The 144,179-nt window shown below is 41.1% G+C and overlaps 3 protein-coding genes across 5 annotated transcripts; 1 reads left to right on the top strand and 2 right to left on the bottom strand.

Moving 5' to 3' along the window:
- Window positions 1-49,425: 49,425 nt before the first annotated feature.
- On the bottom strand, window positions 49,426-93,271 carry gcfc2 (GC-rich sequence DNA-binding factor 2). Of its 3 annotated transcripts, XR_011980529.1 has the most exons (20): window positions 92,940-93,271; window positions 91,484-91,591; window positions 91,242-91,379; window positions 90,898-91,137; window positions 90,652-90,752; window positions 88,344-88,453; window positions 87,102-87,285; window positions 86,604-86,727; window positions 86,351-86,411; window positions 86,067-86,146; window positions 85,128-85,327; window positions 84,236-84,380; window positions 83,939-84,060; window positions 83,776-83,852; window positions 82,936-83,002; window positions 82,305-82,451; window positions 82,037-82,176; window positions 65,375-65,518; window positions 52,636-52,799; window positions 49,426-51,164 (listed from the first exon to the last, which is right to left on the bottom strand). XR_011980529.1 is itself a non-coding variant. In XM_072689730.1 (18 exons), exons 1-18 carry the CDS (start codon window positions 93,256-93,258, stop codon window positions 65,434-65,436), a joined length of 2,448 nt encoding a protein of 815 aa, XP_072545831.1. In that variant the 5' UTR covers window positions 93,259-93,271; the 3' UTR covers window positions 65,238-65,433. The 3 variants fall into 3 exon arrangements, 2 of the variants coding, with proteins under 2 accessions (XP_072545831.1, XP_072545829.1); XM_072689730.1 differs by lacking the exons at window positions 49,426-51,164; window positions 52,636-52,799 and having other exon boundaries at window positions 65,238-65,518; XM_072689728.1 differs by lacking the exons at window positions 49,426-51,164; window positions 52,636-52,799; window positions 65,375-65,518 and adding an exon at window positions 80,579-80,991.
- On the top strand, window positions 64,187-77,359 carry LOC140564352 (RAS guanyl-releasing protein 1-like). The gene is made up of 16 exons (XM_072689731.1): window positions 64,187-64,259; window positions 65,902-66,007; window positions 66,758-66,820; window positions 68,211-68,342; window positions 69,574-69,724; window positions 70,578-70,751; window positions 71,743-71,859; window positions 72,818-73,093; window positions 74,142-74,222; window positions 74,494-74,598; window positions 74,796-74,905; window positions 75,642-75,786; window positions 75,901-75,937; window positions 76,039-76,176; window positions 76,277-76,587; window positions 77,216-77,359. Exons 1-16 carry the CDS (start codon window positions 64,187-64,189, stop codon window positions 77,357-77,359), a joined length of 2,163 nt encoding a protein of 720 aa, XP_072545832.1.
- Window positions 93,272-97,678: 4,407 nt separating the features above from the next.
- Window positions 97,679-110,757, bottom strand: ywhaqb (tyrosine 3-monooxygenase/tryptophan 5-monooxygenase activation protein, theta polypeptide b). The gene is made up of 6 exons (XM_072689727.1): window positions 110,652-110,757; window positions 108,087-108,526; window positions 101,137-101,260; window positions 100,442-100,605; window positions 100,257-100,352; window positions 97,679-99,261 (listed from the first exon to the last, which is right to left on the bottom strand). The coding sequence occupies exons 2-6, from the start codon at window positions 108,378-108,380 to the stop codon at window positions 99,202-99,204; spliced, it is 738 nt and encodes a 245-aa protein (XP_072545828.1). The 5' UTR covers window positions 108,381-108,526; window positions 110,652-110,757; the 3' UTR covers window positions 97,679-99,201.
- Between the last annotated feature and the right edge of the window lie 33,422 nt (window positions 110,758-144,179).

Raw genomic sequence — 144,179 nt, 5'->3', positions numbered from 1 at the left:
TCTTCTTCCTAACAGTATTCTAAAGAAACATGATGGCCGTGGAGAGACAAACACAGTGTTTAGTAAAGCAAAGTAATGTAAAGTAACACACATAGTAGATAGCACAAGGATTGACACTGGCTAAGAAACAAGCCAAAGCTAATATTAAATAATATAAAGAAATGACTAGGATTAACAAGCAACATGAGAGCTAGTAAACAGCAGATAGGTAAAGAAGACCCATCAGCCTATCGAAAGACAGAGCATTGTGGTTGGACAGGAAAGCAACCCACAGAAACTTACTAAACTCAGTTAACATGGCTGCGCCTAATCTCACCCCCATACCCAATCTCACCACTTTCACTGGTGGTACAAAGATCATACAAGAGACACACATGACAGTATGACACATGAATTTCATGATAAACAGCTTTCAGGGTCTCCTCAGAAAATGCTAGCAATATAAACTTCACCGGAGTGAATCGGGCTGTCTTACTAATGAGCCAAAAAAACGTTCGTTTGTACGTCCAAGCACATTTTCACTTGAGTTTGGGGAGCTCAGTCAAGTTAGTTTGATATTGGATCAGCAGATATTCGCTTCTTCCCTCCTCTCACTCACAAGGTCCTAAAATCTCCGATTTTTTTAAAAAAGATGGAAAACAGAAACTACAATCATTATATTTCCTCAACATTTCCAGTCTTTCCAATGATATTTATTCAAAATAGCCAGAATTCCTGCAGCTGGTGCTGTAGATGGTAAAAGCCTGTCTATAAAGTGCGGAAACCTAAAATACTCACAGATTTTTTTTTAGCACTTTTTAAAAAAACAATATATAACAAAAATAAATAAATACATACAATATGCTGATTTTCACAATTTGTAATGTAATATTCTTCCAGTGAAACATCCAGATCCAAAGTCAGTTGTAGTGTACAGACACACATCTGAAATATACTACTACCCTTAGAATAGCCCGATTACAATTTGCAAAAAATTACTTAAGAGAGCCTGCAGAATTCTGGAGAAAGGTCTTGTGGACAGATGAGACTAAGACTAACCTATATCAGAGTGATGGAAAGACAAGCATTGTGGACTGCTCACTAGTGCCTAAAGGGGGCTAAAATTATGTCTGCATTCACCCTCTTATTAATGGTATATACATGGACTCCATAAAAACTATCCAAAACATAGGAGTTGGAAAGCTCTTGCAAAGCTGTTTGTACTTCAGACATCCTTCTCTTTAAAGAGTGTATAATCCTGGGTGTTTCCTTGTGAAAGCAAAGTTTAAACCATGGAAGTCCTTTGTTTGAGTTGCTGAGAATCAATTTAGGAGTGATACCTTCGTCCTCTGTGTGAAAAGCTTATCCCAATGTCCATATGAAGAGCAAGTTAGCTGTAAGGAGTGCAAATAGAGAAACAAACAAACAAACAAGAAAAAAAGAGAAGCTTTCTGCAAAATCACAACAGCACCCAACCTTATGCATTAAACATACACAAACATTGACAGAATATATAAAGAATTAAATGATTGCAAACTTACAATGAGTATTGGGCCTGTACCCATGTCATTTGTCTCAACACTGGAGTCATATGGGTGTCAGCTATGGCTTCAAGTAGGCCTAAGTTGTAGGATTTGTTTTATGCCACAACCACAACAGGCCCAAGGAGACCTAAAGAACCAGCACAACAGGCCCGATGAGACCATAAGCACATGACAAATGAGAACTTAGGAACATGAAAACAGGCCCAATGAGACCCTAAGAAGAAGCACAACAGGCTTTTCCCAATGTCCATATGAAGAACAAGTTAGTTGTAAGGAGTGGAAATAGAGAAACAAACAAACAAACAAGAAAAAAGAGAAGCTTTCTGCAAAAGCACAACAGCACCCAACCTCATGCATAAAATATACACAAACCTTGACAGAATATACAAAGAATTAAAGGATTGCAAACTTACAATGAGTATTTGAACCAAAGTTCCTTCATTCAGTCTTCATTACAGTGAGGCCTGAAGTGGGCCTCAGCTAAACCTCTTTGCTACTGAATGATTCCCTTCTTTTGGCTTGTAACCTGGCCTATTTCCAATATACTGCCACATAGTGGATGGAGTAGGAATTACCATGAAAAAAAAAACATGCAATTTGTCTCAACACTGGAGTCATATGGGTGTCAGATATGGCTTTAGGTAGGCCTAAGTTGTAGGATTTGCCACAAGCACAACAGGCCCAATGAAACCTAAAGAACCAGCACAACAGGCCCAATGAGACCTAAAGAACCAGCACAACAGGCCCGATGAGACTAGTGATGCACCCATCAGATATTAGGATTGGATATTGGTCCCGATATTAGCAATGCTTGCTTCCCTTTGGTCTCACTGGACTTCACACAGAATTAAAGTACTGAGCCAACACTGCTAAATACACGAATAACAAATCTATACGCATAATTAATCATCAAATTTTCGATTATTTTGTTAATAGTCATATCTCATATAAAGACATATTAGAATAGCCTAGTATCTTTTGAAAATAACAAAATCTGCCTATTAATACTTCATCATTGTAAGGCAAATTCTGTGCCAAAGTCCTGCACAATCATTTCTTATTTTAGTAATAAAACAAATAGCAATTCAATAAATGTATATCTGTGATAATTTGTTATATTTTATTTTACAACTTATTTTATTTTAACTTATTATAACAATTTATTTTGAAACTAAACTTGACATGCTACCTTAAAATCACGTGCTGAACAGATTTTGTTTAAATAGGCTCAAGCGTTCAAAAGTTCCATGCTTACATTTTTGAATAATTAGGTCAATAATACAGGTCAGACGTTATTGAATAAAAACATTTAATGCTTTGCTGCAGCACCACCATCAGGCCAGTGAATGTCATTTTTCTTGTCTTTTCACAGCTTATAGATTTCTCTATTTTTAATGTGTGCTTAAATTGATATATTTTTCCTTTTATTTTTCCTGACAGCTTTGGAGAAAAAATGAAAGAGTATATACTCTTTTCTTGCTGCAGGACCATACTCATCAGGCTATGCCAAATCACAGCGGCAAAATCTTCACAGACATGTCTCTAAATATCAGCTTAAGGCTCAGTGTATATATACATCTTTCTGTCTCTTCTTCTTTGTTTCTCTTTGACACTTACATTCACTCATACACAAACAAACATACTCTCAACATTGCCAAGAAGGACGAGCCATGAAGTTTTGCAAATCAAGGATGTGGGAGGTCTTAGCTCCAATCTGTGGCCTGTGGGAGGGCATAAATGCACTTCGTCCACCCCGGGGACCACATGGCAGCACCCGGGAAGAACAGGGGGCGGCAGCGTCTGCGTCTTTGTAAACAACAGGTAGTATTCAGACACAAAGAAGCGCTGTGTTTATCCTGGCTGGTTACATTCAGTCACGTGCGAACTCAGCGACGGTGCTGGGGCTGCTGCATGACGCAATCAGCAAACAAGATACCGCACATCCGGACGTGGGGTTCATTGTCGCCGGCAGTTTTAACCACAGCAACCTGAGGACTGTCCTCCCCAAATCATTATCACGTGAGCTTGTGTGGAATGAAGAAACTGATCTGGTGCTTCAGGACTACTTTGACAGTGCAAACTGGGATGTGCTCAGAACTGCTGCTGTACTGTTGACTTAGAAGACTATGCCTCTGGAGTAACCAGCTACATCAGCACCTGCATAGAAACCACTGTTCCCACAAAGCACTGCATCTTCAACTCCAAGATGATTCCCACCATGGCAGATGTCTTTGTGTGTTGCTCTGGCAACTGATGCTATTTATTATTGATTTTAACTTTAATATTTATTTTACACGTACAGTTCAGTACAGCACTAGGACACCGCCGAAACCAGCCAGCAAGGTACAGCAGCACTGGCCTCAGGAAGATGACACAGCGGATGGACAGAGTGCCCAAGGTGGAAACGGGTCAAGAGAGGTGGACTACATGCTAGGCTAAAGGCTAGGGCTGCATGTCCACTGCTACCTAGCCTGTTGCAGCCAACGTTCGCTCCCTCGAAAAGACTGACCACAGTATTAGCACATTATATAGTCCCAGGAACATCATTCAGTCTTAAAAAAGGGACATCATACACCAATTTTAACACATGATTTATTTGAAGAAGTGATTGGACAATGAGCTTTGTACAAAGTACAGTAGTACAGTGTGTTTAATAATAGCATTAGCAGATAAGCTGTGTAATCACATTATTAGTATATTATATGGTCCCAGGAACATCATACACTTTAATGTGCCAAGGATTTCATTATTTTAACATTGAATGTACAATGAACTTTGTACTATTACTAGTTTTAAAAAGTTCATTGTTTTAAGTTCACAGTACTGTGAAGCCGGCGTTCAATATCTGTTTAGTCATTTACCGCTTTGTAAGCATTCTACCCACTTCCACAGCCAGAACTAGAAAACAATGATTTCACCTTAGATAAAGGTTGTAGGTCCAGGGGTTAACGGACACAGGGAATTGTAGTATACTGAGATGCTCAGTATACCTGGCTCTACCCAGTCACACCGGCCAGGTAAGTGATCTATACCATTTTAATAATTCAGCCTGCCATTTTTCTGCTTGTATTTCAGCATGTACTATTTCCATGTCTTTTCCTCATAACAGTGCTAAATAAACAATTCAATATTGAGACTGTGTCTGTCCCCTGTGTAACTTATAATCGAAAAAGCCAGAAAAACTATTTTAACAACCTCATTGGAATTAATACAAACTTGTCCGTCCATCAGAGCAACAGCAACTATCGCATTAAATTAGAACTGTTAAATATAAGATTGCTTGCACCTAAATCAGTTATTGTAAATGACATTATTACTGACAATCGGCTTAATGCACTATGTCTCTTGGAGACATGGGTTAAACCTGATGAATTTATAGCTTTAAATGAGTTCAATACTATATTTTACCGCTGTGTAAAAGAATCCGTAAACACAGTATTAACTTTCACTGTTATGCTGATGATACCCAAATTTACATATCAGCTAAACCTAACGAGGACCTGTGTCTCAGCCGAATAACAGACTGTATTAAAGAAATTGTTGGGCCCTTGAGCAAGGCCCTTTACCCTCTCTGCTCCCCGGGCGCTGGAGTTGGCTGCCCACCGCTCTGGGTGTGTGTACTCACTGCCCCTAACACATGTGTGTGTGTGTGAGTGTGTGTTCACTACCAGATGGGTTAAATGCGGAGGACACATTTCGCTGTACAGTGTACACTGTACAGTGATAAATACGTGCACCTTTACCTTTTTTTTACCTTTACCTTTTTTTAAACTGGATGACTCAATTTTCTTTTACTTAATTCTGATAAAACAGAGGTCCTTCTACATGGTCCTAATATAGATACAAATATAAATGATAATACTGTTGTAAACATAGATGCTCACTTAGTTATACCTGGTCAGCTGGTTGTGGCAGCACTGCTTTCACCTGTTTAGACACAGACAGAAGCGCCTCGTACAAAGAGACGCAAAACGCTGTGAGAGAGTGGTCAAGTAACTGGTTATCGAGTGAGGGTGGACCTAATCCCGTATTGGGAGACCAGTTCTTTTTTGTGGCCTGGTTCTGCTTTGCCAGAGAACCAGGGGGAGGCACTTAACCCAATTAAGGCCTGTTTGTTGTGTCATTTTTAATGGTCCCATTAACCCTTTCGACTACCCCAGCGCTAGCGGGGTGATGGCTGCAATGTTTTCTCATGTCTATCCCCAAGTACTTGATCAGACTGGTTAGGCCTGTGTGTACAAATGGTGTGCCATGGTCACTGGAGACGCGTTGTGGCAGACCCCACCTGGGGATTATTTCTCTGAGGAACGTTTTTGCCACTGCTTCGCCATCCTGAGTAACTGTGGGGAAAGCTTCAACCCGTTTACTGAACATACATACACAGACCAGGAGAAACCGTTTCTCTTCTGCCGGTGTTAATACCACAAAGTCGACCTGCCAGTGCTGAAATAGCTCTGTCGCTGGGGGGTGACCCACAGGCTGTTGTGACAAAGGTTGTGTGTGTCTGTGTGTGTTTTGTGCGCACGTGAGACAATTAGAACAAACATTTTGGGTGTAGACAGTCCGGGTGCATACCAGTGTCTTGTTATCATATCCATTATCCCCCCTTTGCTCATGTGACTCCTCCCATGAGCAACAGCAATTAACCCTTTCATGTAGGCCTTTGGGAGACATGGTCTATTTGTTGTAATGTGTGTCCACATTTTTGTTTTTGTTTGTTTTGTTTGACACACCCTGATTTGGTCCACTGAGCTTTTTCTGCTGCAGTGGCAGTAGATTGAATTTCTTGCAGGGTGGGTTTTTCTTGGTCTGTTACAGGACGTTGTGCTGTGCATTTGGCCACATGGTCTGCGAAGGCTTTTCCCTCAAAGGAGAAGACAAACCAAAACCTGCTATCTGGATGGATTGGTACACTGAAGAATGCATTCGCTAAATGTATCACTGTGTAATGGGTGTGGTCTGTAGGAATTTGAGACAAAATAGTGTGGGGGTTTGGTACTTCAGGTGCTCGAGCCTGAACCGCAGCATTTTCTGCCTGCAGGTCCTGAACAATCCTTCACTCATCGTAGTTTCTTGACTGGAAAAATTGGTGTCCTAACTGGTGAAGCTGGACATGGCACTATGACCCCTGCCTCAAGCAAAACTTGAAACACGGGTCTAATACAGTCAACTGCTTCAAGTTTCAAGGGGTACTGAGCTTGTCTGGGCATATATGTGGATTTTGGTGTAATGGAATGATTCACAGTCTTTAATCAATCCCACATCATGCTCACTAGAAGCCCACAGCTGAGGGGGAAGCGAAACAAACTCCAGTTCCTCATCTTCTGTGAGTGTGGCAGCCTAAAACAGTGGAGGTGAGCCAAACAGCTCCACTGTTCGCTCTGCTCTCAGCCTGTACTGAAAGGGACACTTTCATGTCTTTGTGGAAGTGCTATACTGCACATTGGGGCACTCTGTATTGGCTCAATCATTAGCCCTGGCCACCCTCAAGGCCCATGGCCCGATATCTCGCCACGGGAGGGTGTGTTTAAATCTGATGTGTGGGTAAGAATTTTCTACTGTGAACAACGCATCCTGCTGTTTTGTTAGTGAGACTAGGGCAGCTGCTAGCTCATCATTCCATATCAGTGCTGTGGTTGACAAAGGCTCTGTTCCTGATGTGAAAAAATGTTTTTCATAATCATGATCAGGGCCTTGGCTAATATGTGAAGTTCAATGTAAATCACTCTTTTTCCAAGGATTAGACACCACCCTCTGCTTCTGATAGAAAGTGTCTGATAATCTCCCCCTGCTAATCAACACTGCGCCACATGTAAGCATACCCCGGGATCCCAGACGCGACCTGTACCATGCATGTTTTTTCTGAAAAATCTACAGCTAAACCCTCCGGGGAGCTGATTGGAGTACACCCTAGTTTACACATCAAATCTCTGGCCAATAAATTCACAGGACAAACAGAAGACATTACGAAACAATGCTAAAAAGCTTTCCCATCTGGGGAACATTGGAGGGGCACAGACACCTTTTCTCTGAGCACTTCTCCCCCTACCCCTATTAATGCTTGGGATTTTCCCTTTTGTGTGTCACAATGAAGCTCATTAAAATTCAAATTTCAAATTCAAATTCAAATTTTATTTGTCACATACATAGTCATACACAGTATAACTTGCAGTGAAATGCTTTTATGACAGTCTGCCCACATCAAAGCTATACAATAAAGATCTACATTTAAACTTAACTAAACCTTAACTTAATGAAGTAAAGTGCAAAAGTGCAAAAGAAAAATAAAATAAAAAAATAAAAATAGAATAAGTTACATTTAAAGTTACAGTTAAAAAATAAAATATAAAATATGAAAATATAGAAATATAGAAATATAAGCAAAAGAAATAAAAATACAAATATATATACACAGATGAAATCTGTGCGTGTCTGTGTGTGTGTATATATATATAGCTTATAGCTTATATATGTATATATGTATACATATGTACATATTTATCTGTATGTGAGTGTATGTGTGAGTTAAAAAGAAATATTTTCGTTATTGTCCGTATTGTGTTTCCGTGAGCCATGGTTGTGTATTGTAGTGAGTGAGGGTCCGGTTTGTGTATGTAGATATTTTAATTTAATTTAGTGTCCTAGTCCCTGTCCCCATTCAGGGCACGGATGGCTTGTGGAAAGAAGCTCCTCCTCATTCTCTCTGTGTTAGCCTTCAGGGTTCTTAAGCGTTTCCCCAAGGGCAACAGAGAAAACAGTCCATTGTTGGGATGACTGGGGTCCTTCACAATCTTCTTGGCCTTGGTCCAACACCGCTTCTTGTAGATGGATTGCAGGTCAGGAAACTCCATCCTAGTGATTCGCTCTGCTGAACGTCTCACTCGTCGTAGCGCTTGCCTGTCCTGCTTGGTGCTGTTCCCAAACCAGAGAGATGGTCACTCCAAGGTATTTGAAGCTTTCTACCCTGTCCACTGCCGTTCCACTGATGTGGACAGGTTGGTAGCTCCTCTGCTGTTTCCTGCTAAAGTCCACAATCAGCTCCTTCGTTTTGCCGGCATTTAGCTGGAGATTATTATCCTGGCACCAGTTCTCCAGGGTTCTAATCTCTTCCAGGTAGGCCTTCTCGTTATTTCCTGAGATCAGGCCCACCACAACTGTGTCGTCAGCAAACTTAATGATGTTGGTGGAGCTGGAAGTGGCTTTGCAGTCTGAGGTGTACAGCGAGTACAGCAGAGGGCTAAGGACACAGCACTGAGGGGCTCCGGTACTGAGGGTGAGGGTGGGTGAGACATGCTTGCCTACCCGAACAGCTTGTGGTCTGTTTGTGAGGAAGTTGGAGATCCAGTCACAGATGGATGGGTGGAGACCTAGATCTTCCAGCTTCGTGGTGAGTCTTGAGGGGATAATAGTGTTAAATGCTGAACTGTAGTCCACAAACAGCATTTTAACATAATTACCCCTCCCAGCATCCAGATGTGTCATCGATGTGTGGAGAAGGTGAGCGATGGCATCATCTGTGGAACGGTTTGGATGGTATGCAAACTGAAACGGGTCCAGGGTGTCGGGCAGCGTGGATGTGATGAAGTCTCTCACCAGCTTCTCGAAGCACTTCATCACGACCGATGTGAGGGCGACTGGGCGGTAGTCGTTGAGGCAGGCTGGCTGTGGTTTCTTCGGGACAGGGACGATGATGGGCTGTTTGAAGCACAATGGAACAATCCCCTGCGTCAGTGAGAGATTAAAGATGTCCGTGAATACCGGGGCTAGCTGATCTGCACAGGCTTTCAGGACTCGACCACAGATGCCATCGGGTCCCGCAGCCTTCCTGGTATTCACTCTCCTGAACACCCGCCGTACATCTCTCTTTGTGATGGTGAAGGCTCTTTGTTCTCTGACGTGCTCCTCTATGTCAGCTGTGCCGGTGTTACTGTAGTTAACGTTGTCGGCTGCAGCATCAAAGCGAGCATAAAAGGTGTTTAGCTCGTTCGCCAGAGATAAGTCTGCACTTCCCAGTCCACAGGGTGGGCTCCTATAGTCCGTTATTGTTCTCAGTCCCTGCCACAGGCTCCTAGAGTCGTTTTGCTGGAACTGGGACTCTAGTTTCCTCCCGTAGCGCTGCTTCGCCTCTTTTACCGCCTTCCTTACTCCATATGACGCAGACTTGTATTCCTGCATATCTCCGCTGATCAGTCGCGTGTTGTAGGCAGCAGTGCGGGCATTCAGAGCCTCCCGGATGCTTTTATCCACCCAGGGCTTCTGGTTGGGAAATGTTTTGACTGTAGATTTCTGGACAGTGTCGTCCGCTACTTTCCCGATAAAACCCACGACGCTTCCGTAAACATGTTGACGTCATCGGAGCTGCGCCGGAACATGTCCCAGTCCGCATCAAGAGCATCCTGTAGCGCGGCCACTGATTGGTCCGTCCACCTCTCTCACCACCGGAAGCTCTTGCTTCAGCCTTTGTTTATATTTTGGTAGGAGAAAGATGGCGGCGTGGTCTGACTTCCCAAGCGGTGGTACTGACTGCGCTTTGTAGCTGTCTTTGTGTGTGGTGTAGCAGTGATCTAAAGTCCGGTGGCCCCGGGTGGGGCAGGTGATGTGTTGGTGAAAGTTCGCTGCCACACTTTTGAGGTTGGCGTTGTTAAGGCAGTGATTGGGCATTAGTCCTAATCACTGAGCGGCCTGCACCGCTATCTATCAAAAATTCCAAACTCCTTCCTTCTACAGTCAAAGTCAATTTTGGCATACTTGATGAGCATGTTGTAAGCTGTTGCGCTAATAAAAGATAGGGAGAGGAAGAAGGTACTTCCCTTTTTGCTGTGTCAGTGGGTCCCATTCCACCATCCTGCCCCTCCGTCGCCCGTTACTGTTCCTGATACACTGCTGCTGGTTTTCCCTCCTCCTGGACTGCTCGAAACAATCCCTGACAAAATGTCCATGCTTGCCACAATTGTAGCATCGATTTACCCATGATTCACCCTGACCCACATTTGGTTGGTTTGGCTGGAAAGCTGGCCCATTGCCTGCAAATCCTCTTCCTCTGCCTCTGCCTCTCCTTTGTCCTCTTCCTCGGCCTCCCCCACGTGGAGCATTAGTGGGGAGGGCTGCAACTTGCTGTACCATCGTCAACATGGCTTGATCCAACGTCTGTCTGCTTTTTCTCTTTCTTCTTTGACTGAGCATTAAGAAGGTTCTCATGATGCTTGGAATGGTCCTCTATGATGGCGAGGGGCATGTCTGGTATACCCCACCCAATACTTGATATAGTTGGAGAGCTCAGATCTCAGTCCCATCAGGAAGCTGTTGCGCAGGTGTGCTTTCCATGGGGTCACATCTTCTGGATTATTTGCTCTCGTCACAGGTGCTTCCAGTCTGCTAAAGTCTGTGTGAAGTCTTGTCAGGCAGACCAGATAATGCTGAACAGTCTCTCCATCTTCTCTCCATCTATTTTTCCTGTGTTCTGATAAGGGGCATTGGGGTCCGGATGAATGTTAACTTTGGGGTTGTAGGTGGGATCAGCCAGGCGTACATCTCCATCCGGCGAGCCTCGATCAACCCTGCAGTAGCTGGAGGCCGATTTTCGGAACAGAATGCGTTGCATCTCATTCGAGGTTGGACGGCATGACATAACAAAGTTTCTTCTCCAAACTTGCATCCTCCTACTTGTCTGGGATCAGACAGGCCAGAGGCAGCTTCCATCATGTCCTTTTCAGTCCAGTATCGATGTACTAAGAGGGGACCCTCTGGTCCAGCCACCTTTACCATAGGGAAAGAGTCACTTAGGGCTTGAACTGCAGGGCAAACTACCCCTTGGTCAGACGGACCCTTAAAGGGTGTGCTGAAGTTAGGTTCTCTTTCTGGATCAAGGCTTCTGGTATGGGAGGCTATTGGTGATGTGAGTGGGCCAGGCATCCCTTGTCCAGCAATCAGCTCTCTATGCTTTCGCTGAGCGCCAGCATAGGGACCCGGTGTTAAGGGTGGTGCGACGTATGGAGGAGGAGGGGGAGGCGCTGGTTCAATTGGTTTCAGGCTGGTTCTGGTTTTCCGCTGGTCTTCTTGGCGGGGCAGCGTCGAGGTCAGGATTGGTTTAGTTTTACCCCCCTCCCTCTTTTCTCTCCCTGTCTGCCTGCGCTCTGCTTCTTCTATCCAAACCCCAATTGCTCATAACATACTTGCTTTATGTTTCACACAATGTTTAATTACTGCTTGTGGGCACACACACACAGGTACTTGTCCCACTCTATCCTTAAACAGATATTTCACACTGAGGCTCCCAGTAGTCGGGAATCCGAAATATTTTATCCACAATGGGACATACATTACACTATCAGTGCTATAATCCTGGATCATCTGACTTAAGAGAGCCGCAGTGTGAACCTTTGGGTTAAAATTTAAATGCTTAGCTAACTGGGATCCCATCTTGTTCTCTCACTTAATTTAGCCCCAACAACCACGTCTCACCTCCCTTTGCCTACTTATTCTATAATTGGTACCCTGTACCTAAACCTATTAGCACTCCTTCCCACGGTCCGGACCTATTGCTCAATTTAGATCAATAGAGGCCTCGCTATGAGCAGGTCTTCACTTGTTACGCCGTCATGTAACTAAACTTCATCCAGGAAGGAGTGCTCAAGGGAAGGTGGAGGGGAATTAAATTTTCGGAAGTAATTATTCTGTCACTCACCACCAATGTTCGTAGATGAGGCTTGGATTGCGAGCGGAGGGATGATCAGTCACGCTCACCCCCGCGGTACTACTCCCTTGCTCTGTGGGATTTTCCCCTGCTTTTGGGTCCAGCTTCTGCCAGAGAGCGTCCTCGGTGAGTGTTCACTTCTCTCCCCTCCGCTGCACTCATTGCTCATCCTGTTTGTGATGCCAGATTGTGGTGGTAAACTCGTGACAAAAGAAACACGGAGTCTGTATCAAAGTGAGTAACAAAAGGTTTCTTGACAGAAGCACAAAGCAAAACCTTAGTTTCTGCCTGTCTGCTCTGAGCTCGGCTGGTTCTGCAGGAGCCTTTATCATCGCTGGGCTTCACCCTAACCCGCTCAGCATTGCCTTATATGGTATAAACAAGCTATACATTCAGCAGTTACTTGCATGAGAACCTTTCCAAGAATTTGACCCCACTGACCCCGTCTGATCCCTGTTTATCAAGGTCATTCTAAGGTATCGGAGAACTTTCTGCTCTCCAGTCACGTACTTGTCTCTCGCCCGCTTCTGCTTATCTGTGGCAGAGTGCAATCGCACCCTGACAAAGGGGAGACAGAAAATAACAGTGTGGACAGACCCTGGTACAACATAGATAAATAACACATTGCAAGAGGTGACCGAGGTCACTTTACATATCACAGAATATGCATCAACAATTTGGGTATTGATTATGAATCATCAATATTTTCCGTTACAGTAGTTACTTTTAGAGTTAGGCAGCATTATTTTTACATTTGCAGCGAACAAAATGCATGTAGCTTAAGTGCTAGCGTCGCTCAGTTAGCTAGATTAGCTAGCTAGGTTAGCTAATGTGTTTTAGTGAATGTGTAGCTACTGTTAACTGTGACGCGAGCTAGCTAGCTAACTAGTTACTTAACCTAACACTAGCTCACTAATATCAAATGTCCTTATAAGCTCTGCTACTTTTGTGAGCGAGCTAAAAGTAAGACATGTTAAGATATTTGAACAAAAGACTGACTCCTTTGCTTTCAAGAATCAGAGATTGTTGACCAGAGAGGAGAAGCTGCTGAAGATCTAAAAGTCCTTTCTGGCACTGATAGTCAGCAAAGTCAAGCAAGACAAAACCGTCCCCTGCAAGAGTTGTATGAAAGACTGAAACCTAACAAGGAGGCAGTTGCTCAGCTGCTTGACCTTGAGTTTGATGCTCATAGGGCCTTCATCAACTCTGACACTTTGAGAGACCAGGACAGGCCAGCGAACATACTGCAAGCATACCCCTGTTTCAGAGAAGTAGATCATGTAAGCAGAAGTATAGATGTCATGTATGCCTCTAACTAGAACTGGAACACGTTGTGTTAAATCTTTGTCTGTGTTTGTGTTTCTCTTTTTTGTGCCAGGTTATGGATGAACTTCGTATCCAGATCTAACCCTGATTTTATTTCTAACCTGAGGATTCGCTCGGAGAACCAACACCACAGGACAAAGGTTAGAAACTTTTCAGGAAATACTTTTAGGTTTTTACAGCTGCTTATACACTTAGGCTTAGTCATCAGGGGCTGCAGAGCTTTATGCTGGGTTCTGGAAATAGAAACAGATCCAAAACTGTGTTGGAACACTACAGAATATATTGGAGGTCCTCTGGCCCACTTTTTAAATGTGTGAATATTAAGGTATAAATTCATTAATACAGACTACCTGCAATCCCACTGAGTTTGATCCAACTTTTTATGCAAAATATCATGCTGATTTAAACACACACACAAAATTCAACACTAAAATATATTAAATAATTAATCTACTTATGTCTGGAACAGTGATATGCTCTATAGTCATGATGAAGGATCTGCCTGAGATGTTCCCATCACCTGTGGCCTAACCCAAGATCAAAAATAAAACACTGTAACACATTCAGGAACATGGAGTTATTTTGTGTTACTAAGCTAAAAGTGAAATGTTACTTTTTGTTGAAGTTTCAAAAACAGGTTGATTTACCAGCACCATGCATAATGCATACATGTCTTTCAATCAAGTGCTATGTAGCAGCATTTCTACCTATTTCAATGTCTCTATATTATTAATATATTAATATATATTGGCCTATATTGATTCAAGCATTTCTTTTGACACTGATGTTTTGCAGTGCATTGGTGTTGTGGGGACAGTGGAAATGTAGTGTAGACTATAAATACATGAAACAGTAGTAAGATAAATAAACTGTAAGATAAATATATTGTGAGGGGAACAGGCAGTTTTACCAGTGTTCTTTAAAGCTTGTCCACCATAGCAACAGTTACTAACAACAGAACAAAGGGCATGAACAGTCAATTATGACATCACAGGGTTGGAAGTGTATAAATAGCAGGTGCATCTTCACTCGGCTCATTCACAGCTTTCTGCTGTTGGAGATCAGCTGCTGCTTTAAACATGAGCTTTGACTACATCCCCCCATCCTGGCAGACCGCCGGCCAGCAAAAGCCAGGATACAGCTTCGATGTGAAAGATCCAGGCAACTTTGAAGCTCGATTTAGGGTAATGATAGCGGCTCAGGCCAACAACAGTAGGACGAGTGAGAGAGAGAGACAGTGAGAACAATGAGAAGAGAAAAGAGAAAGGCAGACAGACAGTGAGAACAGCAAGAAGAGAAGGAGAGAGACAGACAGTGAGAAGAGCAAGAAGAGAAGGAGAGAGACAGACAGTGAGAAAAGCAAGAAGAGAAGGAGAGAGACAGACAGTGAGAAGAACAAGAAGAGAAGGAGAAAGAGAGACAGTAAGAAGAGCAAGAAGAGAAGGAGAGAGAGAGAGACAGGGAAAGGAAGGTGAAAAAGAGGAGAGAAGGAGGAGAACAGAGCTCAGGGTGATCTGTCTGCAGAGACTCTGCTCCTGCTAAGGAGAGCCAGTCCAGTCTAAAGACCACACACAAACAGAGACTGGTTCACAGACTGAATCAGGCAGTCCAGGTCCTTAGGGAACTAAGTATTTGATCCCCTACAAACCATGACTAATGTTGGCTCCCACAGACCACTGACACACCATAATCTCTGTGAAGTCGTTACCTGCCTGAGAGACACCTGTCCCAAATTGTCACCTGTGTAAAAGGCCAAGAGACTCAGTGACAACATCTCCACCATGGGCAAGACTAAAGAGCTGTCTAAAGATGTCAGGGACAAAATTGTTGACCTACACAAGGCTGGAATGGGCTATAAAGCCATAAGTAAGAAGCTGGATGAGAACATTACTGTCAATCGACCTAGGCCTGGAGCTTCATGCAAGATATCACCTTGTGGAGTCTCATTGATCATGAGAAAGGTTAAAAATCAGCCATGAACTACACAGGAGAAGCTGGTTAATGATCTCAAGGCAGCTGGGACCACAGTCTCCAAAAAAAACATTGGTATTACACTGAGACGTAATGGTTTAAAATCCTGCAGTGCATGCAAGGTTCCTCTGCTCAAGTAGCCTCATTTCCAGGTCCGCCTCAAGTTGCCAATGAACATATTAATGACTCCGAGAGAGACTGGGAGAAGGTGCTGTGGTCAGATGAGACCAAAATTGAGCTCTTTGGCCTCAACTCAACTCGACATGTTCAGAGGAAGAAAAATACAGAATATGACCCTAAGAACACCATCCCCCACCATCAAGCATGGTGGTGGAAGTATTATGTTTTGGGGGTGTTTTTTTGGGGCACAGGCCAACTTCACTGCATCGACGGGAAGATGAACGGGGCCATGTATCGCAAAATCCTGGGTAACAACCTCCTTGCCTCTGCCAGGGCACTCAAAATGGGCCGTGGATGGGTCTTCCAGCACAACAACGACCCAAAACATACAGCCAAGGAAACAAAGGAGTGGCTCCATAAGAAGCATATCAAGGTCATGGAATGGCCTAGCCAGTCTCCTGACCTCAATCCCATAGAAAATCTGTGGAGAGAGCTGAAGCTTCGCGTTTCCAAATGCACGCCTAAAAACCTTAAGGATTTGGAGATGATCTGCAGAGAGGAGTGGGCCAAAATTACACCTGAAGTGTGTGTGCAAACCTTATAAAAAACTACAAGAAACATCTGACTGCTGTGCTTGCCAACAAGGGTTTTGCCATCAAGTATTAAATGATGTTTTACTAGGGGGTCAAATACTTATTTCCTCCACTGTAAGTGGTGCCTGATGAATTTGGTGAATCAGCTGGGCCTTAAGCTTCCAAACCAGAAGTGAACTAGAGGCCCTCAAACCACCTACAGCTGTAGAGGAGACCAGAGGAAAGTCAGAGTGAGTCAGAGAAAAGTTAAAGGAAGTCTGAAAGAAACTTGGAGAAAGCCTGAGGAAATACAGAGGACAGTCAGAAGGAGTCAGAAAGAAGTCAGAGTGTGTCAGGGAAAGGTCAAAGTCAAAGGAAACTCAACAAAAGTAAAAGAGAGTCAGAGGCCAGTCACAGATAAGTCAATAGAATGTCAGGGGAAATTCAGAGAGAGCTAGAGAAAGTCAAAGGAAAGTCAAAAGGACTCTGAAAGAAGTCAAAGAAAAGTTAAAGGGAATTCAGAGACAGTAAGAGGAAGCCATAAGAGTCAACAGAAACTCAATGGAAGTCTGAATGATGTTCAGAGAAAATCAGAAGCCAGTCAAATGGAGTCAGAAAGAAGTGAGTGTATCAGAGGAATTCGGAGGAAGGCCAAAGAAAAGTGAGAGGAAAGTCAGAAAATTCAGAGGAAGTGAGAGGAAGTAAGGGGAAGCTAGTCAAAATGAGAGGAAAGAAAGAGGAAGTTAGACACAGTCTCCAGATCAGTGACTTAAAGCTCCTCTGCCTCTGATCCAGGCTCTGAGAGTTGCCTCCCATACCTCCTCTGTGTAGCAAACCACACCTCAACAGAGCACTCAGCTCTAAACTCAGGATGAGTCTTGAGACGTTGTGCTGGTTCAGCTTCCCGTGAGGCTGTAGTTGCTGTCTGGCTAACAAGGCTCAGGTGTGCTAAGTGGATATGGAGCCAGTGACAGAGCACTGTAGAGTGGGAGGGGCATAGCCAGAGGGGGCGGACCATTCTTTCTCCTAATTGGATTTACTGCATTCTTGTTTTGGATCCGGTGTCGACCAGAGGAGGATGGATTCCCTTTTAAGTCTTGGTTCCTCTCCAGGTTTCTTCCTCTTGCTCTGAGGGAGTTTTTTCTTGCCACTGTTGCCCTCGGTTTCATCAAAACAGGCTCAGACACGGATTTCTGTAGAAGTTGCTTTTGAAAAAAAAAGCCTCAAACTTAATATATAATCAAACTTGACTTGATGAGCGGTCAAGAAGCCGTTACTGGCAAAAGGAAATATCTTAATGGTCGTATTGACTGGAAAGTAAATCAGTAAAAGGTGATCTCTGACTTACACAGCACTGCACCGGCTCATTACTGTTTACTAACAGCTAATAAACAGCTCATGTTTATTCATGTGCTTCCAGTGTTGATGATTTCAGATGCTTCAATAATTGTTAATATTGTTAATCTGAAGCTTTGCTTCGCTGTTTTTCCTTTATTGTTTTGGTTTGTTGGTTTTTGCTGCTTCCAGGTTTCTGTTCATTGTTTTTTCAATACCTCGTCTGTGTTCTTTCTCCTGGCCCAAGCTCCGTCTAGTGTTCTCGTTTTCCTGAATACTGCTCAGCTTCCTCCCAGTCCCGGCTGTGTTACTGTGTCCAGTTTGAGTTGTCAGGTTTTGATTTTGTTTCTGGTTCTGTCCATTAGATTGCTGTTCCCCCGGTTGTGCTTTGCTTTGTTGTGTCTGTTTACTTTTGCCCAGGTTACATTAAAGTCTTGCATCGTCCATCCCTGCAAGTGTTTCCTTGTGTTCACTGCAATGTTGGACCAGACATGACAGTAACTAATAAATTATTTATTATTGTTGAAAACCACTGTATCATGAAAACATCACATCTGTAATACATAAAGGAAATTGTGGTTGTCATTATTTATTAACAATAATAACAATGGTAATATTTACATATTTAATGTGATGAGACAATTAGACTCGTTAATAAGTGAGGAAATGATTGTTGGCTTCTTCAGTCTATGACTGGAGCTGCTGCTGCAGGTATGATGTCTAACCTGTAGGTGACGCTGCTGTCACTTTTCATCCTGAATCAGTGTAATCTCTGTGAAACTGGACTGAATGGTCTACTTGTGTCTTTTTACTCTTAACTTTCTCCGTTTTGTGGCATTAATAACCACAGTATGAGGAGGTCTGGAAAAATGACCTTAATGTGGTTTCAGACTGACCTAAAGTGACCTTCACCTTTACAAGCTCCATAATGAGTGTAAACAGTCCTCATTTCCCCACGAGAATCCAGAGCCAGCTCAAAAGATAAGGAGTTAAAACACACTGGCTTCCTAAAACATTTTTAAAACGTCATTAACATGAAGTAAAACAAGAAAAAGACAGCTGTGGAAATCAAGTGAGAATTCTACAGATTTATCAATTCTTCTGTTTACAGATGGTCATTCTCCCTCTTCATGACTGTCATGAATTGAACTACATCCATTTAATTTTTTTTGTTTTGAGATCTGGTTCTTCTCCTCCCACCTTCGTGTCGATTTTCAAGTATTGTAAAGCTTACTTTAGAGGTTTTACCAAGGCATCAGTTAACAGATGCTCTAAATTAAGTTCAGGATGAGATTAGAGAGAGGATATAACAAACAAGATAAGAGGTAAAGGAAAATACATTTTCCATAGCAGTGTAAGTAAATGCATGTCCCCCTTTTACTCCCATACTGAATTGTATACTTCGTCAACTGAAGTAATTCATAATTAATATGCTAAATAGTAATTCTAAATAGCCTGGCATACAAAGAGACCAACTCTAACCACCAGACTACTATAATAAAACACAAAGAATGACTGAAAGTAAACTAACAGTAAATGTATTAGTAGAAAATAAGGGATTAAAGACTGCATACACTGCTTTCAGAATATAGAAGAGTATGTATGATATACAAGCTTAAACAGCCCTAGTTTCTCTAAAGCAGAAAAGTACAAGCAGTTGGCGTAATCACTCAGCTATATGTTCAAAGTGTCAGCAAGTAATAAATAATAGGAAAAGAGGGTGATCTTGAAACATGGGCAACAAAACTCAATTGATAAAAGGAAAAAGGCATTAAAAATTAATTAAAGTTTATTTATAAAACACTTTTCACAACAAGTCTTCACAAAGCAGCTTTACAGAGATCTGGATCAGAGCCTCTTTTGAGCAAGCCAGTGGCAAGAAAAACTTGAGGGGGGGGAAGGGAAAAAAAAAAAAAAAAAAAAAAAAAAAAAAAAAAAAAACACAAAACACAACCTGAGGAACCAAGGCCCAAAAGAGAAACACATCCTCCTCTGGTCACCAGACAGCAAAATAAAAAGCAAGACAGGAATAAAAACAATAAATCAATACTGAATTAAGAGAACATGGAAATGCGCCATCAAGCCATAAAAGATGAAAACGTGAGTGAAATGTTGAAGTCCAGGCAGGTGAGGATGAATCAACACGAGGCTCCAGAGCAGGACAGCGGGCAGTAGGGAGCCAGGTCTGGTGGTACTGGGATGGAACAGCTGGAACTGGGCATCTCAATACATGGAAAAAGAGAGAGAGAGACTGAGTGGCGTTAGGAGATCCAATATAGGTAGGGTGGGAGTCTTGGATAAAACAAGGCCTTGGTTAACAAGGAAAGTCCTGACTACACAAACATACTCAAAGGTTTGGATACAATAAATAAATAAAGTCCTTCCCTAAACACAGGACTTATTCTACTAATATATATATATAAAATATAAAATCTCATATGTACACAAGTTAGAGAAAAACCCTGAAAGAAAGTCAAAAGTGGTCAACACTGGATAGCACAACACATGACAGAACAAGAACAGCCAGCCAAACACAGTTGCAGAGGGATCATAAAGGCGGATAGTTAGTTTCACATGGATAGAAAGCCAGTCAGATGCAGATGAAGACAGCCAGTTTTAAATGGAGAAACAGCCAGAGATGCAAAAGAACAGGCAGCCAACCAGAGATACACATTGATAGCCAGGCAATGTTGTACATGGACATGCAGACAGCCACATAGTTGCAGATGGCTGGGTGGCTGGAGTTGCACATAGACTGACAACCAACCAGCCAGCCAGGCAGGCAGAGTTGCAGATGGACAGACAGCGAGCTACAGTCTTGTAGACAGGTAAAACAGAACACGTTGCAGATTGACTGAAGAATAAATACAGAGAAACAGATTTACAGACAGTTGCAGACGGAGAATTAGACAGTTTCACATAGACAAACAGCCAGACAGTGTTGCATATAGACTGACAGCCAGTCAGAGTTGCAGCCAGTCTAAACAGAATGAATTGCAGATGAACAGGCAGCCAGAGAAAGGTGTAGATGGACAGCCAGAGTTGCAGAGGAACATACACACAGCCAAACATAGTTGCAGATGCATAGGCAGAAAAACAGCCAGCCAGCCAACCAGAACTGCACATGGAAATGCAGCCAGTCAGAGTTGCACACGCATATGGACATGCAGACAGCCACACAGTTGCAGACAGAGTCTAAACAGAATGAATTACAGATTTATAGCCGGGAGGTGTATAGATTCACAGACAGCCAGAGATGCAGGAATTCAGAAAGCCAGCCAACCACAGAGATGCACATGGATTAACAGCCACAGAGAAACACAGCCAGAGATACAGACGCATAGTCCAAAATACAACAATCATTGCACCTGACAGCCAGCCAAAACACAGTTGCAGACGGATTATCATAAAGTTGCAAACAGATAGACAGCCAGTCAGAGTTGCTGCCAGATTCAAAACAGAATGACTTGCAGTGTTTATGCCAGACAGAGTTGCAAAGGACATACACAGTCAAACAAGGTTGCAGACGCATAGTCAGGAAAAACTGCCAGAGTTGCACATTGATTGGCTTTCTATCTGCCATTTGGCTGTCTGCCTACGAGTTGTAGACAGAGGCAGCCAGAGATGAAAAAGAACAGGCAGCCAACCAGAGTTGCACATTGACTGACAGCCAGCGAGCCAGAGTTGCAGATGGACAGTGTGATGCAGTCACTGGTAGCTGACCCCTCACCAGCCTGTACCTAGAGACAATTACTAAGCAGGTTATTGACCTGGTGATCCTAGGGGAATGAGGGCGCTGGTGAGTGGGTCTTCTAGGAACCGGCAGGATCCACAGTTAACCTATAAAGAGGAAACACACACCAATAACATTAGGAGAAGACAAATAATTACATCTAGCTTAACTCACCAGTATACATCAGCATGGCCATCTAAACAATGTGGTATTGTCATTTTAAGAGGACCACCCCTATGGTGGGACTGAAGAACAAATACAGAGCAACATATTTATAGATAGACAGTTGCAGACGGAGAATTGGACAGTTTCACATAGGCAGACAGCGCTGCATATGGACTGACAGCCAGTCAGAGTGGCAGCCAGTCTAAACAGAATGAATTGCAGATGAACAGGCAGCCAGAGAAAGGTGTACAAAGTTGCAGAGGAACATGCACACAGCCAAACATGGTTGCAGATGCATAGTCAGATAAACAGCCAGCCAGAACTGCGCATGGAAAGAAAGACAGCCAGAGTTGCACATTGAAAGTTAGCCATTGAATTGCACATGCATATGGACATGTAGACAGCCACAAAGTTGCAGACAGATTGTCAGCCAGAGTTGCAGATAGATAGTCAGACAGTTTCACATGGATAGACAGCGTTGCACATTGATAGGAAGCCAGAGTTGGTGCCAGAGCCTTAGCAGAACGAATTGCAGAGTTTTAGATGGAGACAGTGATGCAGAACAAGCAGCCAGTGAGCCGGCCAGAGTCACACATGGACAGCCAGTCCAGCCACAGAATTTCACATGCAAAGAAAGCCAGCCAGCCACAAAGTTGCACATGTAGACAGCGCCACACACCGTTGCAGACAGACACAGTTTAAAATGGACAGCCACCCAGTCAACCAGTTGCAGACTGACAGACCGCCAGAGTTGCAGATTGACATACACACTGCCAAACAGTCAGAAATTAGACATGGTTAGACAGCAAGCCACTGAACTGCACATGCATGGATCGTCAGATACAGTTGCAGATGGATAGAACCAGCCAGAGTTGCAGACAGTCAGTTTCACATTGATAAACAGCCAGCCATCAGAGTTTAAACAGAACGAATTGCAGATTTATAGACAGCCAGAGTGTTGGACATACACACAGCCAAATATAGTTGCAGACGCACAGTCAAAAAGACAACCAGCCACAGAGTTACAGATGGATTGACAGAGCCTAGGCAAAAAAGTTACAAGATAGTAAAGATACGCCGCCGCCATAACACCAGCGAAGGAAACTGTAATAGTTAAAACCTGGGGGAGTGGATTCATTCAGGGTTATGGATTCATTAGACATGGTGAACTAAGGTGGCCATCACCAATAACTTCATTGATCATGATTGGTTACAATGTGAGGGACAGACACAGGTTAGATACTGCAGGGTTTGTCAAATATTATGAGCTAGGGACATAAATGTGCAGAGAAATGGCAGAATGAATGATTGGAATAAAGTAAATCATGTAAATCACTTACCTGACTGGTGTGACTGGGTAGGGCCAGTCCTGCCATAGCGGAGCGCAAAGAGTTGGCTGAACGGCTTGCTCCCTCGTCAGTAGGTGGGCATGGGGCTAGAGACGACGATCCTGGCAGGTCTTCCTGTAGACCCATAAAGCCATTCCCAATCACACTGTAACGATCATGGCTCTGTAGCTTGTCCACAGAGAGAAAGAGGGAGAAGAGAACCATCCACTAAGAGTTTACTGCTGGTTTACTACACCACAACCCCCCCAAACCCAATCAAAAACCTAACATTCAAACAAACCTCCACCAGTTCTTTTAAATGGCACATACCTGAAGTCCATAGGAAGAGTCCAAAACAGTCCGACAGCAAACAAACAAAAACAAACGAGAACTCCTCTGAAAAAGAACAGCAAAAAACATATGAACACACAAAAAGCTTGACTGAATATATAAACTATTAAATGATCACAAACGTACAAGCATTAGAACCTATAGTTCCTCCAATAAGGGTCTTCATTACAGTGAGGCCTAAACATCTTTTGGCCTGTAACCTACCCTACTACTGATATACTGCCACATAGAGGTCATGGAGAAGGAAGATGACAGCAAAGTACGATCTTCAGCGGCAGCAGATGGAGGTTTCAACCGCCTACTTGAATGCTTTAATTGTGAGATGTACATAGAGCAATCAGAGAGATTTAAGGGAAGATTTTTACCAAACACTGGTAAAAAGGCTGTCTAAACTGAACAAGTCACTGTATGCTCTCAAACAGTCTGGAAGAACCTGGGACAAGGGTGCATTATTATCTAGATGAAAATGGCTTAACAGAACCTAGATGACCATTGTATCCAAAACAAACACACTGAAATCAGGATAATTCTAGTAATCTTAAACACGCACACACTAAATGACTTACCTGCCAACTATCCAATTCACAAAGCATGAACGATGGACCTGAGGCGGTCTTTTTCCAAAAGGTGTCCAGAAGTGTGCAGCAGTGCTCCTTCAGGGTCTCGCTGCGTATGGTGGAGAATAGTGGAGAACGATGATGCTGAAGGAGTCATGCTACCGAAGCACCAGTGGAAGCCAGGAGACATCACGGACACTGGCACCTAGAAAACAGGAGACTGTGGCATTACTCTTTGGGCCCAAAATTGAAGTGTTTTACATGAATTGCCTGTCAATGACAATTTCCAACAATGACAACACAACGACTCTCTGGTATTTCGAAGACCATGTCGGAGGCGTCCCAGGCTGCCTCCAGCCTCGTCTTCCATCCGTATAGTTTGAACTGCCTCTACAACAGCAACTAGATCTGCCGTTCAAGCAGGACGAGCTCCATGCAGAACGTCTGGAGATCTTGTTCCTCCGCGGTCGCCATGTTCCTCGAGAATGTAAACACAGACAGAAATGCAAATGTTGGTTAGTGAGAAGTACTGTAAAGTGACACAGGCAGCAGACAGCACAGGGATTACAAGATAAATAGACAAAGCTAATATTAAGACTATAAAGTAGGGATAGTTGCGACTCTCTGGGTCCAATTACATCACAAGCTTTCGAAGCAGGACTGCAACAAAACAGCAACGTGAAGTCTCGCTCAAAATACCACCTGATCCTACAGATCCAGTGTGCAGAAGAGGGTTGTAGATACACTCTGGTGAGAGCTATCCAACTCCTGTTTTTGGATCATCCAATAGACAAAGCATGAAAGAACCATTAAAAGAACTGGTGGATGTTTGTATGTTTTGTTGTGTTTTCAGTGGGTTTGTGGTGCAGTAAACAAAATAAGACTTAGTGGATGGTTCTCTCTGCATTCCTTTCTTTTTAGATGACTTACAAAGCTGTAATCGTTGTTGTAATCAAGTACAACACTGGACTGCAGTCAGGCATGTAATGAGGTACTAAAAGGCTTCAACTGATCATGGACTGTGTTACCACAAGAGTGGAGAGAAACTGAAAATTGAGGCACAGTGATGCAGATTCAGCATCAAATGCAGAAGACAGACGAAGCACAACAGACTCCGGTTTTACTCCAACTGAAGACTGTCCTCTTACTCTCTGCTTGGTCTACATGTGAAGTAGAATATATAGCACTGGCTGCAACCATTCAGGAAAGCTTGTACCTCACACAGCTAGTGATCACCAATGTGCACCTGTGAAAATACCTGAAGACAACCAAGAAGCAGTTGCTCTGTCCAAGAACCCTGTATGTTAACAAAGATGCAACACGTCCACATGAGACCACTTCATTCGATCAGATAATAAAGACCAGATAATCACAGATACTGACTTCCGTTAGAAGGTTCGTTATGTACCACAGAGATGCAGATGACAGCACAGTATGACCTTCAGCTCCACAATATAGACGTTACGACAGCCACTTACACAGATTAATTGTTAACTGTATGTGGAGCAACCAGAGGGATTTGAAGGAAAATCAAACAGATGTAAAAAGGTTGTTTGTAAAACTGTATGCCCTCTTGAAAGAGAGTTCTTAAAGGTCTAGAGAATATATATGTTACAGCCTAAATTCAATGTGAGAGCTGCTTGTACTCTGAAAGCCTTATCTTTTAAAGATGAGTATTTGGATCAGCATATAACACTTACAAACATGACAGATAGAAGCAACTCCAAATGACAAAGGGTGAAAGGGAATCTTTGTAGGGCGACAAGAACAGTCCATCATACCTAGTCTTCTACCCAGACACAGAGAAAGTCCATAAGCACAGACTGGTGACATTTCTTAGTGTGTGTTACAGAACACCAAACCCAGACTGACCAGGCAATGTCAGATGACTACTATGAAGGGGAGTGTATCCCCATGCTAACAGCTAACAACGTTGATCAGACTCCAGAAGAGGTTCAAGAGTTTCAACCTGATGATCAAGAAGGTTTTCAAACAGGAGACAGACATAGCACACACCATCCAAAGACAGACAGGAAAACATCAGTGAAAATATTGGAAGACAACTGTTTTGTGAAATTTTGAATCTTGATTTTGAAAATTTATTTCACAATCAACAAAAACAAAGCGAAAGCATACTTGGTAGAACGCTTTTAGTTTCACACGGAGACTTGCCGTTACTTACCACTCACTGGATCGGGAAAGCCCTTTCGATCCTGGTAAGAGACCGCTGAGCTGGACCTGCAGTTCCACTCAGCCGACTCTCACCAGGAAAAAGGGATCCCGTCCGTTACATCTTTAACAAAATGAGGAACTATGCATGGGCGAGAGCGGGGGCCAACCGCTCCCACCAGGCACAGTCTTCCACAATCACTTGTACATTACAGTGGTTTCGCAACCGCATCCTCATGAAAAACAAGTTATATAATTGATTATATAAACGCAAGTTTGCAGTATAACAACCTGTAACTTAATATAATAGACCTGTATTAACATATTGCCAATACATTATGACCAGCAAGCATACCTTTAATATAAGGTGAACACGGACGTATTATATCCTTATATTCGGATATGACAACCAAATTAGCATGGCTCTGCAGTGCACCTGCACCACTACATAATGCCTTTCATAGTACAAACACCCTTGCAGCCCATCCAAGGGAGTAGGCCTCTTCCTAGTGGTTACATCCCATAACCAAACAGTAAGTTGTTCATATGATAGTGTGTACTAATTGGATGTTACAACAACCAAGAAGCAATTGCTCTTTCAAAAGAACCCTGTGTGTCGATAAAGATGGGAAGATGATTCATTCGATCAGCGCTCCCCGAGTGTAAAATAACTGAATACTGACCCACAGCAGATATGGTTATGATAAAGCCAAACCTTTTAAAGACGAGAGTATTTGGATCAGTACACAACACTTACAAACGGGACCTATAGAAGCTAGAGTCAAAGTGTGAAAGGGAATCTTTGTAGGGCGACAAGAACAGTCCATTATACCTAGTCTACTATCCAGACACAGAAAGTCCTTAAACACAGACCGGTGAAATTTCTTACAGAGTGTGTTACAGAACAAACCCAGACTGACCAGGTAATAGCAGCTAATTATTTCCATAGGGAGAGGTGTGTACCCCCCCCTTGCAAACAGCTAACCATGTTGATCAGATTCCAGAGGTTCAAGAGTCTAAAACTGATGCTAAAGACATGGTACAAACTATTCAAAGAGACAGGAAAGCACCTCAGTATTTAGCTGACTGTCAGATATTAAAGACCAGATACTGACCAATACTGACTACTGTTAGAGAGTCTGTAATGTACCACAGAGCTTCAAAGAGGTGTCCAACAAAACCACAGTATTGGGTTGATGCAGAGGTCCTTGAGCTCCACCAGGTGGATGTTACAACAATCTACTTATATGCAAGGACACAAGTGAAAAGGTTTTCTGTAAACTGAACAAGTCACTGTATGCTCTTAAACAATCTGGAAGAACCTGGAACAACATGTTGCCTGATTATCCAGATGAAAATGGCTTTACACAGAACCTAGATGACCACTGGGTCTACAACAAACCCCCTGAACACAGGGTTAGATGGTCCTTCATGAAGTACAGCAAGCTAGCTGTGATGCTGTTGGTTAACATGATCACAGGTGTGTATTTATTGTCTCAGGAACAGACTGGCTCCTTTACAAGTGTGTTGGCTACAGTATCTGTACATAAAGGCTCTATATAGAACATGACATTGAGGTCAGAGGTCCATCATGAATGATAAAATCATCAACTTCCAGAGGGAGCGATTCTATGCCCCTCACCAATGTGAAAATCACTCCTAGGCCCTTGATTTAGAGCTCTGTATTCACTAAGTTTTGATCAAGTTTTACAGGGCCATTGTGAACTAAGGAGCTCAGTCAGAACTTCACTGACCGTGACTTCTTTAGGGGCTAGAGATCGTATATTTAACAGCCCAAATTCAATACAGGAGCTGCTTGTACTCAGAAAGCTGAATGAATCTGTATCAATTCTAATAAAGTTGTTAAAGACGATTTTCTGAAGTTGCGATTATAAATCATGCGGGGACACAGACAGTCTCCATACTGCAGGGTTTGTCTGAAACACTGAGTGACACTGATACATTACTTTTTAATACAAGCAGAGAAATCACAGAATTAATGGTTATAAAAATCGAGGAAATCCTCTTAAAACTAACCGGACTGGTGGGACTGGGAAGGGCCAGTCAGTCCTGGCGTAGCAGCTTCTCGATGTTCCCGGAGAGAACGACGGACCCCAGGCAGCTCGGGTGAACCTCTCTGTGGAAGAGGACCTGCCGCTCCCAAAAGATCTCCTGTCCGGCAGCCAGTAGTGGAGCGAAGAGCCGGTAAACGCTCTCTTACTCGTCGGTAGGTGAGCAGGGGGGCGAAGACGATGAAGCCGCCACGCTGCCGCTGAGGGAAGCCGCCTGCCGACGTCCAGGACACGCACACCTGGAAAACAGGAGACCGCGGTGTTGCTCTTTGGGCCCGATACTCTGAAGTGTTTTACAGTCTTACAGTTTTACAGAAGCTTCCTTACGTCACTGAAACGTAAATCACGTGTCAAGGAGCATCAGTTCCCAGGTCCCGCTGTAGACCCGAGTGCAAGAGCTGAATATAAACTGAAATATGTACTTAAATGTAGGCCCTGCTACCGGCCGGCCACACAACACATTGCTTTTATTACTTAAATAAAACTAAAGTTAATTCGAGCTACCAAATCATCTAATGGTTATCAAAGGTTTGGTATGTAATTACCAGAGGAGAATTAAGATGATAAAAGAATATTGTGTGCAAAGTTATCAGAACACTCAGTATGTAAAATTATTTTGCATTAAAATGAGTAAAAATTAGACAGTGTTGTATTACAACCTCAAGTACCAATTATTCATTTAACTGGATATATAGAAAATAAGTGGCACAACCATGAAAAACACAGATACAAGAACTTATAGGGCACAACAAAAATAAAATAAATTAATTAAATAAAGAAGTGAACACTACAAACTTCACTACAAAACCACCAAATTATAAATACATGTGAATCATACATTCCACAATGACCCAAAGCTTGTTACTCTCTTCAATTTACGATGTTACAGTAAAGAAAAAAAGGAGTCACTACTTTATTTACTAATCGGTTGTACATTAAAACAACTAATCTAAAGATATAACACTGGTCTAAGATACTGGCACTCAATAAAACAGAGATTAAGACTCATTTATAAAAGCATGTAAAGGTGAAGGAAAGAGCAGTGATTCATTTAAACTAGCAGGGGATACGACTCCTGTAAGGGGAAACACACTACATTAATGCTCTGCAGCTTCCACCAAAACCCCCAGTCAATTACATACAGTTACAGACCTGTAACCAAAGCTTTAGTACATCTGCCTTAGAGCTCTGCTCTCTGCTCACTAACCCAGACTCAGTCCCAAACCCCAGGCACTGCTACACGCTGCAGTCAGTAAGAGTTTGCTTTAAAGACAAGTACATTAGCGAGCAGACTCTACATTTGCTACATGCTAACTTGGACACAAACAGTAGGGACCTGTATCTAGGCCTCACTGTTGCAGACAGGGTTCAATGCCACAAACACCATCCATTTTAAATGAAGCCCTCAAAGCCTCACTAAAACTGCAGTCCAAGCTGCTGCACACTAGAACCAACAGACACCTGCTCTCACACAAGCTGAACAGCAGCCGTATACTGTGACTACGTTACAGCATCAACTACTAAAACCAGCAAACAGTAAATACCTGCACCTGGCCTTCAATGCTGCATACCGGACTCCCTGACCTGTACAGCAGTTCACTCCTCCACATCCTCCAAACCGTCCGAATGAAGTTTTCCAAGCTGTGCTGAACTTTAAGGAGAGCTCTCCTCCTGCTACCTGCACATGTCCCTGACAATGAACCAAACGAGAATTGGATCAGATGTCGCGAGACTTTTAAAGCAGCGCCTACACGCGCAAAGCGTCTTAACGGCGCCAAAACAGCTCCTCACGCTGCCTGCACGCGCCCCAAACAATGAACCAAACGAGAATTGGGCAAATATCACGAGACTTCGTAGGCGGAGCTCCTACGAGCCCACAACGAGCCGAGCGTCTTAAAGGCGCCCCCCCTCCTACCAGGTAAGCCTTAGAAAGGGGTTCCGGCTCTTCTCCTACCGTAATACCCTTAGTATGGGTCACATAAATAAAATATAAATGTATAAAATGAGTGAAATTGGTTGACTTTCACTTTAAGAGAAAACAAAACATGAACATAGTTTTTATTTGAACATCAGGTGTTGTTTCCAAACCGACAAAAGAGATAAAAGTCCTTGACAAACCTCCGTATTCGAGGGTTTTAACTGGAGACGACGTGAAATTACCAACAATAAGGACTAAATGACAGCAATCGTTTAAAATGTCTACCGCAGTCCAATTTCCAAACACTGGAGAAAGGGGTCTGCACCGCCCCCTCAACCCCAGACCCGCAGCTCGAGCGGGTTGCCAGGTTGAGGACACTGAACCTGCAGGAACGAGCGCGAGACGAGATCAATAACTTTTACAACGACAAGTGACGACGAGTCATATTCTGTAAGATGATCAGTAAATATACTTGATCTGTTTTTATTGTCTGTTCATTATAAACCAGCTCATGAGGATTTTATATAACTCTGTCAGCTGTTAGCGAGCTAGATGCAGCGCTGCCGGCTTCATCCAGAGCCAAGCTCGTTCTCCTGAACACAAAAGCCCACTGCTCCTAAAATCCACTCTGGAGCTGGAGTTACTCATTTACACATCCTGACAACATACTGCTCAGTTTAACAGATCATATACACACTTTTCTCCGAGTAGTAGCTGCTGTAGACCTCAGTTATGAAGGGCCCTCACTGGAGCTTCACCACACAAACCTTCTGGACGCAGGAACATCATCAGGGCTTCCAGCTCTTCAGCTTTCATTGATCACCAGCTCCCTCCATTTCATGTAGTTACTGTTACACATGAGTTTATTTCACATTGTCTTTACCCTGATTTACCTTTATAACATTGTTGTTTGTTGTTGAAATAGTAAAAAAAAAGTCTAATTATTAATGAACAATGCTGCTGTAACAACAAAGGATGACTTATGAGTTGATGAAAAGACAAGATGAAAATGAACCATTTTATTAAACAGTTGTATGCATTTCCTATTTACAGAGTAATAAGGGTTTATAAGGGTAAGTAAGTAACAAAATGGTAATCAGATTGTTTAAAATGGTTATGATCAACATGATTTACAGTATTGATGAGTGAAAATTTCATATTATATCATTAATAAAACCAGAAATGCTGAGATCAGTATACAAACTCCAATCAGTGCAACAACCTTATTATAAAAATAATGCAAAACAAGGTATAGCAACAGATATGAATAAATATAGAACAGAACAATGTATAAAATGGACTTTAAAGGAACTTGAGAGATGTGCAGCTCTTCCTCCAGTTGGAACTGCTGCTCATCAGTCTGTCTGGAACGCTGCACTGTGGAGAATAAAAGTTATTACAGAAAAAATGTAGTTATTGTTTTGTGGGCTAGTTCTTCAGCACAGTGTGATGTAGAAAAGAAAGGATAGTTTATAGCTGTGGAGCATATGGTCAAGCCTGGGTTTGCTTGAGTTCCTCTATGGTTGGTGCTGGGACAGGTAGAAGCAGGCCAAACCTTCTGGGGTCATCAGGGTGAAGCAACCTTAGTCTGGGTCTTCCCCTGCAGTAATGAAGCAGCAGCTGTAAGAATTATAACAAACTGTTTACAAAGACGAGGAACATATTCCTCATCTGGGCTGTCATCACCTTTTCTTCCTGATCATCTGTTCCCCAATCAAAACTATGAAATGTGAGATGAGTAAATACTAGAAATCATACTACAAGTACATTTACTTCTACATTACTACTCAAACAATAATCTCAACTGCCCGAGGTCACTGATCTCATGTTTATTCATGTTCAGGTTTTCGTTGTCTTGGACTCTCCTATTCTGAAGACAATATGATACAAGAAAGTGTTCCACTTGATGGACACCCAATACTGGATAGGGGCAGTCAAATGATGCTTCTTCTACTGCCTCTTACTAGGGGTGGAGGTGCTTGGACATTCAAAGCTAAAAAGAAAATCCCATAATCAACTTATTTACACAGAAAAGTGAACATCATTTCACCAAAATATCAAACCTATCTCTACTAAAAAGTAAAAAGGGCTTTATGGACTCTATTAGATACGACGGATAAACAGCTAACGTTTGTAGCTAGGAATGGGCAGGAGTAGCGTTACTCGATTTGGACTCCAGAAGTTGATCAACATATCTGGGCTGTCATCACCTTTTCTTTCTGATCATCTGTTCCCCAATCAAAACTGTGAAATGTGAGATGAGTAAATACTAGGAATCACATTCATAAACTGAGTCAAAATAGAGTCAAGCTTCAGTTTTTGTCGTATATTTCTGTCACACTGGTTGATGCTGAAGTAGTAAACAGCTGTGGTCCATCTGCTCCTCTGCTGTTCTGTCGAGTTGTCCAACCTTATGAAAATGTCCCACCGTAGCTTATTTATAGATCTAGCTGTAGAACTGTCCTACCACAGCGCACATTTACAGATAGAGTGGCAGAAACTCATAGAGAAATTATACAACCCGTTCTTTGTTACTTTTTCTGCTCACACCAGTGATTGAATAGAAAAATGGCATTAACGCAAATTACTCTACAGGTAGGATAATCTGACAGACTACAGTAACTCATCAGAAAGCGCTTCCAGCAGTAAAACTACAGGCAGGATAATCTGATATTGATAATATTGACGCATGTGCAGTAAGCCTCTGTAGGACAGTAGCTGAGCAGCACTAGTCTGGAGCACTTTAGCTACCTAGCTCTCTCAAACACACGCTGCCTTCATAACCCAGCTGCACTCGGACCACTGGGTAGAAATGCGAGCACTCCAATGTTTAAAGTTAAAAAGCCCATCTCTACTAGTGGATGTAATAAATGATCTAGATGAGGCTAGCTAAACTTAGCAGAAGCTCAGTGCTCACCTGTTCAGGAGAAAATCAGCCAGTTCGGCGTCCGTTTTGAAGTCCTTCTGGGCTCTAAGCTGTCTCCATCTATCAAACGCATCACCAGTATTTACTCTCGTGTTACTCCGTCTCTGGTCATGGAGCTTTTGCCGAGGCTTTTTAGGTTGTGCAACATCTAATGATCCAGGTCCAGGTTAAACAGAAGAATTGAAAAATCTGTAGAATCCTCACTTGAAGTGTATGTTTAAATGCACTGGAACTAAAGAAACAAACTCTCTAGCTGGTCTCTGTGGTCTAGACCTTGCAAAGGCTCGTGGGAGGGTGCAGGGAGATTGCCTCTCCAAGGCCAAGTGAGGAGAGGGTTCCGGAGATCAGGAGATAAGAACTAATAAACTGCATTTTAAAACTGCTTTTATATTTAATATATGCTGGAGTTGATCATTTAGACACAACAGTCTATTAGACGTCTAAATTAAACAGCCCATAATGTTGCGTATTAATGATCTTCAAATGCTGTGATGGAGTTTCAGTTCAGAGTTTCTAAAATCTAGATTTTAAAATAAAATTAAGGTTTTTTTTTTTTGGTCATTTATCATATTTCAGATCAAATTCTATATCTTTGTCTTTTCCACATGTTGTCCACATCTGTCTTTTTCTGGTGTTTTCCTTCATGTTAATGAAGTTTTAAAAATGTTTTAAGAAGTCAGTGTGTTTTATCTCCTTATCCTTTGATCTGGATCTGGATTCTCATTGGGAAATGAGGACTGTTTACACTCATTATGGAACTTGTAAAGGTGAAGGTCACTTTAGGTCAGTCTGAAACCACATTAAGGTCATTTTGCCAGGCCTCCTCATACTGTGGTTATTAGCACAACAAAACGGAGACAGTTCAGGGTAAAGAGACTCAAGTAGACAATTCAGTCCAGTTTCACAGAGATTACACTGATTCAGGATGAAAAGTGACAGAGCATCGGTGACGCCATCTACAGGTCAGATATCATACCTGCAGTAGCAGCTCCAGTCATAGACTGAGAAGAAGAAGCCAACGATCATTTCCTCACTTATTAATCTAAGATTAAACTAATCTGAGTCTAATTTTCTCATCACGTTAAAATATGTAAATATTACCATTGTTATTATTGTTATAATATTATTATTATTATATAGTATTTATTTATTTATATATATAGTTATTATTGATATAAATAATGACTACCACAATAATACTTTCCTTTATGTATTACAGATGTGATGTTTTGATGATACAGAAGTAGACAACAACAACAACAATAATAATAATAATTTATTAGTTACTGTCATGTCTGGTCAGACGTGGCAGTGAACACAAGGAAACACTTGCAGGGATGGACGATGCAAGACTTTAATGTAACCTGGTGTCAGCCCTGCGGCGCCGCTCCTCGGAACTTTTCAGTCAATGTTGGGTTAATTTCTATGTTCACGTACTTTCTGTTCCTCCCGTGGGTTTTTTCACTAAGGACTTTTATGTTGACAGCGGTCGCAGTAAGGGGCCATGTTTTCTGTTTAGTTCTGATTTGTTTCACCTGAGAGCTGGAGTACAAAGGGAGCAAACGCAGAGGCATCGGCGCCGAGAATTACTCTTGCTATGCCAAGCTGTAAGGTTGGCTTCAAGGTCTGGAGACTTCTAGGAAGTTCTACAAGTTCTAGTAGTATATGCGCTATCGGAGCGGTTTCACGTTCAGGAGTTCGCTGCCTGGTTCACCGGTTGGTCGCCAGGGTGATTTGGCGTCGGTTCCCTAGCACTGAGTCGAGTAAGTTCATCAGCGCCTGACGAGCACGGTTTTTGTTTTGTCCCCTCTCGCTTTGCTCCCGGACTGCTTTCCAGCCTCAGGTGGTTTTCCAGGTTTCTCCCCGTTCAGTTGTCACCTGTTTGTTTTCTGTTTATGTTTATTGGACCCTGTACTTTGCTGCCTCGTTTTGTTTGGTGTTTGTTCATTTTGGTTTGGTCATTAAAGACTGTTTTCTCTGCATTGCTCTGTCCCTGCGAGTGTTCCCTTGTCTCGCCTAGCCAGCATGACACCTGGGCAAAAGTAAACAGACACAACAAAGCAAAGCACAACCGGGGGAACAGCAATCTAATGAACAGAACCAGAAACAAAATCATAACCTGACAACTCAAACTGGACACAGTAACACAGCCGGGACTGGGAGGAAGCTGAGCAGTATTCAGGAAAACGAGAACACTAGACGGAGCTTGGGCCAGGAGAAAGAACACAGACGAGGTATTGAAAAAACAATTAACAGAAACCTGGAAGCAGCAAAAACCAACAAACCAAAACAATGAAGGGAAAACAGCGAATCAAAGCTTCAGATTACCAATATTAACAATTATTGAAGCATCTGAAATCAACACTGGAAGCCCATGAATAAACATGAGCTGTTTATTAGCTGTTAGTGAACAGTAATGAGCCGGTGCAGTACTGTGTAAGTCAGAGATCACCTTTTACTGATTTACTTTCCAGTCAATACGACCATTAAGATATTTCCTTTTGCCAGTAACGGCTTCTTGATCGCTCATCAAGTCAAGTTTGATTATATATTAAGTTTGAAGCTTTTTTTTCAAAAGCAACTTCTACAGAAATCCGTGTCTGAGCCTCTTTTGATGAAGCCGAGGGAAACAGTGGCAAGAAAAAACTCCCTCAGAGCAAGAGGAAGAAACCTTGAGAGAAACCAAGACTCAAAAGAGGAACCCATCCTCCTCTGGTCGACACCGGATCCAAAACAAGAGCACAGTAAATCCAATTAGGAGAAAGAATGGTCCGCCCCCTCTAGCTATGCCCCTCCCACTCTACAGTGCTCTGTCACTGACTCCAGATCCACTTAGCACACCTGAGCCTTGTTAGCCAGACAGCAACTACAGCCTCATGGGAAGCTGAACCAGCACAACGTCTCAAGCGTTGCTGGCTTCTTACTTGTTCCCAAAATTCAGAAAACCTCAGCAGGGTAAAGAGGGTTTTCTTATAAAGCCCCTCAACTCTGGAATAACCTTTCAGATAATATTTGGGATTCAAACACAGTCTCAATCTTTAAATCTAGGTTGAAAACTCATCTGTTTAGTTTAGCTTTTGGTAATTAATGTTTCTTAGATAAAGATTGCAGGTCCAGGGGTTCGCGGACACAGGGAATTGTAGTACACTGAGATGCTGGAGCTGTCGTCTCGCTGATTACAAGCGATCACTCAGGCTTGTGGACGGTGGAGCAGATGGACGCTAGCGTTTTCAGGGCGCTCCCGTGTGTCTGTGTTACCTTCTGGCTCTCTCCTTTTAATTAGGCTGTTATAGTCAAACCTGCCGGAGTAGTCAGACACACTCTGATACTGCTCGACATTCACTGCCCTCCATAAAATCCTCTCAGTACTAACTCTCTCTATTCACCTTCTCCGAGTAAATGGCCACCCAGACGACCTGCTGGAAGATTGCCCACTGAGGTCCACTCTACCTGCGTCAGACCAGCTCCCACCTACTAGTCCGACCATCAGGACCCCCACCCACAACCACCCATAGCAGACCAGCGGCACATTTACCTACTACTGCTACCTGTTTAATGACCATGTTAAAATCTAAATGGACTTGTAACTATCTGCCACTATTAATATCATCACTATTAACTATCTGCTGTATCTGCTTTGGTCATTTTTATCATTAATGTTTAAATAGTTCTGACCAGAAGAGGATGGGTCCCCCTTGTGAGTCTGGGGTCCTCCCAAGGTTTCTTCCTCCAGCTCTGAGGGAGTTTTTCCTTGCCACTGTCGCCGTTGGCTTGCTCAGTGGGGGTCTTTGATCCTTTATGTCTTCTTTTAATGTCTTTTCTTTTAATTTTTTTGTATCTGTCTTTTATTAATTACTAATTATGTAAAGCTGCTTTGTGACGACAACAGTTGTAAAAAGCGCTATACAAATAAATCTGACTTGACTTGACTTAATTGTGAAATGATTTTGGGTAATCGCCATCATGATAAGCAGGCATAATACCTCTGGACTGGATTGGGAATTAGGGGGTGTTTATATTTTGTGGGTTTTCTTTTGTGTTGTTAATGAAAATAGTTTGAGAGTTATTTTTCAGCATTTCCGTTTTCCCACCCGTTTTCAGGCATTTCCGTTTTCCCAACCGTTGTCGGGCATTTTTGTTTTCCCACCTGTTTTCAGGCATTTCCATTTTCCCACCTGTTTGCAGGAATTTCCATTTCCCACTCGTTTTCAGGCATTTCCATTTCCCACCCATTTTCAAACATTTTTGGTTTCCCACCCGTTTTCGGGCATTTCCGTTTTTCCTCCCGTTTTCAGGAATTTCCATTTTCCCACCTGTATTTGGGAATTTCCATTCCCCACCCGTTTTCGGGCATTTCCGTTTTTCCACCCGTTTTCGGACATTTTCGCGTTTTCAGGGCGCTCCCGTGTGTCTGTGTTACCTTCTGGCTCTCTCCCTTTAATTAGGCTGTTATAGTCAGACCTGCCGGAGTCGTCAGACACACTCTGATACTGCTCGACATTCTCTGCCCTTTATAAAATCCTCTCAGTACTAACTCTCTCTATTCACCTTCTCCGAGTAAATGGCCACCCAGACGACCTGCTGGAAGATTGCCCGCTGAGGTCCACTCTACCTGCGTCAGACCAGCTGCCACCTACCAGTCTGACCATCAGGACCCCCACCCACCACCACCCATAGCAGACCAGCGGCACATCCACCTACTACTGCTACCTGTTTATGGACCATGTTAAAACCTAAATGGACTCGTAACTATCTGCCACTATTAATATCATCACTATTAACTATCTGCTGTATCTGCTTTGGTCATTTTTTATCATTAATGTTTAAATAGTTCTGACCAGAAGAGGATGGGTCCCCCTTGTGAGTCTGGGGTCCTCCCAAGGTTTCTTCCTCCAGCTCTGAGGGAGTTTTTCCTTGCCACTGTCGCCGTTGGCTTGCTCAGTGGGGGTCTTTGATCCTTTATGTCTTCTTTTAATGTCTTTTCTTTTAATTTTTTTGTATCTGTCTTTTATTAATTACTAATTATGTAAAGCTGCTTTGTGACGACAACAGTTGTAAAAAGCGCTATACAAATAAATCTGACTTGACTTGACTTAATTGTGAATTGATTTTGGGTAATCGCCATCATGATAAGCAGGCATAATACCTCCGGACTGGATTGGGAATTAGGGGGTGTTTATATTTTGTGGGTTTTCTTTTGTGTTGTTAATGAAAATAGTCTGAGAGTTATTTTTCAGCATTTCTGTTTTCCCACCCGTTTTCAGGCATTTCCGTTTCCCCAACCGTTGTCGGGCATTTTTGTTTTCCCACCTGTTTTCGGGAATTTCCATTTCCCACTCGTTTTCAGGCATTTCCATTTTCCCACCTGTTTTCGGGAGTTTCCATTTCACACTCGTTTTTAGGCATTTCTATTTCCCACCCGTTTTCAAACATTTTTGGTTAACCACCCATTTTTGGGCATTTCCGTTTTCCCACCCATTTCCAGGCATTTCCATTTTCCCACCTGTTTTCGGGCATTTCCATTTTCCTCCCGTTTTCAGGCATTTCCATTTTCCCACCCGTTTTCAGGCATTTCCATTTTCCTCCCGTTTTCAGGCATTTTTGGTTTCTCACCCGATTTCGGGCATTTCTTTTTCAAAGTTTATATGTAGATGACTTTAATTGACATAAACTGTGACACTGTATTATGGCACAGTTGTGTCCCATGGTGCATTGGGGTACCTTTTAAGTTTGTATTTGGTTAATCAGAATGGACTTTTGTAGTAGATTTGTTAAGCATAGCTCATTTGTGGTTGTTTGTGTTATATTAGACATTTCCAAAAGACACTAGAAATAAACTATCAGACTTGGCTGATGCTTCCATTATTCCTGGTCTAGCAGCTAAAAATCTTGGCGTCATATTCGACTCAGATTTATCATTTGAGCAACATATAGCTAAAATTAGTAGGACAGCCTTTATGCAGCTTAGGAACATTGCCAAACTACGAAACTCCTTATCTCTACAGGACACAGAAAAGCTAGTACACACACTTATTACCTCAAGGCTAGATTACTGTAATGCACTTCAGGTTGTTCCAGCAGGAACCTCGATAAACTTCAGCTGATTCAAAATGCTGCAGCCAGGGTCCTTACTAAAACTAGAATATCTGACCATATCAGTTCTATCAGCACTTCATTGGCTCCCAGTTAAATTCTGTATTGAATACAAAGTTCTTCTATTAACATATAAAGCCATACATGGCCTCGCTCCTGAGTAACTGCAGGATCTTATTACATATTATGAACCATCAGGACTACTTAGATCTCAGATTGATGGCTTCTTACTCGTTCCCAAAATTCAGAAAACCTCAGCAGGGTGAAGAGCCTTTTCTTATAAAGCCCCCAACTCTGGAATAACCTTCCAGATAATATTTGGGATTCAAACACAGTCTCAATCTTCAAATCTAGGTTGAAAACTCACCTGTTTAGTTTAGCTTTTGGTAATTAATGTTTCTTAGATAAAGGTTGCAGGTCCAGGGGTTCGAGGACACAGAGAATTGTAATACACTGAGATGCTGGAGCTGTTGTCTCGCTGCTTACACACGATCACTCAGGTTTGTGGACGGTGGAGCAGATAGATGCAGGTGTTTTCAGGGTGCTCCCGTGTCTTTGTTACCTTCTGGCTCTCTCCTTTTAATTAGGCTGTTATAGTCAAACCTGCCGGAGTCGTCAGACACACTCTGATACTGCTCGACATTCACTGCCCTCCATAAAATCCTCTCAGTACTAACTCTCTCTATTCACCTTCTCCGAGTAAATGGCCACCCAGACGACCTGCTGGAAGATTGCCCGCTGAGGTCCACTCTACCTGCTTCAGACCAGCTGCCACCTACCAGTCCGACCATCAGGACCCCCACCCACCACCACCCATAGCAGACCAGCGGCACATCCACCTATTACTGCTACCTGTTTAAGGACCATGTTAAAACCTAAATGGACTCGTAACTATCTGCCACTATTAATATCATCACTATTAACTATCTGCTGTATCTGCTTTGGTCATTTTTTATCAATAATGTTTAAATAGTTCTGACCAGAAGAGGATGGGTCCCCCTTGTGAGTCTGGGGTCCTCCCAAGGTTTCTTCCTTCAGCTCTGAGGGAGTTTTTCCTTGCCACTGTCGCCGTTGTCTTGCTCAGTGGGGGTCTTTGATCCTTTATGTCTTCTTTTAATGTCTTTTCTTTTAATTTTTTTTGTCTCTGTCTTTTATTAATTACTAATTATGTAAAGCTGCTTTGTGACGACAACAGTTGTAAAAAGCGCTATACAAATAAATCTGACTTGACTTGACTTAATTGTGAATTGATTTTGGGTAATCGCCATCATGATAAGCAGGCATAATACCTCCGGACTGGATTGGGAATTAGGGGGTGTTTATATTTTGTGGGTTTTCTTTTGTGTTGTTAATGAAAATAGTTTGAGAGTTATTTTTCAGCATTTTTGTTTTCCCACCTGTTTTCGGGAATTTCCATTTCCCACTCGTTTTCGGGAATTTCCATTTCAAACTCGTTTTCAGGCATTTCCATTTCTAACCCGTTTTCAAACATTTTTGGTTTCGCACCCATTTTCGGGCATTTCCGTTTTCCCACCTGTTTTCGGGCATATCCATTTTCCTTTTGTTTTCGGGCATATCCATTTTCCTTTTGTTTTCAGGCATTTCCATTTTCCCACCTGTTTTCGGGCATTTCCATTTTCCTCCCGTTTTCAGGCATTTCCATTTTCCCACCCGTTTTCAGGCATTTCCATTTTCCTCCCATTTTCAGGCATTTTTGGTTTCCCACCTGTTTTCGGGCATATCCATTTTCCTTTTGTTTTCGGGCATATCCATTTTCCTTTTGTTTTCAGGCATTTCCATTTTCCCACCCGTTTTCAGGCATTTCCATTTTCCTCCCGTTTTCAGGCATTTCCATTTTCCCACCCGTTTTCAGGCATTTCCATTTTCCTCCCGTTTTCAGGCATTTTTGGTTTCTCACCCGATTTCGGGCATTTCTTTTTCAAAGTTTATATGTAGATGACTTTAATTGACATAAACTGTGACACTGTATTATGGCACAGTTGTGTCCCATGGTGCATTGGGGTACCTTTTAAGTTTGTATTTGGTTAATCAGAATGGACTTTTGTAGTAGATTTGTTAAGCATAGCTCATTTGTGGTTGTTTGTGTTATATTAGACATTTCCAAAAGACACTAGAAATAAACTATCAGACTTGGCTGATGCTTCCATTATTCCTGGTCTAGCAGCTAAAAATCTTGGCGTCATATTCGACTCAGATTTATCATTTGAGCAACATATAGCTAAAATTAGTAGGACAGCCTTTATGCAGCTTAGGAACATTGCCAAACTACGAAACTCCTTATCTCTACAGGACACAGAAAAGCTAGTACACACACTTATTACCTCAAGGCTAGATTACTGTAATGCACTTCAGGTTGTTCCAGCAGGAACCTCGATAAACTTCAGCTGATTCAAAATGCTGCAGCCAGGGTCCTTACTAAAACTAGAATATCTGACCATATCAGTTCTATCAGCACTTCATTGGCTCCCAGTTAAATTCTGTATTGAATACAAAGTTCTTCTATTAACATATAAAGCCATACATGGCCTCGCTCCTGAGTAACTGCAGGATCTTATTACATATTATGAACCATCAGGACTACTTAGATCTCAGATTGATGGCTTCTTACTCGTTCCCAAAATTCAGAAAACCTCAGCAGGGTGAAGAGCCTTTTCTTATAAAGCCCCCCAACTCTGGAATAACCTTCCAGATAATATTTGGGATTCAAACACAGTCTCAATCTTTAAATCTAGGTTGAAAACTCACCTGTTTAGTTTAGCTTTTGGTAATTAATGTTTCTTAGATAAAGGTTGCAGGTCCAGGGCTTCGAGGACACAGAGAATTGTAATACACTGAGATGCTGGAGCTGTTGTCTCACTGCTTACACACGATCACTCAGGTTTGTGGACGGTGGAGCAGATAGATGCAGGTGTTTTCAGGGTGCTCCCGTGTCTTTGTTACCTTCTGGCTCTCTCCTTTTAATTAGGCTGTTATAGTCAAACCTGCCGGAGTCGTCAGACACACTCTGATACTGCTCGAAATTCTCTGCCCTCCATAAAATCCTCTCTCTACTAACTCTCTCTTTTTACCTTCTCTCTCTTTTTAGCCACTGTTACCTGTTTAAGGACCATGTTAAAACCTAAATGGACTTATAACTATCTGCCACTATTAATATCATCACTGATAACTATCTGCTGTATCTGCTTTGGTCATTTTTATCAATAATGTTTAAACAGTTCTGACCAGAAGAGGATGGGTCCCCCTTGTGAGTCTTGGTTCCTCCCAAGGTTTCTTCCTCCAGCTCTGAGGGAGTTTTTCCTTGCCACTGTCGCCGTTGGCTTGCACACTGGGGGTCTTTGATCCTTTATGTCTTCTTTTAATATGTCTTTTCTTTTAATTTTTTTGTCTCTGTCTTTTATTAATTACTAATTATGTAAAGCTGCTTTGTGATGACAACAGTTGTAAAAAGTTTATACAAATAAATCTGACTTGACTTGACTTAATTGTGAATTAACCCGATTTTGGGTAATCGCCATCATGATAAGCAGGCATAATACCTCCGGACTGGATTGGGAATTAGGGGGTGTTTATATTTTGTGGGTTTTCTTTTGTGTTGTTAATGAAAATAGTTTGAGAGTTATTTTTCAGCATTTCCGTTTTCCCACCCGTTTTCAAACATTTCCGTTTTCCCACCCGTTGTCGGGCATTTTTGTTTTCCCACCCGTTTTCAGGCATTTCCATTTTCCCATCCGTTTTCAAGCATTTCCGTTTTCCCACCCGTTTTCAGGCATTTCCATTTTCCCACCTGTTTTCGGGAATTTCCATTCTCCACCCGTTTTCGGGCATTTCCGTTTTTCCACCCTTTTTCAGGCATTTTCGTGTTCCCCCCTGTTTTCAGGCATTTCCATTTTCCCATCCGTTTTCAAGCATTTCCGTTTTCCCACCTGTTTTCGGGAATTTCCATTCCTCACCCGTTTTCGGGCATTTCCGTTTTTCCACCCTTTTTCAGGCATTTTCGTGTTCCCACCTGTTTTCAGGCATTTCCATTTTCCCATCCGTTTTCAGGCATTTCCATTTACCCCCGTTTTCAAACATTTTTGGTTTCCCATCCATTTTCGGGCATTTCCGTTGTCCCACCCGTTTTCAGGCATTTCCATTTTCCCACCTGTTTTCCAGGATTTATCATTTAGGCAACATATAGCTAAAATTAGTAGGACAGCCTTTATGCAGCTTAGGAACATTGCCAAACTAAGAAACTCCTTATCTCTACAGGACACAGAAAAGCTAGTACACACATTTATTACCTCAAGGCTAGATTACTGTAATGCACTTCAGGTTGTTCCAGCAGGAACCTCGATAAACTTCAGCTGGTTCAAAATGCTGCAGCCAGGGTCCTTACTAAAACTACAAAATTTGACCATATTAGTCCAGTTCTATCAGCACTTCATTGACTCCCAGTTAAATTCTGTATTGAATACAAAGTTCTTCTATTAACATATAAAGCCCAACATGGCCTCGCTCCTGAGTAACTGCGGGATCTTATTACATATTATGAACCATCAGGACTACTTAGATCTCAGATTGCTGGCTTCTTACTCGTTCCCAAAATTCAGAAAACCTCAGCAGGGTAAAGAGGGTTTTCTTATAAAGCCCCCCAACTCTGGAATAACCTTCCAGATAATATTTGGGATTCAAACACAGTCTCAATCTTTAAATCTGGAAGATCCACTCTACCTGCGTCAGTTCAGCTGCCACCTACCAGTCTGACCATCAGGACCCCCACCCACAACCACCCATTGCAAACCAGCGGCACATCCACCTACTACTGCTACTGTTTAATGACCATGTTAAAACCTAAATGGACTCGTAACTATCTGCCACTATTAATATCATCACTATTAACTATCTGCTGTATCTGCTTTGGTCATTTTTATCATTAATGTTTAAATAGTTCTGACCAGAAGAGGATGGGTCCCCCTTGTGAGTCTGGGGTCCTCCCAAGGTTTCTTCCTCCAGCTCTGAGGGAGTTTTTCCTTGCCACTGTCGCCGTTGGCTTGCTCACTGGGGGTCTTTGATCCTTTATGTCTTCTTTTAATGTCTTTTCTTTTAATTTTTTTGTCTCGGTCTTTTATTAATTACTAATTATGTAAAGCTGCTTTGTGACGACAACAGTTGTAAAATGCGCTATATAAATAAATCTGACTTGGACTTGGGCATTTTTGTTTTCCCACCCGTTTTGAGGCATTTCCATTTTCCCACCTGTTTTCGGAAATTCCATTCCCCACCAGTTTTCGGGCATTTCCGTTTTTCCTCCCGTTTTCAGGCATTTCTATTTTCCTCCCGGTTTCAGGCATTTCCATTTTCCCATCCGTTTTAAGCATTTCCATTTTCCTTCCGATTTCAGGCATTTCCGTTTTCCCACCCGTTTTCAGGCTTTTCCATTTTCCCACCTGTTTTCAGGCATTTCCATTTCAAACTCGTTTTCAGGCATTTCCATTTCCCCCCATTTTCAAACATTTTTGGTTTCCCACCCATTTTCGGGCATTTCCGTTTTCCCACCCGTTTTCAGGCATTTCCATTTTCCCACCTGTTTTCCAGGATTTATCATTTAAGCAACATATAGCTAAAATTAGTAGGACAGCCTTTATGCAGCTTAGGAACATTGCCAAACTAAGAAACTCCTTATCTCTACAGGACACAGAAAAGCTAGTACACACATTTATTACCTCAAGGCTAGATTACTGTAATGCACTTCAGGTTGTTCCAGCAGGAACCTCGATAAACTTCAGCTGGTTCAAAATGCTGCAGCCAGGGTCCTTACTAATACTAGAAAATTTGACCATATTAGTCCAGTTCTGTCAGCACTTTATTGGCTCCCAGTTAAATTCCATATTGAATACAAAATCTTTCTATCAACATATAAAGCCCTACATGGCCTCGCTCCTGAGTAACTGCGGGATCTTATTACATATTATGAACCATCAGGACTACTTAGATCTCAGATTGCTGGCTTCTTACTCGTTCCCAAAATTCAGAAAACCTCAGCAGGGTGAAGAGCCTTTTCTTATAAAGCCCCCCAACTCTGGAATAACCTTCCAGATAACATTTGGGATTCAAACACAGTCTCAATCTTTAAATCTAGGTTGAAAACTCATCTGTTTAGTTTAGCTTTTGGTAATTGATGTTTCTTAGATAAAGGTTGCAGGTCCAGGGGTTCGCGGACACAGGGAATTGTAGTCTACTGAGATGCTGGAGTTGTCGTCTCGCTGCTTACACGTGATCACTCAGGCTTGTGGACGGTGGAGCAGATGGACGCTAGCGTTTTCAGGGCGCTCCCGTGTGTCTGTGTTACCTTTTGGCTCTCTCCTTTTAATTAGGCTGTTATAGTCAGACCTGCCGGAGTCGTCAGACACACTCTGATACTGCTCGACATTCTCTGCCCTTCATAAAATCCTCTCAGTACTAACTCTCTCTATTCACCTTCTCCGAGTAAATGGCCACCCAGACGACCTGCTGGAAGATTGCCCGCTGAGGTCCACTCTACCTGCGTCAGACCAGCTGCCACCTACCAGTCTGACCATCAGGACCCCCACCCACCACCACCCATAGCAGACCAGCGGCACATCCACCTACTACTGCTACCTGTTTAAGGACCATGGTAAAACCTAAATGGACTCGTAACTATCTGCCACTATTAATATCATCACTATTAACTATCTGCTGTATCTGCTTTGGTCATTTTTTATCAATAATGTTTAAATAGTTCTGACCAGAAGAGGATGGGTCCCCCTTGTGAGTCTGGGGTCCTCCCAAGGTTTCTTCCTCCAGCTCTGAGGGAGTTTTTCCTTGCCACTGTCGCCGTTGGCTTGCTCAGTGGGGGTCTTTGATCCTTTATGTCTTCTTTTAATGTCTTTTCTTTTAATTTTTTGTCTCTGTCTTTTATTAATTACTAATTATGTAAAGCTGCTTTGTGACGACAACAGTTGTAAAAAGCGCTATACAAATAAATCTGACTTGACTTGACTTAATTGTGAATTGATTTTGGGTAATCGCCATCATGATAAGCAGGCATAATACCTCCGGACTGGATTGGGAATTAGGGGGTGTTTATATTTTGTGGGTTTTCTTTTGTGTTGTTAATGAAAATAGTTTGAGAGTTATTTTTCAGCATTTCCGTTTCCCACCCGTTTTCAGGCATTTCCGTTTCCCCAACCGTTGTCGGGCATTTTTGTTTTCCCACCTGTTTTCGGGAATTTCCATTTCCCACTCGTTTTCAGGCATTTCCATTTTCCCACCTGTTTTCGGGCATTTCCATTTTCCTCCCATTTTCAGGCATTTTTTGTTTCCCACCTGTTTTCAGGCATTTACATTTTCCCACCCGTGTTCAGGCATTTACATTTTCCTCCCGTTTTCAGGCATTTTTGGTTTCTTACCCGATTTCAGGCATTTTTGTTTTCCCAGCCGGTTTTGGGCATTTCTGTCTGGCATTCAAATCTAATCCACTTCTGCATGCATGACAGCACTGCTGAATCTTTTAACTTCAGCTACTTGTTTAAATGGAGAGGTTTAGAGGTGGGAAATATCTGATAGTCAAAGTTTATATGTAGATGACTTGTATTATGGCACAGTTGTGTCCCATGGTGCATTGGGGTACATTTACGTTTGTATTTGGTTAATCAGAATAGACTTGTCTGTAGACTAGATTTGTTTAGCATAGCTCATTTGTGGTTTGTGTTATATTAGACATTTTGGTGTGGTTGGTTTGGTAATTGTGAATTTGTTTTGGGTAATCGCCGTCATGATCTCATGGTTTCGATTTCTATTTTGTTTACATGGTTTCTTCCACACCAGTTGTTGGGCATTTCTATTTTCCCACACGTTTTCGGAAATATTTTGTTTTTGCACCCATTTTCGGCATTTCCGCTTTCCCACCCATTTTCGGGCATTTCCCTTTTCCCATCCATTTTCAAGAAATTTCAGTTTTTCCCCCCGTTTTCGGCATTTCCGTTTTCCTATCCGTTTTTGGCATTTACATTTTCCTACCCGCTTTCGGGCATTTCCGTTTTCGCACCCGTTTTTGGATATTTCTGTTTCCCCACTCGTTTTCGGGCATTTCCATTTCCGTTTTGAGAAATTTCCGTTTTCGGTTTGGTGATTGTGAATTTTTTTTGGGTAATTGTCGTCATGATGTTACCTATGCAGAGACAATATTCATATTTTGTGGGTTAGTTTGAGACTTGTTTTTATTGATGTGGAGTTTTTATGATTCTTTTATAATCTGTCAGGGTTCTATGAGTAATAGTCAGGTCAAGTCAAATTTATTTGTATAGCACTTTTTACAACCGTTGTTGTCACAAGGCAGCTTGACATAATTAGGAAAAGACAGAAAAAAAGAAATAACATTAGACATGAACAGTCCAAGAACCCCAGTGAGCAAGCCAACGGCGACAGTGGCAAGGAAAAACTCCCTCAGAACTGGAGGAAGAAATCTTGGGAGGAAACAAGACTCATAAGGGAGACCCATCCTCCTCTGGTCAAAACTATTTATATAGTATTCATTTAAAAAGTTAACAAACCATCTATACTGTTGAACTGCTCTGATCATAATATAATAATCATGATGTAGTAGAACTTAAACGTTGTCATGGCAGTGATGGTCAGAGTAATGATAGTTAATGGTACTAATATTGATAGTGGCCGTTTGTTTTTTTTTAAACAAACGACCATTTAGGTCCATTTAGGTTTTAACATGGTCATTAGACAGGTAGCAGTGGTAGGAGGGTGTGCCACTGGTCTGGCATGGTTGGTGGTGGGGACGGACTGGTCGGAGGCAGCTGGTCTGACGCAGGTAGAGGGGACCTTAGCAGGCAATCTTCCAGTAGGTCGGCCTGGGTGACCATTTACTTGGAGATGGTTAAGAGACAGAGTTAGTTCTGAGAGGATTTTATGGAGGGCAGAGATTGTTGAGCAGTATCAGAATGTGTCTGACGACTCCGGCAGGTCTGACTATAGCAGCCTAATAAAAAGGAGAGAGCGAGAAGGTAACACAGACACGGAAGCACCCTGAAAACACCTGCATCTATCTGCTCCACCGTCCACAAACCTGAGTGATTGCATGTAAGCAGTGAGACGACAGCTCCAGCATCTCAGTGTATTACAATTCCCTGTGTCCTCGAACCCCTGGACCTGCAACCTTTATCTAAGGGGAAACATTCATTACCAAAAGCTAAACTAAACAGATGAGTTTTCAACCTAGATTTAGTACATTATCTGGAAGGTTATTCCAGAGTTGGGGGGCTCTTCACCCTGCTGAGGTTTTCTGAATTTTGAGAACTACTAAGAAGCCAGCACCAACCATTTTCTCTAAACTTTTTAGTAATATAGTACGATCTATTGTATCAATGGCTGCACTGAGGTCTAGTAGGGCCAATAAAGATGCATAACCTTGATCAGAGGAAAAAAGGAGATATTTTGTAATCTTCACTAGAGCTTTCTCTGTGCTGTGATTGGGTCTGAATCCAGATTGGAATTTCTCATACGTGTCATTTTTACTCCGGTATAAGTTTTTGTGCCACAGCTTTTTCAAATATCTTGGATATGAATGTTAGAGATGGGTCTGTAATTAGACAATACACTAGGATCAAGATTTGGTTTCTTGATTAAAGGTTTTATGACTGCTAATTTTGTGGGTACATGCCCTAAGCTAAGGGATGAGTTTACAATCGTTAAGAGAGGTCTGATTATAAGTGGGAGTATTTCTTTTAGTATTTTAGAGGGAATTGGGTTGAGTGTACAGGTTGTACAATTTGCTGAGGAAATAATTTTTTCTAGTTCAGGCTGTGGAAGTGGGTAGAAGGCTTCCAGCCTTTGTTCTACAACTGAGTTATGTTCTAAAGCAGACGGCCATGTCTGATTTAATAAGGTGGGCTGAATTTGTTGTCTATTACTTTCTATTTTATTAATAAAATAGTCCATAAAAACATGACTGGTTAAAGATGTTGGAATCTGGGGTTGAGTATCTGCCTGGCTTTTAGTAAGTTTAGAGATCTCACTAAAAAGTATTCTGGGATTGTTTTTGTTTTTCTCAATCAGCGAGGCCAAATACACTGAGCGAGCTTTAATGAGTGTCTTTCTATATTGACTAAGGCTGTCCTTCCACGCAGAGTGGAACACCTCTAGTTTGGTCGTCCGCCATTTACGCTCTAGTTTCCGCAGTGTTTTTAAGGTATGAGTTTGATCACTGTATTTGATCACTGTACCACTGTGCCTTGTTTGCTTTTAAACTGTGCTACTTTGTCTAAGGTTGATCGAAGGGTATTTTCTAGATTGTTTGTTAATTTAACTAGCTCCGTTTGGTCCTTGAGATAGAATATTTAGATGATCAATGCTAACACCCAGGGTCAGGACTAAATCTAGGGTATGATTACAGTAATGTGTGGGTCCAGTTACGTTAGACACACCTCTGACTGGTCCACTTTTTCCACCAAAGAGCTGTTGAAGCGGCTCACTTCAGTCACTTCGCGTGTTCGTTGAATGTGTGGAGGAAACCAGTCAGAGTCGAAATTCTTCTCAAAACACCAAGTTTATTCCAAACTGAAAGTTTTCTCGAGATGTCAAGTCACAACGCAGTGTGAGATGAGATCCCAGTATGCAAATAACACCATACATTACATAGCAGAGGACCCCGCCTTGGTCGCATTCAGCGCCCTTCAAATTCATACCTTATACAGAGTTATTTGTCTCTTGCTATTTTAACATGTTTTCAACATGTATTCACGACTGTCTATGTATGTGTGAACCGTATCTACCTGTGGCCAAGGTTCTTCTTTTGCTTGCCCACAACTGCTATATTCTGTAAACCCAGTTCTTGCATTTGACTCCAGTGTGTTATTGTGTCATATAAGATTATGTCTGTTTGTTAGTTTCAAGCGACTTATATTAACCATCTAAATTATGTTTCCCCATCTTTCATGTTTTGGCCAGCAGCATAGAACTTAATTAAGCTAATCTTCTGTCCACTGGATAGTGATCTCGTTGCCCTTGTCCTCGCAGGCCAACAATGGCATCATCATCCCTGGGGTGCCTACCTCAACATCCCTTTTTTCAATGGTAGCGGTAATTAGCCTCACAGTTAATGCTCTAATACATGGAATACAACAACAACCACAAGTAAGCACAATCCCAGTAAAAGTTGCCAGATAAATCAATAAAGACATAATAAAACACTTCTATTGACTAAACAGGCTCACCATCCATTCTTCCATTGGGTTATTGACTCTGGAATGTTCGTGCATTTCCTGTGATAGAGTTTTCAGTCCTTCTAACGCTCTGCTTACTGATCCTTCCAGAGCTGTGTTATTCGGACTGAACGTGCAGCACTTCTCACCAAACATTGCGCATACACCCCTTTTTCAGCCAGAAGCATATCCAGTGCCATCCTATTCTGTACTGCCATTAGGGATGTGGGACCCAATTGATCCCTTAGGCCTTCCACTGCATCTCTGGTAATATTAGTCCAATTAGTGCAATCAATGTTTTTGTTTGGTGTGACGGGGAATAAGGCAGTCACTATCGGCATATTCTCAAAACCAGACACAATTTAGTCCGCCAATTTGTATTCATTTGGAACACCTCTAGGGACACCTATGGCATCGTTATAGGTAGGAGAACCCCTTGTGAGATCAAATTGCTCGCCAGTACTATGCTTACAATGGTCGTCGTAATTGGTGTTGTTATGATGTTGTTTTTGTCCCAATATTAGAAGTGGGGCTGCTAATCTTACTATGGCGTATGTGCCCACAGATTTTACAGGCATCCTTACAATTAGCACATGGTTCCCACAATAATAATACAGTCCTGCCCTTGCCCAGGGTCCGACTGAGTCAATGCCTGTCAATGTCTGGTTATACCAGTTTGGGGGGATCGTACCTAGAAGGATTTTGGCCTCAGAGTGATTCCGGTTGAAACATATATAGTTCCCTTCCCCCTTTTCAGGTGAGAAGGACCCTGTAATGGTGTGGTTGCCTATGGTTGGGGAAAAAGGAACTTAGGGTGGTAGAGTTGATTGGGTGGGCCGCTCTAGCACCCATATCCTGTTTCGTAGATAAAGTAACAGGATTGTTGAACCCACTGACTCCAGTGAAACCACGTCAGGCCTTTCCCCTTCAGACAAACTGCATGGCTGGTTCTCTCCATCACCTGATAGGGTCTTGTCCACCTGGGCTCAGTCCATTTCTGCTTGTAGTGGTGCAGGAGGACCCACTCAGCCTCTGGAATCGCCCACTTCTGTACACCTCCTCTCCTGGCTCCCACCTGTGTTGAGAAAGCTGCAATGAGCTTAGAGTTCATTAAAATATGCTCTGTGTGGTTTACCTTCAGTTGTCTTTGTTAGGGGTTGCATTTGTCCTGGAAACCCTTGCCCCGTCTAAAGTAGGGGGTAAAACCTGTCATTTGGTTTACTGAGCTCCTAATGGCCATCAAGGCTAGTGGTAGGGCATCTACCCAGTTAAACTTGGTCTGTGCACAGACTTTTGCCAATTTGTTTTTCACATTCTGGTTCATTGTCTCTTCTTTGCCTTGTGACTGAGGGTGATACACAGCATGTTTAGGTTCCAGGACCTTTTCGTTCCCCTTCCAGTTCGGCACATACCATGTTCTGGGCAGACTGCTGTGAGCCTCTGAGCTTTCACAGTTTCAAACTGTCCCCCATTCTCCTGTACTATCGCATACCCAGCTATCAATCCCTCCGTTTCATGTCTAAAGCAGCACCCGTCTGTGAACAGATTGACTCCTTAACAGATTGCAAATCCTTAAGGACCTCTGGTGTAGCGCAGCTGATGCCCCTTGAATGTAAATGAAACAGTGTCACCTCAATCTGTGTGTAGAGGCAAACAGAAAAAAACGTTAGCCAAATCAATACAAGAAAACCAAGATTGTGCAGGCGACAAGTTCGTCAGAGCTACATGGGGATTATCCACTAGGAGTCGTAGGAGTAGTGACCACAGCATTATTTGCCCATAGCCATGCAATACTTCCCTGTGCTCTTCTTTTCCACCGGCAGAATGTTCCACTTTTAGTAACGCTTCGATCATGTCAGTGACACCCGCCTCAGCCTCAGGTTTATGAGGATACTGTCTGATCTAAATTGGTTGTGGAGTTTGACATTTTAATGGATTTTACCAGTCCTACATCTGTAGGGCTGGTAGCCCATAAATGGTCTGGTAAGGAGCCCAGGAGTGAATCAGTGTCAGGATGGTCAGTCATTTCCATGCCATGGTCCCTCGAAATTTGTTTATGTTCCCAAAGAACCTAGTCTGCGGTTTTGATTTTAAGGGAATAACAGCGACACCCTGGAGAGTAGCTGAGCCTCACACATGAGGAATCTGTGTGCTTACTCAATCTGTGCTAGTAATAGCACGTTTGACCATAGGCCCCAACTCCTTCGCCTGGTGACCAGGATGGAGGGCTAGGGATACATGTGGGACAGGTGGGACAGAATCTTGTGTATTCATAAACCATTCATAAACCTCCCCCAACAAAGCCATGGCTGCCACACCCTGGGGACCCACAATAATTTGGTCAGATTCAATTGAACCGTGCGTACCCTCTAATTGATTACCAAACATATCGCGATACCATTCTTGGTAATTGCGGTCATAGAACAGGGTTACATAGAATGGGTCAGGAGGGGGCGTGTAGGGCTCAAGGGCAGAGATCCAAGGCTTCCAGAGGGCAAACGCCAACAGCAAACCGCCGTGTGCTAGGGTTTCTGGCAGGAGCCTACCCCAGTAGATGTCAGCCCACTCGTCCGCCAACGGTTGCATCAGGTATTGGCTGCCGCCCCCGGACCCCATCGCACAGTTCATCAGCGTCCCATCTGGAAACCCACACTCAGTCCGACAGCACTGCATAGCACTGTTGTGCCACACTTGATCAACAAATCCCTGCCTAATAGATTCAAAGGCACAGAGTTAGAACATACATACACATGCATCAGTCTCTGACCACCAACTTCAGACAGCAGTGGTTTGGTCAACAGCAGCCGCTGTACTTCTCCAGAGAAACTTGTTATTATAATTGACTCTTTTGAAAGGTGATTGGGTGGTAGTGGTCCTTTCACAGCTGACCTTTCACAGCTGACCTTGGACATTACATATAAATACAATAAAAATGACTAATTTCTTAGTAGAGGTAATGATTGTAAAGTGTATAGATATTTACCATGCTGTGAAATGATATGCAGATAGCTTATAATGCACATAAAACATGAAACACAGCAGGTACTGAGGTAGTAAAGTGTGGAATGTATAAGTAGGATAAATAGGATGCGGACAGATTAAAATGCTATATGTTGTGGGGGGGGTGGGGGGTTTAGTTCAGCCTCTGTTGTTTAAAAGTCTGACTGCTTGTGGGATAAATCTATTGCAGAACCGTGCAGTGACAGCACGGATGCTCCTGTTCCTTCTGCCAGACAGTACCAGTCCATGTGAGGGATGAGTGGGGTCTTTTACAATGCTGATGGGTGTCTGCCTTACGGGTGCAGCGTGTGGTGTGAATGTCTGTCTCAGCTGTCGTCACTATTCGCTGTAGGGTCTTGCGATCTGAGGCATTGCAATTCCCAAATCAGGCGATGATGCAGCTGCTCAGGATGCTCTCTACAGTTTCTCTGTAGAACATGAAGAGGATTGGAGGAGGAAGATGAGCTTTCCTCTGTCTCCGCAGGAAGTAGAGGAGCTGCTAGGCTTTCTTGGCTATGGAGCTGGTGTTGAGGGACCATGTGAAGTTCTATGTGATGTGGACGCCAAGAAACTTTGTGCTGTGGACGATTTCCATAACAGAGCCATTGATGTTCAGGAGGGGCGTGGTCGCCTCGCACTCTTCTGAAGTCAAGTTGTTGGTTCTGCACCAGTCCGTTAGCCGCTGAACCTCCTCTCTGTATGCTGTCTTGTTGTTCTTGGTGAAGGGGCCCACTACTGACATATCATCTGGGAATTTCATGATGTGATTTGTGTTGTACTTTGCAGAACAGTTGTGAGTCAGCAGAGTGAACAGCAGTGGGCTTAGCACATAGCCCTGGGGGGCACCAGTAGTCAGTACTGGAGATGTTGTTGCCTAGATGGAGTGTGTAAGGGGGGGAGTTGTCCTTTAATGTGACTCATGACAAGCCTCTCGAAGCACTTCATGATGATAGGAGAGAGTGCAACGGGACAGTAGTCGTTGAGGCAGGACACCGTAGACTTCTTTGGCACAGGGGTGATGGTGGTGGTTTTGAAGCATGCTGGGACGATTGCAGTGCTCAGAGAGATGTTGAAGATGTCAGAAAAAACAACGGCTAGCTGTTCGGCACATTCTCTGAGCACTCTGCCAAGAATGCTGTTCACAGTACCTGTTCGCCTGGAAGAGGTGTGGTCTTCCTTGTTGTTGTACAGTTCTGTGCTTCAAACCGAGCATAAAAGTTGTTTAGTGCATTGGGAAGGGAGGCGTCACTATCACATGTGGGTGGTGACGGCCTGGATGCCCCGCCACATGTGCCTTGTGTCTGCTGTGTCTTTGCCTCTCTAATGGACTGGGAGAACTTGGCTCTGGCTGTTCTGAGGCCTGCTTTATCTCCTGACTTGAATGCCTTGTCATGAGTTCTCTGCAGCATGTGCACCTCTGCAGTCATCCATGGTTTCTGGTTGGGGTGTGTTGTGATGACCTTGGAGTCAGTAACATCATCAATGCACTGCAATGATGTAGCCAGTCACTGACTCTGTATACTCCTCCAGGTTGATGGACTCACCAGAAGTTGCTGCTTCTCTGAACATCTCCTAATCAGTGTATTCAAAGCAGTCCTGAAGAGCAGAGACAGCACATGGGGGCCAGGTTTTCACCTGCTTCCTATCTGTTTTACCACATCTAATGAGCTGTCTGTATGCTGGGTTGAGCATTACTTAGACATGATCAGAAAAGCCGTAGTGGGGGCTGGGCTCAGCTTGGAACACACCGGGGATGTTTGTATACACCATGTCCAGCACGTTAGCCCCCCACGTTGCAAAATCCACATACTGGTATAATTTAGGGATCATAAGTTTGAGATTTGCATGATTGAAATCCCCTGCAACAATAAACAGTCTGTCAGGGTGATAGACATGTTTTCTAGAGTTGAGTCAGGTTACAGCTACAGGAAATAAACAAAAAAACAACAAAATGCATCGCTTTGTTGTCCTGAAAACGGTTGCTGCAGCTACATTTTTCTAATTCCTTTCATGTCTCCCTTCGGAAACCTGTAGTTCCTGGATTGTTGGATGAGACTACACTCGACGCCGAACCCCGCCTCCGTATGGACGGTGCTCCGGTGTATGTGGTTTGGAGGTTGCTGGACTCCAGGACATGAGGGGGTGTATTGCAGTACCTCGTGGACTAGGAAGGTCATGGCCCTGATGAACAGTGCTGGGTTCTGTTCTGGATGGGGGTCTCATTGCAGATTTCCACCAACGTCACCCTGAAAGTCCAGCCCCACATCCTTGGGGTCGGCCCAGGGTTTGTTCGCTGGGTCCTTCTGTTGACAGGCCTGGGGTACAGTCTAGGGGTCGTCCTCATCTGGGTTCTGCTGTCCAGCGCTGTGACGGTTCCGGCAGTGTGCAAGGTGGTTCGCAACGTCGTGGTCGTCCTTGTTCCTCGGCTGTCCCAGATTACTTTTTTTTCCATTAAAATAAAAAAAATTTTATTTAAAATTCTTTGATTTTAAATACAAAAAAATATCTATATACTTTGCTTTTACATTATATGGAGCTAGAGGATGAAATGACAATCAAATAACCGCTGGGCATTTTTAATGTAATTTAATTCTGTTGTCATGGAATCTGTGATCATGCTGCTTAATTATTTATTCATAGTAGAGATTTTTTTAACTTGTACTAGTTAGGGTCTAAAATACATGGTATACAAAAAAATGCCCCATAGTAAAACACAATGTGCAGTTTAAATGTTTGGTTGTAAATGGTGAAATGAAATGAGTGCATTACTTCCATGTCTTTCACATACAGGAAATGCTTCTCAAGCAATTAATGAAAAGACTCCACAACATAAAGATACCATAAAAGCCACAGGGACCTACACCACAAAGACAGAGAAATGAAGACGGCTGATTTTGGAGTGTTCTGATGGTGATTCAAGCAGTCTTTGGATGGCAGGAATTCACCTGCTGCTAAGTGTGTGATATTATTATTTTTCATTATAGATCATATTTGAACAAAAGACTGACTCCTTTGCTTTTAAGAATCAGAGATTGTTGACCAGAGAGGAGAAGCTGCTGAAGATCTGGGAGTCCTTTCTGGCACTGATAGTCAGCAAAGTCAAGCAAGACGAAACCGTACCCTGCAAGAGTTGTATGAAAGACAGAAACCTAACAAGACCTGAGCTTGACTTTATGTGTGAATATTAATGTGTAAATGTATTAATACAGACTACCCTGCCATCCCATTGAGTTTAATAATTTTTTTGCAAAATATCACACTGATTAAACAAAAAGAAAAAAAAAAAGGACAACGCAAAAAATATATGAAATAATTAATCTATTATTAATTATTAATTTATGTCTGGAACAGTGACATGCTCTATAGACATGATAAAGGCTCTGCCTGAGATGTTCCCATCACCTTAAGAACTTGGATCATGCTAGTGAGATGGTGTATGTTCTTGAGGTGAGAACTGTATAAGAAATGCCTCAGGCCTCATGTGTGAAATTTATATGAGACTCGATTGATCTAGGGAATGCCTTTCGGAAAACGTTTTGCTTGTGGTCTACTATTGATATAATAAGGGGTGTAACAAACTATAATTAATTACAGAGCTGGTTGTTTACTAAGTTTGGTGTTTCAAAAATTCAGCTTCATTATCTTATTTAATAAAAATGCTCTTAGGGGTTTGATTGTTAAGAATAAAACACTGTAACACATACAGGAACAGTTATTTTGTGTAACTAAGCTAAAAGTGAAATGTTACTTTTTGTTGAAGTTTCAAAAAGATAAGATAAATATATTGTGAGGGGAACAGGCAGTTTTACCAGTGTTCTTTAAAGCTTGTCCACCATAGCAACCGTTACTAATGACAGAACAAAAGGCATGGACAGGTCAATTATGACATCACAGGGTTGGAAGTATATAAATAGCAGGAGCATCTTCACTCGGCTCATTCACAGCTTTCTGCTGTTGGAGATCAGCTGCTCCTTTAAACATGAGCTTTGAGTAAAGACAGAGCAGACAGCTGGCCAGCAAAAGCCAGGATACAGCTTTGATGTGAAAGATCCAGGGAACTTCGAAGCTCAACTGAGGGCAATGATAGTGGCTCAGGCCAACAACAGTAAGACGAGTGAGAGAGAGACAGACAGAGAGAACAATGAGAAGAGAGAAAGGAAGACAGACAGTGAGAAGAGCAGGAATAGAAGAAGAGAGACAGACAGTGAGAAGAGCAAGAAGAGAAGGAGAGAGACAGACAGTGAGAAAAGCAAGAAGAGAAGGAGAGAGACAGACAGTGAGAAGAGCAGGAAGAGAAAGAGAGAGACAGACAGTGAGAAGAGCAGGAAGAGAAGGAGAGAGAGAGACAGTGAGAAGAGCAAGAAGAGAGGGAGAGAGACAGACAGTGAGAAGAGCAAGAAGAGAAGGAGAGAGACAGACAGTGAGAAGAGCAGGAAGAGAAGGAGAGACAGACAGTGAGAAGAGCAAGAAGAGAAGGAGAGAGACAGACAGTGAGAAGAGCAAGAAGAGAAGGAGAGAGACAGACAGTGAGAAGAGCAGGAAGAGAAGGAGAGAGACCGACAGTGAGAAGAGCAGGAAGAGAAGGAGAGAGACAGACAGTGAGAAGAGCAGGAAGAGAAGGAGAGAGAGAGACAGTGAGAAGAGCAAGAAGAGAGGGAGAGAGACAGACAGTGAGAAGAGCAGAAAGAGGAGAGAGACAGACAGTGAGAAGAGCAAGAAGAGAAGGAGAGAGACAGACAGGAAAAGGAATACTAAGAGAAAGAGAGAGACAGACAGTGAGAGGAAGGTGAAAAAGAGGAGAGAAGGAGGAGAACAGAGCTCAGGGCGATCTGTCTGCAGAGACGCTACTCCTGCTGAGGAGAGCCAGTCCAGTCTAAAGACCACACACAAACAGGGACTGGTTCATAGACTGAATCAGGAGGTCCAGGTCCTCCACAAACTTGGCCCCAGAACTGCTGAAGGCTGTTCAGCAGATAATGAAGCTGAAGATCTGCTGAAGTTAGAACTACAGCCAAGTCAGGAGCACCAACAAAGCAGACAGTCCAGTTCAGAGTCCGACAGACAGTGAGAAGAGCAAGAATAGAAGGAGAGAGACAGACAGTGAGAAGAGTAAGAAGAGAAAGAGAGAGACAGACAGTGAAAAGAGCAAGAAGAGAAGGAGAGAGACAGACAATGAGAAGAGCAAGAAGAGAAGGAGAGAGACAGACAGTGAGAAGAGCAAGAAGAGACAGACAGTGAGAAGAGTAAGAAGAGAAGGAGAGAGACAGACAGTGAGAAGAGCAGGAAGAGAAGGAGAGAGACAGACAGTGAGAAGAGCAAGAAGAGAAGGAGAGACAGACAGTGAGAACAGTAAGAAGAGAAGGAGAGAGACAGACAGTGAGAAGAGTAAGAAGAGAAGGAGAGAGACAGACAGTGAGAAGAGCAAGAAGAGAAGGAGAAACAGACAGTGAGAACAGTAAGAAGAGAAGGAGAGAGACCGACAGTGAGAAGAGCAGGAAGAGAAGGAGAGAGACAGACAGTGAGAAGAGCAAGAAGAGAAGGAGAGAGACAGACAGTGAGAAGAGCAAGAAGAGAAGGAGAAAGACAGACAGTGAGAAGAGCAGAAAGAGGAGAGAGACAGACAGTGAGAAGAGCAAGAAGAGAAGGAGAGAGACAGACAGGAAAAGGAATACTAAGAGAAAGAGAGAGACAGACAGTGAGAGGAAGGTGAAAAAGAGGAGAGAAGGAGGAGAACAGAGCTCAGGGTGATCTGTCTGCAGAGACGCTACTCCTGCTGAGGAGAGCCAGTCCAGTCTAAAGACCACACACAAACAGAGACTGGTTCATAGACTGAATCAGGAGGTCCAGGTCCTCCACAAACTTGGCCCCAGAACTGCTGATGGCTGTTCAGCAGATAATGAAGCTGAAGATCTGCTGAAGTTAGAACTACAGCCAAGTCAGGAGCACCAACAAAGCAGACAGTCCAGTTCAGAGTCCGACAGACAGTGAGAAGAGCAAGAATAGAAGGAGAGAGACAGACAGTGAGAAGAGTAAGAAGAGAAAGAGAGAGACAGACAGTGAGAAGAGCAAGAAGAGAAGGAGAGAGACAGACAATGAGAAGAGCAAGAAGAGAAGGAGAGAGACAGACAGTGAGAAGAGCAAGAAGAGACAGACAGTGAGAAGAGTAAGAAGAGAAGGAGAGAGACAGACAGTGAGAAGAGCAGGAAGAGAAGGAGAGAGACAGACAGTGAGAAGAGCAAGAAGAGAAGGAGAGACAGACAGTGAGAACAGTAAGAAGAGAAGGAGAGAGACAGACAGTGAGAAGAGTAAGAAGAGAAGGAGAGAGACAGACAGTGAGAAGAGCAGGAAGAGAAGGAAAGAGACAGACAGTGAGAAGAGCAAGAAGAGAAGGAGAAACAGACAGTGAGAACAGTAAGAAGAGAAGGAGAGAGACAGACAGTGAGAAGAGTAAGAAGAGAAGGAGAGAGACAGACAGTGAGAAGAGCAAGAAGAGAAGGAGAGAGACAGACAGTGAGAAGAGCAAGAAGAGAAGGAGAAAGACAGACAGTGAGAAGAGCAGGAAGAGAAGGAAAGAGACAGACAGTGAGAAGAGCAAGAAGAGAAGGAGAGAGACAGGCAGGAAAAGGAATACTAAGAGAAAGAGAGAGACAGACAGTGAGAGGAAGGTGAAAAAGAGGAGAGAAGGAGGAGAACAGAGCTCAGGGCGATCTGTCTGCTGAAGGCAGTTCAGCAGATAATGAAGCTGAAGATCTGCTGAAGTTAGAACTACAGCCAAGTCAGGAGCACCAACAAAGCAGACAGTCCAGTTCAGAGTCCGGCTGCATTCACTCCTGCACAGATAAGTGTTGCCTGATGAATTTCGTGAATCAGCTGGGCCTTAAGCTTCCAAACCAGAAGTGAACTAGAGGCCCTGAAACCACCTACAGCTGTAGAGGAGACCAGAGGAAAGTCAGAGTGAGTCAGAGAAAAGTTAAAGGAAGTCTGAAAGAAACTTGGAGAAAGTCTGAGGAAAGTCAGAGGACAGTCAGAAAGAGTCAGAAAGAAGTCAGAGTGTGTCAGGGAAAGGTCAAAGTCAAGGAAACTCAATGAAAGTAAGACAGAGTCAGAGGACAGACCGAGGAAACTAATTTAAAGTAAGAGCAAGTCAGAGCAAGTTAATTAAAAGTCAGGGGAAATTCAGAGGAAAGTCAGAAGGACTCTGAAAGAAGTCAGAGGAAAGTCACATGAATGTTAAAGGGAACTAAAGGGAAAGTAAGAGGAAGCCATAGGAGTCAACAGAAACTCAGTGGAAGTCAGAGAATCTCAGAAGAGTCTAAGGGAGTCAGAAAGAAGTGAGTGTGTGAGAGGAAGGCCAAAGGAAACTTATTTAAAGTAAGAAGTCAGAGGAAAGTCAGAGGAAGTAAGACACAGTCTCCAGATCTGTGACTTAAAGCTCCTCTGCCTCTGATCCAGACTCTGAAAGTTGGTTCAGCTTCCTGTGAGGCTGTAGTTGCTGTCTGGCTAACAAGACTCAGGTGTGCTAAGTGTATCTGGAGCCAGTGAAAGAGCACTGTAGAGTGGGAGGATTTCTGTAGAAGTTGCTTTTAAAAAAACTCAAACTTAATATATAATCAAACTTATCTTGATGAGCGGTCAAGAAGCCGTTACTGGCAAAAGGAAATATCTTAATGGTTGTATTGACTGGAAAGTAAATCAGTAAAAGGTGATCTCTGACTTACACAGTATTGCACCGGCTCATTACTGTTCACTAACAGCTAATAAACAGCTCATGTTTATTCATGTGCTTCCAGTGTTGATGATTTCAGATGCTTCAATAATTCAGAATTGCTTCAGAATATTAAAGGCAGACATTAACAAGTAAAGAGTAGTCAGTAAAGAGTTCTGGCACAGAGCTGCTGCCTCTTATTTCCATTTCTGATTGAAACCTGCTCACACTACCGCTCACATTCACAGCCAGTGATGAACCTCCAGAAGGGCTGGAGTGATGGGCTTTTTGACAAAGCTGGTCACACCCACTGGAAATCATACAGTTCATTAATAATAATTAATTTCTAATTGAGTTTGTGTTCAATCTTTTCACCAGTGAAGTCCCGACCAATGGAAGATCTTGTTTAGCTGTATCTACTCAGAAACCACTGAGAAAACTATCCTGCTTGAATTTTCTTTATTTCCTGTCAAAAATGTAACCTTTTTATTTCCAACTAAGACTGACGTATCAGTTTAAATACAAGCATCATTCTACATGTGTTTCCTAATTTCCAGAAATCATTAGGCCTTCTCTGTAGTCCTAGAAGACCCTAAGGGTTCCCATTGAAAACACTGGCTGTATGAACTGTAATTCACTAAATTCACAGTTAGTGAGGAGCTGGGTTTTTTTTACCACCTGTTTTCAGTGTGTTCCATTATTAGTCAGCGGGTTCACCAAAGCACCCACCCTGTGGCCCTCCTAAATGCACTTTTTTTGGTCGTGTCCTTTAGCCAGCCTGGCTAGTTAATTTACACTACTTATAAGTTCTGCTTATTTTGCAGAAATTGCTGTCATGCTCAACAATGCAGAACAGTGAACAGAGATACTGCACACAAAAGCATATTCAATTTAGTTCTGTTTAAGGTGAAATCAGTGCTTTAACTAGTCTTAAAACATTGATTACTTTTACCATGTGATCTTTGGCAATGCATGAAAACCTGTCATCCAGTCACCCAATCAAGTAGCAGAAGTGCAATGCATAACATCATGCAGCTTTGAGAACAAATGTGATCTCAGTAAAGAGCATTATTGGCATCACGCTCTCTTGGTGGGTAGGATGGCCTTCCATCTTCCCATCAATCAGCAGGATGATAGCGGGCGCAGGCATCTGTTAGCAGAGTCTCTTCTAACTGTTTTACTGCTGTGTGATGATTCTGATGATATGCTTGTGTCCTCTGTAGCTGTCGCAGGGAAATGTGCTTCCTTTCCCATGTTTAAAAATATATAATAAGTTAATAATTAGTTCTCCATACCTTGAGTGATACTGCCCCCTACTGTTGAGGCAAGTGACATATAATTGATGCCTTTTTGTAGTCAAGTGACAGCTAATGGTGTAGAAGAGAAGACATGCATGTTGTGGGTGCAGTGAGAAGAGATTTAGCTTCTGCAGAGTGCAGAGATTCAGCATCCTAAATTTCTGGTCAGAGGGTGCACACAGCTTTGATACACTAGTTATAGCAAAGAAGCTACAAGGCTAACTGAACTGTGTGACTCCACTGTTAACAAACAGAGATATTCATTTTCAAACACTGTGCAAATGTTTACAAAAATGAAATATTTCTTTCATTTCAGTTTTTCACAGTGTTTGAAGTGGAATGCAATAAACACATGTAAAACATCAGTCGATTCGGGATCTTGTCTGTGCCAGAAGAAAAAATTTGGGAGCAGTTAAATCCTCCATGCCTCTGAAGAATAGGAGAGGCGAGTATGGTGACACTTGCCCCATCTAATGGTTACAAATGTCAGTACAGTTCAACAGCCATAACAGTTTCTGACTGGCATTTCACCAGCTTTGCTTTACTCTACTACCTCACTGGATTCAATCTTTATTGCACACTGCATAATTTGCACACTACTCCTAAATTATTTATTATTGTTTGTCTGTATTGTGTTGTATTGTCTGTCTGCACTTGTACTGTGTTGCACTTGTGTTCTGTAAATACTGTGTCTATGTTGCACCATGGTCCTGGAGGAACGTTGTTTCGTTTCACTGTGTACTCTGCTGGTTGTCAAGGTTTCTCTTGACCTTCACAGCAGGTCTAAATAAATGTGATTCCTGTTTTCCCAACCTGAATCCTCAATTGTACATCCTGGACTTCTAGATGTTCTGAGCACCAGTGGGTGGGCTGACAGTGTCATTAGCCATATCTTCATCTGGTGGCCTCAAATGTAACAAAGTCAAATGATTGTTGGCCTACAGCCCTTAGAGAACCAGCAAGCACATTTAGTGGAGAAGCCTACAGTTGCAGGTAACCTGTAAAAGTCCTAGGTGAAAGTTAAACTCAAGTAAAGTAGAGGAGATTATGGTGTAACATAATAATAATATATACAGGTCAAATGTGAATTCTCTTGGCGTAGTTAAATATGTTCGGTCTGATTATGCATTTGTTCATCCTCTCATATTCACATATTTATATGATCTGCAATTTTGAAGATGAACAGCTGGCCAGGCTAAAGGACAGCCTCCACATGGCAGGATTACAGCTGCTATCCTTCCCAATGTCCATATCATACCTGAAAAATGTTTTATCATTGAACCAACTTCTGTACAGTAATCAAATTTATTTTGGTGCAGATATTTTTCTGTGGTTAGGATGGAAATCTCATTTAATTGAAACAACCCTGAATTGTATTAAATTATGTTTTAGATCATTTTAACTGTTTACACAATTTTAACATATTTTTATTAACTGTAAGTATTACATCTGTGAGGTAAGCCAGAACATCTTCAAGCTCAAATTCTATTTAGGGAAATATAAAATGTGTTGGACTGTGCCACACCCCCAACAGATACATGACCCTTGTACTTGCCCAAGGCAAAGTAATGCAAGATAATAGTTATAAAAGGCTGACTAGCAGTGATTCAAAATAATAATGCACATAATAATTCACATGCTGCCTCTTACTTCATATGCGCATGTGTATCAATGTAGGCTTAATATTATTAATTATTATTATTATTATTATTATTATTATTATTATTATTGTTGTTGTTGTTGTTGTTCAAATGGCTAGTAATAGCTTGTGTGCAGGAGATTTGCTTATTAGATTTATAGGTGAATGTTACATATTTGAAGCTATTGTGGCTAACACTGGCATATCATTTATAACTGACTTGCTACTGACATATAATCACACTTACTTGTTTACTCACTCATGTGCATGCACACACACACACACACACACACACACACACACACACAAACACAGAGAGTGTGACGTCTTTCTCCCATTCTCACATTCGCTCTACTGGAAAGGTCTTTAAATGGCTCACTGCTGGAAGCTTTCCACACACCCTTGTGCTGGATCCAAACAAGCCCAGTCAAGCCCAGGACTCAGAGGGCTGGATAATGATGGCTCTGGGACAGTTTACCAAGGGAGCTTCCTGGGAGGAACTCATTTATGCATGTGTCCAGTCTTTTGGTAAGTGCAGTCATCCCTGTTTTGTGTTGCTGTTTATGCAGTAATATAAAAGCCTAAGCATTTCATTGTTGCTGGACAGCACTTCAGCCTCAGTACTTTGTACTGACGAAGAGGATCGTTTTAGCAGATCTGATTGAAACAGGAGATGTTCTGAATGTTGTGAACATTCAGAAGAACATCAAGCCGTTCACATTGTAATCTTTACAATATATATATATAATAAAACCTATAAATTTTGCTATATATAATATATAAATTAGTTGTTGCTTGTTTTGTGTTATTTCACATAAAAAGTTAGTTTTCTGCTATATTGGAGAACAGTGACAACAGCACTTAATTGAATATGGGCCTTTCATGAATATACAATGTTTTTAATTTATGCTTAATACAAAATAGAAGCTGTTTATTGCTAATTATCATCTACTGATAAATTCTAGCATGGCTGTTTCTCTTTTTATGTCTTTCCTGTTAACTAAAACAGTGATAATAATAGTGTTATACCTGACAAGATCTCTATAAAAAATAATGTGCTTGCAGGAACCCATTCCAGCATTCAACAATGTGGAACTGCGGTTCAAACCTTGGAAATCAGGGTTGTTTTTTTTTTAAAGTACTTTCTAATTTAACTGTAGAAATGATTTCAATATATCAGTCCTGCACATTCATTCTGCATACAGATTCCAGATCATTAGTAGGACACTTGAAAGCTGTAAAATAATGATCAAGTTGATCTTATTTCAAAAGTGGAGATCTAATTTTAGGGCATCTAGCATCAAAAGAAAAATAATGTAAATCAATAAATACAGTATGTATTTACAGAAGATTTTTTTAACAAAAATGATTAATATGGCATTTGATTCAAAACATTTGGCATTAGGTGAAAACGTATGTTTTTAATAGTTTGTCTGTAAGGGTCTAATGATATTTTATCATAATACACTCTGTAATATACAGTGTAAACTAGTAATTGTGGATAACATTGAGGTGGGATTCAAAATGTGTTATGATAAATCTAGCTGCTTCTTTCTCACATCAGAGAGTTACAACAGAAACCCTGTGGTTCAGGCTGTCTTTTGAAATGTGAAAGAATACATCAGGGCCATATGAAGGATTACCTGGATGCCACTCCGTTCAGAAAGGTCACTTCCCCAAATGGGGCCCCCTCAGATGATGGTCAGTCTTTGAGGCTCTCAGGGGGCCAGATCAATGCAGAGTGACGATATTCCCTGCCCCCACGACCACACTTCACAAGCTGAGTGCTAGGAAGAATGAATTAAACAAAAAGATGGACCTGTAACATAACACATGCACAAGCACACACAGGTGACCGGAGCAAAATTCTGACTTTAACATAAACAAAGGAAAGTTGTAAGGAGACAAAGTGGTGCACCCCTGGCTTCAATATCTGCTGTTACCTTTCTGGAATGAATGACTGGAGTGTGGAGTTCTCCAAGGCCCTGTTCTGGAAAAAGGATGCAGGTGTGCTATTCGGCTTGGCCATTGCAAATTCTTCCCTGTCATTCATTTCTACAGTCTGCTCTTTGCTTTCTGTGTACAGATATACTGAAAAGACTCATTCTGGTGTATACATGTACTTATCATCTTACACTCTATTCCACTCTCTACCTTTTTTCGATTACAGATGCTGACGGCAATGTTTGTCACAGCAGCCATCTACTGAACATCACTCTCACCATGCACAGATTACTGCTGTCCTCTAAAGAGCTGCTGAACAAGCTGCTCATCCTATATCCTTTATCCAGCCAGAGTTTTTTATTTAGGTTTTAGCTGTTTTTAATTATTACTTCTCTCTCTCTCACCCTCACACAAATGTAAAATATTTTGCATAAAAAGCAAAGCAATACATAACATTTCAAATGTGTCAAATGCATTGTACATGTTTGGTTGTATTAGATTAATCCAATAAAGATGTTTTTAATACAGTCAGATCCATAAGTATTTGGACAGTGATAGATGTTTTGTAACTATGCCTCTGAATAGAGAAATAACATTTATCATTATTTACCTTAAAACCTGACCGTATTCATTTTTTGTAAACAATACTAATTCATGTTAATTTGCTCTTGTATTTTAATGTACAGAACACTGGGGGCTAGCTGGGGACATGTTTTTCTTTAGCTTTGTCTTCAAACAGTACTAAATAATCACATCATTTCTAATAACTCATATTGGAGTCATATTCATTCAATATTATTGAAGGTATTTTAGTGGGCCTTCTTCTAAGAAGAGACTTTACCTGATGCTTTATAATGTTTGAAACACAATTGAATACAATACTCTAATCACAGTTTCAAACATTATATAGCATCAGGTAAAGTCTCTTCTTAGAAGAAGACCCCTTAAATACCTTCATGTGGCAGTAGAACAGTTTAGTTCAGTCACAGCATGAGAGGAAAAAGAAGGACTGCAGAAAAGTGGCTGAGACAGTCTGTGCACCTGCTTTATTGGCTGTTTTTTTCTTAAATGCTTCTCCTTACCTTCAGAAACACACTGGAGGAGGACAAGTCAGGAGAGTGCCTGAAAATGTGCTATTTCATTAGGTAAATGTTCTTCTCTTCTTTAATAAGCAAGGAGTAAGATGTTCATACATATCAGCATATCATGGAAAACAAGCCCCCTGGTCAAAATGGATGTTACTATGTTAAAAATATAAGATTATTGAGGACCCTTTGGAGGTTCTTCAGTTTGAAAGTGTGGAGGTAACTCTTAAGGTGTTTTGAGGAACCTTGAAGTAAAGATGTTTAAAAGAAAAAGGGTTCCTTCAAGGTTTCACAAAACACCTTAAGAGGTTCTTCCACTGTTTCAAACTGAAGAACTTCCAAACATTCCTCAAATATCTCATCTTTTAACAGTGTATGATAAGCTAAGCAAGTAAAACAATGACTGATCTCCAAAAGCTATAAAGTTTATGATGAAACATTCATTTCAGCATTTTAAGTAAGATTAGTGTATTGTTTGGGACAAAAGGTAATGAAAACCATGCAAAAGTTTGATAAACAGAACTTTTTCTATGGTCTCAAACAGCAGATGATGAGCTTAGATGCAATTTCTAAGCTTAAGACTCCTCAAACCTTGTCCTAATAATCAGCAGCCATAGGTTCCTCTTACGCACACCTCTCAAACAATCAGGCAATCAAAATAACAACAATCTTGAACAATCATGCTTTGGTCTTGTGTTTCAGCCAATCCCAGAGGAAATAATTATTAAAGTTAAGCTCTCATCTTATTCTCATTATTTCATTATTTGTCTTCTAGACAATCTAAAAATCTGTGAAAAGACTTCAAATGAGCAGTGCATGCTAGATGGTCTAAAAAATCTGACGAAACTACAAGACTTTTATAAGGAAGAACAAGAATTGAATAACTTTCAATAATAAAATTGAAACTGTTACAATAAGTGTTTACACGTTGTGATTCTTGTCAAAAGGAGGTTTTACTAGGTACTGACCGTGCAGGGTCTCCAAACCTTTGCTTTAGGCCTTTTTGCTTTCTGGTTATTTGCTTATCTTGTTTTATAATAACATTGCTATTTATATTCATGCTTTAAAAGTAATTTGTCATTAAGCTTTAGGTCTTTTGGAATCAGGAAATATTTACTCACGTAGCTATTCACTGTATAATCAGAGGTGCCAAAACCTTTGCATGTCACTGTACATACACATATTCAACCCATAGCACTCTTGAAGTTTAGCTCTGCCCTTTTACATTGAAGTTATGTGGAGTGTTTCAACCTGTGCTGTTTTCTGAATTAAGCCTAATACAAGACAGCCAATCAGACCAGATGTCATTTACATCAATCCACATCAATTACATCAATCATAATTACAATCTGACAGTGGACCAGTCTGACAATTCAGAACGCTGAAGGCAGTTCATTACCAGTCTGTATAACATGCTTGTCCACACACTGTGAATTTCTTTTCTCTGCAGGTACTGGATAAGTGAGTTCTGGATGATGTTCAGGTTGCACAGTTGTCTGGCAGAGTCCCTGGAGCAGTTCAAGGAACTAATGAGAGAACATGGGCAAGAGCAGCTTTGCCCTTTACTGCAAACTAAGTGGATGTGAGTGAATTAGTGGTCATCTGTTTCTCGTGCTTTGTTTTAGGCCTAAAAAATGTCTGGGCATTTCTGTACATTTTCACTTTAACTCTGTGATGTATTACACTGTTGACTCAGCTCGACTGTCCAAATGTGCTACTGGACACAAACATTTAATATCATATGGGTACAGTGATTGTCCAAAATCGCAGCTCCAGTAGTTTAAGGGCTCTATTTTAGCGATCTTAGGTGAGCCGTCAACTGCACACCTCGAAACCGTGTACTAAGTCTTTAAATTATTCATGGGTGTGTATTAGGCATAACATGCAATAAACCAATCAGCGTGTCACTTGCCATTCCCTTTAAGAGCCAGGTGCAGTCTGACTTCAGACTCTAGAATAATTTCTAGAATTAATAATTTCTAAACATATTCTGTTTATTGTTGATGTAAAAGTTTGCATAGCCATCCTCCTCTGGTCTACACCAGACAGCACAACAAACAGGACCTATAAAATACAAATTTAGACATCTAGCCATAAATTATGAAAATGTAAGTGCCACATTTGAGTAAAATGGCACTACTGGTGGCAGTACAAAGTGGCAGTACTGGGCGGCAACAGTTAAAACAGGGCATCTCAATACATGGGAAAACGAGAGGGAGAAAATATAAAGGACGGAAAACAAAGGGGTTAGGAGGAGTGCAGCAAAACTGGGAGGGGGAGGGGGGTTTACAGCGGGACAAGACTGATCGAGAGGGTAGACAGGCACCAGCAACCAACCACAAGTGGACTCGCATTAGCAGCAAGCAGACAGCAGGGGGCAGCCCAGCACATGGGCAAGAGGGAAGAAAGGAGAAAATAATAGCCAACAAGAGACACTTTATGCTGATAAATTATACTTTTGCTGTTCTAAATCTTTGTAGTGCGCCAAGAGGTTAAAAAATTGGTTCTGTTGCGTCTGTAACTCCGCCTTCATTGATAATGAAGTGATTTTTCCATATTATGACCTTCTGCCACAGCAACATATTTAGCAGGAAAGTCTTTGATTGGCTTTGTCCTACCCCACACACTCAGTATCAACCGATAACATCCTCTGGATATCCTCTTTAAAGGAAAAGTTTTTTGTTACGAGTTTTGTGACCATTTGTTACGATAGACTTGTAGCTCCTCTTCACAGGGGCAAACTTCAGACGAATGTTTATTTAAGCATTTTAATCACAGCTTCTGATGTACTTATGTTAACTGGTATGGTTTAGGGGTGACAGAGAGTGGTCTCGCAAAGCCAGTCAGAAAATCAAAGCCAGCAGTAAGAAGAGGAAAGTATCCCTGCTTTTCGATCACCTGGAGCCAGTGGAGTTAGCAGAACACCTCACTTTCTTGGAGTTCAAATCCTTCTGCAGAATATCTGTGAGTGAATTTCCTGTTCTTGGTGGCTTCACAAAGAATGACCACAATTGTGTTTTTTTTTTTTTTTTGATGAGTGCAGTGACCATGTAGCCCTGATTACAGTGGGTTAATCACGTTCTGCATGCATTTTTACATTGCCAGAGTTAAGATGCTTTGTTCTGCTTATGTACAAAAGTAAAGGTCCTACACTGTTTACCTGCACTCAGAACAGCTGGCTACTATAAATGTGGGTTTATAATATATTTTTTTATAATAATAAGACCTTTTAAATTATTGTTTTTCTTTTTTTTTTTCTGAGAAAGAGCAATCATAATCAAGACATCCCACAAATCCAGGATGGTTTAAATGCACTTTCTTTAAAAATAAATAAAAAATAAATAAATGAGAGATAAGAGTAAAAGTGTGTATGTAAGATTCCATGATATCTTCCCTTCTGGTTTTTAGAAACCTTTAGTGTATTTAGTGGATGAAAGCTACAGCTACAGCAATACTCATCATCAGGACAGGCAGATGTCAGATAATAGCTAGGCAAGTATAACACAAATCCATAGGCAAATTTATACTCCAAATAGGAGAACAAAGCAGATGGCCAAAACCAAAAGAACCAACAAAGCACCACAAGCCCATCAAGGCTAAGTAGTATTACAGTGACTTCCCAAAAAGACTCCAAACAGAGGAGCCCTAATCAGTCCAGTCATGACTAGCACCTGTGAGCTGGAGATGAGTCTCAGGTGAGGGGTGGAGCATAGCTCTTGCACATGACTCGTGCATGAGCTCTCCACTGAGGCCAGCAGAGGGAGACATTACAATACCACTCTCAGTATAAGTCAATTCAATGTGCACTGTATTTCAGTTTGCAGATTACCAGAAATACATCCGAAATGAGTGTTTGACAGAGAACCCAACAATGGAGCGTTCTATTGCACTGTGTAATGGGATCTCCCAGTGGGTTCAGCTCATGGTTCTCAGTCGACCCACTGCTCAGCTCCGAGCTGAGGTCTTTACCAAGTTCATCTACGTTGCCCAGGTAAGATATTTAACATATCAACACCATTACCAGACTGTTGTGCACCCTCTGATTTACCAAATCTAAACCATCCATCCGAAACAAACAATAAAGGCCCTATTTCAGTGATCTTAGGAGGGCTGTCAACTGTGCACCACACAGCTTGATTTAGGGTGTCAGTGTTTCTTTGCAATCATAACAACAGGAAAAATACACCTTGCATGGCTCGAAACAAGAAAGAGGCATGTACTAAGACTCTTAATTAATGATGGGTGTGTTTGGGGCGTAACGTGCAAAAAACCAATCAGCATGTCACTTGCCATTCCCTTTAAGAGCCAGTGGTGCTCCTGCTCCTTTCAAGACCACCACGGCCATCGGAGTAGATATATTCACAAGCACCGTTGCTATTTAAAAGACGCAGATGGAAGGAGTGAAAATAGACTGTTGTTGGGGTTTAAGATAGCAATGAGCATCTCTATATTATTGTGATCCGATTTACACCCATTTTTTTGTGATTTTTGCCGTCTAACTATTCCTGCCATTTTCAAGAGACATGCCTGAGCGATTTGGGTTGCATGAATATTTTTAGACCCTTCAATGATACAAATACATTTGTAACACCTCACCAACCACATGGAGTACCACAGCAACCACTTGGCAACACTCTACTACCACATGGGGCACCTTAACAAACACCTGAAATACCATAACAACCGCCATGAAAATCATCAGGAACATTTTAGCAACTGCTTAAAATACCATAGCATCTACTCTAGTAACCACCAAGAAACACCTTAGCAACCACATGACATACAACAACCAATTAGCAAAAACTTAGTGACCACATAACAACAGCCTAGCCCACTTCATGGTAGTGGGAACCGTTCTGTGTGTTTTCTTTAGGAAAGGCAATTATTCCTTTTTTTATTAATGTTTCTTTTAAGGAATTCTGCATTCTGTAATGTCTGAGTAATAGAATATTAATCAGCTGATATTGTGCACTTTGTTGCAGAACCTCCAGCAGATGCAGAACTTTAACACACTAATGGCTGTGGTGGGAGGTCTCTGTCACAGCTCCATCTCCAGACTGAAAGACACTTGTACTTATGTACCAAATGAGACCACCAAGGTACCAATCCACCCAATCCGTTTTGGCTAGCTGTCATAATTTAGATATTATAATTACGATGTTCATGAACATGGAGTAATATCTATAATGATTACAATGATTATATATTATATAATATATAATAATTCTAATATATAACATATTATATATATTATATAATTATATATATAATTATTATAATTATATATTATATTGTTGAACAGATGGCCTTCAGCCCATTCGTGCACTGAAAACAAACACACACAGTAAGCACACAGGCCCGGAGCGTGGGCAGCTGTGTGGGTGAGGTTTTGGACAGGTCATTTTTGTTACTGTGCCTTACGACTATTGTGTGTGAATGAGCTCTGTTCTGATTGGCTGTATTGTGGCTAATGCAAAGAGCACTCAGCTACATGGGTGGGGGATATGTTTTAGCTATATTCACATATAGCTGCTGTCCAATGAAAAACATGCATCTCCTATCTGTTATGTACACTGTGTAAATAATTCTGGATGAATAAATAGAAAAGAGATGCTCTAATTTACTTGAAATAAAGTTTACATTGACTTGCTTTTAGAGTTAAATATCAGTTTTGCCTTCTCCAATAAAGTCACCATTTTGGAGATACATGGTTTTCATTGGACAGCTATTGCTATTTGACTTATAGTACTATTTTATTTCAAACTTCTTTATTTTAGTAAATTGAGGAAAATTCAGCTTTCCATGTTAGGGGCTCTTTAAGCTTGTCAGTCTCTTTTTTATAGCAGGCATTGGGTAATGCTTTTGATTCTGGCATTAATGTGCAAGTTTTTATATTAATTAGTTCTATTTGTGTTTCATAATGCTAGACAGATCTGAAAAGTACATTTAACATGTTTTACCGTTACACTAAAGCGCCGGTGCTGTATAATTTAAGAAACACATGATTTGGAGCTCAGGTCTGTTTTTGAAGCTTGTTAAGGATGTTTCTCTCCACAGGTTCTGAATGAAATGACTGACCTCCTCTCATCGTGTAGAAACTATGAGAATTACAGACAGATGTACAGCAAGTGCTCAGGCTTCAAGATCCCCATCTTGGGGGTCCATCTCAAAGACCTGATTGCTGTGAACGAGGCCATGACTGACTATGTGGAGAATGACAAGATCAATGTGCAGAAGCTTCAGGCACTCTATAATCACATCAACGAGCTGGTCCAGCAGCAGCAGAACCCTCCTCTCCTGGATGCCAACAAAGACCTAGTTCACTTACTGACCGTTAGTTCTGTAACTTCAAAATCTGTGTTTTGAGTTGCTAATATTCCCCTCAGATTGTCTTAGAGAACATTCTCCATATTTTAACCATCTAAGTGTATCATATATGATATGTATTTGGGTTGTGAGAACTCTGCAATACCAGTGTGATTATTAAATAAGAAATCATTAAACTTCAGGTAATTATTAAACAATATATAAGTTAACAATACTATATATTACATTAAATAAATAATAGTTAATTACATAAGTAAGATAAGAAAATCACATTTTCCTGAGCCCCCTGCTGGATCACACATGCACCGCACGCACTAGGCAATACATTCTGGATATATCAAATATAATACAAAATAAAAGCCATATATAGTTGTTATTTAATTTATTATTATTAATTATTTTGCTCAGAAGGACAAATAAACACTCCCGTGTTAAAGAATTATTGTTTTTTTTTTTTGGTCAATGAAGTTGCATGTAAACTTTATTGTTTTCCATTACATGAAATATCAAGTCTAAAATGCAAAGGCATAAGCATTTCAGCTTGGTGCTCAGTGTGATGCCGATTATAGATGTTGTAGGCCGATTTCACAAGTATTTTTATGATCCCACAGTGTCAGCATCTTGTTATATGAGGCAGGTTGACATGCAGAAGTTTCACAGGTTGCAATCGCTTAATAACTTGCAATCCTGGTTTAGTCAAATATTGTGTATGTTCATAAAAGCCATCAGTCCACTCTTAAACAGTTAGGAGTTGTCTTAATGCTTCTTTAGTACAAGGAAGGGTTTATATAGAAAGATTTAAAGAACTTTTTGAAGGTTTATGTGGTTCTTTATGTGGTTAAGCAGTTCTTCATGCTGATGAAGCCCTACAATACATTGTATATGGTTTCAAAAATGTCTCTATATTGCACCAAAAATGGATCCACTGTTGTATCCATTTGGCCCAAACATTGCACTTTAGCCCCTCATGACAAGAAAGTGTATGGTTTCAGATTCTGGCACAGATTCATGACATTAAGAATGACTGAGAGATATTTATGTGCTTCTCTAACAGCTGTCTCTTGACCTGTATTACACTGAGGATGAAATCTATGAGCTGTCCTATGCAAGAGAGCCTAGGAACCACAAAGCCCCGGTGAGTAAAGCTGCAAGCAGTGTGTGTGTATATCTTAACTGTAGCTTATTGACAATCAAGAAAGAATACAAAGTTCACATAAGACATACATAAGAGCACACTCTTAAAAATGAATGTGCTACAAAGGGTTCTTTGAGAAATGTGGTAGAAGAACCACTTTTGGTTTCCTAAAGAAACCAACTCCCTGTTTATAATAGAGATGCGAGTGTGAGTTTATTGATGTTCTTCCCTCAGTTCTTTGATGGTTTTTATTATTTTTTATATCCACCAGCCTGCAACACCCTACAGACCCCCAGTGGTGGTAGACTGGGCTTCAGGTGTGGCTCCTAAGCCAGATCCCAAGACAATCAGCAAGCATGTTCAGAGAATGGTGGATGTATGTGCTTCATCACCCAGATTTGTCTATGTATTCATGTAAATGATCATGGCTCAAACTGGATGTTTTATGGTTGACTGTTGATAAGGTTGATATGTGAGGTTTTTTGTTGTTTATTAGAGGAAGGCATATCATCATAAGTACAGTATCAGTACAGATCTATCACGAGTGTTGATATTTTTTTTCTTTTTTGGCAGTCTGTATTTACAAACTATGATCACGATGGAAGAGGCTTCATTTCCCAGGAAGATTTTGAGAAAATTGCTGCAAGCTTTCCTTTTTCATTTTGTGTAATGGACAAGGACAAGTAAGTATCACATTTGATTAAGGTTTGCTGTAGTGAATAATATGGTGTGTATATCAAACAAGCATAGAACCTACAATACATGGCAATACATGTTTTATTTATATACCACCTTACCATTCACAGTGTAATGTAAAAACTGAGACCAAAAACAAAGTGGTATTAAAAATGAAATGGAAAAGCAGGCATTATAATAAATAAATAATATATAACTATATGTATTATGTACAATTATGTATAATACAAATGCAACAAAAAAAGTGTTAGAGTAAACTATTTTTTTTTTTTTTATATTAAATGTAAAAAAAAGAATAGCACTTAATTTTAAATAATGAAAATAATGGTGATGTTTTGATATCTTTAAAACTACTCTACTGTGACTTTTTTGAGATCAGGATTATGTAGCATCACAAAATATCATTGCTTATGCATATTGCTTGTTATAAAAACATAAATAATTCAACTGAATATATAATATTCTAAAAATCTAATAAATGGACAAATAAAACATTTTAAGAATATGTTTTCATGTAATTACATATAGTGATTCAGGTCATTACATTATTGACACTGATGAAATCTAGGCTCATAAATGATCCATGGCTCCATGGCTAAGTGGATCCTGAAAAGCTGCTTTAGTCACCTCTTTTCTGTGCTTTATATTTTATTATTTATTTATTTATCTATCTTTATTATTATTATTATTATTTTAATCTTGCTCTTATTTCTCTCATGACAGAGATGGGCTCATCAGCAGAGAGGAGATCACAGCCTATTTCATGAGGGCCAGTGTTATCTGTTCCAAACTTGGCCTGGGCTTCTCCCACAATTTCCAGGAGACCACATATATGAGGCCTACCTTCTGTGATAACTGCTCAGGATTTGTAAGTCATGTACACATACTTTAGTGGTCCTGTGGCATCCTTATGTAATAACCCTGTCAAGTTTGAATGAAATCCAATCTAATTAATCTAATAAATCTATTTTTCCTATCATAGTTATGGGGAGTCATTAAACAAGGCTACCGATGCAGAGGTGGATGTTCATTCCTTTCCTTGTTAATTGATTGAATTGTTAAATCTGTAGTTTTATATCATGCCTCTTCCCTCATCTTACGCTTGGTTGTGACAATGCAGATTGTGGAATGAACTGCCATAAATCCTGCAAGGATCAAGTGGCATTTGAGTGTAATAAGAATGCCAAAACAAGCAGTAATGCAGACTGGAGCTCGTCTTCTAATACCACTGACCCTACAGCATCTGGAGGCCATGAAAGTGAGGCTGGTAAAAAAAAAACCAAAAAAACAATGAGTTACTTAATTATGATTAAATATTTTTAAAGTGTTAAAATTATATATTGTTTTGACTCCTGTAGTTTCAGATGAAACTCAGTTCTACACGTCCGATGCTCCGCCAGATGGCGTCAAACTGTTAATGCCAAATTCAGCACAGTGTACTAATCAATTAAACATGGCATCGAGGACCTTAATGGTGCACAGGAGTACCCAGACAGAGGCACCTCTGACCCCCAGCCTACTGCAGCCCACCCTACTGTCCCCCAGCCCCACATCACTTAGCCCTTGCCCCAGCCCTGTGCCTCAGCGCAAACGAGCTTGTGCCAACAAGACATCCATCACTCTGAACCCTGGCGAGGACAACAAGTCGACCCATGAAGCTCTAGAGAAGGTTGGTGGTGTTACCTCTTGGTATTTAAAGGGGGCCCTGACTGTTAGGACGTATGTGCCTAAAACCTGCCATAGAATGCCTTTATACTATATTGTATATTAGTATATTAAGCAGCTCTTTGATATATGAACACTATATATGTAACATATTAATATACTTGGCTGGAGTGAAAAATACTCAGATGCCATTTTACAACCCTGTTACATTGCCTCAGAATAAAACATCCTGACTTTTACGATGGAGATATTTGCTGTCTGAAACTGACTGCTGTGCCCTGTTCACTATACAATGCACTACTTTGGAGTTCCGCCACTGTGTAGTGGTGTCCGAAAACGTAGTGCAGATTTTTCAGTCCACTACAACAATCCGACAAGGCACCATAATATTAGGTGTACAAACGTGTAAAACGGTTCCTCTGTAATGTCACCAGTGTGTATTCATGAATGCAGCTACCTGACTGTATTTAATGATGGTCATTCAGGTGTAGACAGGCCTGGGACGCTTCACATTTTCCTATTTGTAACACTGGCAGGCTAAAGCTTTTGGTAGGTTCTAAAATTGTATGCTTGCTACCTCAGAAGTAGTTCCCTCATCCATGTTGTTTGTGTGTGTGTGTTTGTGTACTTAGATGAATCAGACTCTCCTGAAGACCAACGAAAGCCTCCGGCGGAAGCTGAAAGAAGCTGAGCGTGAGATGGAAATCCTAAAGACGCTCCTGAAAAGACATACTCTTCGTGCAGTGGAGGAGGATTCGTCCTCTTCCTCATCTTAACCCCCTTTTAGAAATGCTGTCCCATCTAAATACTGGACCCATAATGTCCCATACACCACAGAGTTGGGTGGATATATTACCAGGCTATGTTGAGTCCAAAGCCTTTTTGTTCAGCTAAGAGTTTGATCTTGATTAGATAGCAGCTAGCCTACAAGTACTCAACTGTAACTGTAAAGTATATTTCCCTCTTCTGTTTTGCTTCCTAGAACATTAAATACTATTGTGGCACTGTGTCTGGATTCACTGGGGGAATGAACAACTTGTTGATTAGCAGATCAGTCTGGTCTGGGCTGGGTTTCCGAAAAGCATTTTAGCACAAAGATGATGCTTAATTGGTTGAGCAAGCATCTCAACGAACTCTCTCTTTACCAGTTGAAATGAATTTAACGCTAAGATGCTTTTGGGAAACTTGGCCCTTGTGAGGTGTTAAAGCAGGGGGTTTAGCTGGCTAGTTTTAGGGGACTCTTTACAGGCTTGTTCCTGTAGCTCCTCTCTCAACACTATTACAATTAATACATTTCATAGGTATTCATGATGATTCCAATCAGTTGAACGGCAAAGCTGCTGCTTTATTGTTCAAGCAGAATTAGCTGGTATTTTGTTTAACAGCACATCAGCAGCTGAGGCTTTATTCATGGCTAAATCCAGAATTAGACACATAGTCTGCAATCCACACATTATCAGTATACTGTACCTTTTGGGCCTCATAAATAAGATTTTCCTTTTGGTGCCTTTTCATCATATTGCTAGGCTAGTCTAAGCTACACAGAAAACATATAGGCTTAATCACTTTTTTTTTTGCAAGAGGAAGACTCAACCACAAGCTTTGTCCACACTGTCATGGATAAACACCATATATAAATTATGTTCTTAAAGCACTGTAAAACATCCTTCACTATTATGTATTTTGTAAAATGAGTTTCTACACTGTGTCCACATTCAGACATGCTTTTCCCCTCCAAACAATAGAAACACCAAGCAACTTTGGATAAAACCTGGAATTACACACTTGACATAGTTTTAAATATGATATTTAATTTAGAATGGTTTGTTTAACTGTATTTACAGAATTACTGATTAATGTACACACAATATGAAGATGTGGTGGACCAGGATGTGACGAGGTGGACCAGAAGTTAAGAAAGTTTGGTAATTAGGTTAGATATTACATTACTATTATTAAGCAAAAGTAAACAGTTGTGATTTAATGAGAAAGTTTTATTATATTTGCAATACAAAGCGTAGGAATTTAAATCTTAATATTTACTTAACTCTGTCCTGCAGGTTCTGTCTGACTGCAGCACAACCTTTTAAACATCAGTACATGACAAAAATACGCAAACTCTCCAACTCAACTGATTGCTGACACAGAACAGTAAAAAAGTGAACTGGTTTTAATGACGCATAGAATTTAGTTGAATGATTTAAGGTACTGATTTTAATCACTTACCTTAACTGCTTCTCCACATAAGCATACAGATGTGTTACAAATAAAAGCAGTGTGTTTAAAAATGTGAGTAAAGCTCAGAATCCTTATAATACTTCTTATTTTCATGCATTGGGAACACTGTACATTATATTCTAAATCAAAACATGACGATAAATGTACGTATTTATTTTGACGTAATTATTTAAAAAATGAATATTGGGCTGTTTAAGCAGCATTTTCTTTACAAACCAAATATTTACTGTTTAAACTGAAAAATCTTTAGGCTTTAGCATTCCTGTGAATAACTAAACAAATATTTAGGTGTATAACCACAGTTTATGACCTGCTTCACATCTGTGTTGCATGGAGTCAACCAACTTCTGGCCCTGTTAAGAGGTATTCCAGGTATTTTATACATGCCTCTTTCATTAATTATTCAGTTACATAGACTCTTATCATTGAGCATGCTTATCATGAATGTTGGGTCTGTTAGTTTTCTATGACTCTACTACATTTATTGGTAAGATCATTTTTGCCAAAAACAGTGATTAATCTTGTTAGTCATGTTGGACTGATATTATTTTGAACACAATTGTATATGTCTAAATGTTTGTGGACACCCCTTCAGCATTTGGTTACTTTAAGTTGCACCCATTGCTGACATAGATGTGCCCAATGCACACACAGCTTGTCTAGTCTGTGTAGAGAACAGGACTCGCCTAAGCAGATCAACACGAACCTATTGAAACAATGCCTAATAGCAGGTGTGGGCTAGAGGGGTATAAAGCCCCCAACATAAAGCTGTGGAGCAGTGAAACTGTGTTTTGGGATGAGGTGAAATGGTAATCATTCCTCATGTCCTGACCTTACGAATGCTCACTGAACGCAACCAATCAAATCCTCATCCTCACAGCAATGACCCAAAATGTACAGATATTCCAACAAAAGCACAATGAACTCATTTTAATACCCTCGATTTCAGAACAATGAATGTGTCCCAATACTTCTGCCCATATAGTGTACAAGAGTGTCTGCTTGTGGTTCATCTGAATCTGCCAGTCATTATACCAACAAATGTAATCGAGTGGATGTGGTGAGATTAATTAGTTGGCACCACTGTGGTGCAATAGTTTAACGGTAAAGCTGATTTCAACAGCATCCATTATTGTGCCAAGTTTTCCTTTTCTATCATAATTAGCCCCCCACTACTGCACAATGTGTTCTGGCTGAATGGCATCAGTCCGTTATTGATAAATCATTTGTAAGTGTTATAAGTGTAATAAGTGTTCTTGCTACAGTGTAAAGACAGTTGGACAAACTTTTTTCTAGTTAAATTGAAAAATGGGTTGACGTTACATTCGAATGGGACTAAAATCACTGAGAAACTCTGGCAATAATTACCCCACCTCCCTATAGAAAACTAATCTCATCTGAATAGGGCTAAATGCTCTTTGTTGGCTTGACTTTACACTGAAAGAAGAGAAAATCTGCTCTGCTTCCTGCCTCCCTCTGCCCTTCTCTTTAAAGCACTTAATTTAACATGTGAAACAGGAAACATCAAAATACTATAATAAACATAAAATAAAATAATAGTAAAAGTAATAGGCTTTACTAAACTACATATAGCTGACCCATTACACCTATAATAATAATAATAATAATAAATAATAATAATAGCATTGTTCAAACAATATAATGCTGCTGCATCAATGTGCTGCATAAGAACAGAAAATAGAAAGCTTTCTAATTTAAGAATTTAATCAATTCTTCATGGATAGAAACTTTGCCAGGAGCTCAGCAGTGAACAGCAGGACTTGGTGCAGCTGAGCTCCATCCAGATTGTGATGAATAACACCACGTGTCTCATGCTGGTGCGAAGCTGTAGACATACCAGTTTTGTCTATTTCTGTCCCATGTCATTTGACTTGTACAAAGAAAAACAATAGTCAAGAAGGGTTTGAGAAGATATGTGTAGGGAATGCAGGCACTAAATTAGAGGACAAAAGAGATGGAAGTATTTATTCATCACAAAATGACATTTATTTTAAAGTTATAAAAATATATTTCATTACAGCATCATGAAAACTATGACTTATAAAGTGATTCCAGTAAATCCTGACATTTATAGGTTTGTGCAATAGCAGTCATACTCTCAAACGCCTTGATGGCCCCAAAAATGCTCATCACATCAGACAGAACCGTCCTGCAGGATAAGACGACAGCACAGAGTTAAAGTCTACAGAGTGCTGGATTTTCCTCTTTGTGAAAAGATGAGCAGAAAAAAACCTATTCAGACGTTTTACATGGGGAGGTGGAGTAATATAATTTTACTACAGGATGTCTCGTTGATCAGTCTCATATAACCAATTCTGTTATATATAAACAAGGGCACCAGTGGCACTCAGCCACACAGCCCCATTTACAATGGCTGTGACCAAACCGGCTACCTAAAGACTTTTCTTACAGTCACTGTGTCACTTTTGCGACTAGGTACGTCTGCCAGAGAGATCAATAAACAGTAAAACCCGGCAGGTTTAATTCTTCTCTTTTGTTAGTGTAAACATTAGCAACATTAGCTTTTTTTGTTTTAATATAAACATGAATGTCCCACCATTCAGCCCTTTGTTTCCTCTGATTGAGATTAACTCACATTTTTTTTTGGTAGCCTCATTAAAAACAACACATGATGAGCAGGGTTTTTCAGCTGGATTCTGATTGGAATGAGTGTAAAGTCGTAGGTGGTAGGTGTATTTGGTTGAATTATGGGTGTATTTAGGAACGGACAGTTGACTCAGCGATTGTTTATAACATGTCAGTATTATTTATGCTTCTGCATTAATGTGTGTAAAGTCTTTTTCCACCTTCAAATGTCTATGCTTACACTTCAACAGCTAAACATGTTTAAGCACACAAAACAGATATAAACAAACAAACATGAATTGGCCAATCATATTTTAAATAAATCTGAAAGCAGCCAAAAAACTTGCACAGTCTGTGCATTTCTAGCTGAAATCTTTACCTAAAAATGGCTGACGTCACATTCGAATGGGACTAAAATCACTGAGAAACTCTGGCAATAATTACCCCACCTCCCTATAGAAAACTAATCTCATCTGAATAGGGCTAAATGCTCTTTGTTGGCTTGACTTTACACTGAAAGAAGAGAAAATCTTATCTTTCACTGATATGCTTTTCAAAGCCTTTGTTGTAACATGTCAATGTCAATGAACAAGCTTGTTATACATTACCTGCAGCTGGCAGTGTCCTTGTTCTGTTTACAAAACAAATGTGTCGCCTGCACAAGATTTTTGCTGAAGTTCTGAAGCTGAGGTATTGTCGATCCATCATTCAGGTCCATGAACCATGACTTAGGAAAACAATCAGTGACCTATTGGGGGGGAAAAGATCCACTTACTAAACAGATTTCGCTCTTAACCATAAGAAAAACAAACATGCCGACAAAGCTGCAAAGCATGAAGCATTAACACTGTTGGATGCTTTCCATAACATAAGTACCTTCTTGCATTTCTGGATAACATGTTGTGGGCTGGACTCGTTGAGGAGGGCCATCATTAAGTAACGAGTGAGAAGTTTGTCCAGCATCAGCTCCTTTAGAACACTTTCAGCAACTAAACCATCCCATAATGCAATGTTTCCAAGCAGCTAAAAAAAAACAAATATTTTTTTAAATAAACCTCTATTGCAACTGAGTACAAGTGTCTGTGAGTAACAGGTATAGAAATCTAGTAAATTCTACATCTGAACCTAAAAGGACTAATCCAACCAAAAAGCATCAATGAAAGGTAGAAAAATGAAACTCATACACTCTTAAAAAAATAAAGGCACTTCCAAGGGCTTTGCTCAAAGAACCCTTGAGAGCACATTTATTATTAAGAGTATACTCGACAGCAGCCAGACTTGCAGAAAAAAAAGGACAAATATTAGGTAAACAAAGCTGTTCACCTAAATGTGCCCCGTTTAGTTGGTAATTCATAAATTGCATGTATGTAGTCTAACCAACTACACATGAACTATTTATTTTTTTGATACTCCAAACTCATTTATTTTTACGAGCCAGTGCAAACAATGCTAGGTTCAGATCTATGGTTTCAGGTCTCAGTGAAAGACTATAAGAAAAACACTATACCTTAACAGCGCACCAAAATTGTCGGTTCTGAAACTGGAATTGTGGGGAAGCCTTATCATCCAAACAGCTGAAATATGCCAACAGAATATGAATTGGAAAACAGCATTCTTTTAAAAAATATCTTACAGAGCAATGGCCTTTCCCCATCTGCCACTATATGTACACAGATGTCATGTCAGAATATTATGACCACCTGCCTAATAGTGGAAAGAACCACCCTTTTTTAGGAAGACACTAGAGAGACAAAACTTTGTGGGATGCTCCAGAACCGCTGTAGTGAACATGTAGCGTAATTAGACTTCAGACAAATAGACTTATCACAGTGGTGCCCTACGGGCCATTGATGCCAGATGGGAACAGAGACTGAGTAATTGACAGAGCAATTGCCACTACAGGTAGGTGGTCATAACATTCTGATATGCCCATGTATTATAATGTATTGCTGCGGTCATGTAAAAACTTTTCATGGTAGTTATTATAATAGATCATGAATTTTGGAGGATTTCTATTCCTTTCATCAAAAATTTTAACACACTGTAAAGAACGGCCACAATATGTTATACCACAGTGATACTACTGCAGTCCTCAAACATAACTGCACTACAGTCATTTTATTAATTAATTATTATTATTATTTTTTTTTCCCCCACCACTATTACATATAAATAGCCCAAACTGCATAGTGATGGAAAAAAGAGGGACGCTGGCATCCCCTAATACCAGCATAAAAATAAGATTTTAAGCCTTTTTTATTATATAATACAAACAATTAAACAATAAAATGTCAAGCTAAATTCTAATCCGGATTCTGTGTGAACATTACTCCTCATGCATGCTTACGTTTTCGGATACAGAGGGATGAACACATCATTATCAACAGCACTCCTCATCCTCTGGATAACAGCCTCCATGAAGGCCTGAGGGAATTACATAAACCACTCAGAAATCAGATTTTCCCATCAGAGACAAATTAACATCAGCAAAAAGTACTGCAGAACCATACCTTCACAGGCTTGCATCGTTCACCATCAAAAACAGAGTAATCCTCTTGTATTCTCTTGCAAAGCGATGCAAGACATTGGGATTGCTGCAAAGACAATGGGTCCCAGACAAGCTCCACAAAACCTTTGGAGAATAGCAAGCAATACATTTAATTATTCATTTACTTTCATTTATTTATTTAATTTATTCTTGCAGAAAATGTTTGATACAAGTTTGATACATGTTTTTTATAAAGATAACATGAAAACAGTACTATGTAAAGCTCTTAAACCGGTTTATACTGGCATGATGTGCATACCTTGCATTTTGGGCAGAATAGTCTTCTCTATGATAGCAGGTAGTGTTTTCTTGTCAGTGTTCTCAGATTCTTCATAGCCTTGCCCATGGCAGAAGTTTTCAACAGCTGAGTACCATGGCAGTGCCTCAAAATCTTCACCCTCAGCCTGTAAGGTCAGAATTCACAAAGATTATGAGCCTCGGATTAAGATTTCTTACATTATGTTTGTCTGCTGTTGGAAGTTGCTGTGGATAATAGGACCTGCTAAATGTGCAAATATTTAAATTAAAAATGTTATGTAAGATACTGATTTACACCGATCGGCCATAACATTAGCACTGACTGTCAGGAGAAAAGAAACACACTGATTATTTTCATTTGCAAGTGAACAGTCAGTTCTTGGAGGTGATTATGTGTTTAAAAGCAGGAAAAATGGGCAAGCATAAGGATCTGAGACGCGTTCTCAAGACTGTGATAGCTATATGACTGGGCCAGAAGATTTGCAAAACATCACACAGATTTTGTTTGGTGTCCCCAGTATGCAGTGGTCAGTACCTACCAAACATGCTCCAAGGACAACCAGTGAACCAGTGACATGGTAATGGGCACCTAATGCTAATATCTCGGTGCCAGATACCACATAGAGGTTTTGTGGAGTCCATGCGTTGAATGGTTAGATCTGTTGTGGCTGCTTAAGGGGTACCTACACAATATTGGGCAGGTGGTGCTAATGTTGCGGCTGATCAGTGTTGTTAAGCAAAGAGAATCAATGATCTATAATTTTTAACCTGTTTAATTTGTCCTAAGCTCAGTGTACGTAATATGAGAAATATTCACAAAATTTGTTTTAAAAATAAATGGAGAATAAAAACTTCAGAGAAAGAAGCAGTAAAGAAAGAAAAAAGGGAACTACCTTAAGAGGGTTCCAGCCAATAAGCTGGTGTCGTATCAGAGGAGCCAGGAGTTTGGGAAGGCACAGCCCGATGTAGGCATTGTTGTAGGACTCGGAGAAGGAGACCCGCCATTCATTAAACCTGGACAAGACTTTCCTCACGTCACAGAAATCCTCCTGGACGTCAGAAAACATCTCCTGAGATCTCTTCAATATGTCGGCTGTGGAGAAAGAATGTTGGAGCATGGAGACAATACAACTAAACACATACATCTAAAGAAATGTCTTTTTAAAATAATTTGTAAAATGTAATAAACAGTGGGGAATACATAGACACCCCCACATTTAGTACGGCTTAAAATACTTCAAATTAGAATCAGGTGCAGCACAACATCTGCAAAAGATTAGAACATGGTGAGAGGGGATTGTGGAGAAACCTCATTCTCATTTAAACCTCAGATATTTTGTTTGGTTTGCTCTTAATTGTTGAAGTGAGTGATATCACTATGGAGGGATCCTGACAAAGACTTCTTGAACAATGTGCTTTGGACAGATGAATCCCAAGATGTTTTTTTTTTTTTTTTTTTTTTACAGCAATGCTGTCAAACTTGATTGGTCTCTGTCTGGTGGTAGATGCTTCTTTTTGACATCAACTGTGGCAAGAGCTACCTGTAGGCCCCATGATGACATTTTAGGATTGCTAAAGACTTCTTTATGCACTTGCTAGGATGTTAGTAGTCACCCCACTTGTAAGCTTGTACACTACATTTTACTAATCTTTTTTTAATCTTTAGTTTAGTCATATTACCTCCATCCCTCAATACTGTTCAAATGAAGATTCAATATGTTAAAAAGACAAAAGTTTTCATGGGGTGTCCTAATTTTTTTTTTCCCCCACATGACCATATGACAATGTCATGACACATAAAAAAAAAAAAAAAAAAAAAAAAAAAGTTTCACCTCTTTTGCTCTGAAGCTCGGCCTCCTGCTCTGCTGTTGGTTCCAAATCAGCTTGGACACAGTCGTCCTCTATGTATGCACTGGAACATGAACAGAGATGAAACTACTACATTACTACTACATTTCTCAGACTACATTATTTTAGATTAGACTATTGATTTCTTGTCTTACTAATTATTGATTGTGTAACGCTGCTTTGTGACACCAGTTGTAAAAAGAGTTCTTTAAAATCTGCTTTCTACAGATAATTCTGTGCATATTCAGCCAACCATGAGCTAACTTACTTGTCTTTAAACGGGTCAGTCTTCACCAATGACTCCCCATTACCATGTGCATTATTGCTGTCTGTAAGAAAAGAAGATTATTATTATTAATGATTCCACATGCAGGAATCATGATGAGAATGGGAAATCTGACAAAGGTGGATGTCCAAAGCAACAATAAAAAATGCTAACTTGCGATTATGTGTAAATTAATGTAAACAGAATTGAACTCTAGCACTTTCTTTATCACAAGTGAAACAAACCTTCCACTTACAGGTTAACTGCTGAAGGCGTGTGGACTCCTGTTGTATTGCTTGCCTTCTTTGGGACATAAGTGACTCGGCCTGGTCGATATACAGACTGTGCATATCCAGCTCCACTGAGTTTATCGACATCATCTAAAAAATTCACAGCATATCACATTTGGTCTAGCTGATAGGTGAACACCTTTTCCCGCAGATAGAGATGTGTTGACATATGCATCACACATTTGTGTCTGTAGCACACTATAAAAGAAAATCATCCAAAGCCCTGTTTGAGCTAGATTTTCAGCAGGACTTTCGAGGAGCTCTGTTTATAAACCAGTACAAGGGAAGATCTACAGTATTTTGCTGTAGCCAAAGCTTCCTTCAAGGTGAAGTAATAGCAAATAAACATGTGCAGTGTTAACCTTTCTAAATGTGGTGCAATTTATGAACATCTAGGTAACGATGTTTCAATCCAGGCTATTTGCTAATTTGGGGACATTACTATTCAACTCTGTTCTCCTTACCTTCTCAGAAAGGCACTCCAACAAGTTCTGTGTGAAGACGTTCATACTGCGGTAGAAGCGGAGCTGTTCGTCAGCAGGGTAGTTCTCTAAATTCTCCAGAGAGTTTTTAGCACTCTCCATATCCAGCTGCATCCTCCGGAGCTCAGCCTCCCGTGCTCTGTGGACCTCCTTCAATGATTCTAGTCTAGAGAAGTGCAAAGACATGCTATGGAAGTCTGTAGGTTATGGATCATTTATTTTACCAATTTTAAACCATTTAGTTTAGCTCCCCGGGCAAAAACAATAGTCACCTTGTGTGATTAAGGTGGTAGTAACTTCAGGTTACTAACCTACTAGGATGATCAGGGATGATTGCATTTGAGCGTGTCAAAGGCCACAGTGTGAAGGAAGTAGCTGAATTTGCAGATGTGTCGAAGCATATGGTCACATTGGTCTATCGGTAGTGGCGAAAATCCCAATAGAGATAGAGAAAACACTCCGAAAGTCAAAACTGCCGAGCAGGGACCACCAGCGTGTTTCACGTCTTGTGAATGAAAATCGCTTCACTTTCGAGCAAGAATTGCTTCCAGAAGTCAACGCAGGTCCTTCAGAAACAATTTCTGAAAGAACACTACATGGAACTGCATACCATGAACAGAAATTCTGCTGAGAATTTCAAAAGAATTTCCTGTACATCCGTAGGCCATATGCTTCCATACACCTGCAAATCTAGCTACTCCCTTCACATTGTGGCCTTTGGCATGTCTGCCATTGGGTGCTTTGCGACCCATTTTCCACACATGCACTGTGCCCCCCCACCTCTCCATCTATGAATTCCCTCACACACCCTGCACGTATTTATAGCCTGATCATCCCCATGCAACACCATCTGCAGGAGTCTGAAGCTGCTACCACCTTAAACAGGGTAGGTGAACAATAATTTGTTTTATGTAGATGAGAAAAGTGAAATAATCAGTCTATGAGGAATCCAAGACACTGTCCTAAAGAGGACCATGCTGCTCAGAAGTTAAGGCAATTGCCTCAATTTGTAAGAAGAGGGCTTCTGATTCCAGTCAATCAGTAATAACTGCTACATGTTTTAATAATTTCACCAATTTTGTGGACTAATTTGATACTTTCTGAAAGTGAATCCTTATTAGTCAATCATTGGGATTACCCAAAGTCTTAACCAAACCTTTATGAAACACTCAAACACAGGTTAATTATAAATGACATTATATTCCCCAGCACTATTTTACTTACTTCCCAGTGATTCTCTTCTTTATGATATCAATGCTGACTGGTGGGAGCGTCTCAGGGATGTCAACCATTTTCTTCTGTCTGAGAGGCCTGTTACGCTCTCTGCTTTGCTTCTGAAGAAGAAAAGTGGGGGGAAAAAAGGCAGGGCTCTCAAATAATTCCATTAAACACAATTCATCAGCTGTACATTAGTTAATCACAAATAGACTTATGCATTACTTTCTCCAGGTGATCCCAGGATCAATGTTCCAACCAATGGCTGTATCACAGCTAACATGCCAATGTGGGGATTGCATTATGAGCAACTAGGAACCAGAAAGTTGTCTTTTCGGGTTCCATGTTGGTTCCACATATGGATGCCCAGCAGGGTCAGAGATGGAACTAGGAGGGATTAAACATGGGCCCCATCTGTGTTGGAGATTGTATAGATTGCAGGGCCTAGATGGGAGCATTTGGGAAGCCCACTCAGAGGCCATGCCCATCTGAAACCCACCTAGCCTATGTTCCCACATGAGCACGCGGCTTGGATATACAGTCATGCCCGAAAGTATTCATACCCCTGGCAAAGTTTGACTTAAATTTACTTTTATTTAACCAGAAATTATATTTTTGCCTGGAAATGACACAGGCATCTCCCAGGAGATAACACGATGATGTACAAGAGGCATCATTGTGGGAAAAAATATTTCTCAGCTTTTATACACATTTGGACAAAAAGTGGCATGTCCAAAATTATTCATACCCTTCTCAATAATTAATAGAAAAGCCTTTATTAGCTATTACAGCAATCAAACGCTTCCTGTAATTGCTGACCAGCTTTTTGCATGTCTCCACTGGAATTTTTGCCCATTCATCTTTAGTGATGAGCTCCAACTCTTTGAGGTTCGAGGGTCTCCTTGCAATCACCCTGATCTTTAGCTCCCTCCACAGATTCTCAATTGGATTCAAGTCAGGACTCTGGCTGGGCCACTGCAAAACATTAATGTTTTTGTCTGCTAACCATTTCTTCACCACTTTGGCTGTGTGTTTTGGGTCGTTGTCGTGCTGAAATGTCCACCGGTTCCCAAGGCCAAGTTTCTCTGCAGACTGCCTGATGTTGTTGTTGAGAATCTTGATGTATTGCTCTTTTTTCATGGTGCCATTTACTGCGATCAAGTTCCCTGGTCCATTGGCTGAAAAACACCCCCAAAACATTAGGTTCCCACCACCATGTTTGACAGTGAGGATGGTGTTCTTAGGGTTGAAGGCTTCTCCTTTTTTACGCCAAATGGTGCACACATCATTGTGGCCAAACAATTCAATTTTTGTTTCATCTGACCATAAAACAGAACACCAGAAGTCTTCTTCTTTGTCCAGATGAGCATTTGCAAAGGTCAAGTGGGCTTTTGTGTGCCTTTTCTGGAGAAGTGGTGTCCTCCTTGGCCTGCGTCTGTGGAACCCAGCAGTGTGCAGTGTCCGTTGAACTGTCTGCCTTGAGATGTCACCACCAGCAGAGTCCAGATTCACCAGGATGGCCTTGGTGGTGATCCTTGGATTTTTCTTCACCTCTCTCACTATTCTCCTGGCCAGCACAGGTGTCACTTTTGGCTTCCGACCACATCTTCTGAGATTTTCCACAGTGCGGAACTTCTTGTATTTTTTAATAATACTTTGCACTGTAGCCACTGGAACTTGAAAACATTTTGATATGGCTTTATAGCCCTTTCCTGACTTGTGAGCGGCCACAATGCACAGCCGCAGGTCCTTAGTGAGCTCCTTTGTCTTAGCCATGACTGTCCACAAACCAACTGCAGAGAGCTGCTATTTTTCTCCTGTTGAGTTGATTAAAACAGCTGTTCCCAATGAATCAGGGTAATTAGGATGCTTTAAAACAGCTTGGACTATTTGGAATGGTATAGAACTTTGGATTTTCCCATATACTGTGACAGTTTTCAAAGGGTATGAATAATTTTGGACATGCCACTTTTTGTTCAAATGTGTATAAAAGCTGAGAAATACTTTTTCCCACAATGATGCCTCTTGTACATCATCGTGTTATCTCCTGGGAGATGCCTGTGTCGTTTCAAGGCAAAAATATAACTTCTGTTTAAATAAAAGTAAATTTAAGTCAAACTTTGCCAGGGGTATGAATACTTTCGGGCATGACTGTATATTAATGGCAGTTAATAGCTCTACTCATCTGTGATTGACTCTTGCTCTTGTTCTTTGTTTTTTGTAAATTTCTTTGGTTATCCTGGGCCCTGGTGTCTTTCAGTGCTAATTATACTGATATTTTGTCCACATGTGTAGTATAAATAGAAAATATACCTACCTGGTGTCTTTTAACTCCTTTTCTTATCTGCTGCTCTTCCCAGAGGTGTTGGTCTTCCTCCTTCTGGCTATCAGAATCACTCTCTTCACTCGAAATTATACCTACACAGAAACCAGAACACAAAACATATGAAACACAGACATTCAGAAATGTCTGAATACGACAAAATGCACAATGCATAAACACCATCACAATGATGGCCTGTACTTATACACCAGTATTTCATATTCCACATTCATATCTTACCCATTTTCTCAGCCATTCGCTCTCTAACCGTTTTTGATTTTGGTGCAAATTGGATTCTGCGTTCATGATCATCTGGCTCATCATCACTGTCACGCTCCTCATCGCTCTGGTTCTCCTCTTTGTCTCCAGATCCTGGAGTGCTTTCTCGATCCCCCTCCAGAGGAATATAATCGCGCTGGGCTCTGGCTCTCCTCCTCTGCTCTTTAACGGCACGGATCTTCTTGGCATCAGGGACGTTAACTGCAGGAGACATGTACCCTATATATGAAGCTGCTACCTAAGCTATATATTACCTAACTATACTATTCAGTAATCCCTGAAGTGCCAGGAATGAGATTGAGTACCTTTCTGTGCTTTTGTAGAAGAGCTAGAAGCTCTGGAAGATATAGACTGAACCTCACTGTCGCTGTCTGGAGGAATGTCTTCTGCAGAACTTCCAGTGCTGCCATCAGAGCGCTCATTAAGATCCACATTTTTTACATCTGAAAAAAACGAGTGCATTTCCGTTGTGTATTCAAATTAAACATTTATTTGCCTGTAGGTAAAAATGTGGTTATTAGCAAGTAATACTTTGAATATGTAATACCTGGTTGTGTGCTAGTCAACTTGATGGGCGACTCTTCCCTTTTACGAGCTTGGAAAATCACAGCTTTGCTGACTGACCTTTTTACTTTGAAGTCACACTCATCTGCACCTGTGGAGGAGAGGGTAGGGTAAATTTAGCAACACACACTCGACTTCACACAAGGAACAGACACTAGGTCTGAGTGACCCTGCTGCATGAAAAAATGTATACATAAGTGATTTAGTAACCTGTATTCAAAAGTGCCCATGTTCATATTGCTGCTGTCCAATGAAAAACACGTATCTCCATATTTGTTCATTTTTTAACCCTGTAGCTGCTTCTTTACACTGTGTGAATAACTCATCGGATGAATGGACCAAAAGAAATGATCTAAATTACTTGGAATAAACTCTTATTTACACTGACCTCTATTCAAAGTAAAAACATTTTGCCTTCTCCTGTAAAGTCACCATTTTAAAGAGATTTATTTTTCAATTAGACAGTTATAGTATTTGTTAAAGCCCTAAGATGTTTTGAGTGCTCTTTAACACATGTTTGTTTGTAACGTTCAATAATGAAATGAATATCGCTTTGGAAGAAGTTCACAATCATTTGTTTGGCTTGGGTGGTACAACTTCACCTCCACCCTCTCTAACCAGGGACAGCATGAGCATGAGTATCAATTGTTGTATAATGCTCCTTTAATTTGAAATGATCTAAATTACTCGGAATAAACTCTTATTTACACTGACCTCCATTTAAAGTAAAGACATTTTACCTTCTCCTGTAAACTGATATCCTGACAAATGTATTCCTATCTGGACACACATCTCTGTAATTTTCCACACAGATGTCATTTGCCATATTCACAAATATCTACATGTTTGGTGGCTCAGCGGTTAGAGCGCCGGGATATCGATAACAGGGTTGTGGGTTCAATTCCCGGGCTTGGCAAGCTGCCACTGTTGGGCCCTTGAGCAAGGCCCTTTACCCTCTCTGCTCCCTGGGCTCTGGGTGTGTGTGTTCACTACCAGATGGGTTAAATACGAAGGACACATTTCGCTGTACAGTGACAAATACGTGCACCTTTACCTTTTACCTTTACATGTGTCCTGGTGAGCACATTCTTAATAAACACCCCTTGAATAATTAAACAATGGACCTAATAATAACGAAATACTTTTAATTATTACTTAAACAAGTCTCACAATCATTTGTCTAATTAGCAATGATTATTAAGAAGATTAATAAGTTATGAATGTACAGTTTGCAGAACACGCATTGGCACATCTATTACCCCTCTCACTGCAAGACCTCCAGAACATTAAGATACAGACCTGCAGCATTATTTAAGGTTTACAGATCACTGGATCCAATTAACTTAGCTTAGCTTAGCTTAGCTTAGCTAGTCTTTCTCAGTAATCCAAGTGTCCACGTCCATCAGATATGTGGACAGCCGTAACTGACGGAGACTCACCATCTTTATCTTCACTGAAGCTGAGGGTCTGACTGTGGGACGGGTCTTTACAGCTCTTGGGCTGAGGTTTCCAGACCGGCTGCTCGGAGTCCTCAGCCTCACTGCAGTCAGATCTGTCAGAGTGGGCTGTCTGGCGAGGAGGGGTCGCGTTTGGTTTGGAGCTACACGAAATCCCTCTCCGAGGCCCGGCCAGAAGCTTCGAGCTGTGGACCTGCGGCTCGTTTTCGCTACTGCCGCCAAGCCCTTTCTCCCCCTCGTCTTCTTCACTGGACTCATCTTTGCGCTGTCTGAAATTCCTCCTGTTTGTCTTCTTGAACATGGTGTGGCTTCAAATTTGAACGTGAAAACAACGCACCAGGATGCGCAATGTTCCACTTCCGAGTCAGGTCTAAGAAATCCAACTTCAAAATAAAAGTTCTTCATAATCCTGCTGGAGGACGAAATCTACTTTATTTATTATTTACACACATACGTGTAAGATGATTAAAATAATAGCAGTTATATATATATATATATATATATATATATATATATATATATATATATATATATATATATATATATATATTTTAAAACATTTGTTATTTAAAATACATTAATGTACCCCTTAGTCGCTCCCCACTAAATGGCTTCTGTAGTTTTTCTTTGTATCACAGTATGTGATTTACGTGTGAACTGATGTTGCTTCTAACAATAAATAAATAAAATAAAATAAAATAAAATAAAATAAAATTAAATTAAATTAAATTGAAAAATATAATTTAAATAATAATAATAATAATAATAATAATAATAATAATAAAGAAATCAGTCCTTCTGAAGGGAGGATACTTATGTAGCTATGTATTTTATATCCATTTAAAATATGTCTGTCAAATGGCTTTTCAGTCACAATTAACTTGGTTGTAACAACCACAATATGCTCTATGCTGTACCAACCATAGCTTAAAAAGGAAGTTCAAGTGCTAGCTTAAGACTAAATGTTAGCAGGTTTGATACATCAGTTTAGTATAAATAACGTTAGCTCATTAGGTCTAGAGCATGATCATGTTTTCCATAGGATTAAATTCTTGGCTGATATGTAATAAAAGTAATAATAAGAAGGAGTAATAATGATTATGATGGTATTTGTTAAAGCCCTAAGATGTTTTGAGTGCTAGTTGCCCTTTGTTTTTAATCGCAATGTTCGCAATAATGAAATGAAAAACGCTCTGGAAGAATTTCAAAACCATTTACTTGGCTTGAGTGGTAGAACTTCGCCTCCATCCTTGACAGGGATGGACAGCATTAGCATGAGTAATGATTGCTGCATATTGCTCCTTTAACGGGCTGTGAAGAGTACTATGTCGGAGGAGAAAAGGAAGATTAGATTTGAATTCAGTTAGATTTATTTGTGAGGATAAACTGTCCATAATGCGCTGTTCTCCCTAGCAGCTGGCAGAGCAGTGTGTCCTCCTGCAGCTGCTGATTAGTCAGTGCACACCTGGGGGATCCAGCACGTAGATAAGACCTGTTTAATTAAAATATACAAAAAGATACAAGAAATAAAAACTGCATAAGAGTTGCATAAGCAATGGAGTTTTTTTTATTTATCTGAAATATCTGAAACAGTACAAATGTTAGACAAATGAAGGCACAAACGTTATCAGTTGCAGCCCAAGTACTAGTACAAGTTCTTGTTCCGTCCATGTGATCAAACTGTCATCGGTTCTGATTCTCCTCGACCTCTCCGCAGCTTTTGACACAGTGGACCACAAGATCCTCCTATCTTTGCCGGCCTTGGAATTACCGGCTCTGCATGGCGATGGTTTGCATCGTACCTGCAGGGATGCTCATACCAGGTAACATGGCAGGGCGACACGTCCGCTCCTTGTAGTCTCTCCACTGGCGTTCCACAAGGCTCGGTTCTTGGTCCTCTTCTTTTCTCATTGTACACTCACTCTCTTGGTAAAGTGATATCCTCTCATGGATTCTCTTACCACTGTTATGCCGATGACACTCAACTCATGCTCTCTTTCCCACCGTCTGACACACAGGTTTCTGCCCGTATCTCAGCATGTCTCGCTGATGTCTCTTCTTGGATGGTGGCTCACCACCTCAAACTCAACTCCAGCCAGACGGAACTGCTGGTCCTTTGAGAACTCACTGGTCACTCCTTCTACAGAAGCTTGAAGCCTTGGTGTAGTCATGGATGATCAGTTATCGTTCTCAGGCCATGTTGCAAACGTAACTCGGTCCTGCAGATTTTTCCTGTACAACATCCAGAGAATTCGACCCTTCCTCTCTAGAGAGGTCACTTCTAGACTTGACTACTGCAACTCTCTTCTGGCTGGTCTCCCTCTGCGCACCATCAGGCCCCTGCAACTTATCCAGAATGCAGCGGCACGGGTCGTCTTCAATGTTTTTAAATTCAGCCATGTCACTCCACTGCTGCGTTCTCTTCACTGGCTTCCTGTAGCTGCTTCCCACATCAGATTTAAAACCCTGACGCTGGCCTACAAAGCCAAGAATGGACCAGCCCCTCCGTACTTGGTGGCAATGGGCAAAAGCCGATCCGCACCCAGAGCCCTTCGAGCTTCAAGTACGGCTCGGCTCGACCCGCCATCCCTCAAAATCCACGGAAGACAAGCATCCAGGCTCTTTTCTTTCCTGCACCAAAGTGGTGGAACGAGCTTCCCCTGGGTGTCCGAACAGCAGAGTCGCCCGCTGTCTTCAAACGCAGACTGAAGACCCACCTCTTTAGAGAATACTTGGGCTAAGAGTAGAGTACTACGGTCACCTTATTGTCTTGTGTTTAGTAATGTCTAAAGCTTAGAGGTATCTTTGAATTTTTAGTCTATTCTAACTAGCTGAGGTTTTTCTTGGGTAAATAGTAAAGCACTTTTGTAAGTCGCTCTGGATAAGAGCATCTGCTAAATGCCTCAAATGTAAATGCAAATGTAAATGATCTGAGATGCATCAGGGCATTGATGCAACCAATCGTTTAAAATGTGTTTTTATCCACCTTCCACCACCACAGCCACCTTTAAGAGTTTGATTCTTCCCCCCTCGTGTTAGAATTCCCGGTCATTTAGTTCCTAAAGGTTTACAGTTTTATTGAATTTAAAGTGAATGCAGTCTGAAGTAGACTACTGCTGCGGAGACTGGTCATGAAGGACCATACAATGGCCAGCAGTGCTGACCCAACATCCAAACAGGCTGTGTTTAACGTTTTTCTTTAGAGCTATTCTGCTCTTCTTCCAAATACTGCGACACCCTCCAACGGCACGTTTTCCTCCTCATACTGGAGGTTCATCGTCATTGCTGGGGTTGTTCTCAACCCTGGTCCTGAGGCCACCCTGCCCTGCAAATCTGAAAGGGCTTGTTAATGAGCTGATCAGGAGGTTTTGGGAGCAGCGAAAGCACTAAAACATGCCATTTACCATTTTATGAAGGAGAAAACAACAGCGGAGTCTCCTTACCCAGAGCTTCATCAGGGCTGCATTACAGAGCCATTTCTCTGGGTAAGGATGTTCTGGTGATGGTAAGAGCAGACGTATGGTATGAGTATGAGTAGCGTATTCAACCACAGAAGCAGGTGCGCTTCTTTAGAAGGCGCTGGATAGTTATATGGCGTCCTACAGCACTGCAGTCTCTTTGTGCTGTGTTCATAATGATGTTCAACCTAAATTCTCCTCTTCTTCCAAACCCTCCTCCAACAGCACGTGTTACTCCTCATTCTGGAGGCTCATCATCATCATTGCTGGGGTTGTACTGGGACCAATGGATCCACTGTCGCACCGGAAGTGCTAACACACAAAGATGGCCACCCCCATTTCCCCCCGTTTCATGGAAAATAATGCATTTTCTATTTGCAAATAGTTTGGTCAGTCAGACCTCCCTCTGAGGACTCAATCAGACGCTAAATTGCGTTTCTAAAGTCAGGTCCGTAACTCAGTCCTCACATTCATTAACTGCTACGAAGACCTAGATCAGCTCATAGTAAACATTATCAGCTAACTTCACAAAAACAAGTTATGCAGATACATACAAAATAACTCCAATGAAATTCCTCCAATAAAAACATAGGGAGGACCACAAATAAATAATTAAAGTTAAAGGACTATCACGGACTATTGCCTCTGCCCTCCTCCGACGATACTAGAGAACTTTGTCCAGACACAATGAATCCCTCCATAAGGAGTTTTTTTTTTTTTTTTTCCCCAAAATTGCAGTTTTACACACATGCTTTATGATTTTTCTGTAGACAAATTGCACTTTTCTAAGCAAAATAGAACTGCATCAAACACTTTAACACTGCTGTCAGATTTCTAAATTGGTTACAGCCCCTTCAACAAGCACAAATGGCCTGCGAGCGGATCAGCACTCAGGAGCTTGAACGTTAGCTTGCGTCTGCCGGGTTGCTGTAGAAAACCAGAAATACGTCGTTTTCATGGATTTTCTATGTAATCATAGAAAAGAAATCCTGCCTGAAATAGCTCACTTCACCCTGATCCAATAAGAACTCGTTCAAGAGCGCACACTAAAATTATTATTATTATTATTATTATTGGGTAATAAGAAGTCAGGCTGACTTCTGCCTGATGCACCCTTAAGTTTCCAGCACACTGGCCTAAGGTTGAGGCAATTAGAGAGGAGATCCACTCATCACCCTATTATTCCAAAAAGCAGGTAATCACACTAAAACACCTCTTAATAATTAAACAGAGCTTTGAGCAATCAGGGACACGACAGACCAGTTTGGTTTATAAAAGGTCATTTTTATTAATGTTACATAAGTGTTACACAGGGAGTAAAACATGTCCACAAGGCTTTTGGAGACTACAATGGATGATTAGCAAAACAGAATAAGTGGTCCAAATCTATTCCAACACTCACTGGACAACAACGCACCCTCACACGTGCACAAATCTGCAATGAAAAGTACTAAACTGGACCCTGATCTTGGCACGTGTGCCGATTCCCATTCCGTCGTGTACTTGATAAACGAAGACATGCATGGATCATACCCAATTCAACTTCCATCAGCTCTTTTAATCTCTTAAGTGCCCAACCGCTCCTGCTCAGATTCATGCTTTAGGTGAAATGTGCATCATAACCACAGTGGGATGTGAGCTTTGAGCTGAAGCAGCCACCAAAAGCAACAAATAAAAGGTCACTAAACTGTGAGACGTCAGTTGATTTGGCCATGTTCAGTAGTGAAACGCTGCAGAGATACTAGTAACAGGTCACACATGCTCACATACACTAAATAAGCAAGTTCAAACTAGAAAACATGGTTCTATCCGAGTGTTGTGTGGTATTATGCCCTGCTGTGTACACCCATGCACCGAGGGATTAGGTGCTGCCAGTTTGAGACGAACTAATTAGGAGCGTCGTTGGTAACAGTATCACTACGAAGAACTGTTCTACAGACCCTCAATACTCTACTTTAACAAAGTCCTAAACCTCACTCCAATTCACAATATAACAACCAAATTTGTGCTTCCATTTCCTCCCCATTGAGAACCAACACAAGCAAAAGCGACCACGCCAGTGTTAACGGCATTATGGAAATAACGCAGAGTAAATATTTTACCAAACACACTGAGCAAACACATTATATGATGGCATCCACAAGCTACACATTGCTCTCCTAAAAAAAAAAAAAAAAAAAAAAAACTTACTAGATTTAATTTGTATCCTCAATTTTCTTAACATGGCAGTCCTGTGAGTTCTTTTAGCATTAGAAGTGAGCCTCACCATGGATTTCAGTGGCATTACCCATAGCACAGAACTGAGGTGTGCAATAGACAACCGTGAGAAGTGATGCATGAGAACAGTGTGCACGAGAGAACCGTTATCTAAAGTTTTTAAATATCCCTGCAACAAGTCTTAAACATACCAACTGAAAAAAAACTAAAGAAAACATCTAATGAAATGCATGTCTTTAATCTTTGTTGTCTTTTACTTTTACTAAATTTTAAGACGCTGGTATAAAACGAAGCTAGTCATACTTTTCTACAGCAGAGACGGCACGCAACAGAAGGCCAGGACAAACACAAACCAAGGAATGGAAGGTCTCTCGCCCCAATTAATTATCTCTCCTCATCCAAAAGCTGCACTGTGAAAAGACTAAATGATTGATTTTCTTTTTTTTTTTTATCCCCCCATAAACAGCTCTTGAATGACGATGTTTTTTTTTTCTTTACTAGAAGAATTAAGGTAGGGTAATAAGGAATGGAGATGTGTAAAAAGGTTTTCTTTTCCTCCTCATGAGCCTTTAGTTTTCTCCTCCTTCGCCTCCCTCTCCCTCGTCCGCTGCGTTGTCAGATGTCCATAACTAGGAAGAGAGGGTGGAGAAAAAAAAAAGCAAAGCGGGAATGTCATTACCCAATACGAAGGACATACTGATCTTTAACACTTACATTAACATTTTAGACACCAGTTAAAAAAGCTCCTTCTCCAGACAGTAAGTGCTAACTCAGTAAAACATTAATATTAGTAATATTATCTCATATCAAAAGCTCTCCTGAGAGTCTAGTTTTATTTATAGTTATTATCCAACATAGTTTGGTAAATCAGTGCCTAGGGATGTTAATTTTAGGTGACCTGGTGATGGAATTAAGCTACATCAATGCACTGGCTCCTAATATTTCTTCAATATGTGAAATTCTTGTTACTTTTGATTGTATTTATGTTAACCAACAGCTGTTGTAAGGTGATCTGGGGTTTTTACAAGCAAATATTTCTACGGGATCAATAGTTTAATGAGATTAGGTGCCTTTACTGTATGTACACAAACGGGTGCCAAATTATAAGAAAAACCAACAGTGTTCTGAGCCCCAGCCATGCATATTAGGACATCTTAGCAGCTTTTCAAAACATTACTAGATCAGTGTGTCCTCTTGTTTGGTGAGTATAGTAGAGGGGCTAAGAGAGCAGCTGGAAAAGGTTTGGGAATATTTTCCTGATATATCCCCTATACATATTAATGCAGATGCTACTTTAGTCAGCTTGTGACCAACAATAAAGCTCCTTTCAAAAAACCCTTCCCCTTTTCAGATGCTGCTAATCACTGTTTGCACCTAACGTATGCCTGACATTTCACAGTTATTTGCAAGTTTTGTCAGGGCCCATAGAAAGCAACAAGAAAGACACCCTTATTTGTCCAGGTCAGTCAATATAGCAACCATTTACGAACATAACAGCATGATTGTTGTAACGACCAGCATTTAAAATCCTTCAACTGGCCGATTGAGTACTGGACATTCAGGCCTTTCACACACACAACAGGAAGGAAGAGAAAAAAAAAAGAAAAAAAAAAAAGTTACTCACTGTGAGATTGTCTCTTAGCAGCTGCATGATGAGGGTGCTGTCTTTGTAAGACTCTTCATTCAGTGTATCAAGCTCAGCAATGGCTTCATCAAAGGCCTGCAAGCAAACCACCACACCCATTCTAAATGACTGCTCAAAAACACTGGCAAATAGAAGAGCTCATCTTATGACTGAGTGGGGTGTACCTGCTTGGCGAGGGAGCAGGCCTTCTCTGGAGAGTTCAGGATCTCGTAGAAGAAGACGGAGAAGTTTAAGGCCAGGCCCAGGCGAATGGGGTGTGTCGGCTGCATCTCTGTCTTGCTGATATCGAATGCCTTTTGGTATGCATCCTGAGAATTGTCTATGGTGGCTTGGGAGCGGAAAAACAGAAAGTCAACTGTCTGAGAACTTATACTGACTGACAAAAAAGCAGTTCTCTCATATGGAATGTATATAAAAATCACCCAGACACAAAGTTCATGACCTGTTTAACACTGCCAGGAAGAATCATGAGTCATCTCTCACACTCACACACACACACACGACTCCTGAAAGCAGTTGCCCAAGATAAAATTAGCAGCGTCTCTTTTCCTTTTGGTGCTGAATGAGACACAAAGTCTCACTCACAGGCCTTGGCACAGTGACCTAACATTACAATGGTTGGGTCTGCTACATAATGCTGACTGTGGAGGGGCATAAAAATAAATAAGCGAACAAACGGAACAAGCGAAATAAACGGAATGGGGAAACATTAGTACCCAAAGATGACAGACCAGTTGTCTTTAACAGAGCAACCTAGGATCTACTCACACCACTCATGCAAAGTCTACACTGACTTCCTTCAGAACCAACAGCCTGCACTGCAGGCAAAGGAAAGCACTTTGTTAATTTATTTTTTTACCTTTCTTGTCATCTCCAGAGGCAACTTCAGCAAGGTATCTGTAGTAGTCTCCCTTCATCTTCAGGTAGAAGACCTTGCTTTCGGGATTTGTGGAATTTTCAATTAAATATTTGCTCAGGAGCTCCTGCAGAACAGACATAAGATTCAATTAAATGAGGTCAATAAATCATCCAGTACTAACAGTGTTATGGAGTGAACTGCAAGGCGATGTTATGTAAAACAGGATGCAGTGCAGATGTACATCACTATAGCTCTGCCTTATGCTCTTGGCACATACAGCCCTCCTGAGCGCATGACCCAGCTTTTGCCCCAGATCTAGAAACGCTGTCCTTCTAATGCTGCACAAAGAACATGGGAACCTGCTTGCTAACCTGAGCAGTCTGTTATAATTCTACTACATAGCAAGAGAACGTTCTTCAAATGTTTTTTGGTGGACTACATTATGATAGCCTGGAGCGGAAGTTACTGTACCAGTTTTTCATCTTTTTGTGGGAGAAGGTATTATATACAGCTAATATGACACCATTTGACTTCATTTGAGATGCAGCATCAGCAAGCAGAGTCAAACAGTAAGAAAATGTAAGACTGGTTTGGTAGTTCAGCGTTTAATAGTGCGTGTTTACAATCTATAAATTTCATATTTTATTATATTAACGGCTACAGCGTACTGTGAAGTCAGTCTCCACAGGCTATTTTTTATATACATTTCCTTCCATTATTGTAGCCAGTTACCACTAGGTAAGTAATACAAATAATAAGGCTTTAGTTTTCCCTGTTAACTTTGATATAACCACAAGGTCAATATCAATTAGGCCCGTGTACATGTTTCACAAAACTACAGCATGCATTTCTGTTCAACCAGCTCAACCACGGTTTAAGCGCTGCCTTGAGGTGCTACAAAATTCCTAAGCCAAGCAAACATTATTTGAACAGTTTGGATAATTAATTAAAAGAAGACAAAACAAAAGTAAATAAATTAATGTCTAAAGTAATACTCCATCCAACATCTACATTGTCCAACTTACATGGAAACTATCAGTGATTCACAATACTATGGACAATCAGCTAAAACCTAGAGCACACCCCTCATTAGCATATATTGTGTCCTTGCTAGAACCTTAGTGTGTCTGTACAGATGAGTGGACGGACCATGCCAATCACCTCGGTCAGTCAGTATAACTTTATATAATTAGAAGCCAGAAAAGAAGCTCATGGATTTTAATACCAACCCAATATTATTGAAAGGGAAATCAACATCCCAGTCCAAGGCCATATTTGTAAAGGGCGTTTGTGTACAGTAGAAGGGTTCTCCACCACTCCAGAGTCTGCTAAATCTTCCTTAATGTCTTTTGTAGTCAAACGGGAGTTTTGATTACCCTTTCTAGCAATTCTACAAGCACTTCCCTCTGAAAGGTGTCTTGGTCTTCCAGACACCAAAGAGACTTGAATCGTTACTGCCATTTCTTAAACGACATTTCAAATCAAGAAAACATCTTATAGCCTTCTCCCGCTTTGTGCTGGGCAGCTGCTTAGATGAGCTCATAGCTCCCAATTGTTGGGACAAGGGGTCAGGCTATTTATAAAACTTCGAAATTTACATCATCTGGTCCTTTCTAATGGAGCCTGATCAAGCCATAGCTCCAACAAACTAACTGGCCTGAGACCTTGGCAAATAGTTAGAGAGCTCAAACCTTGCGGTGACCAAATAAAACAATACAGAGACTATTTTGATGGGAGAACAAACATGCCTGTTTAGTAGTGCATGCACACCGCTAGTGCCAAAAGAGTCAGGAAATCATTTATTTTCAGCATCACGACCATGAGCAACTCGAAGAGGGCAACTTCAGCAATGCAATAACTCTACACAAATGAGCAGTGACTCACAGATGTGACTACCAATCGAAAAACCCGTTCTCACCGTTTCGAAAAACAGCTCCAAGCAACAACAACAAAAAAAAAAGTTGCACAATTGTCACAAAAATTAATCCTGTTTTTTGATACATCAACACACGCCGCAAGTTTCTGCCTGTTGGGTGTCTTTATAACAGTAGAGATGTATCCTAAATCACAAAAAACAGTGCCAGTTACCTTGTATCTCTCCATGAAGATATTTCATGTGTACGGGATGCATGTAATACCTCGCCTGTAATTGTATCTACCATCAGAACATGCAAAATGCGATAAGCCTATTAAGATTTGCTGCACAAACATACCGGCCTACTTACACTTCCATCCACCTGCCTTTTATACTTTTACAGTAAAACCTACAGTTTCACATTTAGGCATCTCTGAAGGATTAGGCATCAGTGTTTTTGGGGCCATTGCCAATTGAGGGTGGGGCTAGATGCCAAATTAACATTTCCAACAACAGTTCTGCGCTGCCTCTCAAGCAGAAATATTCTTTACCTTTTGGAATCAAACACATTTTTGACAAAATTATGTCAAGTAAGAGTGGTGAATTTCTGTACAGAACTGCACTGTGGAGCTCAAAGTGTTGCAAGTGGTGTCTGCTAGTTTTCCTGGGATGCTCACTGTGCAAATAATAATAAAAAAAAAATGTTGAACACTGGCTTCAATGGGATTCTGTAGCCTCACACAGAGCTGCATCCACTCATCACATGGATCATATGATCTGACCAGCTATGATCAGCAAAATCATGGATTAATTGTGTCTTTTGGCTGAAAATCAGCAGGCACCAACACACAGCCAATTGATCCTTCCATTACTGGTGAAAATGCAATAGATGTGCTAACAGAAATTGCAATTAGCAAAGAAACCCAACAAAAGCTACTCAAGTTTCTGTATTAATAACTGCTGTCACAGTGTGGTCTTACTTTACTATGCTTCACAGGCAGCCACTGCAGAGCTTTTTAATCACCACAGAATGCCCACACACCCCCTACCTCATCCGCTCTACTGAGACAAGCAAGGAGAGCAATTGTCTTTAGCATCAGCATCCAAAAACATTACTATAATTACTATATTTTCCTCAAAGTAAATACAAACATACCATACAAAGGGTGAATTATGGTGTTTTTTTGTACTCTATACAAAAGACAGACCTACTGTAGTCTAAAAATCAACAAAAGTGCACAGACAGGCATGTCAAATCCAAAGAACAACAGCAGTAGCAGCTATGTAGCATAGCTATCCATTTTACTGGTGAAATATAAGCTTTCATTTTTAGCTAAATTTGCCCAGTACCTCTACTGCAAATCTTTAATATCTAAACAAAATTAGATTTGTTCATCATAATACTCCCAGTGGAATAATACTGTATGAGGAAAACTAAGCGGTAATTAAGTGGCGTGCCATGTAAGAAAACCTCAAACAGGAAGCACTGAACAACAATCACTTACACCACCAACACAGTCATGGTCCTCTCATCATGAAAAAAAAACCCCAAGAGAACTCATCAGGCCAACCACATCCAAATTACCTTCAATAAACTTTTTAAATCATTACCTCACTGCCATTATGGAACCAACATCATGATGATCCCTATTAGCAACAGGCTTGAGTGTCAAACCAGATGCACTCAAGTCCTCAAGAAAGGAGGGGGGAAAAAAAAGGGCGTTGCATATTCAGGCCTGTCCCGTCTCGCACAGTGAAGTCCAGGAGGTTTGCCATGAGCCTTTCTTCATTCTTCACATTCATAGGATTCTGAGTAAACTCTGATGGCAGTCCTAGGCAGCCACGGTCAAGAAAGGAACAGGCTCAGTGCTAAGCCAACATCTCACTTCCCAGATAACATCTACAGCCTGGGCTGAGTTCCTCCAAAAGCACTTTAGTACAAAGATGGTTCTTAAACGGTTGAGCAAGCATCACATTCAACACTCTTTCAATAGTGTGCTGCCCCTGCGTTTCCTCCAAGCCATTTAAAATGGAAACAGTCAAGTGTGTGATTCTACCACAATCAACTGCAAGTATGGATGGCCTTGTGGAACTGAGACTCTCTGAACAGAAGTTATCTCTGAACAGTAATATTACTTCTTGTTGTACAACACCACAGGTACAGCGTCTGGCTCAAAACAAAATAATGATACAGTCAGTCCTCTGATTGAACAGTCTCAAATCACTGATCTGTGTTTTGGGGGGCGGTACAGATACTAAAAATGTGGTTAGCAGAGTTTGTTAGCTCTGCAGATACTCATGGTACTGGGCTGAGTGATGTACTCTCGAGAGGGATATCTGGTTAGTGGCGTTCAATGTATTCAATGTGAGGCAGAGTTAGCTTTACAAATTCTACAATTAAGCAAGTTTGAGACAGTGTTTATATATATATATATATATATATATATATATATATATATATATATATATATATATATATATATATATATATATACACACACACACACACACACACACACACACACACACACACACAGTCTTAAACTGGCTGATATTGATACATAGCCTTCCATCTCTACTAAAGAGCCTCTTGTGTAGTTCAAGAACAGCAGCACTAAATATCTGACTACTTTGGCAGCGTTTCAGGTCTCCTTTCTGACTGCTAAACTAAAACAGGTCCTGCTGGTGTTGACCTTCTGGTTCATGTCAGCTTTCTGTACTTCTGTGAGGCACACACTCCTTCATAGAAACAGAACTGATTTCTGCGATCGTTGATTGGAGCTATGCTCTTTTCTGATTTTTGGTTCCTTCACCATATTCCACTGTAGGCCTGATTAACTTTACTCTTCAAAATTAGTAATGCAATGTTTAATGTATGCAGCCTGGTATTTGCAGAAAGAGCATGAACATGGAATAACTGCTAATTAGGTACACTAGGCATGCCTGGAAGGGGGGGGGGGGTGAGAAGCACAAGCCACCATGAAGGTGAACTAGAAATCTGAGGGAATTATGATTTAAAAGATTTTTTTTTAATGGGATGAAATTTTTTTTTGTGCGTGTATGTTTTATGTAACGTAGAAGGACTACCTTGCAGAGAAATACCAAACTTCTTTGTTGAAAAACCATCCAGTAAAATTCATAAATGCAGACATTCTACAATAGCCCAGCATCACCTAAATATTCTTACCACAATAAGACCAAATCTCTCAGCCCTAGCCAGCTACCCCTCCTATTAAAGGGAAATATTCATTTTATACCAAAATTGAATACCACAACCAACTGGGGGCTCAGATATCTTGGTCAGGAGCTTGAAGATTATGGGTTCGGCGTCAGCTGCTATCTTTCAGCAAGACATGGCTCAGAGGGAAAGGCTTCTATAATTGGCAACAAGCATTTGAAAGTGAACATACCAATCAAATCCTAATACGCCTCACTGACCACTGCTGCATTAACTGCATGACACTGAAGCGTTTTGTGAAGGCATTCCTTATGCCGCTCTTAGGGGCGAGTGCAAACTGAAGGCATGTGGCAGGCTGTCTGGGCAGAAGGAGGGTGTGGATTGGCCTGCTCCCAGAGCTAACACTCAGGTTGAGTCAGTGACACACCCTTCAGGCCTCTTAGACCAGTAGGCCAGGAAGTACACAAGCCCTCACCGAAGCAAATCCCAGTTCTTCTTAAACTAATGAGGTGATCGGAAAGGTCACCTCATTAAGGCCATTAAAGAAAGATTGATGATTTTATAACCAAAATTTTTGGAACTGTTTTCAGTAACTTGCTTCCATTTTTCAGAATGACTATGTAAGTGCCAGTCACTCTGATCAAGAAGATGAATCTTGTGGGTGGAACTTAACTCCGACCTACCATGCACAGAATCTACTGGCTTTAAAAATGTACTACTCTATGTACACCAGCTCAGGAACACGAATCAGATCAGCCTTTGGAAACATTCCTGGCCATTTATCAGAACTGTTTTTTTTTTTTTTGTAAACACACAAACCGCAACATACTACAGGCTACAACAAATTCTGACATTTACTGAACAAATGCTTTGAGCTAAACGAGCAAAACCAAAACCTACTTCTCACCTGAACACTCCCAGTAAAAAACCTTAAACAAAAAAAAAACCTTTAACATTTACAACCGCCTTCTGGCAGCAGCGGCTGAAAAGACTTCCAAAGAACACTATGTGTTTCACATACAGCCCTATATAGGCAGACACTTCCTCTCATGGGGAAGTGACTAAAAATAGAATGACGTACAAGAAACCTGGAACATGACATTTGACCTGCCCAAACAATCGATACAAATGCCAACAATATAGCATCCCCTGGGGAAGTGCATGTTTAAATTCTTCTGGGAATAAAGGTTCCTTTTTGTAACGCCTGTCCTGCCGAGCATGGAGCCATCACAAAATAGGGCCACAACACTAAATATACGAAATGTTACAATCCTGCTAAACGACTCCCCCACGGCAAGAAAGGACAAGCTCTACTTAATTTAGACATTACTCTCAAGTGAGAGGAAAAAACTAGGCTGCTCTTACATCACTAAAAAAAGAGGACACTTCTTTTGTAATACACACATCCATGTAGGCTAGCAGGAGGAAGAACCTTGGAGAAGTGGCAGCAAGTGCAAATGCTCAGCAATATTACTTTATAATGAGTTTTCTCTTTACAAAAGACTAACAAAGAACATGGACATACGAATTTTAAGCTTTCGCAGGTTACCTTAAACTAGGCATGTGGAGAGGTAACATTTCCCCTAAAGATAACATAACCTGTTAGCATAGCCTAAATATTACTATGACATTGCGTCACGAAAAGAAATCATGGCATGTGTAAGATAAACAGATGTAGTGACACTGTGACTGACCCTTGATTGGTGCGTCGAGTATGACAAGGTCTGTGAAGGTGCTCAGATGAACACTAAAACAGCTCCACAAACATCTAAAAATGTATAGTGAAGTGAAAGTTGGAACCTCTATTGAAACTACACCTTCTCGTCTAAACTGCAGTAGACTGGATTTTCAAAGTATCCACTATGATGTTAATGAATATTGTCACACGTCTAAAACAAAAGGAAGGCATCTCCTCACCAGGACGTCGTTGCAGATTTCTCTGAGTTCAGACTCCACTTTCTCCCGGTACTCTTTGACCATCTGAAGCTTCTTGTCATTCCCTTCGGTCTTCTGCTCAATGCTGGATATAACCCTCCAGGCTGATCGCCGGGCGCCCACCACGTTCTTGTAGGCGACGGACAGCAGGTTCCTCTCCTCGTTCGACAGCTCGGTTCCAGCCTCGGTAACCTCCTTCATGGAAGCCGCCATGTCGTCATAACGCTCAGCTTGCTCTGCCAACTTGGCCTTCTGAATGAGCTCTGTTCTATCCATTCTGTGTTTGCTTTCTTAATTTGTGTGTGCTTGCCGCAACAAAAGTCTATGGGCCACGAAAGCCTAACAAGCGTTTGGGAGAGTAAAAGTGGTTGACTGATCAAGTGACTGGAGTGGACCAGGTTCCACCTATGTCTTCAAAGAAGCTGAGGGTGCAAAAACAAAAAAGGTATTAGTAACAAAGGGCTTTTGGGCTAATCTAAGGAAACAGACACATTAACATTTGGATGACCATGTGGAAAGTGCTGGCTAGTAAAGTAGCTACAAGATTAGCAAGAAAAGTGTTTAAAAGCAGGATTTTAAAAAATATATTGATTAAGCTGAAGAGCAAATTGCTTTAGTACTGTTAAGCGTCTATGTCTCATTGAATGACTTAAGGCGGTGATTCCCAACCCTGGGCCTGGAGGACCCCCTGCCTTGCACATTTCACTTGTTTTCTGCTCAAACACCTCACCTAAGGAAGGGCTTGTTAATTAGCTTATTAGCTGGATCAGGATCTGGTGGTGGGAGCAGTGAAAACACTAAAACACCTCCAGGACCAGGGTTGGGAACCACTAGCATGAGCTATAGGTCAAAGTAGGGGTGGGCAATTTGACATTATTTGATTGTATCGTGGTCATTTTCATCATGACACACAATATCTATTTATTAAACAGTGTAATTAGCCTGGTTTAACTGGATGAAGTGCTGCACATTATGAATAAGAAGCAATGTAACAGATACAGGAGAATATTTGAATAATAGTTTTTAAGAATTTGTAGCTACTGATGCATTTTGTCCATGATCAGTTGTACCGAGAGATCATGTATTGTGAAAATGTCTTAATATCATTTTTTACCATCTCACAAAGCCCTATGTTCAAGGTACAGACCCTTGTTCTCATCAACAATCAAAATCAGCAGATTTTAGATTACCAGGCTCATGAGCTTTTATTGATCCATTGTTTTTAGCAGAAAATCAGAGGAAGGATGAACAGAATACACTACAATACACATTGAGATCTACACAGTTCTTGATCTGACTGCAGGGTTCAGGACACACTGTGAGAACCTGAAGAGTGCCCAGTGCTTGCGGTGAGTGAGAACCAACTGCTTATCCCTCATGTCTATAAAGATGTGCCCAAAATTTTAGACGAGATATGGGCCAACACACTAAATATAGCTATTCTCATTCGCTAACTGTTTTAAAAGCCTGTGCAGATGTTGAGATGGGGGAACCAGTAAAGGGATCAACAGCTTCTACACACATGAGCTTCATACTTGGTGCCTCCACCAAGCACTCGCTTTTTTTTTTTTTTTTTTTTTTTTTTTTTAAATAATAAAAAAACTTTTCTGTACGCACAAATAAGAGGATCGACTAATTAGTAATATATTTTTGGTCCGCCATAAAAAATAAAGGCCTTAAATTGCAATGGCGTGGCAAGAAACCCAACCCAGCCCTTCTGTCTCTTCGCCTTCTTCTTCCTTCAGGCAGGTGTAATCCGCGCCCTTCAGTGCCGGGAACAGTAATGAGGAAAGACTCCTTGGTTGATCATTTTCTAGCTAAATCTGTATCGATAACTGTACTTGTTTACTTCATGTAGATAACCGTGTCTGCGCAAGAGCCGTTTACTTGAGTTAGCTAGTTAACCCCAGATCCTGGCTGTCTCGTTCGCACGTTAGCTAGCACTACCCTCTAGCATTATGAATTAGCTGGCAGCTAAACAACGAGTTTTTTAGATTTAGACCAGCCATTTTCACGCAAAGAATATATCTAAACGTTTCACAGTTTATGGCCAGTAAACCTGGTCGTCTCACAACGCTGACCAAAGTTATCGCTGGCCGTAAGAAAACAGCCTCGCCAGCTCCCGTTACTGTCTCTCCTAAAGACGACCCTGATTTACTGTCGGGCACGGCTAGCCAGGTAGCGACTCCACGTATTAGCTATAGCTACATCTGACTATAGCTAGCTACCTTTATTCATAAGCATCGTCAGCCAAGCAGTGAAGCTACAAAAAAAACGACCAACGTTTCTGAGGAGCGAATTATCTCCTTTTAATACCCAGCTAACAGCACCGGTCGGTCGTGTGCTCGACGGCAGCCTCCTTCATTGTTGAGCCCCGAGTTAGCACAGCAAGCTCCGTTAACGCCTGACTGTCCCCAACAGACCCACCGACCGACCGACCGACCGCGCATTCTTACTATCACAGCTCCTCCAAACGGACAGATAATAGATTAAAAACCGTTCACGAAGCTTCGAGAATGAGATATAAAATGAGAAATAGCTCCTAACCTCAGAAGTGATGATATCCGCTCCGCTGGATTGATCCTCTTTAGACTCGGATGGATGATGAAAAAAATGCATTAGTCACCATCAACCGAAAGTGTTGCTGTAGGCCGTGGCTACGCATACCGTCTTGCCCAATCAGATCGCGCGATGCAACCCCGTCACTCGTCAGTGTGCAAAACACCATCCAATAGGCTTTTAGCGCGGGGTGTGGAGGCGGGACCGGCAGCTCAAGTTCGATTGGCCTGAAGGCCGCGGCCGTGCGTACACGGGGTTTCCTCCAATTAGAGCAAGGGGAACAACGTCACAGTTGCCATGGCGATTCTCACCTCCCCACCCCAACCCCCCCGCCCGCCCGCCCGTCCAGCATCATCAGCATCATGAAGAAGGGAGAGGAGAGCCGTTTTCCAGTAGGTCACTAAACTAACCCATTTAATACAACGTTTGAAATGAAGACGGAGCTCTTGCTAGCCCTCACGCTACCAGTGTAGGATCACGTGATAGGGAGAGGCCTTGGGACCACTGGGACCAGAGTTGTGCCAATGAAAGTAAAAGGAACCATCAAAGGCTGAGAAACAAAAATGAAGCCTGAAGAGACTTTGGCCAAATCTGTATGATACCTTCAACCTTCAGCTGTAGTACATGGGCTGGACAAACACAAACATTACGGTGGTCCTCAGACAAAGAACCGACATTCTGGATTCTACCAGCAATCCAGCACAGGTTTGACACATCAGCAATGTCTTTGGTGGTCCAGGCACTCACCTCTGAGTGGAAAGAGAGAACTGCTGAGGCTCTCTAGGCCAAGGAAGCTCTCTATAGCTAGTGATTGAAGAATTCTTACCATAGTGAAGAAAATCACCAACAGCTACTGAGCTCACAGGGTCCGTCCTTCTCAGCCCATCAGATTAGAGTCTGCCGACATGAAAACACCTCCGCACTGCCCCATCAGTGCCATTAACCAATACAGACCCTCAGATTAAAGCCAAATGGCATATAAACAGCTTCTTGAACCATGGTCTGGACATTCATATGTGTATGCATGATGGCCGATATCTCAAGATCTCGAATGATATTGTTTTCTCATCTCATGAAAACCGTAGTTGTTATGTGATAATGCCATAATTAACTCGAGATCTCATTATCTCATGAAAATGGTGTAAATGCAATATGTGAGTCCATGGAATCTCTTCTTTTATCCTAGGAGGTTTCAACAAAGATCTTCCCATTATCATGTTAGCCTTAATGTACTCTGAACCCCAATGAAAATGATTAAGGGACACCACTGTAATATACAAGTAGGAGGAAAGTGAAGTGAAGAGTGGTGGCGGGCTTTCGTCGTAGAGAAGCATGCTCTTGAACATTATGCTGAATGGAGGGGGTGAAGGGAGAGGAGAGCAGATGTGAGCATGATGTGACTCATCCGGGTTGGCTGGGTTCTCTGTTGTCAGACACACTGAATAATGGTTGAGGAACGGATCAGACCTGGGTGTGGCAGGGCACAGATGTGCAAAAGGAGGACAAACGTGATTTTGGCCAGACCACACTGCAGCGCAGAAACGACCGTTCCTCCGATCTACCCTGGTCAGATGAACTGTGACAATAGAACACATAAACATCTGCCTTTTTTTTTTAAGTCAAAGCTTGTGTTGGATTCTCCAGACTCCTTTCGAGGGATCAGAATCGTTTTAAATTAGGGGCGTGACAGGAAGCGTAGAAAGTGAGTGTCTGACAGCCTAACATTGTCCAAACACGTAGCCATTCATGTCGGAGCACAATAACTCTCTCAGACGGTGAAACATGATCTTTGAGACACAGTGGATATCATGACCTCATAAAAAAAAAACACACACACTCACCAGCCATACTCAACACACAACGTGGTTCTTTGAGTGGTGCCATTGAAGAACCACTAAAAAAAAAAGGTTATGTGAGGGTGAGGAACCTTTCAATTGGTTACATCAAATGGAGGTTCTTTAAGCCTTTATTAAAAGGTTCTTCACACTCACAGATCTCCTTTACAAACGTGTTTCTTTAGGAAACCAAAGGTGGGTCTCTTTACCTTATTTTTGTGAGCTCTAACACCCTTTTATTTCCCTGATTCATCCAGCTCTTTAGTGGTTTTTGCGTTTACTCACATCTGTTAGCTTGACTCAACCTTCTGTTGGCGTCAGTATGTTCACACCCTGTTGGGCGAGAGTCCAGCTACTCTTCTTTCTCAGAGAGGAAGAATACTGCTGACTTGTTGTCAGAGCAGAGAAAAAGTAAAAAGCCCACAGCATAAGGGGAGGAACAGTCCATCGTAAAGCTTTCCTGATCCTTCAAACGGGAAGAAGATCAGCTGATGATTTATGCGACAATGTGTGATGTCCTGCAGGCATAAAGAACAGGCGAGGATTGGAACGTACATGCTAGGTTGTAAATTCTGCCAGAAAAGTATGCTATTCGTTCATCTGAGTGCTAGCAAATTGTTTGAGTTGTGCAAGAAAGTTCTACAGCAATATTCAGATGTACACAGTTTTCCTTTTACTGCAAATATAGTCTGTCAGCCAAGACACGTTCATTGTCCCAGGTGTGTTCCTTTTGGAAAGCACTGGAACTGCCAGGCTAATGCAACTAACAAGTGTCGGAAGCTAAATTCCAATCATGTAGCAAAACACTTCTCTCAAATCATGTGGAACTTTGTCCAATTTCACAGATACCAGCTACATTTGGAGGAAAGACTACTGCTTCAAATCGGTTTGAAGTAATAGCTGCTTACCAGTGGCAGTACTAAGCCAAAGGTCTGAAGTTTGGTGCAGTGCATTTCACCCTGCCCTGAGGTGAGGGGTGGAGATCGATAGGCTACATCAGCATGCTGACGCAGAGATGGGAATCCGTCAGCTCTTCTGTTACTACTAAGGCTTGGTCATCAGGTTATCAATGCATGTGGCTGGACATGTGTGTTAGGGCTATGGTAAAATGGAGTATGGCCATGTTGATGTTCGAATCTTTTCTAACACCATTTAGATATGGATTATTCTCAGACAGCTTTCATTCATGAGCATTATTGTTCATGGGTGTCATGATCTGTTTCACATAGTGAATAGACCACTAAAATGTGGCCTCTGTACACCACCACGATGGATTTAAGATGAAGCAATCAAGATGTGAGAACCGTAGAATATATAGAATATTGCATTACCAGTTTAGATTGTACCTACTGGTGATATCTGACTTAGTAAGGCATGGCAACGAGATAAGTTTAGATGCTAAGATCCAAGAATATCTTGTTCCCACGTCTAAGTAGTACCCACAACCTACTAATGTCATGGCCACAACTTAATTTTCTCGTTCCCACGCCTTACTAAGTCATGGCCACAACTTAATTTTCTCATTCCCACGCCTTACTAAGTTATGGCCACTACTTAATTTTCTCATTCCCACAACTTACTAAGTCATGGCCACAACTTAATTTTCTCGTTCCCACACCTTACTAAGTCATGGGCACAACTTCATTTTCTTGTTCCCACGCCTTACTAAGTTATGGCCACGACTTAATTTTCTCATTCTCACGCCTTACTAAGTCATGGCCACAACTTCATTTTCTCGTTCCCACGCCTTACTAAGTCATGGCCACAACTTCATTTTTTCGTTCCCACGCCTTACTAAGTTATGGCCACGACTTCATTTTCTTGTTCCCACGCCTTACTAAGTTATGGCCACGACTTAATTTTCTCATTCCCACGCCTTACTAAGTCATGGCCACAACTTCATTTTCTCATTCCCATGCCTTACTAAGTTATGGCCACGACTTAATTTTCTTGTTCCCACGCCTTACTAAGTCATGGCCACAACTTCATTTTCTCGTTCCCACGCCTTACTAAGTTATGGCCACGACTTAATTTTCTTGTTCCCACGCCTTACTAAGTTATGGCCACGACTTAATTTTCTCGTTCCCACGCCTTAATAAATCATGGCCACAACTTAATAATCTTTTGCCCACACCATATTAAGACAAGGTCTTGTTCCTGTGCCCTAGTAAGTCATGGTCACGGTTTATCTTGTTTCTAAATCTCCTTAGGGTTAGGCTGGGAGTGTGACCTCTTTCAATCGATGCAAGTTTATTAAAAGGCATAATTTAAATATCCTAACTTCATGATTAGTGAAGTGAAGTGAAGTGATTAGTGAAGTGATTAGTTATTCACATTTCTGTATTGCGCTGTATTGTGTCACAAGGTATTTTTACATCCATCATAATCACTAATTACTGTATCTGTTAAATGTGTAGACCTGGGGTCATCAGTCCTGGTCTTGGAGGGACGAATTCACAGTTTTGGGGAGTCCTCTGCTCAAAAACACACCCACTAAACCCGGCAATTAAATATTAAGTAAAAAAAAGAAAACTGGATATTTGAGCAGAAAAAACAAAAGCAGATTCCTGGTGTAACATGTCACTGTTGTGTTATTCTTGCACTACTGTTGTAATTTACTACATTTACACTACAAGCGATTACACCGAAAATGCATTTACTACTAGATCCAACTACATTCGCAATTCTCTAATACAGGCTACTCTATAGCTTTACAATATACAGGGAATCAAAGGCAGATGTGAAAGGGATATTATACAGGTAATTACAAAAAGCTTTTCTACCATGAGTTAAAGTGTGTGTGTGTGTGTATGTGTGTGTTGTAGAGGCAGTGCAGATGTGTGGGTTGAGGGGACTGGGGATTTCATATAAGCAACCTGACTCAATGAGCGTTTGTGTGTGTGTGTGTGTGGGAGTGAGGGGGCCGTAATTACTCTCCTCCGCTTCTTTCCCCTTTCACCACTGTAATCACGCTCAATTACCATGAGCATAACTTACTGTAAGCCCTCTGCTCTACTAGATATGCTAACAGGGCTGAGGCCTCGTCTTTTTAATTCATTTGCCTCACCTTTTTAGGCAAACAGCGATTTGTTCAGTCTGTAATCGCTTTATTGCATTACATGGCGAGTTCATGTCATTTGCTTGTGTCTCCATATTTTTTCTACTGCCTCTATATTATAGTGTCATGTCAAAAACATAAGTTCAAAAGCACCAAGTGTCCTTTATGCCACGAGATAACGTAAAGGACTACAAATAAAAACACGTGGACAAAATTGTTGGTACCCTTTGGTTCGTGAAAGAATAACCCGCAATGGTCACAGAAAAAACTTGAATCTGACAAAAGTAATAATAAATAAAAATGCTATGAAATTAACCAATGAAAGTCAGACATTGCTTGTCAACCATCCTTCAACAGAATTATTTTTAAAAAACTCAGACATGAAACAGGCCTGGACAGAAATGATGGTACCCTTAACTTAATATTTTGTTGCACAACCTTTTGAGGCAATCACTGCAATCAAACGATTCCTGTAACTGTCAATGAGACTTCTGCACCTCTCAGGTTTGAATGGTGCCTTTTCAAGATGCTACCTGAGATGATGACCATGCTACCAAAGATGATGACTACCTGTAGCCTTATATATTGGCCCACTGACTGATTACAAGATTGTAGACACCTGTGATGCTAATTAGTGGACAGACCTTGATTTAACATGTCCCTTTGGTCACATTATTTTCAGTGGTTCCATAATTTTTGTTGAGTTTATTTTTTTTAATAATTCTGTTGAAGCATGGTTCAAAATCAATGTTGGATTTTCATTTGTTCATTTTTATAGAAATTTTATTTATTCTTATTTTTGTCAGATTCAGGTTATTTCTGTGACCATTGTGGGTTTTTCATTCATTAGCCGAGGGGTACCAACAATTTTGTCCACGTTTGTATATACCTGTAAAATGGTTTTGGAGGATTTTATACCTGCAGTAACAATATTTCACCTCTCGTTTATGGTAATTCTCTGCGTTTGTTATGCAAATGTTTACTCTGAGGAAGCAGCACTTGTGCCTTTTCATTCTGAATATCTAATTGGCTTTACACATAAAACATTCGATAAGGGCTTTGAGCAGCAATTCATGCTGAATTCAAGCCAAATCAGAGAGAGTGTGTGTATGTGTGCATGTTTAGTTGGGTTGCTTGGTGTGACTTAATTGTGTCATACCAGTCGATACAAGCAATTTGTTCAATCTCAAAAGCCACATCCTTTATCTTTATTTCTCTCAATGTGCTCCCTTTGCATGCTTTCATATTCCATATCTTTTCCCTAAAGCCCCTTCATGAAGTTTAATCATAATTACGTTGGCAGTTATGCATGGCCATTTTCTAACCTCTCTTTCTCCTAAAATAAAGAGAATATAAGCTCCGTTGTGATTAGTAGACACCACAATGTCTTTATCTGTTTATTTTTCAGGTCCCTTTTAGAGTGATCAAGGGGTTAATTAAAAAAAAAATTGGTCTTATCTTATCTTATGGAAAAAGCCTTTTCTATAAGATAAGATGAAATATTTTCCTACACAACAATTAGCATGAGATTAATACCTGGGGTTGTTTCTGTGGGTTCATTTTGTACTAGGTGAAAGGCAAGTGTGCAAATTCATGTACGTCTGTAAAAATGTATGATATGGCAGATTCAGATAGAACTGAGAAACAGAAGGAAATTGCAGAAGGAATAAGGCCAATACTAAAACTGTCCCAGCTCTCCATGTAAAATTAATAATACCTTAATTAAATGACATTTCAATGAAAATATACATTTACCAAGCACAGGAATTATTCGATCAGCCAATCATGTTGCAGCATATATATACAGGCCAGCAGCTTCAGATAATGTTCATGTCAACCATCAGAATAAAGAAAGAAAAATGGGATTTTGTGGTGTGGCAAGATTGTTGATGCCAGTGTTGCGTTTGAGTACTTCTAGATCTGCTGACCTCTTGGGATTTTCAGCACAACAGTCTCTGTAGTTTACTCAGAATTATGCAATAAAGAACTGCAGGCGGAAATGCTTTGTTGGTGAGAGAATGGCAAGACTGGTTTGAGTTGACAGAAAGGCTATGGGAACTTAGATAACCACTCTGTACAATTATGGTGAGCATCTCAGAAAGCACAGCACACCAAACCCTGAACTGGAAGGGCTCCAGTGGCATAAGGCCTTATTGGTTCTCAATTCTGTCACCTAAGAACAGAAAGCTGAGGCTGCAGTGGGCACAGGCTCACCAAAAGTGGACAGTTGAAGATTTCAAAAACATAGCCTGATCTGATAAACCTTGACTTTTTCTGAGGCGCACACATGGTAGGGTCAGAGTGTAGAGCCAGTGCTACTTTCTGTCAAGAGAGCAGGCTGGTGGAGGTGTGTGTTTAGTCTAGAAGGGCTGAAGTGTTCAAGTGCATTGCCTTTATCTTAGTATTAACATAGTACCATAATCCCATAGGAAGGTCAGCACAAACAAGAATTATCATAGAGGTTTTTAACTGGAGTTTGACATGTATGGCCTGACCTGAAAGCCTAGGTCTAATTGTCACAAACTGTTTTATACACAACTTTTGACTCTCCATTTCTGCTTTACTTACCATTTACTTGTCATTTTAGCAATAATTTCCTAACACCTCTTCATCAGCCCTGTTCCATTGCTCCATTAGTCTCCAGTTGCAGGGATAAAAGAATGAATGTTCTTAAACTGTCTGATTCACTTACGTAGATGTGCACATGCTTGCTCTCTCATTAATGACAATGTGCTGTAACAGCCTACGCATGAGAATGGCAACAGAAGTATATCTCTCTCCGTTTCTCACACTCTCCGTCTATGATCATCACCTAGGCTTATTTCACGTCACTGTTTGCAAAGGCAGATAGCACTGCATATCAACAAAACCCCTTCTACGTCATCCTCAGCTAGCTATGTGTTCTCTAGGTCAGGTCGCAAAAGATAGGGGATTGCTAGCATGGAAAGAGAGAAATGGGAGAGACAGTGTCACAAACATATCAGACAGAGTATCAACATTGGTCGCTATAATTACACTCACTGAACGCTCCTCGAATGGTTCCTTTACATGAGATCAGGAGTGAGTCAGGGCTCACAGCATTGTGGAATTATCTATACAAATGCTTTGATTCAGAAAGAGGGTGTTCAAATTATACATCCCATGTAATCCTGGTCTGAAGAGGTTATTGTCACAGTAAAGTGAATTGTTTAGTGTAACTGAGCTGATTTTACTACTTGAAGAAATTGTGTCTTCGGAGGTCTTCTGAAAGTGGCTCACATCGAGGCACGGTTTATAGTAACCCAGTCTTTAATGGGCAATACATGTGAAACCCAAACTTCCAGTCTTAATCTCTTTAATTGAGACAGCTTTTACCAATTAGCTCTTGGAGAAATCATTAACACAGAGGTTCACTTTCTTTTTCTAGCCTGCACTGTGGATGTTTACACAATGTCATGAACAGTCCAGTACAGATAGTTCTGTATTACTAGTTTAGTTAGATTGTGTTTGTCTATAACTATGATTTAGATAGTGATCCGACAACATTCTGCCAACCCAATAGATATTTTGGCATGTCTGGATTGCATCCCCATTGATTTTTGATAGTCTGGGCAGCAAATAACCTCATGAAATCCAGTTCTTGTAAATTTGGAGGTGGTTTGCAGTGCAATTACAATGGCATTTTTACAGTCTGGACACTGTTCCTTCTGGACACTGAAATCTGTTGCTTCTGCTAAAATGTGCAGTGTAATTGATCAGGTTTTAAAGATTGAAGAAACTGTGTGGTGTAAGAAGAAGTTTTATTATTGTCTTTAAAATGATGGCTTCAAAATGGTTGGTATGGTCATAGTGTGGCATACTTGATCACGAACACAAAGTAGGCAACAACATGGGCCTCCCTTTCCCCAAATTAGTAGCATAATGCCAGCCAGCACTGGGCGCCTGTTACCTGAATTAGAGAATTGGCAGTTAGTGTTGTCCTCCAAGCGTGTTTAGCTGTCCAGTTACGCTGTGTCAGCGGATGGTGTCATGGACAGGTTTCATGAACTTGACAATGAATTCAGTTTTACATGAAGCCTCTGCAACAAACGCAACCTCATTGCACAGCTCAGCACTTTTGGATTAGAAAATGAACTGCCAATTCTGCAATGTCGAGTAACAGACAAATCCAGCTATGCTTTCTGGGTTCCTGACTATGGATGGCTGTGGCATTACGGAGATAAAGCCATTTTCATAAATACAAATGCACCATTTGTCCAAATGTTGATCTGTGGAGCAGTGGAACTGTGTTTTCCATCTATCTATTTTTGGGATGAGCTGGGGAGTTTGGGATGAGCTGGGAATGAGGTGGGGAGTTGGTGATAAGGTGGGGTGGGATATATTCCAATCTTGACCTCAATAAAGCTCTTGTTGCCGAATACAAACAAATCCTCACAGCAATGCTCCAAAATCTAGAAGTTTTTTTTTTTAATTCTTGTTTACAACCCTTGATTTAGAAAGAAACAGTAAATGAGCAGGTGTCCTAATACTTTTGTCCATATCATGTACATAAAATGTTAACAGCCCTCCAGGAATTCTCCTGAATCTCCCGATAACACACTCTGTCACTGAGATTTAGCCTGATCCCAGGTTTTAGCTTTTGGAGTACTTCCTCCAGAGAGCAATAATTTATCAGTATGAAGACAGGCAGCAATTTATCCAATGTCATCCAGTTGATCTAGAGAGAGCAAGAGCAGTTATGCTCGTGGGCTCCTGGCCACAGATGCTGTGGCATAAGTGTGGACCGTAATCTACCAATGACATTGCCAACACTTAGGCAGTTGGGCCACTCGCGGTTTCTACTGAGGCAGCAGTTTCTGTGTTTTTTGAGGGGGGTGGTTGGTGACATGTTTCACCCCACTGGATTTTTGTATGATTCTGAATTTTAAAACACAGTTTTCTGAGCAAAATCTGAATGAAGCGAGAGGAAACAATACAATGCAACCAGAAACTGATCCAAGATCAGATTCCTCTCCGTCTGGACTTATCTGAGGAAAAAGGAGCAAAAAGACCATGGGCTGACTACAGAACAGCTTTTTTGCTCTCGGATGCTTTAGGAATATGGTCCAGAGCATGTGGGTAGATGCAGAAAGCATGTGTGAGCAGAGAGTCGCTGGGCCACGTGGAGGCGGAACGCTGTTATACAACAGGTGGGCGACCTCCTACCAGCCGTTATGGATTTGACTGTAGTACAGTGGTGTGTAGGTTGGAGCACTTTTCTTTTTCCTCTGTGTCTCTCACTAACACACACTCTCTCTCTCTCTCTCTCTCTCTCTCTCTCTCTATCGCACACACCCCTCCCCCACCCAACACATACACTCACATAGACACACACATCTTTTTTTTTTTTTTTTTTTTTCTCTAAATCTTTACACCCCCTCATCCACACTGGCTTTAAACCTTGCATAACACACATACATACAAACACACACACACATACACACACACAAAGCATACCATACAAACATCTTCCCAGGAGGAATTCCTGGAAACTATCTGAGTGCTGTGTCAGCAGGCAAGCTAAAACACTGCAGAAGGCTTTGGAGAAGTGAATGTACAGAGAGCTTGTAGCTCTGAACTTGCAGTGGAAGTGCAGCGAGGCACTTACCGTACAAGATCAAACAAAATGGTTAAATAACTGCAGTCCCAGCTTTGCCACAACCTGCATTTTTGCAGTCAGACGCTTTGAGCATGTCATGCGAAGCGATCAGACAAAGCACAGAGAGCCCGGAGGAAAGGACAGGAGATAACAGGTCGTTCATTAAACCCACAGTTTGTTGCACTGAAGAGACAGATTTAGCAACTAGCTGTAATTTCTGATTTGGGAGCCTCCTTACTCAGCAGAATACCCTCCTACTCATACAATACAAAGTAAACTCAAACCTTTCCAGCTTTATGTGCACCATAATCTTTGAATTCTAAGATTATACTGTAGTTCTCTTACACCAGTAAATAACCAATGTTCTAAATGTTTTACTACTCTTTAGCTACATTCCATCAGACTGTATAGGCCGCCGTAGTCGTGTGCCATTCTGTAGTCTGAGTTATGCTCTAATACGAATAATATTGCTACATGCAAGCTAATGCTATTACTGCGTATCAGTTAGCTGTCAATAGCTACACCAAAGTGAAGTGGTCTATAGTGGCCGTTTTACTGTGTGGTTTGTCCACCGTTTTCAAGGTCTGGAGCAATGGTGGCTTAGCGTTTAGAGTTCCGGACTATTGATGACAGGGTTGTGGGTTCGATACCCAAGCACTGCCACTGTGGGGCCCTTAAACAAGGCAACCTCTCTGCTCCCTGGGGCGCTGCAACAATGGCCACCCACTGCTCCAGACACATGTGCTCACAGTCACTGTGTCTGTTTCACTGGTGTGTATGTGTGTGTTCACTGCATGGATGGGTTAAACTGACAAAAACGGAGCCTGTGTCCGACACACATGGTGAAAACACATAAAGTACAATCTGGTCATGTGGAGCAGTGCAGCCTGAGTGCAGGTCAATGTGTAGGGCCTATCAAAGCAAGATAAGCAGGGGAGCCTCCTATTTTAATAAGTATTAGATCAAGATGGCGTGCTGGCCTACATGACTTCCCTGCTGAAAAATCCAGCTTTTTTGGTAGCTGTTTCAGATGATCTGAACTGGTCCTTGATGGTCAAGGTGCTTGAAAAGCTGGTCATCCAGGGGGAACACAACCTGTGCTGGTAAGCAAGCTGGTTAAGCTGATTGAGTAGCTTGGCTCTTTTACCAGCGTAGTGATCACTGGACTAGCACACTGAGAAGGCCTGCTGGTTTGTGCAGCTGTTTAAGAGACTGCCAGTCTAATGATGTCAATTCAGTGTGCAGTAGCATTAGCTCACATGTAGTAATATTCATATTTTGACTCTTTGATGATCTTGTAACTCAATGATGCAATGACAATCGATGGAAAATCTCTCTGGCTCTTTCTCAGATAAGTTGCCATTCCCTTTTTGTCAAAAAAAAAATGTTAGCGATTCGGTTTATTTGGTCACTGTTCAACCGTAGACCCACAAGACTCTTTCTACCTGTATGGGGAAAGTTCAGTGCTAGCTAGCCAATCTGCTTTCTTGTCTCACTATGATTATTTCTCAGCTAAGCCTGATTCAATGGGAAAAGGTAGAATGACAAGATATGTTAGCTGTTGATATCCTGTTTTTTAAAAAGCAAACAGATAGAAAATTGCAGAAAAAGACATTTATTAAATTGTTATTAAACAATTTTCTACTAAATTACACATTATATTAATAAATGTTCAAGGTTTGTCGGTTATGTTGACCATTACCATTTGAAGCTTCATTATAGCCTTGCAGTCCATTTTTGTGTAGATTTATGAACCAAAAAGAGTCAGAATTCATTTTATGTTATTTGCACAACTTTATCCATCACAGTGAAACAGGCTGGTTTGTTACTATGCTTTTAAGACCTATCTTCTGATTTGCCAGTTTCTTAGCATAATGAAATACTTCACATTTAAAAAACAATCTGAACCAAAAATGTGAGTGGAACTCTTAGGCTCTCTCTGGATAAAATTGTAATATCTGAATAATAACAAAAATATATGTAACAAAAAATCCTTTTAAATGCTATTATACTGTGATTCCCAAAAATCATGGCAAGCTAATGTCAAAACTGTTTTCCCCACATCTGCTTCAATAGCTCTTCTTCAAACTGTCTGCAGTAACAACATTCCTTATAACTTTAATGGGAACAAGCAAGCCTTGCAGCACAGTCTGAATGGGCTGTCACGTGTACATCAGAGTTTTGAGAGTTGTGACATCACAGCCATGATGAATCCAAAAGAGGCTGCTAATTAGTTTCCATATATGAACTGATGAGCAAACTGTACACTTCACATAGCACTTTAAAGTCCTTTTGAAAAAAAGCAGTGAAAACTGGGCTTGCCTGGTATGGGCTCTTTAACGGCGAGCGCTCCTTCTGAATCGGAATGTCGCCACTAAGTTTGGGGGAAGTGTGGTGCATTCTGATTGACAGCTCCTTGGGTGCATTCCATTGGCCGGCATGTGGCTGAGTCAGCAGAGTTCTGGGCAGCAGTGGGGACACGCCTGGCCATTTAAAAACCCATTCAAAAGGCTTTAATCACAACAGCCGAATCAGCCGCTGACTCCGCTGTGGGCTAGCCACACAGTGTTGCAGGGTGTGGCCGAGAACTTTCCATTCTTTAATGCTCTCTGCTACATTGCCCCTTAGACCCAAGCTACTGAAGCCATGCCATGCCTTACACCACTGCAGAGGCAGTGATTCACAGTCCATGTAATATAATAAGTAGCAGAAAAAGCTTTCTAATTTGCAAAGTCTGCAAAACAGCCCTGTAGACTTGAGCATGTGGTACAATTTTTGGTGACCTATATAGCTTTGACTGCTCATAGAAACTGATAATTCATACCTCACACAGCATAAATGACCCATATATTGTCCCATATATGTTTATGTTTGTACTTTATTTATCATTGAAAAGAGAGTAACAATTGCCATCCACAAAAAAAGCTTAAAACGCAGACAGTTTACATCATATAAAACCTCAGTCCTCAAAAATGTTCAACTTGCAGAAGAGGGAAATTTTTTATTTTGGAGCATGTCCATTGGTCTGTTCATCAATGAAAGTCTAGCAAAATGTAAGGGACAACTCGGAAAGTTAGGAGAGCCTCACCAACCCTCAGTTCAAAATCCAAGATGGCTGCACTGTACAGTAGTATCATACAGTTTATTAGCACTTCTATCTATTTGTGTCCCATTTTGTCCCTCTGTACCGAACTAGTACTGGTCTGTGATGTCCAAACGGTGATGTCTGTACTGTTACACCCCTACAGGTGAGCATAACGTACAAAGGGAGACAAGTTAATAATGAACACCAGAGAAGTATAAAAAGTATACATCAACAAATGTATTAAAACTGGCTCTTTTATACATCGTATTTCATTTTAATATGCATCTTCAGTACAGCGAAAATAAAATATGAAACAGTCAAAGGTCCTGACCCCTAATGACCTCACGTTTATTAAATCTGGACTGATTGTCTCGTACAGTGCCGCTAGCATTTCTCACAGTCCTAATTTGCAGCCTGCAGAGAGCATGACCCGCTAACATTGATCAGCAGGACGCATCAGCGCCATGAAGCCATGGGTCACATGACTCATGGAGGGGTGATTATTGATCTGATGAGTCATTGTGTCCAGCAGAAAGCAGAAAAGGGTCACAAAGGTCAAACGGAGATAATATAGAGCAACCCTGTTTTGGGTTTCTACCTACGGTTTTCAGTTGGATAGAATTTTTTTTTTGATTTTTATAGATAAATAGAAATGATTTGTATGAAGCATATTTTTTGGCTCTAAAAGTTTTGATTGATCGAGCCAAACAGTTGTACAATACTTGATATATGCACAAATAAGATGAGTACACATCAAATTCTGTATTATATACAAAATAATTAGCAGTTCATGGAATAATCTTTCATTGTTACATTGCTTGCCAACCACAGCCTACTGTTAACAACCATCAAATCATATCAAATCAGGTTTTTGGTCACATCACATTAACACAGGGGTACGGGTGAGTGAAAAATTGGGTGCATAGTCCCTCACACCCTAAAAAATAAAGGTGCTAGAAAAAGTTCTTTGAGCGATGCCATAGAAAAAACAGTTTGGGTTTCATAAAGAACCATTTTTGTAATAGAGATGTGATCATTACATTGATACAGAACCTCGACATGAAGAGTTTTTCTGGTCTGTTGAGGTTCTTCACACTCACACATTTCTAATACAAACATTTTCTATAACAGTAGGTTAGGTAGGTTGGCTATTGTGATGGTGTGTCCATTAAAACACAGGAGGATGAACAGACTTGCAGTTGATGTTTATTCGCACAAAGGCTGGAAGGATGGCTGGAAGACTGGATAAATGAGGGATAATGAATGTTTGAGAAAGGTACATGGATGAGGGAAGAATGGACATTGAAGGACAATTGTACAGGATGGGTGGTTTGTAAAGAATGGATGGTTTTATCTACAAACAATACAAAAAAACTAAAATTAAGCAAGAACATGAACAATACAACAAAGGGAACACAAACGAAGTAAATAAACCAAAGAAAAATACAATCAACCTAACAAAAGAAGATAAGATGGATAAGACAATAAATCAAACACTTCCATAATTACATATTCAGGGAACAGTCCTGAGGAGCACATGCTCATGGCACAATGGAAAAAACTTGGAAAAAAGAAAATGGCTGACTGTGGCCTTTTAAACTTCCCTCCCTATCCAGTTACAAGGAATCTTCGGAGGTCTTTGGAGTTCCCTACTTGCTTTTCAGGGCATTTCCAACACTAAACACTCAATCTGACTCTAACCTTAAAGAAATAGTTTGGCAAAAAAAAGTATACACATTTAATGATTCTTTATGAGATGCTAAGACTTGTCACCAATCGATTGTTACCAATCTAATCTTGCTAAATAAATGCCAGTGTTTGCTTTTAACATATAAGAAGAACTACACAAGCAATTAAAGCAATTTAAGCCTTATTTAAACATATTATTTAATCAAAAACTGGAACACCACTAAAATGGCTGCGCCATCATTTATCTACACAGGTCATTATGGTTTTCCGGACAAAAGTAAGTCGTGCTTCTTCTAAACCTTCTTGATTTGTCTGCACAAAACAAATGAAGCTCTGGATTTTTTTGAGAGCAGGTTGCAAGATGTTTTGGGCATGCATTTGTGGTGATGACTGTCTAAGTCCAGGGTTTGTAAGCAATGCTAGCCTCGCAATTCCTGCAAGCAAACAATAGCTCAAACATCTCTTGGCCTATTGGCTGCGTCTGGGGTCAGTGATTAATCACTTGGCATACATTGGAATGGTCACTTAAATCATCACACTATTCTTTGTCCATCAGCTTAAAACTTCAACCTAACCCTAAACTCAACACGGGTCCTAAATCTCTATATGGTATTAATGTTCTGTACTGCCCTTTTGTTCTGTTCTGTTCTGTTCTTTTGTTCTGTTTCTTAAAAGAGCCCAGTGGCTTCACTTTACCTTTGGCACATTATTAGTTTACATGATAACATTAAGAGGAATTGTGGTACATACAGTGTGTACACACACACAAAAACGCACACACTGAGACCACTCCAGGCCTTCTATCCACCCCCGTCAGTCACGATGCCCATCTGGGATTAGGCTCATGCTAATGTGTGAGTGGGACACTCGTCCATGCATATTCTCTCCTCTCACACATCCACACCACACTAAAGCAGCCTGTAGTGATTTCACCCTGTCTTTTCATTCATGAATCATTCATCACCCCCCCCCCCCCTCATGTCTCTGTCACTGCAGGATGGATTCACACGCAGATTATGGAATGGTTTTGTCTTGCCTAGTCTTAAACACACGTGTAGACTACTTACATTAAAATTACCACCAACTTAGCCTTTTCTTTTCTATAGCAGCGTCTCGATACTGAAACTTGTCATTCTTCATCGCTATGGCAGAATAGACCATTATCACAGTCACTGCATCGTCATGTCTGGCTCTGAATAGTAGCAGTATCGAACTTCTGCCTGCACCGTTCAAAACAGAGCACGTGCCAGTTTCCGACCTCCCTCAGGAATCTACATTGGGCTTCATCACAGCCAATAGAAGGGCAGTCCCTGTAACTACCTAATTTGTGGGACCTGCCCCACTGTACAGTTTACAATGCTTCCCGATTTGGACTGCGCCGGTAGACAGTTAGTGTGTACCAATCCAAGGGCTGCATACTTTGGGGGCTGTATTCATAAGGCCGACTGCGCCACAGTTACGAAGCAGAGATGGAGCAAAGTACAACTAGCAAAGAGACACAGCCTCATATTTCTACATTAAACTACTCACCAAGATACAACGCTTTTAACCAAACCTTGATGATGAATTAACATTGTGTTTTTTTTCACAAACATAAGTAAATCTGTCACTGTACAGCCCTGTGTTTACTCTAGTTCAGTTAAACTTCTTTTTATTGGTTTATTGGTTGTTAAAAATGACATGAGTGGAATGTTCCATCTGTAGTTAAACATGTTTAAGCTTGATGAAATGGTAAACCTGGTGAGTATGTTTTTGGTTCAATTATTGGTGTATTTAGGGAAGGGCAGTAGCATCAGCCATTCATTTCGACACGATTGGAAGCCATTTAATTTTGCTACCTATGCTTAATAAACTCAGAAATGAAATTATGGTCAACAGGAAGTGCAGCTGAAAAGATCCGTACTAAAGTATTTATACTTCTGATTCTGCTGCTTTCTTTCTGAGATGTGGTCATCAAATGAAAGACCAGTACCAGCAACTTGAGTATATTCCATTTAACACTGGACAGCACAACCAGAAACAATAGTGAATCAAGAGTTGTGGCAAATGTGACATCAGGCCATTAATGCTGCAGGTAAACAGTAATATGCACAGCTATGCAGTGAGGTGAGAATTCATCAATTGTGAGGATCCATAGCAGGACAGTATCACAGCTGGAACAGGGCATCTTACTACATGGCAAAGGAAGGGAAAACTAAGGGAGAGGAGCGCAGGGGGTAGGCACCATCATGGTTGTGGCACTTGGAGGTGGACATAAATACAAGTAACGTATATGCAGGCTGGCTGGCTGGCTGGCTGGATCAAGGTCTTTGTCCCAAACATTATGCAGGGCACAAATGTTCCCATTAAAAACAAAAAAACAACAACCTCCCAGTTTTGAAGGCCCAGTGCTTTGCAAAATAAAAACGAGCTACAAAATCGTAAAACATATCCATCAAAATCACCTCTGCTTTTCCAAACACACTGCAAATTAACGGACGTTATACAAAATCAGAAGCAAAATGACATCAAAATGACAACACACATAAACTCCGTTCTAAAATGCACAGCAAATTCACAGACATGATACAAATTTAGAAAACGAATGCAACTTCAGAAACACTGCAAATCCAGTCACAACACAATGAGAGTGTTGTTTTCAGAGGACACTGAAAGGGACTGGAACCATGAAACTACGTGATTCAGGGATTGTAGAATTATCTATGGAGTGACTAGTGTAGGAGTAAACGAGTGAACTATTTCAGACACAGCTATAAAAACAGTTCAGACTTACAGTAAAGTCTTCTTTTCTAAAATTATAACTTCCTTCCATGTTACTGGATATGAAGTGAGTAATATTATACTGTAATATTACACATAAACATGCATCAAGATTAAAAACACTGCTATACTGACTACAGTGGAAGACCACAGAGCACAAAGTGGTCAATCATAGGTTCTGTATCATAACTTGGCTTTCATTCGTTTGGCTGCAGATGCTTGGTGCCAGTTCTGTGTACATCTCGCAGCATCAGGCTACATCCCAAACCCCACACTTCTATACTTTTACATACTTTGCTAATGAATGCACTTCTGATTGGTGGTGCACGACATTTACATATTATTTAGTGTGGTAGGATGTGCTATGAGGCGCAGCCTCAGGGTTCCATGCAGGCCCTGTTAGAAAGTGTCCTCCAGAAACAACACTTCCGTTGTGTTGTGAGTGGATTTGCAGTGTTTCTGAAGTTGCAATAATTTGTATGATTTTGTATAATCAATGTGAAATTTGCAGCACGTTCGGAAAATGTAGCACAGTTGTCTTAATTGCGGTGGACATGTTTAGGGATGTTGCAGATCGGTGGGGTTTCTCAGCCACTGTATGTAGGTCTTTTAAAACTAAGAAAAAGGCTTTTCTCTGTAATCACAAATATTTCCCCTCTTAGCGTGTAGTAGAAGACTTTTAGAAGTATCTGGAAAATAACCGTGGTGTGAAATATGAATTACATCAATGCACAGCGCTCCCAGTGCAAGTGCCTTTCAGTGCAAGTGCCTGTCAATGTAAGTGCCTTTCTGAGGTGCCCTCAACTATGATTTCTCCTTCTCTCCTCCCCTGCGTCCCTTCTTCCTTTTTTTTCTCTCATTGAGAGAGCACCACCTCAACGGTTACTATAGCAATACTGACGGCCAGCCCACGCCTTCTTTTGTACTGAGGAGTTGATCTTGTATGTGGGAGATAAAGACTAAATCTCAGCTCTTTGTTTGGTTAATAGAACAGGAGTTCATCCTTTGTACTGAAGGTAGGGAGAGGGTATCAGCCTCATCCACATAAACAAAACTCTCTAAAACATCTTACAGACCAGCACGCACACACACACATACACACACACACACACACATACACACACACATACACACATGGGATTCGTTCCTCCTTCTTACAGAACTGGTCATTTTTGGTAAACAGTAAATGAACCCAGTTGAACCATAGCCGGGCAGAGCTCCTCTAGACTGGAGATTTTGGGAGCAGGTTATTTCTCTGTGTCGGTTAAGGCTAACCATGCTGTTTGGATATTCTCTGTTGCCATGGTTACTACGCCCTGTAAACAAGCAGGGTTGGGAAGGCTTCACTTCCTCCAGTGAATCACAGTCATGAAATCACTTGTTCCAGAGAGAGAGAGAGGGGGGGGAGGGCGGAGGGGAGGAGAGAGAGAAAAAAGAGAGAGGGATGGGGGAGAGAGGGTGAGGAAAGAGGGAGCAGGAGGAGATAGAGGGGAAGAAAGAGTAAGGAGGGGAGAGAGACGGAGAGAGAGAGGTAGGGCAAGAGAGACATAGAGAGAGAGGTAGGGCAAGAGAGACAGAGAGAGAGAAAATAAGAGATGAGGGAGGGGGGTGAGAGAAAAAGACGGAGAGAGAGAGAGAGAGAGAGAGAGGGACTGGGAAGGAGGAAAAAAGAGAGAGAAGGAGGTGAAAGATAGAGAGACAAAAAAAGAAAATAGGGAGAGGAGGGAGGGGAGGTAAGACAGAAAGAGAGGGAGGAAATGGCAGGGGGTGAAAGAAAAAGACATGGAGAGAGGGGGGTGGAGTGGAAAGGAGGGGGGAGAAGAGAGAGAAGGAGGTGGGAGATAGAGAGACAGAGGAAAAGGGAGGGGGAGAGAAAGGGGTGGTAAGAAAAAGGAAGGAGGGGAAGTAACACAGAGAATAGGAGAGAGGGTGAGAGAAAAAGATAGGGAGTGAAAGAGGAAGGGGGAAGAAAGTGGGGGGGGAGGAGATTGTGAGCAAGACTGAGAGAGAGAGAGAAAGAGGGAAAAATGGGTGGGAGAGAGATTGGGACAAAGAGGATAGAGGGGAGAAGAGAGATTAAGGGGGAGAGAGACTGAGATAGAAGACAGAGGAGGAAAGGGGAAGGAGGATGTGAGAAAAAGTTAGGGGAGAGAGATGGGAAAGAAAGAGAGAGGGAGGAGTGGGGGGGCGGAGAGAGAGAAAGGTAGGGGGAGATGCATTAAAGTAAGTACTCTCAGTCTTCAGAGGGGACCAGTTAACATGACATCATTTGCATAAATCAGCTCCACTTAGCAGTGGTGGTTTTCTGAGGTGAACACTGAACACACACATCCGTTCACCCGTCTCTCAGGCCTGTTAATGTAGTGTGTTCAGGGATCAGTAAGGTTTTATGAGTTTAACAGTGAGCGCTGGTCTCCATGGTGATAATCATCTTTTAACACATGCAAAAAAAAAAAAAACTTGTCAGTTTATGAACAAGGGAAAGGAGGGGGGCATATACGTTGTTTAATGTACGGAGGGACATATATGCGGTTTATACGGTAGAGGTACGGAGGAGCTCATCTCACACTCAAATTCTTCTCGGGGAAATGAAAGCCCCAGTCATATAAACCCTTTATCACCTAGACTTGCTTCAGCCACCTTCACCATACAGCACAGCGCATGACTATAATTATGTGTGAAAGGTAGTATCCAGTACATCAATGGGAAAATTGCAGGCTATGATAGGGCAAGGGGTGACTGCAGTCACAGGCACAAAGAGAGGGCCATGTAGTAGCACAACTGAGGAGGGAACAGAGATTAGAGTGACAAAGCCAGATGAAAAACATCACCCCTCTTTAGAGAAAGTGCAAAAGAGAGAGATCTACGCATGTAGTAATTACATATGCAAATTAAAGCAACAGTATGTAGCATTTTTACCTTCCAAAAACAGCGACAAATTCATGCTGATGCGCCGCTGACTGCAGTAGGGAGAATGGTATCTTTGTCATCATGCCAATCTGGGCTGAAACTTTGGTGGAACCTGCACAAGACTTTTTGCCACTGATATTTGTGTAATGTATCTTTCAGCTTGTCAACAAAGGCATGTTTGAAGTGTCCATTAGGGGGTGCTCATAGCACAATTTAACACGACAGTGGGATAAAAGTAAATTACACTCCCCAGCTGTAGGGGGAGCCCAAGAGTGAAAAATACCTTTCTCCCATATGGCTGCTTTAACAGTTTACATTGCATTTCTCTGCCCTTACGTCATAGAAGGCTGTTCCAAAGTTATGGTCTCTTTGTATGCAGCATGTGGCAGCTTACGGTCAGAGCGATTTGGATTTGGAGGACGCAACTGATGTAGCCTTCACGGCCCTTGGCCACCGTCAGTTCTCTGGGCACATGCAACGAAAGCACCTCCAGAGAATGATGGTATTGTCCCCACACAGCCTGGTGAGACTGTTCACATTTGCATGACCAATAAGCTACTAAGAAGATGTTTTCATAGGACAGTCCCACCTAGGACCATCCTTACCTTGGCTGCAACCTAGGCTTTAAAAAACGCCTTAGATCAAGTTATCTTCTTCTCACTTAGTTATTCACAGTAACAAATATTTTGATGATGATGATGCTGATGATGATGATGAGTGTAATCAAGATGGTTGTTAGATTTGACCTATTTTAGTGTGAAGGTCATATTTGTGCAGGTGTCGCTGCACAGTAAAACAGTGCACCCCCACTCCAGAGCCTGCTACGCCCCCCTAAAGGTCTGTAGCCATGAAACGAGCGGTTCTCTGAACGTTTTCTTGATCTTCCTCACCTCAACTTCCTGACCTCTGCTGTTCCTGTTAAATGCCATTTGTTAATCACATTGCGAACTGAGGAAATGGCTCCTTGCAAACTTTGCACTTTGTTCTCCCGTCTGCCATCAACCCCTGCGAAACCATCAGGCCTGGATTAACACCACACAGCAGGAAAACACAGGAAAACATTATCAGGCCACACATCTCAGGCATCAGCAGTGTAGCTAGCGCCTGATGCAGGCTGCTGCAGGTTTCCACAGAGAGGAGCACTTTACAGCAGGACACAGAGGGATCCAGTGCAGGTGTCATGATGCAGTTTTTGCAGTTAGTGTCAGTGTTATTTTGATGTTGACAAGACCACGTCATCCCATCCTAATCCTGAGTACTAATAGCACAGAGGTAAAACGGTGCACACAGCCAATACAAAGAAAATATGACATGTACTGTTATCTTTATCATATTAAAAACACGGCAAATTAGTAAATAATTTTACTTACATTTTATATGCAAAAGTTTGGGTGCCCCTTGTCAAAGTATCTGATACCGTGAATCACCAAATGAGAAGAGAATGAACTGATCTTCAAAAGCCAAACATTAAAGACTAAACATTTCTTTAACATTTTAACATATATGACTTTTTTATTTCTCGCTTCAGGAGAGAAGTATTACAGTCTGTGAATGCTTCAGGTAATGTTTGTAGGATTTCTGGCCATTCTTTCTTGCAAAGCGCTTTAGTTCAATGGGATTCTTGGGCTGTCTTTCCTGCACGGCTCCTTTGAGGCCTATCCACAGATTTTTGTTGAATGATTTTTAGGTCAAGGGTAACTGTGAGGGCCATGGCAAAACCTTCAGTTTGTGTGTCTTGAGGTTGTCCATTGTAGACTTTGAGGTGTGTTAAGGATCATTATCCTGAAACCATCCCATTTTTTTTGTACAGACAGTGTGTTCTTCCCTCTAGCAGTGAAATGTTCCCTGTACCACAGGCTGCAAATACAAGACCAAAGCTTAACCCCACAGTTGGAAAGTTTTACCTTCATCAATCCTCAGGGCTTGTTTACAAAGTGGATCAGATTTTTTTAAGGTTTCTTTGGAAACCCTCTGCCGCTGCATTTTGTGGTGAGGACGCAGGAATGCAGGTTTTCTCCTGAAGACTCTATTCTATTAAGCTCATGTTTGTGCAGTTGTCGCTGCACAGTAGAACAGTGCACCACCACTCCAGAGTCTGCTAAATCTTCCTAAAGGATTTCAGCATTTAAACTGGAGTTTTGATTGACCTCTCTTGCAATCCTACTAGCAGTGCTTGCTGACGTTTTTCTTGGTACTTCAAGACCTCAACTTGACCTCCACTGTACCTATTAACTGCTATTTATTAATTATATTACCTGAAAACACTTTGCTGTTCCCTAATAGCCTCCTCATGCTTTCTGGACATTGCAGGCAGCTGCTTAGAGGAAAGCTCAATTTGTCCCATCTTTAACTTTATGTCTTTAGGACATCAGTTCAGCTTTTACCGCTTAACTATTCACAGTAATAACACTTTTGACCGGGGGGCCCCACACCATAAATAAAGCATTTTCTTTCGTTTATGCAACATATTTTAAAAGTATTTCATATATTAAGGTTTAACATTGTCTTAACAGCACCACTGCACTGTAAAAGAGGACACAAAAAAAGTGTGCATGTTGTTTGTGCCTGGGCCTGGTAAAGCCTCAGCTAGCGATCTGGAATTAAGCACATGGGAAATTTGTGCTGTCCATCTGTTTGAGTAGCCATTCAGAATAAGTGCATAAGTTTCAAGTGTACTAAAATGCCACTCTGTTACCATCTTAAGAAGAGATGTACGAATGCCGTCCCCTAGTGGTCAGTTACAAACATCACAATTGTGTCAGTACTACTGGCTACTGCAGTGGTTCTCCGTCCTGCTCTCAGTCAAGCTTTTCATACTTACACATGTAAGTGTGTTAGTGCTCATACACTTGTTACTGAGCTGTTTGAGGGAAACAAATGTGCTGGGAAAACAGTAAAGGGCAGGGGACCAGCACCAGGGAGTATTTACTACCCCAGTAGGGTTTGTCATTTGGGCTTATGTTATGATCTTAAATTCTCATTTTCTCTACATTTTCTCAGGGCTGACCCAAGCCTTTATGAGCAGGTTTTTTTTTTTCATTTGGGTCCCCCATGCCACTACCTCAGCACCAGATGCCTCATAATTTCATAGGGAGAGAGACATTGTGCAATACGCTGAAGCGCCCGGGCCTTTATCGACCACCCATGCGGCACATATCTGCACTTGCCCAACAGCATAGCATGGGTGTGCCAACCTAGCATTGGTGTGCCAACTATGAAAATAAATTAGTATAAAAATCACTTTTACCTGTGTAATACCACTTCATTTTATTATTCAATGTTTAAATATGTATTGTTTATCATGATATCTTGGTGCTCTTGGGGGCCCCCTGGTGGCATTGGGGCCCTAAGCGGCCAGCTAATTCGAGTATGCCTTGGGCCGGCTCTGCATTTTCTAGTAAGTTTTCCCACCAAGAGGATTGTGCATATAGGTTCTTTCAAATAACGCTTCTCAAACTCCTCTATATTTGCTTGATGAGACTCAAATTTGTCACAGAACAATAACAATGCAGGTGATGCATGATAGACTATGATGAAGGTAGTAATTTCCCTAACAACTCAACTTTACACTGAGGTTAATGTCTCACAGCTAGCTAACTAATCTTCGCAGCACCAACCAGTAAATTCAGCCAAAGAGACACAATTCTGGCACAGAAACTCCCTGGTTTTATTCAGAATGGCCCCAGTAGCATATGGAGAGCTAGCACTGCTTGGCTTGTGAAAACAGCTACCTCTGTACGTTAGCTGTGTTCCCAAAATGGACATTTGAATAGGTGATTGACAAAATGAATGAATGCAAAAACCTGTGATGCAAAAATGAATTCATGACCGGATGCAAATCCAATATACAAACTTGCTACAATCAATCAATGCTGATTTAATAAAAGTTTGTGATAAAAGGTGGCCATATTCTGTTGTTAAAAAAGAGGGACACTAGGGCTGTATGTATGTATGAAGTTAATATAAAATAGGAGTTAAGTAATTCATTAAATAATCAATTAATACCCCATGTAGCCTATATAACCAAACCTCTATGACCAAATAGTCTTCCCTCATTCAGCTCAACTCCACTCATTGAGACTTACAATGACAGTATTTTTTCATGCTTTTATAAAATATTAAATATTGCATTGCTGTATTGCTGACATCTTGATAGTTGGTGCCGCCTGCTGTGCTCCCAAGGTATTACTCTCAAAGCTATTGGCTGTCCTGTCTGAGGAGAATGCAGCAAACTCTGCATTTCTAATGTGTTTTTATGTGTGTGTGTGTGTGTGTGTGTGTGTAATTCTGTCTGTTTTGAAAATGTGCTGAAACTACACTTAATATATGTGAAGGATATTCAGCAGAGACTGTAATCTTGGTATCAGTCTGACAGTTGAAGAGGCTCTTCTGCAGTGCTCTGATTCTGATCTTGGGATGGGCTTTGCCCTAGGAGTAGTTCAGGGGTTCATACATGACAAGTCAGACTGGTTCACCTTCAGTAACAATAGATTTACATCTGTTTATTGCTTCAGTGAAAGACAGCCCTTGTCCTTTTTCAGAAATCCTGTCCAGAACAGCCACTGTGAGGTACACCTTGAATAAACAAGGTTTTATTTTAGATTTTTGGTTCTTACTTTTGGTTCTTAAATCTGAACCGGGAAACACTTCAGTAATTGTACTGTACTGTACTTAACTACAGTAAATATTTGGAGGGTAAATGAATACTTCTACTCATATTTCCACATTTCCATTAAAAGTACAAATGTCATGTTTTCTTGTGAAACTGGCACATACATTTATTTTCTTTTGTATTAATTATTATACAGAATTTTGAGCTTTATTTTGTATTAACCCCCAAATTCCAATTCTTATAAATAAAATGAAATAATAATAAAAAAACTCTAAAAGTTTTTAGCACTAAAAGTGCAGTGAACTGAAGGGAAGTGACGTGAATAACACTAATGGTGCCAGTCAAGGGGTGGGCTATACATATGAGGTAGCAGGTGAACCTTCCGTTCTTAAAGCTCATGTGTTAAAAGCAGGACAAATGGTCAAGCATAAGATTGCGAGACACTAGTGATAAACGAGTGGGTCAGAGCATCTCCAAAATATCAGAGGTGTGTTCCCAGTATACAGTGGTCAGTACCTAAAATAAAGCGGTCCAAAGAAGGACAACCGGTGAATTAGCATATTTTTTTTAAGCATATAAGCATATTTTTGACTCCATGCTTCCCTTTTCAGTATGTTTTTTTTTAAGTAAGTACGATTGTAAGGCAGTGCCTGAACTTTCACTGAAGTACAGTCGTTTCATAAATCACTCAGTGTAGCTGCAGATTAACGCTTTATCATCAGGTAAACCAGGGCTAGAGAGTAACCATATATGAGATTGTAAAACACTGTAAATATGTGCAGAATTTAAATAAGCTGAAGTGATTCACCAGACGAATTTCGCCACTATAATATTATAGATTTTCCTGAAATAGTAAAAATAACCCATATTTGATCCAATTTAGGCTAATGCAATTTAGCCTGAATAGAGTTACATGAATAAAGGAGTATCTTACTCTATCATGCTTTAGAAATATATGTCCAATTTCTGTCATTTATACTAATAATAATTACACATATGAGTGATGAGAGGTTAATTATAATTATATAGGAAATATATATTTATTTGTAATAAAAACAGTAACATTAGAATAATGCAAATTAACACATAATGTTGCAACTTGATGTGTGTCTGTGTGTGTGTTCCACTAGCCATTTTCATAATGCTCCTTTAGAAATATTAGTATTTTCAATGCCCATAATCAAAAAAAAGTTTAGTTTCATGAGACTCAGCCCCTTAAACTGCAGACACCATTTTATAGACAGCGTTGTGGGACATATGTGACTAAGAGACCATTCAAATATTTGTACCTACTAAACTGTGTGTGTTAGCCATTTTCAAAACTCTCCTTTTTGGTGCTACACAGACCCATTCTTTTAAAAGCTCTATTTATAATTAAAAATGAGAGTTATATTTAGCCCCAAAAGTGTTCCACTATTGTTATGAATCTAAGAACCCTTTCGATTACAGTGTAGGTTATCTTATCAATCCATCAGTAAACTAAATCAGGGTAGCTGCTGGTGGAACTGAACTAACCCAAGCAGTCTCTAAAGTTCACAGAGAAGTTTGCAAGCAAACCTGTCCAGCTAACCAGCATATCAATATCTCTACAGCGAATAACACAATCTGACCACTGTATGTATGTCTATTCCTATCTACTATAGTGTTATAACGTATTAATAGACAAAGTAGTTTTTTTTAAGCTGCTGAAATAAATAGTTTAGGCCATGTCCATGGCTGCTCATGACTTACACAGTAGCGTATGTCATTTTGTGTACATACTAGGCCACTGCAGAGCCCTTTATATTTAATTTGCAGAATGTTGTGCTTTACCATAACACTAACAATTGTACATACATGAGCAACAACAACAATAATACTTCTAATAACAGACGATTTTCAAGACCTGTCTGGATTTAAGTGACCAACAGAAGCACTTTTCTGAAAGAAGGAAAGTTTTACACAAGCTGTAATTTGCACTCTTTTCAGTAGACTTTCATCACGTGTTCGCACCTGCCTCTGTGATGACCTCATCTGCGTTTGGTGCTGGTGTCATTATGATGGTGAGTCATCACATGTTCGATAATGCCTTCAGAGCTGTTAGCACTCCACCTCTGCGTTCTTCCCCTTAAGGGGAAAGAGAGTTGACACAAGTTCATCAGAAAAGTGTGTTTGTCTCTGCACTGCTGGCCACAAAAGAATAAACACCTTTTTGAAGCATGTTAAAAACAGTCACAATGCACCTGGAATGGCCATCTTGAATGCAATCAGTGGTCAAGTAGGTGCTTAAATGGCTTTGGTGAGAATTCTGTTTTGCTTGGGAGAATTAGCTGCAGCCTATTAACCTCTAAAAAAGCTTAAGGCCCATGCATGTTACTAGAGAATAGTCCCACCAGTTTGTACAGAAGTCCCTGTAGTTGCTGAGTAATACGTCCTTAGTGTGTAATAAGACTTGTGACGTGTGAGTGTTTGGTTTGGATATTTGCGAATGCATTTTGAGTAAAGGCCTTTTAGAGTTATGGGTTATTTCATTTAATTTTAAAGCTGCTATACACTAGTTTCATGAGACTCAACCCCTTAAACTGCAGACACCACTTTTATAGACAGCATGGTTGGACATATGTGACTAAAAGACCATTACAGGATTTGTACAATGTGTATTAAATATAGTGTAACCTTCATGCATAGGCACGATTTACCAACACAACTCGAACATGCAGAAATGAAAAGAATCGAGAGGTTTAGTAGGTTTAGTAGGTAGAACCTCTCTCATCTAGTTCTTGACTTTTGGGCCATCTTGCATGCACACAGTTACTTTGAGGTCTGGTATATATGGTATAAGGGACTTGTAAGGGCCATGGCCATAATGGTAGATTTTGTGGTGAAGATGCAGGATGCAGATTTTCTTCTCTTCCATTTAGCTCTTTTGTAAGTTGCTCTGGATAAGAGCGTCTTCTAAATGCCATAAATGTAAATGTAAATGTAAGGTCATATTTGTGCAGGTGTCGCTGCACAGTAGAACAGTGCACCAACATTCAAAAATGAAAAGAATCTACACCTAAACCTCAACCTACTACCTAACTTCACCAACTACCTACTAAACCTAATCCTAACCTAAACATAGGCTAAACTTAACCTAGCCCTAACTCTAAACCTACCAATAGCAGTATGTGAAATTCAATTTTTTAGAAGCTCCATAAAGGAGAAAAGCAGAATGCAAGCTGGATCCAAAGCCTAGGCCGCAGTCGAGGTAGACTGCATTTCTCAGCCACTACGTCATAGCAAAGTGAAGGACTCTTCATATAGAGGGTATGCATTTACATCAAATTCCCCTTTTGTCGGACTGATTGGTAAAACATTCTGTAGCACGGCTGCACCTATTAGGGAACACTTATTATCTGCTCAAGTTGAAGGCAGCTGGACTCGACAGCTATCCAACCAGTTTACCTAAGAACCAATGATGCAATGACATCGATGTGTAGCCAGGAACATCTGGCTAACTGAGGCTCAAATTAAATCACACCTCATATCTCAAAACACAAATTCTGTTTTCCACAGGTATATTAGTAGACTGCTTCATCCATCTAGCTTTCTTTCTTACATGAACATGTATTCACAACAGGCTGGGTTGTATGTATTTGGCAAAACAGCACCACCAGTGGACGGGAGCTCAATGTGAGACATAAAATATGTACGAATCATGGGATGGGAGCTCCTTGCGAATTGTAAAATATATTTGTGCAATTGTCTTGAGGTGCAGTTTAGTGATATGTACAAATTTCAGGAGATCTTGTTAAAGTGGATATAGGAACCAATGGTTGAAATGCCTACCTTAGTGGTACATTAGTGGCAAATCTGAAGACAATGCAGAACTACCTGACAGTGTCCTACATGATGTCTCTACCATGAATGTTTTACACTAAACTCGTTTAGGCTAAAGGCTTATTGTGACGCAGTGTCTCAGGCATTAAGCAGTGTATTCATAACCATAATAACTGCTTTCTTTGGGGTAACTATAGCGGCTTTAAGCATGTAAACAACAGTGACTGTACGTTTTACGACAGTAGAGCATTCATACCAAACCCCTCTGAATGACTTGTTTTACATCTCAACCATTTAATCATCAAAAATCTGTGGAATTCTCTCATTTTAGGATTTACTGCTTCAGTACCGACTAGGAAACTAAAATTGAAAAGCTGAAACTTCTTGATTTAAAAAAAAGCTGAATGTCAGTCTCCATATATTTACTGTAAGTGTGTTCTAATGAGAGAGGGCAAAGGATGAATCTTTTTGTTTTGTTTTGTTTACCAGAAATGACTCAGGAGACTCCACACGTTGGGTCAAGTAAAAAAAAAAAAAAGGCAAACACAAAAACTTACAAGTGTAGTGACATTCACTTCTTTGTGATCTGTATTCGAGCCTCAGCTCTGAAATCTGACTTTTCTCAATGTTGTTTCTCAATGTTTGTTCTAGTTCTCTTCTAGTTCTTGACTTTTGGGTCGTCTTGCATGCACACAGCTACTTCGAGGTCTGGTATATATGGTATAAGGGACTTGGCCATAATGGTAGATTTTGTGGTGAAGATGCAGGATGCAGATTTTCTTCTCTTCCATTTAGGTATTTTTTAAGTTGCTCTGGATAAGAGCGTCTCCTAAATGCCATAAATGTAAATGTAAACGTAAGGTCATATTTGTGCAGGTGTCGCTGCACAGTAGAACAGTGCACCACCACTGATTCAGAGTCCTCTAAATCTTCCTGAAGGTCATTTACAGTCAAACAGGGGGTTTGATTTGTTTTACTAGGTCTAGAAAGTTGCCTTCGTCTTCCAGACCTCAGTTTGAACTCCTGTGAAACACCTACATGAGAATGCTTTACTTTATCTTTATCTTCTTATAGTTCTCTCCTGCTTTATTTTCATTTTCAGAGTGCTAGACAGCTGCTTAGAGGAGCCCATGGCTGCTGATTGTTGAGACAAGGTTAGAGTGTATATAAAGCTTTGAAATTTGCATATGAACAAGCCATAGCCCTAACAAGCTAATGAAGGTCTGTGAGTTGTGCAAGAGCTTAGAAACCTTTGCTCCCTTTTCTTTTTTGCAGTCTAAAATGTAAATCTGAAAATGTTGAAGAGAATATTCCATCTTAAACTTAATGGCTTTTGGAGATCAGTTCATCTTCTGCTCACCTAGCTCTTCACAGCAATAGAACTTTTGAGCAGGGGTGAACAAACGTTTGCATGCACCTGTATCAGATATACATATTGCATGTATATATCAGAAACCACAACATTATTATTCCTGTTAATACGCTTTATTTTTGGGACATATAAAACATGAGAAATCAAAACAATAGAAGAATACATTCACCTGTAGGTGTCTCTTGTCCGAGTTTTGCATATTTATTGCTGTATGTATCCTGACATTGATCCCACCAAAAAGTGTTCCCTTGTCAAATCCCAAAAAAGCTTTTACATAAAATAGTTATCAATATGTTGCCCAAGATGATGCTTTGCGATAGTTATGAGATTTAAGAATGTATTTCTAAAATGTATTCTTTGTGGAGAGGTTAATGCAGGGTGTTCAGGCAAAGTAGTCCCACCAGATTTGTATTGTTCAGGATTTTCAACTATTACCATTATCAGCATTCGTGTAAGCGTGCCTATTAAGTTCACCAAAATTAATTTCTCGTACAATAATATTTAACTCCATTAGAATGTTTTTGTAATTACAATTCATGATATACATTTTTAAAAAGAAAAAAAATCTGGCTGGGCTTAATGGGTACATTTTGTAAATAGAACCTCATCGTTTGGTCATAATTTTCAGACAGTTTTTAAAATGGCCACCAGCATATGTGAACTCATGGATAGTCATATGAGATAGTAAATAGGTAAGAACCTAAACATTATTAATAAAAAAATCAAGTAAGATAATACACTATTCCTTAATAATACATATTTCCTTTAAGAGATTCGAGTCTGCTTAATGGGGATTTGAGCTTAATAGGTATGTTTACCCTACATATAAAAACACATGGAGGTTCACTGGTTGGTTTTGGATAATACATATCCAAGGCTACATTGGTATTGTAGACACCATTACCCCTGTTGTCTATCAATCTTATTGAAAAGGCATCTGAGTTAGTAGGTTTCTGTGGGGAAGCCATGGCCTAATGGTTAGAGAAGCAGGTTTGGGACCATCAGGAAGCTGGTGACTGGGAAGCAGTGCTTTCTCCTCCCTTAACATTCATGGCTGAGGTGCCCTTGGGCAAGACACCCAACCTTGTGGTGAGGTGTGCATGTTCACTGCCCCTGGTCACTAGTGAGTTTGTGCTGTTCACCACCACAGATGGGAATGGGAAATGCGGAGGTTGAATTCCCTTGTACTGCTGTGCAATGGCTGCAAAGTGACCTTTCTCATTTCCCTTTAACTGGGGGAAAACATCATTGTAAGACTTGGCCTTAGAGTGGCTTATTGCCATCATACTCCAACCACCTCTGTACTGTAGACTCCTGACCTCATGAATGAAACCATTGACCGAAAGGGACCTCCAGTCCCCTCCCGTCCAAGTTCTATATGACAGATGAGTGGTTAGCAGATTTCTATAAGAGCTCTTTGAGAGCTTGTTTTCTTTGCAGAGCTCCTTTGACAGTTTCTTTCTTCTGCGCTGCTACACCCACATGGGCGGTGCAGAGCCTGGAAGGTGAGACAGGTGTGTATGTGAGTGTGTGTGTGTTTGTGCAGGGCCATATGCGACTTCTGCCTCTCTGTAAGGTGACTGCCAATGATCAGCTCAGTTTGAAGACTTTGGCTGGAGTACAAGTGAAACTGCTGCCTGCATGTTGCTACCTGCAGAAAACACACTGTGGTTTCTTCTTCTCCCTCCTCCGAAACACTTTCTAGCTAATCTTCCATTTCTCAGGCCTCCTTGGTCTGTGTGTCTGAGTGTTTGTGCACTGGGTTTGTCTGTTGAGTTTGAATTTCTCTGCATGTCTGCCTTTCTCTCTTGCTCTGTGGATGAGTGGGATTAAGGGTTATTTGTAGTCTGAGAGGTTCTTCTCATTGTTTCTTACCTAACTTAAAAAAAGAAAGAAGAGGAGAGGTTGGATTGCATGCATGAAACTGGGTGTAACACCCTCCCTCAACGTCTTGCACAGGTTTCTTAGGAAGTATCACCATTTTGTGGCATGTAACTCACCTGTTACAGATGAGGGATAGGGGATGCTTAAGAGAGGTCTGCTCCAGTCACCCTTTAAAGTGGAATTTTACAGGATCTTCAAAAATGCTTCATAATCAAATGGTTCAGCAAAGCCATTCAGAGTGGTTTGGTGTCAAATGCTCTGTTCTAGGCAGATAATAGGAACTTAAATTATTCAACTCCCATTCAATGCAATTCAGCTCTTTGCAATGAACCAATCAAACAATCTAAATATTTCAGCACAACTCATAGAACAAGTGCTATCTCCACATTTAACACATTATTTTGTAAACTACTGCAGTTTCAGAATTATTCAACCCCTAAATACAATCCCTCATAAGAGCACACATTTGCAAATCAGGTTCTAAATCAAAGGATTCATTCGTTTCATCAGGTGTGCTTGAGATCAAACATATCGCATACCTGGACTGGCTAGGGCCTATGTTGACTGTGACGTTTGATAGCATGTTGGAATTATGGCTAAGTCAAGAGAGTTGTCCAAAAAGTTCAGAGAAGAGATCACTGCCTTCCCAAACAAGGAAAAATAATACATAGAGAGCAAAGGATGTTCCTCGAGAGACAGTTGGAGGCAGAGTTCACAAGGTTAAAGTTAAAGGAATACTGGTTAGACTACCTGGACGCGGCAGAAAGAGCAGGCTATCACCAGCTCCCTGAGGAGGCAGGTGGTCAAAAACCCTGCAGATTTGGTAAGATTTGGTAGCCAACACTGAGGTTTGGGTCACCTCTACTGACCCAAAAGCACCAGGAAAGTTGGCT

The sequence above is a fragment of the Salminus brasiliensis genome, chromosome 10, assembly GCF_030463535.1.
Source record: "Salminus brasiliensis chromosome 10, fSalBra1.hap2, whole genome shotgun sequence".
NCBI classification, from domain to species: domain Eukaryota; kingdom Metazoa; phylum Chordata; class Actinopteri; order Characiformes; family Bryconidae; genus Salminus; species Salminus brasiliensis.
The sequence above is the reverse complement of the archived record's forward strand: the minus strand, read 5'-3'. Positions and strand labels throughout refer to the sequence as shown.

Excerpts from the sequence above, each read along its gene's own strand:
- LOC140564352 (XM_072689731.1), top strand. The coding sequence starts at position 64,187 with ATGATGGCTCTGGGACAGTTTACCAAGGGAGCTTCCTGGGAGGAACTC. Across the intron at positions 66,008-66,757 it reads CTGAACAAGCTGCTCATCCT|CTTCAGAAACACACTGGAGG; the intron begins ATATCCTTTATC and ends GCTTCTCCTTAC. Across the intron at positions 74,599-74,795 it reads ATGTTCAGAGAATGGTGGAT|TCTGTATTTACAAACTATGA; the intron begins GTATGTGCTTCA and ends CTTTTTTGGCAG.
- gcfc2 (XM_072689728.1), bottom strand. The coding sequence starts at position 93,258 with ATGTTCAAGAAGACAAACAGGAGGAATTTCAGACAGCGCAAAGATGAG. Across the intron at positions 90,753-90,897 it reads GCGAATGGCTGAGAAAATGG|GTATAATTTCGAGTGAAGAG; the intron begins GTAAGATATGAA and ends GTTTCTGTGTAG. Across the intron at positions 87,286-88,343 it reads AAGAAGAGAATCACTGGGAA|ACTAGAATCATTGAAGGAGG; the intron begins GTAAGTAAAATA and ends GCACTTCTCTAG.
- ywhaqb (XM_072689727.1), bottom strand. The coding sequence starts at position 108,380 with ATGGATAGAACAGAGCTCATTCAGAAGGCCAAGTTGGCAGAGCAAGCT. Across the intron at positions 100,606-101,136 it reads CTCTGGAGATGACAAGAAAG|CCACCATAGACAATTCTCAG; the intron begins GTAAAAAAATAA and ends TCCGCTCCCAAG. Across the intron at positions 100,353-100,441 it reads CCTGCTCCCTCGCCAAGCAG|GCCTTTGATGAAGCCATTGC; the intron begins GTACACCCCACT and ends GTTTGCTTGCAG.